This window comes from Dreissena polymorpha, chromosome 1 (genome assembly GCF_020536995.1).
Source record: "Dreissena polymorpha isolate Duluth1 chromosome 1, UMN_Dpol_1.0, whole genome shotgun sequence".
Classification (NCBI taxonomy): domain Eukaryota; kingdom Metazoa; phylum Mollusca; class Bivalvia; order Myida; family Dreissenidae; genus Dreissena; species Dreissena polymorpha.
Window position 1 is genome coordinate 200,946,173 of NC_068355.1, and position 144,179 is coordinate 201,090,351.

At 35.8% G+C, this 144,179-nt stretch overlaps 2 protein-coding genes and 2 long non-coding RNA genes across 17 annotated transcripts in view; 2 read left to right on the top strand and 2 right to left on the bottom strand.

Moving 5' to 3' along the window:
- Nucleotides 1–403: 403 nt before the first annotated feature.
- On the top strand, nucleotides 404–77,350 carry LOC127864612 (zinc finger protein 436-like). Of its 9 annotated transcripts, XM_052404394.1 has the most exons (7): nucleotides 405–497; nucleotides 7,689–7,711; nucleotides 25,181–25,377; nucleotides 28,069–28,225; nucleotides 28,476–29,198; nucleotides 67,169–67,387; nucleotides 71,338–75,514. In XM_052404394.1, the coding sequence occupies exons 3-7, from the start codon at nucleotides 25,288–25,290 to the stop codon at nucleotides 71,970–71,972; spliced, it is 1,824 nt and encodes a 607-aa protein (XP_052260354.1). In that variant the 5' UTR covers nucleotides 405–497; nucleotides 7,689–7,711; nucleotides 25,181–25,287; the 3' UTR covers nucleotides 71,973–75,514. The 9 variants fall into 9 exon arrangements, with proteins under 9 accessions (XP_052260352.1, XP_052260354.1, XP_052260356.1 ...); XM_052404392.1 differs by lacking the exon at nucleotides 7,689–7,711 and having other exon boundaries at nucleotides 404–497; XM_052404396.1 differs by lacking the exons at nucleotides 405–497; nucleotides 7,689–7,711 and adding an exon at nucleotides 8,256–8,277.
- LOC127864650 (uncharacterized) lies at nucleotides 40,613–43,464 on the top strand. The gene is made up of 3 exons (XR_008042179.1): nucleotides 40,613–41,379; nucleotides 42,291–42,433; nucleotides 43,223–43,464. It is a non-coding gene; the product is annotated as an uncharacterized LOC127864650 (long non-coding RNA).
- On the bottom strand, nucleotides 66,092–68,958 carry LOC127864655 (uncharacterized). Its single transcript, XR_008042184.1, has 2 exons — nucleotides 68,835–68,958; nucleotides 66,092–67,356 (listed from the first exon to the last, which is right to left on the bottom strand). It is a non-coding gene; the product is annotated as an uncharacterized LOC127864655 (long non-coding RNA).
- A 17,639-nt stretch (nucleotides 77,351–94,989) lies between the features above and the next one.
- The window catches only part of LOC127864613 (zinc finger protein 436-like), a 165,797-nt gene continuing 116,607 nt past the window's right edge, over nucleotides 94,990–144,179 (bottom strand). For 2 of the 6 annotated variants that reach the window (XM_052404401.1, XM_052404402.1), the window contains exons 3-6: nucleotides 105,057–105,213; nucleotides 103,564–104,280; nucleotides 100,987–101,205; nucleotides 94,990–95,959 (exon numbers count right to left, since the gene is read on the bottom strand). In XM_052404401.1, coding sequence (XP_052260361.1) covers nucleotides 95,328–95,959; nucleotides 100,987–101,205; nucleotides 103,564–104,280; nucleotides 105,057–105,213 — 1,725 coding nt within the window. In that variant the 3' untranslated portion in view covers nucleotides 94,990–95,327. Of the gene's footprint in view, nucleotides 95,980–100,986; nucleotides 101,206–103,563; nucleotides 104,281–105,056; nucleotides 105,214–105,449; nucleotides 105,634–121,066; nucleotides 121,337–133,344; nucleotides 133,429–144,179 lie in introns of those variants that run through there. The other 4 variants (XM_052404404.1, XM_052404403.1, XM_052404405.1 and 1 more) reach the window with 4 other exon arrangements.

The following is a 144,179-nucleotide window of genomic DNA, read 5'->3' on the forward strand; positions in this document are numbered from 1 at the left end:
TGGCTCTGCTAATCCAGCTGAATCCGCTACCCTCGAGCCGGACGTCTTCCACATTGCTGGGATTGCTGTCTTCCCCAAGATGCAGCGGTCGGAGTACAGGCCAACCGCTGTTTATCGTCGGGAGCTCGCTGACCCGGACCTGCCAAAGGTCCCGTCTGTAGGGGGACGGGAATAGTGGGACAGCGAGACCACCAGTGTGGAGGAAATACGGGGCGGACCAGAACAGGCTTCTTTCCTGGGGAGGTATTGAAGCATGCCTGGAACTTCGAGGGGGTGGCCTTATTGAGGGACCCCGGGACAGCGGTACTCAGTACGCTCAACGCACTTCGTTGACTTATATATATAGAGAGTAGCGAAAGATAAGGGGAGGTAACCAATCTATACGGCATTTAAACTCGCTTCGTTTTCAAGTGGTTTGTAACCGTTTCAAAATGGCGGCGAATAATAATTTGTGATAATTTGAATTTGAAAATCGAAATCAGTGTCATAAAAAGAAGGTAAATCTATGAGACAGATCTCTGTTTTCAGTTGTTTGCAATATTGTTTTCATTTATATAAAACTGGGATCTTGGAAACAAGAAAGACACTAACTGTGTGTGTAGGAAGTCGGGAAGACAGAAGCCTAGGAGCACTAGTCATAATCATGAAATTTACTTCCTTCTAGTCTGATCTAACATACTTTTAAAAATAATTGATTTCACATCAAATCTGAACGCTGAAACTCTGTAAAAAACGTTAACGAAAAAATATTACAGTGATTTTTTTTGGTCCAATTGGGAAAAGTACCCGTACCGGTCCAATTGGGAAAAATTCAGTCGTGAAACTTGAAAGCCTGAAAATTGGGGAAAATCGAGTCGTGAAACCCTCAAATTGGGAAATCGGTGTATTTGATTTTCTCCCAAATACTTTAAAATTGATAACTATGTGTTTTCAAGCTGTCAATATTATATTCAAACCATAGAGCTGCATAGGGAAACTAACAAAATGTGGCTAGATTGAACTTAACCGGTACGCAGTTGTTTACCACTTATGACAAAGCGGGGGTTTGGGGCGGTAGCCCCTGATACTAAAAAAATATGTAGGATATAAGGATTATAAGGTGTTGCGTAAGTTGTTATGTGTTAAGGGTTAGGGTTAGGGTGCGCTGTTTGATGTTAAGTGTTGCGTACCGGTAAAGTTCAATCGTCCCCAAAATGTTGCATTTAAAAAAAAAAAAATAAATAAATTGGGAAATTTTTGGACAGCAATTGGGAAATTTGCAGTTTTTTCGTAATTGGGAAAGTTCCGTTTTCTGGTACTTTATAAAGAAGGAAAAAAATCGCAGTATTACTAGTATGTGATGGTGTTACCAGCTTTTACATGATAAAATTATTGAAATCTAATGGCTTTCTTAAAAAAATGCACTATTGAAGTTGATTTCGGGTCCGTCTAAAAAGCGTATATGACTCATATTCGCAAATATGAACGTAACAAGCAAATATGAACGAATATTGGTAATATTGATGTTTTTTCTGCAATGTTCTAATCAACAAATTGAGTACTGTATAATAAAAATATACATATTAATGTGTTGGGTGATGGACATTGAGTGCCACTACCAGTTCATGCCACTGATATTTATGTAGGAGGGCATTGGACGTTTCGTCCCACTAATAATATATAGGTGTGAATAATACTGTATAGGTGCAGCGATTTTCTTTGTCCAATTGGGAAAAGTACCTTTACCGGTCCAATTGGGAAAAATCGGGTCGTGAAAACCTCAAAATTGGGAAAAATCGGGTCGTGAAAACCTCAAATTGGACAATTGGTGTATTTGATTTTTTGCTCCCAAATACTTTTAAATTGATAACCAAGTGTTATCAAGCTGTCAATATTATATAAACCTAGGTTCAAGCTATAGAGCTGCAAAGGGAAACTAACTAAATGTTGCTTTTAAAAAGCCTTTACAGAGCTCCAGATAAGGTTTTGTGAAATTCTTAAATTACTACAAGATTTTCTAAAAGAATTCTTAACTCTGAAATTTTATTTTTAACGTTACTACTAAGTTTTGGAAAATAATTCTTATTTTTTCTTAATGACCTAAACATAAATAATAATGGTTATTTTCATGCAAAAAAAATCAAAATAAACATACTAGCAACTTTATTTATACGAGTTCAACAGTGTCTTTTTAGTATTATGCAATTTTATTTTTCAAATACCTTCATATGCCCAAACTTAGATTGCATGCCTTAGATGAATTTTTACATATTTTACAATTAAAACGGGTCTCCCCTTCAATCTTTTTAACGATTAGCCACGGGACTTGTCCCTTCCACTCGTTCAATGGTTTTTTTTGTGTTTAAGTTTGGACCCGTCGTGTCGCGTTTTTGTTTAGCTATTCCGTTGTGTCGGCAACTGAACATACAACATCGTATAAGATCTTTTCTATAATGTCTTTCTAAACATTAAACTTCGGCTCACTTTGCGTACAATATGTTAAAAGCGTGTTTTTGGACGCTTTGCAGTTTTTTAGGACGCTCTCTGGACGCGGCCATTGTTTTTTGACAGATAGACCGCATACGCTGCTTTTATTGGAAAAAGTGTGCTTTGTTACACAAACCCAATAACCATTCTATATAAGCACCGCAAAGATCTTTAATATGCGAAAAGAACTCAATAAAATCGATACGAACCGATGTAAAAATAATATTCGTAACTTGATTTTGTAATTCTTAATGGTACGACACGATTTAAAAAAAATAAATACGTAACGGACTTGAAAATAATTCGTAATTACGAAAATACGACCCTTATCTGGAGCTCTGCCTTTACCTTTAATTGGGAATTTAAGGACAGCAATTGGCTATATTTTTTTTTTTTCGTAATTGGGAAAGTGCGGGTTACTGGTTCTTTATAAAGAAGGAGGAAAATTGCTGAGGTGTGAATCATAACAGGAAACTTTGGCACCTGTGATTGTAACATCTGTTCAATGTTAAAACACCATCGTTTTATTTAAGATTCTGATTCAAGATTATAAGTATTCTGCGAGTTCAAGATTTATTTTAAATATAATACACGAACAAAATGTTTAAGAGTCAATTTACATGCTTCATATAATACATTTACAATATCTAGATTGATTATATAAATATATACAAACATTTTCAATAATCAATAAAATGTCATAATATTAATTACAAGAAACAAAACAAAAACGAAACAAGATTTACTATACTTTTTGATATTATACATTAACAATATCAAAAGTGGATGGATACATACATTTTAAAATGTTTCAATACACATATACAAAGGCACCGGTAATACCGCAAATTGATAGTTTGTGAGTCGACAGTAAAGCTTTAAGCATAGCTTTTGCTAAAAGTAAAAGACCAACTTCATTTTTATTAGTTCTTTATTGAATAAATTGTATTATTGTTAATTCATGTTATATTATTATTTATGTGTATAGTACATACACATGATGCATAACAAATAACAACACTTTTATATTTATTAAACATAATGAACTATGTATGCATATTTGTATACTAACAATAATTTTATTTTTGTTATTTATAATTAAGAAATAATCGACGGGTAACCGTTGGTTATTGCGGTAATAACCAACGGTATGGAGTTCCGATGCGTAGGAATTAAACCACGAGGGCGTAGCCCGAGTGGTTTGATAACAAGCATCGGAACGACATACCGTTGGTTATTACCACAATAACCAACGGTTACCCGTCGATTATTTTGATTCTAACACGATTTCATTAATAAGTTATCCGCGATTTAAAGTTTATAAATAATTATATTAACCGAACGTCCTCCACTTTTCCGCGAAAATGTGATGTCACCACAACAAATAAAATCAAATGACGTCGTCTTCATTCATAAACAGTGCGCGGACAATCAAAGTGACGTCACTTTAAACAACCATTGGTATATCGGGGTAATAACCAACAGTAGTTTTCCTTCGTGGTAGAATTAAGAAATAATCCACGGGTAACCGTTGGTTATTGCGGTAATAACCAACGGTATGGAGTTCCAATGCGTAGGAATTAAACCACGAGGGGGTAGCCCGACAGGTTTGATAACAAGCATTGGAACGACATACCGTTGGTTATTACCGCAATAATCAACGGTTACCCGTGGATTATTTCGATTCTAAAACGATTTCATTAATAAGTTTTCCGCGATTTAAAGGTTATAAATGAGAATTATATTAACCGAACGTCCTCCACTTTTCCGCGAAAACGTGACGTCACCACAACAATTACAATCAAATGACGTCGTCTTCATTTATAAAATGTGCGCGGAAAATCAAAGTGACGTCACCTTAAACAACCGTTGGTATATCGGGGTAATAACCAACAGTTGTTTTTCTTCTTCGTATATAGAAAACAAGTCACGTGCCGTGGTAGAATTATAATTAGAACACTGTTGTACATTGTAATTTTCCCCATTAATATTCACCCCAATATCATTCACACCTAGACGGCATTATTCACACCTATCCGCCTATATGTTTAACTTATCAGTGGGACGAAACGTCTAGCCCTTTTCAACACAAATATCAGTGGCACGAACTGGTACTGGCACGAAACGTCCATAAACCAATGTGTTAAACCTGTAAACAAAATTAAATAGAGCAATTAACATGTACAACATGTACTAGACATTATCATGTTTCCAACTCTAAAGTCATGTTCGGCAATATGAACATCAGGGCTTTATTTGCTTCTTTGGGACCCGCCGAAAAACAGCCCTTTCCCCTCAGATTTTTTTTTTAACTTTAAACTTTTTAAACTTTAAATACATACATGTAAGTTAACCTGATCCAGTGTAGAAAATATAACATATTGCACAGTGATTTTTTTTGCTGTTTTTTGTTACAGCCTGTGCCATTTGGATTGGGAAAATTAGCGCGATAAACCATGAAATTGGGAAAAATAGCGCGATAAACCATGAAATTGGGAAACATTAAAAATATGATAATAAGAACAGAATTAAAATAATTAAAGAATGTTTGACAGCATTTTTATATTATAAAGTGCTTATTTAATGTGTTCTTACAATGAAGACAATGTTAAGTTAATATCCTTCCACATGCATATTGAACTTGCAATAATCTATATAGATTCTTAAATATACCATTTAATCATAACCTCTTCAACAGTAAGAATTAAATTCAGTATTTTTTAAAAATTAAATATCATATGGAGAAAACATTTACAAATATTTAAAAAAAACGCTTTAGTGGTCTTGCTATGTCAATGATGTATTAAATGGAGTTAAAATAATTTATTTAATTTCTTTACCTTTCAACATCTTGCACTTGACATCCTCCGTTCAAAGCTATTTCAGTAAACTGTAAAGCGTGACAAACATAATAAAGCAGAATATGCAACAGTGTTTTTTTTTATGAAATATTCGGCGTTATTCGGCCCCATTCCCACATCTTTAGAGTATATATTTTTCCCCAAAATATTTTTAAAATTCCCCTCTCGGAAGTGTTATTCAATTTTAATCAATACCTCATTTAAATACGTCTTTCGTTACGAATTTACTACAATTTTCCTGAACTGCATCCGCATGTTTACTTTATTTTAGCCTCTACCGCAAACCGTACGTACAGCGCTTCCACTAGCTTTCAAAAGTTGGAAGTCCTGACTTCCAAGCCTGTAATTTTGGAAGTCCCAGACATAAAGTTGGGAAGTCCCACTTTTATTTCAGAATTTTACTGCGGACATTTTGCCATATCGGATGCCTGTTTTCATATATTTATTTGACAACAAAAGAAAAGGTATTTATTTTTATGAATTTATTTCTATGCATCATTTCAATGTTATTTGCTTCCCATACACATAATAATGCAAAAACAACAACAACAATATTTGGTCAATCTCTCTCTATATATATTATAATAAAAACAAATACAATGAACCAATTTATAGGATGTAAACCTATTGGATCACAAGATGAGGAAATTGGAATATGTATTTAGCAGCAATCTTTTATTATCTTTAGGCATCAAAGTAAGATATGCAATTATTAAAACAACATAATTCACACTACAAGGTATTAAGCAGTCCTTCTCATGCATCAAATACAACACCACCAATGCAATAAATATGATCTTAATATATACATAGGTTTTCAAACATTTCTTTGATAATCATAAAGTCATGAGGTCAACACAATTTTACAGACGTTAATTGCCTGCTCGTGGCTCATATAGCCTTGCCAACCTCCTCTTTTTTCTGCTTCAAGTGTCTGATGGCCTGTTCATATGGGAAGTCTTGGACATCATGACCCATAGCCAGTTTCATCAGAGTGTCCAAGTTGGCAGGAGTCAGTGCTGTGCGCAATTTTACCTTTATTCTGTTCTGCAAACTAAATCCATGCTCACATACAACACTACTCATCGGTATGCACAAGGCAATATTCATGAGCTGGGAGATGAGTGGGTATTCCTCCTTGTGACGTCAAAGGAATACTCTTGAAAATTCCTTGAAGTCCTTCATCTTGTAGGTCCCGCTTATGAGTGGTTTTACGCCACTGAACTCTATGGAGAGTGCCTTGATGTCTATGTCATACTTTGATGCAAGCATTTTTAGATGCTCTGCAGATTCCGACTCAGACACTGTGTCAACAGTCTTGGGTTCCAGCACACCAAAGGCATTCAATATTAGTGTTGTGTCATTTTAATAAACAATCAAATAACGTCGACAATTTAACGAGCACCAATTAAATACTCTTACCATAATTATTAAACAAACTTGTCATCACCTTCCATATAGGGGCCTACATACCTGACACATGTTTAATACATAACCGTGTACCATTATGGCATAAAATTTAGGGGCCTACATACCTGACACATGTTTAATACATTACCGTGTACCATTATGGCATTTAGGGGCCTACATGCTCAACACCTCTATTGTTTTAAGTGACGATAATAAAAACACCAAGACAATTAGACTATTCGATTATACAGTACACTCCACGCGTTTTCCCCAATTTCCCTCCATACTCCGCGGGTTTCGACCTGGAGGGAGATTAAGAAAATCCCGCTATACGCGGCGTTTGCATGATTTTGGACGCGGCGGTTAACGATCGGCAAAACTAATAAGCCGACGCGGCGGCCCTCGGCGTTGGCAACGCGGGGAAAACTCCGCGTTTTACGAGATAACGATCAATTTAATTTTGTTTGACTTCCTGATTTTCAAATAAAATTACATTAATTACAAGTACATACATGTACATGTAGTATAATATTTACAATTAAAAAAAACAACCAAGATAGATCGATCCCGACGTGGTTGTAGAAGTAGTTGTTGTTGTATAGAAAACTCGTTGATTTACGACACACAAAACGTCGTCTTTTAACTAATACTTACCAATTAATATAAACACAGTTTGCAACATTGTTTTTATTTTGATAATTTAATCCAAAGTTTTCATGTTAGCAGGTGATTTTCTATACTGAACATGTATACAAATGACCAAGAACCCTTAAAATCTCGCAAATCTGTGTGAATTGACAGTTTGACGTAATCAAAGAAAAGCTTCTTCCTGTCTAAAGGCATAACTTACTCAAGTGAACACGTTCAACGAATGCATAAGGAATGGTTTTAATTGTCGGAACAAAGTCAATTCTCTGCTCGCTAATGCATTGATTTTCTCTTTGTTTGTAGGGGATTCCATGGATTGCTAAAAGGTGGTAACTATTGACTTGATAATTGCATTTAATATTCACAGTTGTATTCTTGTTGCGTCGACATTCTAAACAATGTTTACCAGTAATTATGGACCAAATCGGCAGAGTGACATTCACACATGTTAATCCCTTTTGTCAAAACACCGCAGACAGCAGTCTACACAATTGGTCAGTAGACAAGCTTTGCGTGTTTTCATAACGTCAAACACTTAAAATCCAGTTCCGCCCAGATGTCTTCTGTAATCAGTTTACAGTACAATTAGTGTTAAAATAATTACTCTACTAAAATACCGTAACGATAAAGATTCGGCGTGTTCGATTTGAAATTATTTTAGAGGAAATATCAACTTATTCGCGATATAATTTCGTTAATAAATACCAAAGAAACTTTTAACCGAAATCAACAAAATTCAATGTTCTCTGCGCTACAAAGTTTGTATCAAAAAATCAATACACGCACGCTTTGCAGGAGTATACATTGTACCTTGACCTTGTACATTGCAGCATAATTTTTGCGCGCTTTTGTCGGGAAATATATACATGATGACTGTATATTGGAAGCATTTGTAAACGTCGTGTTAAAAATTAAAAATCGTAGTGTGTTTCGGATTACTAATTATCATTCTCATTTGGAAATTTTACGGAACATTATTCTTGTGTCATATGTGTTATGATTTAAATATTAATTTGTCAAATGTATTATATTAGACTAATTCATATTGTAGACGTACCTGTGAATTAAAAAACATAATTTTTATTCGTATTAATTTTCTATACAATTATCTTTTTAACCAGGTTTTCCGAAGGAAAAAACTGGTTATTAGATTGGCGAATGCGGGCGGGCTGGCGGGCTGGCTGGCGGGCGGGCGGAACAAGCTTGTCCGGGCCATATCTATGTCGTTCATTGTCAGATTTTAAAATCATTTGGCACATTTGTTCACCATCATTGGACGGTGTGTCGCGCGAAATAATTACGTCGATATCTCCAAGGTCAAGGTCACACTTTGAGTTCAAAGGTCAAAAATGGCCATAAATGAGCTTGTCCTGGCCATAACTATGTCATTCATTGTGAGATTTTAAAATCATTTGGCACATTTGTTCACCATCATGGGACGGTGTGTGGCACGAAAGAATCACGTCAATATCTCCAATGTCAAGGTCGCCACGACTAAAAATAGATTTTAAAAAAAAAAAAACTTACAAAGGGGGTTAATTTTGTTTGTTCATTTCAAAAGTTCAGTTTGAGTTTTCTCCATTTATCAGATTTTTTTTCACAATGAAAACCTGGTTTTGTGACAATTTTTGTGTGCATATTCACTGTGAAGATTTCTAATAAATATTTGTTGTTTTTATCTCAAACGTTGTATTTTGCGTTAATGGACACACACAATAAATTATTCCGTAATAACCATATGATATCCGCAGGGATCATATTTTCCCGCAACATCAATCGGTCTGGATATAAATGGGGAAAAAGTATCTGAAAATTTATGTCCGAAATCATGACAAATTACGTTAAAATATATACCATTGATTTTGCCATTCATGAAGGTGATATAATAAATGTACAAATAAAATTCCATTAGGCATTTTTTTTATTAAACGGAACAAGTTTTCTCAACTGGTTTTAACATTTGCTATTTTATTGTTGTTTCGTGCGCTGTTTTAGCAGACTTTTTCATAAGTCTATACCGATGTTTTAAATTGTTGTCGACTCGATAATAGCTTACAAACATGCACTGAACCAAACAAATGACTGTGCGTAGATTGGCTACTGACAATAACACACCAAATAATTAAGAAATAATAATAGTTTGTTGTCAAATAACCCACGGCCGATAGTTTAGATGCGTAGGGATTTAATCATGAGAGCGAAACATTTGAAACCACGCATCTAATTTTCCGGTCGTGAGTTATTCAACAACAAAGTATAAAGTACACAAATTATTTCGATTCTAACACGGTTTTACTAAAGATTTATACAATGTATATTATTTTCTTGTGTACTATTAATGTGAAGTTTCGCCCATAAAAATAACTTTCGGCTGTTCTGTCGATCAGAACCGCGACTTTCATTCATAATTATATTACCGGATTATTACACTGGTGGAAAATGTATCGGCATGTTTTGTTTAGCTTCAGTGCGTGCTTTCAGACGCGTCTTTTTGGATGCGTCTTTAATCCGCTGTTCACAAGTTTTTGATTCTTGGTCTGACGTGCAATAAACCGGTCCTGACCGGTTTAGAGACTGCAGCGAATGGTTTTTTCACACCTAATCGAGACCATAAGAATGTCATTAGGGTGTGTTAGCAAGTACACGGTGTAATTGATTTCATGACATGGGAATTTTAGCAAACAGACTCGGACCGACTGTTTGGGATTTTCAATCGGTCTTTCATGACCCCAATCGGTCTAGAACAGACAAAACCGAAAAAAATATGATCCCTGGATATCCGTTGTTAATTTGAATGTTATTTATCATTTTCACTGCTCATCTCAAATTTCTTGTCTGCTTGCTGCCATCTCGGACGTGTGTAAAAACAGGCGTTTACACTCGGGATACATCGACTATCGTCGGTATCCTCCGCAATATAGAGAGAGATGTGGATAGCAACGTAAAATTGTATTCGGCTAAATTCGCGAACAATACGTAAGTCAGTTGTCGTTCAACCATGACTCGACAAGCTCAATCGGCACTCGTTCGAAATTATTGCTAAATTACATTGTAATCTTATTGGCTTTATTGGGAAAATTTTGTCTTTTTTTGGGAAATTTTAAACTTTTTTTGCAATTGGGAAGCAGCCGAATATCGGCTGTAATTTTGGGCAAAAAAAATCACTGTTGCATAATTAAATTATCTGTTCCCTTGAATTTGTTTTAAAAACAGTAAAATATGTTAAATTGATTATTTAAGACTTTCCTTATTTTCCCCATAATCCGATGTTTTGCGTGATTTTCCCCCCAAAATCCAGCATTTCGCGCGAGTATTTTTCCCCTCAAAAAAGGCCAGGCCCTTTCCCCAAAATAAGATAAAAACCCCTGAACATTGTTTTAGGTTACACACAGCCAACAATATAAGCACGACAACTCCACAATACAAAATGTCTCAAAAAAACACTTAAATGTTCACTCAATCTTAACAGTATTAATTTAATGTGAAGATTTTTATTCATAGAAGGTTTTCTATATAAAAAATGTTAGAAAACCATTTAAAAACAGCCAATATCTGTTCATATTAGCCCCTTTCAGTCATATTCGCGAATATGAGTCATATACAGTACACTCCACGCGTTTTCCCCAATTTCCCTCGCTACTCCTCGGGGATTGACCTGGAGGGAGATTAAGAAAATCCCGCGATACGCGGCGTTTGCATGATTTTGGACGCGGCGATTAACAATCGGCAAAACTGATAAGCCGACGCGGCGACCCTCGGCGTTGGCAACGCGGTGGGAAACTCCATGTTTTACGAGATAACGATCAATTTAATTTTGTTTGACTTCCTGATTTTCAAATAAAATTACATTTATTACAAGTACATACATGTACATGTAGTATAATATTTACAATTAAAAACACCCAACCAAGATAGATGGATCCCGACGTGGTTGTAGAAGTAGTTGTTGTTGTATAGAAAACTCCTTGATTTACGACAAACAAAACGTCGTCTTTTAACTAATACTTACCAATTAATATAATCACAGTTTGCAACATTGTTTTTATTTTGATAATTTAATCCAAAGTTTTCATGTTAGCAGGTGATTTTCTATACTGAACATGTAAACAAATGACCAAGGACCTTAAAAATCTCGCAAATCTGTGTGAATTGACAGTTTGACGTAATCAAAGAAAAGCCGCTTCCTGTCTAAAGGCATAACTTACTCAAGTAAACACGTTCAACGAATGCATAAGGAATTGTTTTAATTGTCGGAACAAAGTCAATTCTCTGCTCGCTAATGCATTTATTTTCTCTTTGTAGGTAGGTTATTCCATTGATTGCTAAAAGAAGGTGGTAACTATTGAGTTGATAGTTGCATTTAATATTCACAGTTGTATTCTTGTTGCGTCGACATTCAAAATAATGTTTACCAGTAATTATGGACCAAATCGGCAGAGTGACATTCACACATGTTAATCCCTTTTGTCAAAACACCGCAGACAGCAGTCTGCACAATAGGTCAGTAGACAAGCTTTGCGTGTTTTCATAACGTCAAACACTTAAAATCCAGTTCCGCCCAGATGTCTTCTTTAATCAGTTTACAGTACAATTACTGTTAAAATAATTACTCTACTAAAATACCGTAACGATAAAGATTCGGTGTGTATCATGTGAAATTATTTTGGAGGAAATATCAACTTATTCGCGATATAATTTTGTTAAAAAAATTCCAAAGAAACTTTTAACCGAAACCAACAAAATTCAATGTTCTCTGCACTACAAAGTTTGTATAAAAAAATCAATACACGCACGCTTTGCAGGAGTATACCTTGACCTTGTACATTGCAGCATAATTTTCGCGCGCTTTTGTTGGGAAATATACATTATGACTGTATATTGGAAGCATTTGTAAACGTCGTGTTAACATTAAAAATCGTAGTGTGTTTCGGATTACGAAATTTTACGGAACATTTATTCTTGTGTTATATGTGTTATGATTTAAATATTAATTTGTCAAATGTCTTATATTCATTCATATTGCATTTACCGACTAGGCTAAAGTAAAACATGCCGCGGGAATTAGCGAACGTGGCGTAGCGCAGAGCGTTTTATAGAGTTCACCTCACTCTCCAACGCCGCGTGAACACTCGCTAGCAGAAAAAACCCGCGGAGAGAGCGCGTTTTTTTGGGAAAACGCCTGGAGTGTACTGTACACACTTTAGTTGTACTGGTTGATTTCCAGTGATTTCCCATTAAAAAAAAGAACTCAATCTACTATTTATACCCCCACAAATGAAGTTTAGGGGGTATAATATATAGGAGTGAACTTGTCTGTTGGTCGGTAGGTCTGTCTGTCGGTCCGTATTAAGTGTCCGCTATCTAATTCAAGTACTTTTCATCCGATCTTCACCAAACTTGGTCAGAAGTTATATCTACATGATGTCTAGGCCAAGTTCGAACATGGGCCTTGCCAGGTCAAAAACTAGGTCACTTAGTGCGTTTTAAACATTCAGCATGTTGTCCGCTCTCTAATTTATGTAGTTTTTATCCGATCTTCACCAAACTTGGTCAGAAGTTGTAACTATATGAGGCCAAGTTCGAACATGGGCCTTGCTGGGTCAAAAACTAGGTCACGGGGTCACTTAGTGCGTTTTTTAACATTCAGCATGGTGTCTCTTCTCTTATTCAAGTAGTTTTCATCCGATCTTCACCAAACTCGGTCAGAAGTTTTATCTAGATGATCTAAAGGCCAAGTTCGAACATGGGCCATGCCAGATCAAAAACTAGGTCACATGGTCACTTAGTACGTTTTACACATTGATCATGGTGTCCGCTCTTTATATCAAGTAGTTTAAATCCGATCTTCACCACATTTGGTCAGAAGTTGTAACTAGATGATGTGTAGGTCAAGTTCGAACATGGGCCATGCCGGGTCAAAAACTAGGTCACGGGATCACTTAGTGTGTTTTAAACCTCACCATATTGTCTGCTCTCTAATTCAAGTAGTTTTTATCTAATATTCACCAAAATTGGTCAGAAGTTGTATCTTGATAATGTCTAGGGTAAGTTTGAATATAGGTCATGCCGGGTCAAAAACAAGGTCACGGGGTCACTTTGTGCGTTTTAAACATCACAATGTTGTCCGCTCTCTAATTCAAGTAGTTTTCATCCAATCTTCACCAAACTTGGTCAGAAGTTGTATCTAGATGATGTCTAGGTCATGTTTGAATATGGGTCATGCCGGGTCAAAAACTAGGTCACAGGGTATCTTAGTGCATTTTAAACCGCACCATGTTGTCCGCTCTCTAATTCAAGTAGTTTTCATCTAATCCTCACCAAACTTGGTCACAAGTTTTATCTAAATGATCTCTAGGACAAGTTTGAACATGGGCCTAGCCTAAAACTAGGTCACGGGCTCACTTTGTGCGTTTTTTAACATTCAGCATGGTGTCCGCTCTCTACATGTAATTCAAGTAGTTTACATCCGATCTTCACCAAACTTGGTGAGAAGTTTTATGGAGATGATCTTAAGGCCAAGTTAGAACATAGGCCTTTCTGAGTCAAAAACTAGTACAAGGGGTCACTTAGTGCGTTTTAAAAATTGAGCATGGTGTCCGCTGATTTTTGTGAAGACAACATGCAAAATATTATGTGTCAATGCGGCATGTGGGGGTATTCGTCAGGTCTGTGACAAAGCTCTAGTTCAACTATTTTTCATCCAATCTTCACCAAACTTGGTCAGAAGTTGTATCTAGATGATGTCTAGGTCAAGTTTGAATATGGGTCATGCCGGGTAAAAAACTAGGTCACAGGGTATCTTAGTGCGTTTTAAACCTCACCATGTTGTCTGCTCTCTAATTCAAGTAGTTTTCATCCAATCCTCACCAAACTTGGTCACAAGTTTTATCTAAATGATCTTTAGGACAAGTTTGAACATGGGCCATTCCGGGCCTCAAACTAGGTCACGGGGTAACTTAGTGCGTTTTTTAACATTCAGCATGGTGTCCTCTCTCCAATTCAAGTAGTTTACATCCGATATTTACCAAACTTGGTCAGAAGTTTTATGGATATGATGTTAAGGCCAAGTTAAAATATGGGCCTTTCTGGGTCAAAAACTAGGTCAAGGGGTCACTTAGTGTGTTTTAAAAATTGAGCGTGGTGTCCGCTGTTTTTTGTGAAGACGACATGCAAAAAATTTTGTGCCAATGCGGCATGTGGGGGTATTTGTCATGTCTGTGACAAAGCTCTAGTTTCTCAATGAAAACATTTGCATTTTTATTGAAGTCAGTTGCAATTAGGTCTGGTCAGTCTCACTTCATAAGAAAGCTATCAGTGTTGTTTTTGTTTAAAGTCTGTAAACGGCTCCATTCCCAATAGAAAAAAGTATAAATTTTTCCCAAATAAAGGTTTTTGCCAGAAATTGTGAAGTGGCCCTGCCCTCCTCACTTTGTGAAAAAATTAGTCGCGAACTTGTAAAAATTGTGAACAAATGAGTCAAACTTCCAAAAGTTGTGAAAAAAAAGAGTCTCAAACTTGTACATGTAAGAATTGTAAAATTCAATTTGTTAAGAATGTGTATAGTAAAAGCATGTTTAATACTTGCATCATATTAAAATGTCTTTAAATAATGCATTAAAATATTATTTTCATTGATTTGACACTTTTTTCAACAAATAATCACTTACAACAATATTCTGGCTGGTAAACTCTATCTAAAACCATAGAAAAGCCTTACTACTGTCAATATCTTGTCTTGCTTATGTACATGTAAAATATTAAATCAAATTTTAGTTTTGAATTGTTAAATGGCCATTTTTGACAGTTTTACAGTTTAAAGCCCAAAAAGTCAAATTTTCACAGTTGAAAATGGCCGTTTTTGTCAAGTATAGTGGCCTTACTAGATTTGTGAAATGTTCGTGTCTAAATTGTGAAATGGCCGTTCACGAAAAAAAGCCCTAAAATACATGTAGGACCTAAAAATACCCAATTGAAGGTTTCAAAAAAAGAATATTGTTCAATACAGTTCTCAAGAGTCCTGAGCCATTGTCCTTTTTTTAGCTCATCATTCTATTTTTTGACAAAAAATTATGAGCATTGTCATCACCTGAGTGTCGGCGTCTGTGTCGGCATCCGGTTAAGTTTTGTGTTTAGGTCCACTTTTCTCATAAAGTATCAAAGCTATTGCATTCAAACATTGCACACTTACTTACTATCATGAGGGGACTGGGCAGGCAAAGTAAGATAACCCTGGCTGGCCTTTTGACAGAATTATGTGCCCTTTTTATGCTCCCCCAAAATGTATTTTGGGGGGAGCATATAGTCGCCGCTTCGTCTGTCCGTGTGTGCGTCTGTCTGTCTGTATGTGCTCAATTTTTGTCGGGGCTATTTCTCAGCAACTAATGACCAGAATTCAAACTTTATGGGAAGCTTCACTTCCAAAAGGAGATGTGCATATTATCAGCGGGTTCTGGTCGGATGATTTTTCACAGAGTTATGGCCCTTTAAAAATTTAGAAATTTTCCATTAACTGTACATATAGTGCTATTCTTGTCCGGGCTATTTCTCAGCAACTAATGACCAGAATTCAATGAAACTTTATGGGAAGCTTCACTACCAAGAGGAGATGTGCATATTATCAGCGGGTTCTGGTCGGATGGTTTTTTACAGAGTTATGGCCCTTTGAAATTTTCTTAAAAAAAATATTCTTGTCCCCCCAACTACTGTGCCCTCAAGATGTTTCCTTTTATCTGAATATATTGTGCAATATTGTGACAAAAAAACCTTTGGGGAGCATCACCCATCTCCGACGGTTTCTTGTTATACTTAGAAAATGGAAAATTTGGTTAAGTTTTGTGTTTACGTCCACTTTATTCCTAAAGTATCAAAGCTATTGCTTTCATACTTGCAACAATTACTAACTATCATAAGGGGACTGTGCAGGCAAAGTAATGTAACTCTGACTGGCATTTTCACAGAATTATGCCACACCCATTTTTGGGTCACAAGGTCAAAGGTCAAGGTCGCTGTGACCTCTAAAAAAAAATAATCTGACAAGCTTTCATTTATTCAAAACTGCACCCGCAGCCGAGCGTGCCACCTGTTATGCAGTGCTCTTGTTTTTGAAATTTTGAAAGACTGTCCAACCATTCCATCAGGGCTGTCACGATTCACCGGTATATAGGTATATCGCGGTGCATGTCGTGAAAAATCGCACCGCGGTACAGCGTTGCCGCACCGCTTTTTTTAATATTATTATATTAGCACAGATATAAATACATAACATAATTATTTTGATATAGATATCGTTTTGAAAACTGTGGAAGCGATTCAAAAGGGCTAAATAAATAATCCGTTAATATCCAGGTCAAGCAAGCGCTTCCACCTGTAGATGTTTAACTTTCACGTTTAAAATACGGCGATGTATGGGTCCGTACCTATTTTGGAATACCGATTTCCTTTGCAAATAAGTTCATAATTATCCAAAAGATGTTTATACTATTTCTTATTTTTAACCAGGTTTTCCGAAGGAAAAAACTGGTTATTAGATTGGCGAATGTGGGCGGGCTGGCTGGCGGGCTGGCTGGCTGGCGGGCGGGCGGAACAAGCTTGTCCGGGCCATAACTATGTCGTTCATTGTCAGATTTTAAAATCATTTGGCACATTTGTTCACCATCATTGGACGGTGTGTCGCGCGAAATAATTACGTCGATATCTCCAAGGTCAAGGTCACACTTTGAGTTCAAAGGTCAAAAATGGCCATAAATGAGCTTGTCCTGGCCATTTCTATGTCATTCATTGTGAGATTTTAAAATCATTTGGCACATTTGTTCACCATCATGGGACGGTGTGTTGCACGAAAGAATCACTTCAATATCTCCAATGTCAAGGTCGCCACAACTAAAAATAGATTTAAAAAAAAAAAAAAACTTACAAAGGGGGTTAATTTTGTTTGTTCATTTCAAAAGTTCAGTTTGAGTTTTCTCCCTTTATCAGATTTTTTTTTCACAATGAAAACCTGGTTTTGTGACAATTTTGTCCCTTGTCTTTCCTTAGTATATCGAAAGTTCAAAGCATGGCACTTCCAAATCATGTTATCTTAAGATTCTGAATAAGTCGAGGAAGAGTCAGAACGCTACGGATTTTCAATACTGGGCCCGCTGACTCCGCATTTTAAACATGCCCTTGAAGCGTTTGATTTCAGGGCCCTCAATCTATCAAATCTGCTGCCGAATTTCGGCGGCAGTCCCCCACCTGAAAAGTATACTTTTTTCCCTTTTTGATGGGAAAAATTCCCCCTAAAAAAATAAATAAAAAAATAAAAAATTTTTTTTTTTTTTTTAATAGAAAGATGTGTCTCATGATTATTATATCTCAATTCTATTTTAATTAAATCTTTTCAAATATACTAAATTATGAAAAATGCAATGAATATAGTGCAAACATGTACAAATGAAATAATGAAAGAGTAAGTAAAAAAATCCCCCAAAAAGGGAAACGCCGCGAAAATTCCCCCTTCTAAGGGCTGCGGACCCCTTCCCCCAAAGTAGTGTGAGGGCCCTGGATTTACTTAGATCGTTGTCACAGCTAGTGTAAACAACATGGCGGACATTTTAGAAAAAGACGCGAATAACAATAACAATGACTACTTCTATCAAGTTTATGTCAGTTTCTAGTCATACTATGATACCAGTGTTTTCTGATTATTGAGTTAAATAAAGTTTGTAAAACTTGTTAATCTGCTGTTTTCTTCACAGATACATATTCTGTAAAATATCGCGGTATGTACCGCGATACAGTTTTGCCGTACCACGATATACCGCGGTACGCTCACGGCGTATCGTGAGAGCCCTACATTCCATCCAAGAATTCTCCCCCCCCCCCCCCCCCCCCCCCCGAAAAAAAAAATTGTATGCCCCCAGTAGGGTGGCATATAGCAGTTGAACTGTCCGTCAGTCCGTCAGTCTGTTCGAAAACTTTAACATTGACCATAACTTTTGAAATATTAAAGATATACTTGATATTTGGCATGCATGTGTATCTCATGGAGCTGCAAATTTTGAGTGGTGAAAGGTCAAGGTCATCCTTCAAGGTCAAAGGTCAAAAAACAAATCCAAGGGAAGTAACAAGCTTTAAAGGGAGATAATTTCTATTTATCATTTGGCAGGTACAGATCATTTTTACAAGGGAAGTTATATTTTTTAAAGGTATATAATGAAAAAAACAACAAAAAAACTCCTATTTGTTTATTGTACTAATGCGGATTATATTCAGTTGCTGGGGTATTTCGATCCTTTTTACTCTTGTAAAAATCAGCACTGAACGTTCGGTCAGATGAGAGCCGACCAAGCATTTCTAAGAGTTCGAGAAGTGTTTTCTTGTAGTTTCAGCGTTTTTTTTCACCTGTTTGGGAACAGGTCCTGTCCCCTAGAAATTGGGAATTTTTGAGTCGCGAAATCCTTCAAATTGGGAATTTTCGCGTCGTGAAATCCATCAAATTGGGAAATATCAAAAATCATACAAATACATCAACTGGAATCTATATTATGTAGTAAACAATGCTTTTATACACTATCAATGGCATTCTGGGATAGGGTAGATCATAAGTCTGTATAACAAATACCAGTTTATTTAAAAAAAAATTAAGAACTGGTTTTCCTGATAGAATTAATGGGTATTGCCGCAATATAAGTGAAAATTGTTTAAAATGGCATAAAGCCCATTTGAAAAATTACTTTGTGCAGCAATTTGAGATAACTTGTCTAAATTAAAAGGACCAGCAGATGACCATTGTTATAATGGAAAACAGAAATTTAGGTGTCTAAATTTATGCTTAGCTGATTTCGTTTTGTTCACTTTCTTCAAGTAGTATTTTGAATTGTGACTCATTTTCCGGCTATTTATATAAAAACCACGATACGAGTGTGCAAAATCGTCGGAAGTAGTTGACTTTTAAACGTCGCCGCGAGTATTTGAAGAGTAAAACAAGATTTCGGATTTCCATATTTGGGTTTGTTTACTACATAAAGACGTCGCTACGAATAAAACCAAAACCCGGGAAAATATTTTGTCAAAGTTGGCATTTCTAAATATCTATCATTCTTTTCGGATAAGGGTTTTATTTTGTATATTGAATCTGTATTTAACAAGAACGTTCAATAAACAACTGTCACGAACATGTGAAACATTGTTATCGAAGCGTACAAAACAAGGTCAATTTTACTACTATTGCCTTATTTGGTTGACTGTTTCCCCGCCAGCATTCAATAATGCTGCATTATGTATGCCGGCCGGGGAACAGTCAACTTGGTAACTAGGTGGCTCCACCTATCGGAGGTTGCGTCGGCCTCATTCTAAAACAACAACAACAACTACAACAACAACCGTATCCTTTTCATACTTGTTTACTAACTTTTGAAGTTGTTTTGAGACAAAAAAGATTTGGGATTTTCGAATCGATACGAGGCCGTTTTTAGATGGGCGCTTTAGCGACCGTCTAATGTGCTTGATGTAAAATTCAGGTCGATACGGCCTGGGTATGATTAGCCCAATTCCCGCTTACACTACGCGCGAAGAAAGAGTTGTATAATTTATGCAAGAGGTTTGAGTTCTCCAATTATGTTTATTAACAAATGGAAACATTATATTAATATCGTGTTAAATGCAATAGTTTCGAATGGTGTTTTATAGAAAAGAATAAAGAAAAACAATGATCGTATTGCACGTGTCGCGGAGGAGATTGTTTATGAATGATTAAAATAGTCCACTTTCTACTGCGTCTGCGTGACGTAGTATTTTCGCTCATCTCATTCACAAATCTGAGGCTGGCGATAAACAAAGGGGAGTCCGGGTGAGAATTACGCACTAGTATAAGGTTACGCTTGTTTATATTCACAGGTCTCAATTAATAAGACGTTGACCACGAGTTCAACAATTATTACAGGGATACGATAGACAACATAAAAATGATTCATTATCGCTGAAACTGTTAAAAAACATTTAAATATAACAAGAATATTCTCTAAAAAATGTAGTCTTGCTGTTTTGAAATAAGGTTTGGAATTTTGGTTTCTAAATAACTTAATTAAAAACAAAAGTTTAATTATAGTGTTTTTTACTTTTAGTCGCATATTTACCGCATTATAATGTGTATTATAATAGGCAAACCATACATTAGTAAAATTCAATCTGCCTTCGCACATAGAACGAATGGGTCAATTAGGTGCTGCGTTTCCTTTGCTTACTTCAGTTAGAGGTCAATTCTTTACGTAAAAGCAATCACAAGGCCCCGGCTTCAGAGGAATTGCGGAGCGTTCTTACATAATTAAAGTCGTAGTCGCATGGTATTTGCGTTTAGCGTCCTATTTGGTCACGTGGTTCTTTTTCGCGGGTGTTTTGGCATTCATGATATGAGGCTATTAATAGATGCGCCTGTCGATAAACAAAGGAAAGTTTACGGGCGATAACATCGCAATAGGTTACGCTCTAACATACAACTCAATGACGTAGTACAGGTCGTAAATTGAGAGATTTGGGAAAAAGTTGACGCTTATTTATATTCTCAATTTATAAAACGTTGAACATAAGTTCAACAATAACTTCAGCGATACGATAGACTAAAACAAATCATAATCGCTTAACCCGAATATAACAAATAATTTATAATAATAATACGAATGACCTGTTTCATAACCTCGTTGAAGCTACTACATCGGGTATTTCTGGAAAGCGTTCTTGGTTCTCAACACATAGCGGCGATCTTTTGTATTTACGGGTGCTAGCAACGCAATAGTAGAAGCTTAGTAGAAGGTTTAGCTTGTTTATATTCACAGTTCTCAATACATTGACAGTTGGATATGAGTTCATCAATTACTCAGGCATACTATAGGCAACCTCGAAAATGCTTTATAATCGCTAAAACCGAAAACAACTAAATATATTATATTAAATATATTTATAACAATTTTAAAAATGTAGTCGGCGTATACGCCGACTTTGAAATAAAGTTAGCAATTTACTTTTCTAAATAATTGAATACAATTAAACAAAAGTTAAACTATTGTGTTGTGTTTTTCACTTGTAAGCTGCATATTCACCGCATGAAATGTGTGTTAGCATTGTCAAACCACACATTAGTGTGAGTAAATAAAAAAATATACTACGGGAGAGCACTTCATATGTGTCCTCATATGCCTTGTTATGAGTATCTTTCTTCATTATCGAAATATATCGTATGTTTATATTTGATTTAAACGCAGTTTTCTTTCGTCACATTTAAATCACACGTCAATAGCGCCGTCATGCGAAAATGGGTCTTATGCGTTTCGGCAAGCGTTTGTTAAACCCAACATGTGCTCTTGCGCAGTCAGGCCATAGGCGACGCTGTTCGCTTTAAAATCACTCAATATGTTATGTTTCTCCTTACCAGAAGGAGGGATAGCTGAGTGGGCTATTTATATGATGGGCGCATATGGAATAAGACCCATTTTCGCATGACGAGGGTCATTACAAATCTCATTGCGAATTGAAAATCCCACATTTAAAAACAATGCTTTTTGATACAAAATTGAATTCAAAATAGCAAACTTGTTAATAATGGCAGCCTATCGACGCATTAAGGAATGATTTCCAGACGTGCTGACCAAGTACGGCAAACATTGTGGTATGATAATTAAACGATTTTCTCTTATCGTGACACTATACTATTTCGCTAATGATTGTTTTCTCATCTTGGAGGCGAAATTGAAATTCTGCGAGATGGATTGTAACGCGTAATTGTAACAGGGCCACAATTTGTGTCGTTTGAGCATACAGAGAGTAGTCCGGAATTCCTTACACTGAACAGTGCTACATCCTTTGAATTGAGCACATACGCAGTGATGTAGCAAAAATTTAGAGGTTGTATCTCGAATCAGCTTATTAAATATTCGAAAATATTCATGCGTGTCTGTTGGCGTTATGTTAAAGTCACTAAGATGAAAACTGAAACAGCTTCGCCTAAAAGCGCATTAGTGCTCTATACCTATGTTTATGTTAGCGTTGTTGACACCGTGTGAACTGCTCGGGTAACAAGTAAAGCATAAACAGCAATGTTTATATACTTTTATTCCTCCATATACAAGATACGAAGATTATTGTATATTTTGAATTTGTATATGGTGTCAAAAATCAAAAGTTTTGTACACGGAACTTTCATTATGAATTTATATTCTTGGTGAGATAGTCATTTGATATTAGAAAAAATATTCCTTTAATATGATGGTGACTGCAAATTTTCTTTATATTAAGTTCTCATTACCATTTTCATCATACTTTCTTTGCTTTCAGAACTTCCAAAAAAGCATGCTGTTTTTATTTTGTCTTAGTTATTTCTATGAAATAATAAGGATGATAAAAAGTGCACACAAAACTCGACCCGTGCGCTATGACACACACTTTTTAAAGTTGAATGGCGTGTGTTCATTTCAAACTTGCGATTGATTTTGAAAAATGAATTGCGTGTTAAATTATGCAATAGCGAACATCTTCAGTGCCTTCAGCGCTTTGATTATATAAACTATTTGGGATAAGACCGTTTTCTAAATTGGGAAGGGTCCGTCGGCGATTTTGGGACCAGGTCCGGTTCCGATTGGGAACAGGGCTGTTTACTGGACCCGTTCAAAGAAGGAAAAAAAACGCTGAGTTTATGTTGGCAAGTAGCTGTTCGTGGTCATTTCTCGTTAGAGGCAATCTTTCTCAACAAAATGGAACATAGTTATGAAAATCGACCGCCATTTAGGCACTTAATGGCTTAAAAATGTTGATGTAGATGATTTTCCTGTGTCAAGAGATACCTACCTTGTGTGTATATATATATATATATATATATATATATATATATATATATATATATATATATATATATATATATATATATATTATATCAGAAATTTTGTTTGGTCAAAACGATGAAAAATGTTGTTTTATGACATATTAATAGCAGTTTGGCAACAGTAGTCATTTTAATTGGAAGGTAAACAATATTCACTAAGTAAAATGTTATGCTATATTATATATATTTTTAGCGAGGCTGTTTTCGGAGAAAACCCGAGCTATTGTCATAGCCAGCTCGCTGTCCGCCGTAGGCGTCATGCTAAAACCTTAACATTGGCCATAACTTTTTAAATATTGAAGATAGCAACTTGATATTTGGCATGCATGTGTATCTCAGGGAGCTGCACATTTTGAGTGGTAAAATTTCAAGGTGAACATCATCATTTAAGGTCTAGGGTCGAAAAAAACAAAGTCAAGGGAAGTAATAAGCTTTAAATGGACATAGTTATCTGACCTGCCCATGTATATATTTTTGTTAAATAAATCAAAGCGGCGCAGTAGGCGGCATTGTGTTTCTGACAAACACATTGTGGTAAAAGGTCAAGGTCTAGGTCATCCTGTACGGTCTACGGTAAAAATACAAATTTAAGGGAAGTAATAAGCCTTAAAGGGAGATAATTATTCAATATTGAACATAGCCACTTTATATATCAGGGGTGTCAAAGTTCAGGATTATTCCTGAAATCAGGATTTAGGCCCTCAAAAACTGTATTTATATTGATAAAAATTAGAGGATTTTTGTTCTGGTATTTAAAGATTTTTGTCACAAAATGTCATTTTAAACTTAAATTATTTTAATTTGACATATTGTTTGCATAGTTATTATATTTAAATTAATTATTTACCCTCTTGGCACTGGCACTGCCCTCACACTACTTTGGGGGAAGGGGTCCGCAGCCCTTAGGAGGGGGAATTTTCGCGGTGTTTCCCTTTTTGGGGGAATTTTTTACTTACTCTCTCATTATTTCATTTGTACATGTTTGCACTATATTCATTGCATTTTTCATAATTTAGTTTGTTTAAAAAGATTAAATTGAAATAGAATTGAGATATAATAATCATAAGACACATCTTTCTATTAAAAAAAATAAAAAAAATTTTTTTTTTTTGAGGGGGGGGGGATTTTTTTCCCCCAAAAGGGGAAAAAAGTATACTTTTCAGCTGGAGGATTTGATAGATTGAGGGCCCTGACTGGCCCCCCACATGTAAGGCTTATTTTCAGGATTTTAGATTTTAGGCATTTAATACCCCTGATATATTTGACATGCACATGTACCTCATGGAGCTGCTAATTTTGAGTGGTGAATCTACAGTCACGGTAGTGGCTTTTAATTATTTGCTACTAAAAATAGAGATTTAATACAGACAATTATTTTAAAGGGAAGTAATTTATATAATTATAAATCTCATATTTTATATTTCCTTACCAAGAATTGAAGTTCTTTTCACATTTGCTGTACAGATTTATTACTTAGATTATTTATAACCCAAATGATTGATTTGTCAAATGTTTTTTTAATGATATAATTATCATTTCTTTGATGTTCATTACAAATGTACATACCTGTGGACTTATGTCCATAGATACATGATCAACTCTGGCTATGATCTCTTTTAAACCACAGGCCTTGGTTGTCATTGATGTCTGACATGGTCATAATTGACTGTGAGACCCTCCCCCCCCCCCTCATTGGATTGGACAAAATTCAAGGGAAGTAATAACCTTTCAAGGGAGATGATTTCTATACCTGCCAAATGATAAATAGAAATTTCATTTCAATGCGGCGCAGTAGAGCATTCTGTTTCTGACAAACACATCTCTTGTTGGGTCACAAGGTCAAAGGTCAAGGTCACTGTGACCTCTAAAAAAAATCAAAAAAATCTGACAAGCTTTGGCAGCCGAGCATGGCACCCGTTATGCGGTGCTCTTGTTTTATTTTCAGATTACCAACATAAAATTTGAAGAAACACTCACCTTAACACCATCCGGCTCATACATAACATCATATAATATTTAACTCTAACATCTGAGCACAACCAACATTCCAAGATGGCAACACCCGACATGGACGTCATCAAAGAGGTGCCAGGCTATCGCATTATACTGAAGGCCGTTCTAAAGTCTCAGATTCAGCAACTGGTATGTTTGCGAAATCTTTTGTCTATGGGTAAAGAAAGATCACATTTTTATGCCCCCCTTCGAAGAAGAGGGGGTATATTGTTTTGCACATGTCGGTCAGTCCGTCCACCAGATGATTTCCGGATGATAACTCAAGAATGCTTAGGCCTAGGATCATGAAACTTCATAGGTACATTGATCATGACTGGCAGATGACCCCTATTGATTTTTAGGTCACTACGTCAAAGGTCAAGGTCACAGGGACTCGAAATAGTAAAATGGTTTCCGGATGATAACTCAAGAATGCTTAGGCCTAGGATCATAAAACTTCATAGGTACAGTACACTCCACGTGTTTTCCCCAATTTCCCTCCATACGCCGCGTGCAGTAACGCCAAGGGAGATTAAGAACATTTCGCAATACGCTGCGTTTGCATGATTTGGGACGCCGCGTTGAATGATCGGCAAAATTGATAAGCTGACGCGGTGGCCCTCTACGTTGACAACGCGGGGAAACTCCGTGTATTACGAGATAACAATCAATTTAACTTTGTTTGACTTCCTGATTTTCAAATAAAATTACATTTATTACAAGTACATATATATATTTATTTATATATATATAATATACCATTAAAAAAAAACAACCAAGATAGATCGATCCCCATGTTGTTGTAGAAGTAGTTGTATAGAAAACTCGTTGATTTACGACAAACAAAACGTCGTCTTTAAACTGTCTTACCAATTAATATAATCACAGTTTGCAACATTTTTTTTATTTGGATAATTTAATCCTAAGTTTTCATGTAAGCAGGTGTTTTTTCTATACTGAACATGTAAACAAATGACCAAGGACCCTATTAAAAGTCTTAGAAATCTGTGTGAATTGACAGTTTGACGTTATCAAAGGAAAACCGCTTCCTGTCTGAATGCATAACTTACTCAAGTAAACACGTTCAACGAATGCATAAGGAATGGTTTTAATTGTCGGAACAAAGTCAATTCACTGCTCACTAAAGCATTTATTTTCTCTTTGTAGGTAGGTTATTCCATTTATTGCTAAAAGAAGGTGGTTACTATTGAGTTGAGAGTTGCATTAAATATTCACAGTTGTGTTCTAGTTGCGTCGACATTCAAAACAATGTTTACAAGTAATTATGGACCAAATCGGCAGAGTGACATTCACACATGTTAATCCCTTTTGTCAAAACAACACATAACGCCAAAACACTTTATCCAGTTCTGTCCAGATGTTCTCTTTAATCAGTATACTGTACAATAACTGTTTCAATAATTACTGTACTAAAATACCGTAACGATAAAGATATTTGAATTGAAATTAATTTTGAGGAAATGAAAAATTATTCGCGATATAATTGTGTTAAAAAATACCAAAGTAACTTTTAACCGAAATCAACAGAATTCAGTGCTCTCTACACTTCAAAGTTTGTATCAAAAAATCAATACACGCACGCTTTGCAGGAGTATTAACGCATAAACCTTGAACTTGTACATTGTAGCATATTTTTCGCGCGCTTTTGTCGGGAAATATACATATACATGATGACTGTATATTGGAAGCATTTGTAAAAGTCGTGTTAACATATAAAATTGGAAGCGTGTTTTGGATTACAAAACAATTATTCTCATTTGGAAATTAAACGGAACATTTATTCTGATGTTATATGTGTAATGAATTAAATATTAATTGGTCAAAATGCTTTACGTGTCGTATATTCATTCATATTGTCGACGTACCTGTGAATAAAAACATATATGAATTGTTTATACAATTATCTTTATTTTTATAAGCCACAGTATTTAAACAATTTTTAATGACAATGTTTTATTTTTTGGCATGCCCAGTAGCACACTGCTAATGCAGTGTTGCGCGGCGGTCGCTGATAAGAACAGAAATTGTCTGCATTTACCGACTAGGCTAAAGTAATACACGCCGCGGGTATAGTGAACTCGGGGGAACGCCGCGTTTTACCTTGCTTTCAAACTCCGCGTAAACACTGGCTAGCAGGAATAAAAACGCGGAGTGAGCGCGTTTTTTGGGGAAACCGCGTGGAGTGTACTGTTCATTGATCATGACTGGCAGATGACCCCTATTGATTTTATGGTCACTAGGTCAAAGGTAAAGGTCACAGTGACTCGAAATAGTGAAATGGTTTCCGGATGATAACTCAAGAATGCTTACGCCTAGGATCATGAAACTTCATAGGTACATTGATAATGACTGGCAGATGACCCCTATCAATTTTCAAGTCACTAGGTCAAAGGTCAAAGTCACAGTGACTTGAAACAGTAAAATGGTTTCCTGCTTACTCAAGAATAATTAGGCCTAGGATCATGAAACTTCATAGGTACATTGATCATGACAGGCAGATGACCCCTATTGATTTTCAGGTCACTAGGTCAAAGGTCAAGGTCACAGTGACAAAAAACGTATTCACACAATGGCTGCCACTACAACTGACAGTCCATATGGGGGGCATGCATGTTTTACAAACAGCCCTTGTTATTAATATTAATGATTATGTCTTAAATGTATGGCAAATCATTATACAAATTAAAATAGGAGCAGTTTGTTAGCATTTCATTGCAGTGGCTGAAAATGCTTTCATATGATCTACTAAGAAATTTGTTGTGAAACAATCATCTTTATTAGCTTGCAATCAGTGTTACCATTAAAAGTTCTTGTTTTCAGATTGAACAACTTGCAAGTGCCACCAACGAGGAGTCGATCATCCTTACAGCCAGTGTGGCTGATGGAACCCTGAGTCATCTCGGCTCAGACTCTGCCAAAGGCTTCCTGGAAGATCATGAAGACGTCAAGTCCCAGTTCCTCGGCTACTGCTTAAAAAGTAAGTATTGGCTGTGTTTTGATGATCCTTTTAAAAATAATTCTATTTGTGTGTCAAAGACTGATCAGTATTTCCTTCAATACTAATTATCTAAAATATAACCTGCACAACAGTGTAATCAATATATTTATTGGTCTGAAACTTTATTTGCTTTTTTCCAGAATGTCAATAGCTTCTTTTTGGAGATTCAATTTCATTTTCACTTACAATTAGTTTATATGAACCTTATACAATTTGTGTTTCTCGTCAGGCCACCACAAGAGGAAGCAAGAGCAAGAACAAAGGGATAGGGAGGAGGAAATGAGGAAGGCACAAGAGGCTGCAGCGGCTTCCTTAGCATTGCAGCAACAGCAAGCTCAATCCATTCAGTCCATGGGTAACATGCCGGGCTCCATGGGATACATGCCTCCGCGGGGACCAATGCCTCGCTTCCAGGCCACAGCACGATCACCGCGGCAACAGTTTCGGTCTCCAGGGGGAGGGTTGCGACATCAGCCATATCCAGTGACCCGCCCCATCCAAGCAGCAGCCTCTCCAGTCAGATCTCCAATGAAGTCACCCGCCAAGCTTGATGGCCAAACGATCAAGTTAGAGCCGGACGACGAAACCTCAAACCAAAGTGCAACTAGTCAGCCATCTTCACCATCATCTCATCAGAACATGAAATCTGAACCGGGAGCTGACGACGCAAACTCAGAATCATCCTCATCACACAACGAGCAGAATCAAGAAGGACTTTGCTTAGGAGCAGACTTGTCTAATTCAGTGTCAGGTGATAACATTGAACATGATCCGGACGTCAGTGTTAAACTGGAAGCAATATCTGATGCTGAAATGGACTTAGAAATCACTGGTGTAGAGCCTGGGAGACCTATGCAACCCCAGGATTGGGGCGCTAATGCCAGTGGAATGAACTTTGACCCAACTGGTGCTACTGGTTCCCAGGCAGACATGACGGGGCAGCAGGGATACAGTAAGTGCTATGTTTTCTTTTTACTTTACACCATTTTCCACGCTGTTGTATGATTTGGTTTATTTATCTCTTGAATTCTTAATGGGTAGTTTTTAAACTTTCATGTCAAAATGGTGTGTAAATTGTCAGATGAACGAATCTGTATGCATTTGAAAATTTCAGTCAGCTTGTCAATAATAGACCATGGCATAGCACAATTTAGTCCGTTGTTAGTTTTAACATATATATTTTTGCTTGATTGCATTGAAAGCCTTAGTCTTAATTAAATGTTATTGAGTCCGTGTCCCTGTTGAACCAGTACTTGGCGTTTTTGGGGTAGATTTAAACAACCATCCCTCAGTGCCCGTCATTAGTATCCAATTAATAAGCTAGCTGCAAAATTATCTGTCTGCATGTTGATTAAAATAATTAAATAGCTGAAGTGTGACTGTCCATGCAATGTTAGAGTAACATTTATGCATATGACTGTGTACCAGTAGCCCCATTTTATAGAAAACTTGTTTTACTTGTGTTGGGAGATAATTTTCATCCATCAGAAACAGTCTGGAAAATGGTGAACAGTGCTCAAGTCCTTTGCTTCTATGGCAGCCATGTTTAAAATGTGATGGGCAATATTCATGAAAATGTTTTGTTGTTTTTAATAAATGAAATTTCTTATCAAATGTTGACAAAACTGAATGCACTGGTGTTAGCAGCAAACAGTACATGTATACAGAATATCAATAAATTTGTTATAAACACGGCATTGAGTCTGGTCAGGTTTCCTATCATCAATATTGGTCCGATATCGCCAGTTGCAGCAAAGATATACAGCCTGCAGAACTACTGAAATTTCCATTTAACCGGGTCTTGTCTTTGGTTTCCAATAATCAATATGGGTCCTCCTGTATTGCCATGGTTCGCCCCATTGTGGACATACATGTAATTTAATAACTATCAGGCCTTCTTATACAATTTTCCAATAATGCCAGCCCTAGATTGCCATAGTTACAATGTGAATTGAGCACTGTTGGTTCTAAGTTATAGCAGCAGCCTTTATGGTTTCTTACACATTTTAAGAGTAGTTTTTTTGTTCCACATTTAAATGCAAACAATATTGAAAAAAAATTCCTTCATGAAAATCATTTTTCAAAATACCAAATAATTGCTGTTTTATTATTGTAAATTGACATATAGTAACTTAAGACCAAAGCAAGGCTGTTTTTAATTTAAAGAAAAAATACTGTTGTATTTCTTGTTTTAAATGTGAGAATATCCTTTATTTAAGCCTTACAAAGTGGCTTGCTACATGTATATGTTGATTAATATTATTAATTATACATTGATATTTTTGAATTTTCTTAAAGTATATAGACGTGTTATCTTTGATGAATTGTTGCATTTTATTCGCTAGTGAGTTTTTTTTATAAGTTTTGAAGTTGACATTGTGATATTCATTGAAAGTATGATTATTACATTTTGTTATTATGGTGCCATAATTTTTTATTAAACCCATTGGAGTTTATGTTCATTTAATATGTCGCCATGTAGCACTACATGTATATTGTGCAAATTTTGTTATTGCACTGGTTTGGAATGTGCAATTCCCAACTGTGCTGTGGATTTGAGTGCTGGATGTGAGTGAACACAGTTTGTGTAACGTATTAACAACAGCCAGGTATGTATTTCTGCTATTCAGGGAAGTGTTCTCGATCATTAACTTGAATGTGAACATTGTGCCATTCACACATTGGTTGATATAAAACAAACATGCAATCATGAACATATAGCACAAAGCAATATTTCATAACAATTGAAGCTGTTTACAAGGGCAATGAGAGAACTGTAAACTGATTACAGTAGTGTCATACACATGTACTTGAAAGAAAGCACAAGAGAGCAGAATCAGAAAGAAAACCTTGCTACGACTTGTAACTATCACATTTCATGGTATGATCATGGTAAAAAGTATCCGGGTAATGGTAGGTATATTTTGTTTATACATTATTTGTATTTTCCATTTTATTAACTTAATGCAATTTTGTTTCTAACTTGCTAATTTGATTGGTTCATTTTATAGTTAATTGCTTGCAATGTGTTGTTTGTTGCCTTGATCATTTTGTTACATTCTTACTGGAATGTGTAATAGTGGTTACTTCTTTGATACTGTGTGTTTGTTATATTTGCGTCAAGTTTGCTTGAAGACCATCTGAATGGAAGGGAAGTCTAAACTTATGTCAGATTACAGGTATGGTAACAGGTTTGAAGGTGATCTGAATGCACTCCACTTCTCTTCTATGGCAAGGTTTTCATGCTTTAGTGATACATTTTTTTTATGAAGGGTGTTTCATATTATATTTAAACAAACTCAAAAAAACTGTATAATAGAGAAATTCAAGTTTTCCTGAAAATTGATATAAAAATGTAATGCTTTGTTTTGAAAATGTGTTTTCATTGAATTGATTTTTTTATTGTTTTTTATAACCCTTACTACATGTACATGTATGAGACTCAGTCATTATGTAAAACCAGACTAAGTCATTATGTTTTGCAATGTTAACAAGAAAGCAAGAGATTTAGTTTTAACATGTAGTAAAATTTCTACATGGGATGCTGCATTTGCATTGAAATTCTACAAACATGTTTGTCTACAGCAGTGAACAGACGGTAATGTATTGGTATTCTATCTTTCTTTCACTTAATCTTTAAATTAAATAATATTTAAATAATGCTTGAAATGATAGTTAATAAGTATGGCCTTCTTATTAAGTTATTATCCCCACGCTTTTTGAAAAAAAGGTGGGGATATTGTGGTTATCTCCGCCGTCCGTCCGTCTGTCTGTCCGTCCGTCCTGGCCACTATCTCCTCCTACACTTAAAGCACTAGAACCTTGAAACTTACACACATGGTAGCTATGAGCATATGTGCGACCCTGCACTATTTGGAATTTTGATCTGACCCCTGGGTCAAAAGTTATAGCGGTTGGGGTGGGGCCGCGTCAGAAATTATCACTCATTTTTTTAGGTTATTTTACATTTACTTCTTTATTTCTACACCGATTCACTTCAAATTGATACTGGACCTCTCTTATGACAATACGGTCAATCTCAACCATGCATGGCCCCATTCCCAACCCTGGGGCGCCCCGCCCACATAGGCCACACCCACCAAAAATTTCCATTTACTATAATTTTTTCATTTCTACACGGATTCACTTCAAATTGATACTGAACTTTTGTTATGACATTAGGGTCAATCTCAACTATGCATGGCCCCAATCCCAACCCTGGGGCGCCCGCCCACATAGGCCACACCCACCAAAAAATTCCATTTACTATAATTTTTTCATTTCTACACGGATTCACTTCAAATTGATACTGAACTTCTCTTATGACATTAGGGTCAATCTCAACTATGCATGGCCCCATAACCAACCCTGGGGCCCCGCCCACATAGACCACACCCACCCAAAATTGCCTTTACTATAATTTCTTCATTTCTACACCGATTCACTTCAAATTGATATTGAACTTCTCTTATGACAATACAGTCAATCTCAACTATGCATGGCCCCATTACCAACCCTGGGGCGCCCTGCCCACATATGTCACACCCACCCAAAATTGCCTTTTACTATAACTTCTTCATTTCTACACCAATTCACTTCTAATTGATGATGAACTTCTCTTATGACAATACGGTCAATCTCAGCTATGCATGGCCCCATTACCAACCCTGGGGCACACCTAGGTCAAACATTCGGCGTGGGGATACGCGTCGGCCTCTGCCGCGCCATTTCTAGTACAATAATGATTTATTAATTAAAGGATAACTGTAACCTTTGTTTTCGTTAACTGAAGTGTTAATCTTCACTTCTGCGTGTATTTGCACACACAAAAAGATCAAAGAGGAACATCGGGTACAGTTGTTTTATTATCAATAACTCATCTCTGTGAAATGTTTGTCCTTTGGCCAAATTAACCCTTTAGTGTTTTTTTATATATAATTAAATTCAACAAGGTCACTGTGTTTGTATAATCATTAGAGTCAGAATGTTGAAATTTTTGACATCGAGCAAACAGTTAAGGTAAGTTAAAAAAAAGATAGCACATGTAGTTCAATGATAGATCATTGGTCAGTGAGTGAGGTAAGTACCTTGATTGTCTCATCATAGTATGGAAGGTTGGGTGACAGGTGAGAACTAACAAAATGGGTTTCATTAAGTTTTAAAGTAGGTGAATTATTTTTCAAAAGGAGGGAAAAACTTTTTTCTAAAGCCTCCAACAGTCTCCAATGTTGATATAATTTGATAATTTTCCCGCTGACTGAGTCTTAATGAAACCCCTTCATCTTGTAGGTGCTGTTAGACGGGGACCGGGGGATGTAAATTACACGATGACCCCCGGTACCCCTATTTCTGGGAAGCATGCTTGTGCTTTCTGCCCAAAGGGTTTTTTAAGGCCACAAAGGATCTGCAGCGCCATTTGAGGATCCACACAGGGGAAAGGCCATAACTTCTGTACCATTTGCTCAAAGTCATTTGTTCTCAAGCACCATCTTAAGAATCACATAATTAGCATACATTTAAGGTCAAAAGACATTTCATAGGATATAAGTATCATCTGTGTATTGTTAAACAAATTGGCATTTATTCGTAGCTTCAAAGAAATTTCAGAAAGCAAACTGTAAAACAAGCAAAAACGTTGCATATTGGAGGTGCATAGACATCAAAAAAGGAGATGACAATAGATGTTTTACAAACTTAAACAAAAAGTGTTTTTTGTTCAATGGATGCTTATATGTCAAATGGGGCTGTTAAGGAGGTGTATGACCTGTTATCTGTACTTGGTAAGGTGAATCATTGGGTCTCTATTAAGAAGGGATGTGATTTTTCCTCCTTTTATCAGATTTCCTCCCTTTTAAGGTCATAACTTATTTTACAAATAGTTATTAACTTAGCTGGACCTATATAAAAACGAAGAGTTTAACTAAATCCTGTAGTGGGGTAGGCATTTTTCTCCTTAGGTGGTTTTTAAATCACACCCCTGATTAAAGGGGCCATTTCACGTTTGGGTAAATTGACAAAATTGAAAAAAGTTGTTTCAGATTTGCAAATTTGTTTTTAGTTATGATATGTGTGAAGAAACAGTAATACTGAACATTTACCATGCTCTAAAATAGCCATTATATGCATTTTTTTGACGATTTAAAAACCCGAATATTATAAAGCGTTGCAACGCGAAACGAATGAATAATTTGGAGAGTTCTGTTGTTGTCGTTATATTTTGTGCAACTACGAGGATTGGTTACAATGTATATGAAGTAGAAAATACATCAGCCATTGTATCCGGAAGGATGGCCGAGTGGTCTAAATGGGAGACTTTTTACTCCAGGACTCCAGGGGTCAGTGGTTTGAGCCCTGCTGAGGATTACCTTTTTTTTTCTTTTTTTAATTTCATTCTTGATTTTTAACTGGAGCTTTTTATATCCAATGTTAACATTTATCAATATAAAGCATTTCATGACAAACTTCAAAACATGCCCAAATCTGTGAAAAGGCCCCTTTAAGATAAATTATGAGGTTATACATTTAGTAAAAGGAGGGTAGTACAAGGAGGGGTAACAAGAGGGTTTCCATGCTACATGTACAAGCGAGCGATCAAAGAAGTTTAGAGGAGGTAGGTATTCTTTCCATTTATTTTTGCAGTCGCAGTTTTGTGAATTGTATGGAAATTGAACTTCTAAATCAGCGATTTGTTTCTTTCTTTATAAATTAGTGGAAACTATGCTGCATGTACACACGCCGGGTATGCGGAAACTTTGATCACAGATGGCACTTTGATAACAGAGAACAACAAAAGTCACGTGCGAGCGGCGAGTTCTTCAGTTTTTATTGCATCTATGTTCAGTGGACACGAAACATTGTTTTGTCGATAAATGGTATACATGTAGTACTTCAAATTGCGAAGAAAGAAAATCGTGGAAAAATGGTGGATTACCGGGTATATACAAAAAAATGACAAAATTCCATCGATAATCATCACGAATTCGATGATCAGTACGTATTTCAACAAAATAAAAATACTTGGAAATAAATCAAGAACGTGCCAACTATTCCAAATAAAAGCTCAATATGTCCATTAATGCAACATGTTACAGTTTAGTTTACTAACGTATTTGAGAAAATTCAAATGTTTAAAGATTCGGATGCCAAATGTTCATGGACACTTCTTTTACCGATCATCTCAATGACAATGGCACTTTTATTTCAGATAACTCGACACTTTTTACCAGATATAGCACACTCTACTGAGTGCATCAGAAATGCAGAATTCGCTGTGGAATACTGTTATAGTAAGCGGGCAATAAATAAAAATGTATGTACTGGCGTAAATTAAATACGAATTACCAAAACATTTTCTTATCCCTTTGGAATATGATTGTGATTTTGTATAAATGTGAAAGATAAATGTGAAAATTATTTGATATGTCTGATGAGTACAGTCTGTATGCCCATACATTTTCCAGTTTTTGAGTCATCCAACAGCTTGATTGTCACATAGAACACGAGCTTTAACAATTTAAAAATACATTCTTTGTAGCGAAATGGCTGATCTAAAGCATGTATAATTATGTCCTAATAAAGGTACTAAGGGCATTTACTTATATAGTAAGCATGTCATGAAACATCACTCTGCTAAAACTGCAACTTAAAAATTATTTCAGCAGCAATGCAGGTCTGTAAATTAATACAATAGCAATAATGGACCAGGAGGTCGATTTAATCACACGATAGTGGTATCAAAGTTGTGCATTCCTGTCGTTGTAATGAATATAAACACAAAACATTCGGCATATGAACTTGGATACACATGCCTTAATTATATAGACCAGTTGACGAGTGACGTCACGCGCACCTGCAAAGTTAAGACTCCGCCCACTGGTTGGCAAAAAGAGGTAGAATTCATATAAGCGCATATACAGAAATGTTGACAAAATCATCGTTTTTAAGGATAATCATGCACAATATTAAATATAATTTTACTAATTATGTCTGACTAAAACATTAGCATGCAAGAAAATGCATCTTTGTAACGATTATATTGTTGTTATTATTTGTTTTTACTAGGGATGGCAACGAATACCGATATTGGTATTCGGATATTCGGTCATCCTTCCGAACGAATATTCGGATATTCGGTCAACATCTGTTAGAAAAAAATCAACTTTGTTTACCGTACCATTGCTCCATGAATTCTACTTTCGTTTTTACCGGAAGTTCCCCGGAAGTGACTAAATATTGACACAGCATTGCCGTCGCAAATTGTTAAAATTGAATGACGAAAACTGTTTTTAAACTTCTAATATTGTACATCAACAATAGAACGAGAAACATAATATTTACATGACGACAAAACAATTACATAACAAAACAGTTAGATCTATAAATAATTTAAGCTGAACTTAAACGTAGTATTTACATAGCGAACACGTGCTTTAATATTGTACATCAACAATAGAACGAGAAACATAATATTTACATGACAACAAAATAATTACATGACAAAACAGTTAGATCTATAAATAATTTAAACTGAACTTAAACGTATTATTTACATAGCGAACACATGCAAATAAAACACCGTTGCCACATCTAAAAGTCACTCGGATCGGCGTCACTGGGCACATGAACATTGTTCTTATTTAAAAACACGATTGCGTCGACCAGATCACTGGCGAGTCTATTTCTCCGCAATAGCACATGTAATCCGTTCACTTTCGGAAACACACTTTCTTAGGAGTACTCAAAAACGATGACATTGACGACTGTTTCTTAGAGTCCCCAGCATCATACGAAGATGCAGAAGATGGATGTTTGTTACTAATATGATTGAGAAAATTGGACGTCGTACCGGCCTGGATGTACGTAAGATTAACTCCACACAAGTTACACGTTGCCGACTTCTTATTGGATGATCTCGTGAAATACTTCCAAGCAGCGGAAGGTGTAGGTGGCACTTTGATTGGACAGAGATTTACTTTATGCGTGTAGCAATGATAATATTTTCAATTAAATGAGGGCGAAATACCAAAAACATTTCTTTAAATATAATACCTGATTGAATATTGAGTAATTAATTAAAGTTTGGACCATACGATACGCAAATACTCATTAGAGGTTGAGTAAATTATTTTCTAACAGCTTTTTTGATTGGACAACGTGATTATAACCATACGATCTTTTTTGTTTTTCACACCAAGTCGGCACTTCCTTTACTTATTTAATCGTTGATCATGTTAAATGTAATTCGAGTTATTAGATCAAGACGGGTCGGTGTTTAAATTGTCATACGGTCTTATTTGTTTTTTTTACACCAAGTCGGCTTTTCCTTTACTCATTTAATCTTTGATAATTTTAAATGTAATTCGAGTCATTGGATCAAGTGCAGGTCGATGTTTTGATTGCCGATGCGATTTGAACCTATCATAATTTTGACACAAAGTGACTGTCTTTGTTAGGCAATTAGCGGGATTTATGACCGGTATACTGTCATCACCATAGCGACGAATTATCCGGACTAAACATTATGACACGAGGAACAACTTTTTTACAATGTTTGAAGCAAATTTCACGAATACAAAGTCTTTGAAATTACTCGATGTTATTTGATTTTTTTCTTCCGAATATTCGATTCGGAAAATAGTATCCGAATATTCGGTCCGGGACCGAATATTCGGATATTCGTTGACATCCCTAGTTTTTACTAACAACGAACTCGGGAGTTGAACACAATCTAAGAGCTCGATATGTGGTAACCACAAAAATCTCTCTACTTGGCACTTCTTCGCGACCATTTTTAGTTAAAACATTCTCAGAAATTGAAATTCTTTCAGAATAAATTAAATTTAATGAACGAAAACAAATGATGATAACAAACAACCAAAAGGTCAATTTTAAATACGCAACATAGGGTAACTGATTTGAACCTTTATATGTCGGAAAAAAAACAAAGACCCGTAAAATGTATTTTTATAGGTCTTTGGAAAAAACTTATCTTGTTACATATTAATTAAATTCTCTTGATAAATGTTATTGTTTTATTTAATTGTTCACACTAATTTTGACAATCTTTGTTGCAGCATTTATATCCCGGTGTTTAATTGCACCTTCGTTCATCACAAACCGATTATCTCGTTATGATCGGATACTGTCCAAACAATTACAAAGAAAACATGGTGTCATAAACCCAGGGACATATACGTGGGTCCCTGCATAAACCACATGTGGCAGATCAGTGTCTGGTCATTAAACACAAGTAACGATACCACCATGTCATCTCTTGGCATATTGAGCAGTCATTTAAGCCAAATTTAAAAGCTAAAATACTGAACAGTTGCTTCAATAAAATATTTTAACATTGTAAAAAATAAGACATTTGTCGGAAATGGATTAACAGGAACTAGAGTATATATATATATTAGCCAGTTTAATCACAATAATACATTGTTTAATAACTATACATTTAAAATATTGTGCAATTTTACTGCTACGCAATTAAGGTATTTAACGGAAAACGGCAAAAGTGAACTCCGCTATTACGTGTAAAGATTGTAAATTACTGCAGTGTACGAAACACCATCATGAACACAAGTAATCACAATAGGGTACAAAATAATTGCGTTAAATAAATAACATATATGCATTTTTCATAAAACGCTAGATTTTTAGCACTCCTTATTACTAGTAAAGAGATTTCAATATACATTCAAAGACAGCTCAATTTGCATAATATGCAGGGGTTTTCCGTTTGTATGCTAAATTGTATTAATATTGTCATTCAATGTAAACGAAACGAAAATTCATTCAATGTACAATAAATATACCACAATATTTAAAAATTGTTATGTATTCCGCTGTTTAGGGCTTTGTTTTATAATTGATTAAATGTACCTCTGACACTATCGATCGCTGATGAAAAATAACACTATCCACACCACTTATAATTATAATACAATTAATATATGTTTTATTATTGCTGAAATATACTTTATTTAAGTCTTTCTATCAGAAAGAATACGGCTAATTTATTGTTTTATTTTGTGGAATTGTCAGTATTTAGTCTTCCGATCACGTTAACTCTATGCTTATAACTACTTTGTATTTTTATGAAGAGGAAATTTTATTTGTGAATATACACATGTACATTTATTTGGTACTAAATATGATATATTGGCACTTTTTTTAATAGTTTTAATGTTTATTTCGGTTGTATTACCAATTTATTGACTAAACAAAAGCCCTTTATACATGTTTTACGTTACTGTAACCAGTGTTTTGCCAACTATTCAGTGCGCATGCGCGGAAAATCCCGAATATAAACAATAGCATTCAACTGGTCTATATTACAGGATTAGCGAACTGGAGTTAATGAATGTTACCTTGTATTCGTTTCTTTCCACAAATGACGCATACAAGATTTCATACATGTAACATATCTAAATTTAATATATAAATTTTAAGCATTAATATGCGACACTTAAATAAAAATAATTTATATTTTCGGTATTTAAGGGGCCTTTTCACAGATTTTGGCATGTATTGAAGTTTGTCATTAACTGCTTTATATTGATAAATTTAAGCATTAGATCTAAAAAGCTCCAGTAAAAAAAAGAAAGAAAAAAAGTAACCCTCGACTTGGCTTGATCCACTGACCCCTGGAGTAAAAGCAGGGGTGGCAAAATCAAATGTCCGAGTTGCCCGAGTCGTACATTTTTACAGTTAAAAAAAATTGGGTCGAGGAATACAAAACATATAAGCCGTAAATAAGTTTTACAAATCCGGATGTCACAAGATTACATTGCTTAAATACGGAGTTAATCGGCCCACAAAAAAGGAACGTGCGCCGCATTTTCAACATTTGGCCCGACTGTCAAACAGTGTACAGACTGGTTTCTTTATTTTTACAATCAGACGGAAATTAAAGTATAGGACTAAGATAATCAAAACACCGTCTACCGTGTTATTTCAGACGACTTTAACAGTAAAAATGGAGCGTTTTTTTTAATTGTTTAGATAACGATGGAACTACTCGAGTCTACTTCAAAGTTTGTGACAGAGAAATGAAAACTTATGTGACAACTAAATGAGATCGTGTTAGTAATTTGACACACTTTGATAGGAAAATGCATCAATATTGTATACATACAATACTGTATGTGTAACACATGTTTTAATAACAATAACTTTGCAAGATTAAAAGTTTGAGAAAGTCTTTATTTGTTTATAATATACCGCTTTAAAGAATTTCCCATGGAAATACATTTAACTGAAACAAGCAAATTATACTTATTTGATTTTTCCACAATATTTTACTTTAATCAGTAAATGCGTTATAATTTATATTAACATAAATGGACAAGTGCAGTTCAGAAAAGGACAAGTTAAATTTCCTAAGTGGTTGTCCGTGAACAAGTATAGTTTTTGGCCTGGGGCGAAGCCCCTAGGCCATAGTACTGATACCGATTTCTGAGACGAGCTGACTTGGCTGGCTGCCCAAACCAAATTTGTATAACTCCGATTTACCACTTATTATAAGAGCGTGCGCAATAAAATTAGTTCTTTGCAGATCTCAATAACCCGGCTTGTAAATACAGAACATCACTATATAACATGACAGTGTCATACAAAGTGTTAAAAAATATTATTGAATCAAAATTGTTAAGCATTGGCTACGACATAGTTTTTATTGTTTACATATTCATGCGAGAATAAGTTCCTCACTGTACGGTCTCTAACTACCGTTTCGCGGAGTTTGTCAAAACAAAAGCAACTTGTTTGCCATTAATAATAGTTTTACTTTGAACTTTAATACATGTAAAAAAATATTATTGAATCAAAATTGTTAAGCATTGGCTACGACATAGTTTTTATTGTTTACATATTCATTCGAGAATTAGTTGCTCACTTGACGGTCTATAACTACCGTTTCGCGGACTTTGTCAAAACAATAACAACTTGTTTGCCATTAACTTTGAACTATAATCTAAACCAATAAAAATAAGTCAGTGGAACTTTAATTTTCCGTATTATCTCTTGATTTTTACATGGTTTAAATTAACCTCAGCTTTAATAACAATGAATACAGTAGGGCACAGTCGACAGTGACAATTTTCGGATAAACTTCCTGGTTTTTGTCAAAGGTAAATTAAAATAAGTTTTTCATTTGTTTTTCTCATTAAAAAAATCTAAGTTGGTCTTAAAGGATGGAATTTCATGTTTAATGAATCTATTACACCAATCATGATGTTTGATGACCCATTTTCGGCGGTCATAACGACGATTTTAGACGCTGTTTATGTGTCTGTTTGCCTAGGTAGTTGTCAAAATCTTTTCAATTTATCATTTGTTGTTGTTCAACTTTTCTATAATGACAATATTAACATTTCGTTGTACAATTTACGGGCATATATTCCCTTAGACGTATTCTACTTTCATTTTATGTGCTTAAAATTATTGTATTACATTTAACAGACTGTGAACTGAGCAAGGTTGTATTAAAAACTAATATCAAATTTATGTTGCAAATCTTTGTGCAATCTCACAATGACAGGTTAGCGATGACAATTCCATGCGAAATGATAACATTATTGCATATGTCAGGAATGTGTTTAATTAAAATGTATATTTGATTATTTTAATTGGTACATATTTAAATGTTTCTATTTTTGTCAAAATTTATAGTTTTGGATGTCAATATTAATGGTTGTGTTCATGATCAAGTTTAACATGAAAGCACTGATGATCTAAGATTCATAACAACAAATAAAGAAAGTAGAAAGAAAAAAATATCTCTCATACAGCACGACCAACTACACAAATATGTGGTAATGCTTTTGAAACTTTATATTTTCAATGAATTGTCAAACATGACCAAGAGGTTGCAGCTTAAGAAAACTGATTAAATGTTCTCAGTAAATATGTTTCTGGACCATCGGAATATCGATAAGATTGTATTGAGATTCAATACTTCAGCAGACCTTTCATTGTCATATATTATTTTCAACTAAAACACATTCATACATAAATATTTTGCTATATTTTAATTATTCAGGGGCAGAACCTACTACCTGGTAGTTTCAATGATGAGCTATCATGATATAGGGCTAAAAGATGGATGTGCCAAATCCACCTCATGAAAAACAGATTGGGCAAAAGTGGAGTGCGAACACTAAATGATGTGCTGCTAAATAGCAGGTTTGATATGATTTACACCTTGCATTGTTTACACTGCACCTTCATGTATACCATGTGACTTTAAGATCTGTGTTGGGAGAATAAGGCGCGACCCAGATAACATTTTTAAGGATGTCTTTTTAAATTATTTCACCATTTGTAATGGGATAAAGTCGAGAGCTCGCTCATTCGTGAGAGTGTTCTATAGATATTATGATTTTTTTTAACAAATAAGTAATTTTCAGTAAAGTGCAATCTCGCGTTTGTATTATGAAGTCCCAACACTGATCCGACATTTTTCTAACCGTTTAAACGCGTCATTGCACATTACTGAAAAAATACTGATTTGTTTAAAAAAAATCATGATACCTATAGAAAACTCCCACGAATCAGCCGGCTCTCGACTTTAACCCATTTAAAATAGTGAAATATTTAAAAAGAAATCTGTTAACTGGGGTGCGCTTTATTCTCCCAACACAGATGGTTTACCTTTATGGTGTTAAGTATGGATACTATTTTTTAATATTTAACATTGACAATATACTATTCACTATGCATATCTTGAGGGTTCAGATTGTATAATGTACCAAGCAATTATCTTTTTTCGTCTTAATTATATAATTTTAATAATATTTCTTATGTTATTTTCACATAGAGTAAGTTAAACAAGCATTAAGGCAAAACTAAAACATGACATGGTTTTCAATTTCAATGAATTGTTGACAAGCCTATGGTATCTACTGGTGATATGTATTTTTTATGTGTTTGTTTAAGGTTTCTAATCGGTCATTTTTATTTTAATTATTGCAGATTTTTACAAGTGAATTTGGCAAATCCTGATGCAACCTGAGCTTACCAAGTTTACTGACAGTTTGGACTCTTGTGTGGATGATAATATGGACAATATATTGTGTTCATTTTGTGTTGTGATTGACATTTTTTAACAGATAAGATTTTTTAATCCAGACTTAACAGGTGATTTTTTCTTCAAAGAATAAATACAATACTTTTTTATTGATGTGCATGAATTTGAATACAAAATATCAACAGTGTGTATCTTGTGTTGTTTTTCCAATCAGTCTGTCATCCATAGGTAATATAATAAGTATGAGAAGGGAATATTTTTAGTAAACAGTAAAATAGTATCCGGATGATAACTCAAAAATGCTTACGCCTAGGACCATTAAACTTCAAAGGTACATTGATCATGACTGGTATATAACCCTTATTGATTTTCAGGTCACTTGGTCAAAGGTCAAGGTGACAGTGACTCATAACAGTAAAAAGGTTTCCTGATGATAACTCAAGAACAGTAAGGCCTAGGATCATGAAACTTCATAGGTAAATTGATCATGACTGGCAGATGATCCCTATTGATTTTCAGGTCACTAGGTCAAAGGTCAAGGTCACAGTGACAAAAATGTATTCACACAATGGCTACCACTACAACTGACAGCCCATATGGAGGGCATGCATGTTTTACAAACAGCCCTTGTTTGTCTTATGTTGGTAAATGTTCATCTCGGGCAATGCTAGGCTAAGTTTGAAAGTAGGTCATATGTGGTCCAAACTAGGTCAACAAACCAAATCACAGGAAAGGTTAGCGAACACTCCAGAGGTTACATTTTCTTCCAGATCTTCATGAAAATTGGACAGAATCTTATCTCGATGAAATAAATTTTCAGTTTGAAAGTTGGTAGTTTGTCAAAAACTAGGTCATTAGGTCAAAATATAGAAAACTTCCTTTACCTTTCTACAGGTCACATTATCTTCCTTACTTTCATGAAAATTGCTTACAATGTCCATCTTAATCAATATAAAGAAGTGAATGTCCATCTAAATCAAATCAAAAGCTGAATTTGGTCATGTGCAGGCTAAAGCTAGGTTACAACTTAGTCAAATCATACACAAGTTTTTGACACTATAGAAGGAGTTTTGGGTGAGCGATGCATGGCTATCTTGTTTTAGAACAGCCTGTAGTAAGAAAGGGAAGGTATTGTATTTGTTTCAAAAGTAACATTTTATTGCTATTGGAAGTAACTGAGCAATTATATGATGTCATAGTTTTGGTTATTTTGCTCACTTGTTGTAATGTGACAAGGTGAGCTTTTGTTATCACTGTCTGTTGTATTTTATCCAAAGTTTGATGTGAACACATAAGATATCATTTTACAATGTTTAAATTTGGGTGTCACCTCTTTGCCAGATTTTTATGAAACTAGTCACCTCTATGTCATTATGGGTTTCACATTCTATCAAAAATTAGGGCACTAGATCAAATATAAGAAAAGGTCTGTTAATACTTTAGTGGTCACATTCTGTCTATGATCTACTTGTAAATTGGTTAGAACATTATTTTAAATGATTTCAAAGTCAAGCTTGAAAGTAGCATATTCAACATTTAGTTCACAAGGTCTAGTCTCAGTGATTAAAAGGTCACGTTCCAAAGTGGGTGGTGTGCTTCCAAGCATTTGATCAATAAATAAAATCATTAAAATCTATGTTAACACTTACATTTTTTACCTGATCTTCATGGCAGTTGATCAGAATGTTCAAATAAATAAAAGTAGGAACTCGGTAACAAGGCTCAACTAGATCGGATAGATGCAAATAGTTTGTTCATACTCACAATGCCTTTTTTTCTAGATCTTCATGAAAAATTAGTTAACACCTCTAGGAAACAATCAGTTTCTGGTGAGCCACATTGTGCTGTTAAAGCTATCTATGTATTGTATAGATTGTTACAAAACCTTGTTTATCAATAAAAATAAATGAAAAAAATGGCTCTCTAAAAGTTGTAGTCTTGGATGATATTTTCCTCAACTTATAATCTACGACAATCTTTTGAGAAGAAAAACAAAATTTGACTATTATTATACCCCAACATACTGTGATTGGGGGCTAGCACAGGAATTCTCAATTATGCTCCTCGAAAAATAATGGGTTAGCATATTGTTGCTGTTTTATCAAGTTGTCTGGACCATAACTCCCAAACGAATTGTAAGTTCACATATGAGATATTTAGGCCAGATTTTTTTAATAAAATGATTTTCGGACCCGCCGACTCCAATTTTTGACGAAACCAAAAAAAAAAGTAAAATCTTTTTTTTTTCGGATGCCAAAAGGTGGCTTTTAAACACGAAACGCTTGCCGGGTTTTAGAAAAAGTTCAAATGAGTAATAAATCATCATAATAAACCAAGTTTTAATTACCCACATTAATACGCGAACCTCCTTCATCGTGTACATGTGCTGGAATTTACCAACAGCTTCGCTATCATTGTTTGTGCAAGAAGTTGATGAACGCTACAACGCTTTCATCAGCAAAGTCTGCTAATTTCCCAATAATTATGCAACCGTCAAATAAAATCCTGAATGCAATCAATTTGTAAGTAAATATTTTATTATTTCTTTACAATTTTATAAAATTGATAGTATTAAAATGACTAAAAAATATTATGAAAGCAATAAGAAAAGAACGATTTTAATTTAACAGGTGCTCGAAAAGCGAAACCCATTTACGCCTATCAACTTTAAACATTCCATATTTTACGCATAAATACGGTCATATTTTAGAGAATAAAATTGTATGTGTTGTTTAATGTAGTTGTAGTGACGAATTTGTGCCTATAATTTGTGTTTTTTCGTTATTTTCAATGGGTACGCAACTTTGGTTTTGTTCCGAACTGGTTCGTACCAAAAGTTCAAAAATCGCAAAATCAACAGTTTCTAAAACGATTTCAAACCATGAATGTCCAAATAAAATAGTCAAGTTTATGGGGGTTATTATCAGATTAACAGCTCCTTTATGACATTAAACTATCAATTATGTTATCCAGGGATAAACTGTCACGAAAATCAAAAATTATAACGATTATTAGGGACGCTATTTCTTTAATCAATACCATGACAAAAACACATGTTAACTTGTTTCAACGGGCATTTGTGTTTAACAGTTCCATTATAAAAATGTTCTGGGAACGATAAATTTTAAGATACCAACTATTTCTGAAATCAAAAGTAGGTCCTTCACTCGATGTACTATATTTCGGATATGTTAAAATTCGGACATATATAAAGATAGTGACATTTATGTGTTGATTTGTTGTATATAGTTTGTACAAATATGTTTTGTGTTATTTCAGACAACAAGAATGGATGATGGCAATCATCCTGGGTCTTTCTTTCAAGTAATAGATGTGATCAAATATTCATTTAATTGAACCTGGAAATCGACCACCCCAACTAACAGAAAACCTTTTAACAAAAGTTGTTGTTTTAGAATTTGTGAAATTTGATAATAAACAGAAGTTGATGTATATCATGTCCAAATGACCAAATGTATAAACTGTTTAACAATTCGAATTGAGATGCTTTATTTTCTGATGTTTGATTTATTTTTCCTTTCAGATGATATATATTTGTGTGGTTCTATGTTTTAATAAATAATTCTTAAACATTTATGCAGCATACTGTTACATTATTGTTAACGTTATTATATTATGTTGGTTATCTGGTTTATCAAGTGGAAAAAATGTTATTTATATAAAAATAAAGCTTTTAATATTAAGACTTATGAAGGTGCTTATTGTTATTTATGTATTTACATACTTCTCAGAGTAATAAAAATATAGTAAATGCCATTATTCATTAATGTAGTAAGGTTCCTTAAATGATTGTCCTTATTGATTAAGTTTGAATTACGGGCGGTTTTCACACCGCGATAAAGTGGCGACAACTTTTTTGGGGCCAGTGAAACCCCTGAAAAGCGTTTTATTATGCTATTTGTATTTGTCTGCGGTATTGATTTTTACTGGACAATAAACTATAAATGTTTCTTTCAAACCTCAATAGCTTATTGGTTGGTTGTGGAGATAAAGTATTTTAAATGCAACATATGGATTCCTTGTGAAAAAAAACATCAAAAATTCACCAAAAAGTTTATTAAAGACAAGTGAAAAGATTGCATTACTTTTGAACTTATATCTATATAGTTAAGATATTTTTCAAATTCAAACTTATTTAACAACTGCAAATCAAAACCGACAGTCTGATTATGATCATTTTGCACATCATTTGAAAAAAATCACTGTGGTTGCTTAGTAAAAAGAACTTCATACCATAACATTTTTAAAATGAGTGCATATTTGGTCACCCATCTTTTTTTTTCCGTCCTCCTACCCGACACTTTTAGAAAAAAATCCGAAAATCATTTTTATAAAAAAATGTTGGCCTTAGGGAAATAAATCTCATTGAAGGGAGTGCAGTGTCCAAGAACGAAAACGATTGCACCACAACTATTAACCTGCGGATAAATGACAAGCAATAAAAATTACACAATTGCGGTGATGTAGATTAACTTAAATGGATGCTTATTTATTTTATGCTTTCCGGTGATTTATACAGAAATATCAGTGAAACAAACTGGTATTTCACTGTTTTAAACAGTGAAAAATAACAGTGAAAATATCGATATTTTTCGCTGTTTTTCTGGGAAAATCGATATTCCACCGAATCCAACAAATATCCTCTATATATCCATCCTCTTCAAAAGCATCGTCAAACCAGTATTTTCAGTACTTTGATTACAATATTTTCCTGAAAAAACAACTACAACACCTATGAGATGGTTGATTTAATTGTGACTATGGCTTACTTGATATACTTCATTTTGATTTTTTCAGAGAGTGATGTCTGTGATCATTGTCAGAAGGGGCTCAAATGTAATTCGCATCTGGCTTCCCATCTTCTAACACACACGGGCGAAAGGCCGTTGGAATGCAGTGTTTGTCCCAAACGATTTTATCGGAAAAGTCATCTAAAGAATCACATGTTGGTCCACACAGGGGAAATGCCGTTTGAATGCAGTGTTTGTGATAAACGATTTAAACAGAAAGGTCATCTTAAGGTTCACATGTTGGTGCACACAGGGGAAAAGCCATTCGAATGCAGTGTTTGTCATAAACAATTTAAAATGAAAAATGATCTTAAGCGTCACATGTTGGTCCACACAGGGGAAAGTCCATTCAAATGCAGTGTTTGTCATAAACAGTTTAATTCTAAAGGTAACCTTACGGAGCACATGTTGATCCACACAGGGGAAAAGCCTTTCAAATGCAGTGTTTGTGATAAACAGTTTAATAAGAAAGGTAACCTTAAGGACCACATGTTGATCCACACAGGGGAAAAGCCATTTGAATGCAGTGTTTGTAAAAAACAATTTAATCGGAAAGGTGATCTTAAGCGTCACATGTTGGTTCACACAGGGGAAAAGCCTTTCGAATGCAGTGTTTGTGGTAAACAATTTAATAACAAAGGTCACCTTAAGTATCACATGTTGGTCCACACAGGGGAAAAGCCATTTGAATGCAGTGTTTGTCACAAACAATTTAATCATAAAGGTTCTCTTAAGCGTCACACAGAGTTGGTCCACAAAGAAGGCCTTTGTTTGTCAAAGTTGATCATCAATGAAGAGCATCCTTAAGGCTCAAAGCTTAGTCCACTGGAGTGCCTATTGTTTGTTGAACACTTGTGGGTGACAGATACACAATATGACACTTGTAGTAATGTATTCATTTTAGCTTTTCATTGTTTTACCAATATTTTGGTATTAGGCCATCGAAAAAACTTTGCGAGGCCATCGAAAAAACTTTGCGAAACCAACATTTCGCAAACTTAGGAACCTTTCTCCTTTAACATATTGGTATTGTAGATTATGCTTGCCATAAAATGCTTCTTTGTGATCATTTATTTAATGTTTTATATAATAATTCAATTTCTTTTATTAAACATTAAAAGTTCAAAATAGCGTTTCCTATTGAATTTTTCACATCTCATGGGATTTTTTGCACTTTTCTTTTTTTTCCGCGTATTCATGTATTTAAACATCATTTAAGGACTGTATAATCGTTTTTTATGCCCCCTTTTGAAGAAAAGGGGGTATATAGTTTTCGCACTGTCAGTCTGTCTGTCTGTCACACTTTTCGTGTCCGCTCTCTATTTCAAATACTTTCCATCCGATCTTTACCAAACTTGGTCAGAAGTTGTATCTAGACAATAGCTAGGTCGAGTTCGAATATGGGTCATGCTGGGTCAAAAACTAGGTCACGGGGTCACTTAGTGCATTTCAAGGATTTAGCATGGTAAAATGCTCATAACTTCTATCAAAGCGTTGGCTATAACTTTTGCATTATTGAAGATAGAAACTTGATATTTGGCATGCATGTGTATCTCATGAAGCTGCACATTTTGAGTGGTGCAATTTCAAGGTCAAGGTCATCCTTCAACGTCAAAGGTAAAAAACAACAACAATAAAAAACATTTTCAAAGCGGCGTTCTCATGAAGCTGCACATTTTGAGTGGTGGAAGTTAAAGGTCAAGGTCATTCTTCAAGGCGAAAGGTTAAAAAAAAATGAAAGCGGCGTTCTCATGAAGCTGCACATTTTGAGTGATGGTAGTTCAAGGTCAAGGTCATCCTTCAAGGTCAAAGATGAAAAAAAAAGAAAACAATTTTTTATCTCAAAGCGGCGAAATAGGGGGCATTGTGTTTCTAACGAACACATCTCTTGTTAGTCATAGGAAAGTCTCATTTTTAAAAGGGGAAAAAATCCTACAGAATTTTTTCTTATTTTGAGAGAATTATTCATATTACTTGTAGAAACAATATATTTTATCGAATGATGATTACTCTTTGCGATTCTATTGTGTTTAAAAGAAAAAATCCCATGGGGCTTTTTTGACTTTGGATTTTTTTCCTTTATTTTTTTTTACAATTCTAAAGTTGAATGAAAGTTTTTGAATGCGAATAAAAAAAATATATTGATCTCACAAAGGTCCTCTGTCTTTTAAATATTGAAAAAGTACATATTCTTTACAATGATTTCATGTCAAATTCTTTGTGTATATATTATTCAAAGTCACTTACATGTTGTTAGATGAAATGACCCGCGTAATGCCAAAATGTGTCTTATGTTTTATATACGACCAATATAGCTTAATCTTATAAAGTTATAATGGTAAAAAAAAAACAACCTTGGGAGAATGAAAAATCTCACGCGAAAACCAACTGCTAATACATTTTATTGTGAAAAAAAACACGCAATTTTTAGCAAAACAAATCAATAATTTATTACAAATAAGACTTTATGAAACTTGGTCAGAACATTTGTCCCAATGATACCTAGACCGAGTTCGAAACTGGGTCATGCTGGGTCAAAAACTAGGTCACTTGGTCAAAAAAAGAAAAACCTTGTGAACACTGTAGAGTCACATTTGATGCCCAATCTTCATGTTACTTTTTAAAAATGTTTGTCTTAATGATATGTTGGTTGAGTTCAAAAATGGTTATGGTCCATTGAAAAACGTGGCCGCCAGGGAGCGGGGCAGTATTCCTTATATGGCTATAGAGAAACCTTGTGAACACTCTAGAAGTCACAATTTTTGCCCAATCATCATGAAACTTGGTTAAAACATTGGTTTCATTGATATCTCGGAAGAGTTCGAAAATGGTCCAGATCGGTGAAAAATCATGGCCGCCAGGGGGCGCGGCAGTTTTCTCTATATGTATATTGTGAAAACATGTGAACGCTCTAGAAGTCACATTTTTGGTCCAAATTCGTGAAATTTGGTCAGAACATTTGTTTCCTGGATACGACGGTTGAGTTTGAAAATGGTTCGGATTGGTAAAAAACCATGGCCGCCAGGGGGCAGGGAAGTTTTGCTTATATATCTATAGTTAAACCTTGTTAACACTCAAGGAGTCACATTTATTGTCCAATCTTCATGAAACTTGGTCTGAACATTTGTTTTTATGATAGCTAGGCTGAGTTTGAAAATAGTTTTGGTCTGTTGAAAAATATGGCTGCCAGGTGGCGGGGCAGCTTTGCTTATATGGCTATAGTGAAACCTTGTTAACACTCTAGAAGTAACATTTATAGCCCAATCTTCATGGAACTTGGTGTGAAGATTTGTTGTATTGATAGCTGGGCTGTGTTCAAAAATGGTTACGATTTGTTGAAAAACATGGCCGCCAGGGTAGCGGCAGTTTTCATAATATGACTATATTAAAACCATGTTAACACTCTAGTTGTAATTATACCCCCACAAACGAAGTTTACGGGGGTATAAAGGAGTGAACTTGTCCGTCTGTCGGTTGGTCGGTCGGTCGGTCTGTCTGTCGGTCCGTATTAAGTGTCCGCTCTCTAATTCAAGTAGTTTTCATCCGATCTTCGACAAACTTGGTCAGAAGTTGTATCTTCATGATGTCTAGGCCAAGTTCGAACATGGGCCTTGCCAGGTCAAAAACTAGGTCACGGAGTCACTTAGTGCGTTTTAAACATTCAGCATGTTGTCCGCTCTCTAATTCAAGTAGTTTTCATCCGATCTTCACCAAACTTGGTCAGAAGTTGTATCTAGATGATGTCTAGGCCAAGTTCGAACATGGACCTTGCTGGGTCAAAAACTAGGTCACGGGGTCACTTAGTGCGTTTTAAACATTCAGCATGTCCGCTCTCTAATTCAAGTTTCATCCGATCTTCACCAAACTTGGTCAGAAGTTGTATCTACATGATGTCTAGGACAAGTTCGAACAGGGGCCTTGCCGGGTCAAAAACTAGGTCACGGGGTCACTTAGTGCGTTTTTTAACATTAAGCATGGTGTCCTCTCTCTTATTCAAGTAGTTTTCATCCGATCTTCACCAAATTTGGTCAGAAGTTTTATATAGATGATCTTAAGGCCAAGTTCGAACATGGGCCATGCCAGATCAAAAAGTAGGTCACAGGGTCGCTTAGTACGTTTTACACATTGAGCATGGTGTCCGCTCTCAAATTCAAGTAGTTTAAATCCGATCTTCGCCACACTTGGTCAGAAGTTGTAACTATATGATGTGTAGGTCAAGTTCGAACATGGGCCATGCCGGGTCAAAAACTAGGTCACGGGGCCACTTAGTGTGTTTTAAACCTCACCATGTTGTCCGCTCTCTAATTCAAGTAGTGTTCATCCAATCTTCACCAAACTTGGTCAGAAGTTGTATCTAGATGATGTCTAGGCCAAGTTTGAATATGGGTCATGCCGGGTCAAAAACTAGGTCACTTGGTATCTTAGTGCGATTTAAACCTCACCATGTTGTTCGCTCTCTAATTCAAGTAGTTTTCATCCAATCCTCACCAAACTTGGTCACTAGTTTTATCTGAATGATCTCTAGGACAAGTTTGAACATGGGCCATTCCGGGCCTAAAACTAGGTCACGGGGTCACTTAGTGCGTTTTTTAACATTCAGCATGGTGTCCGCTCTCTAATTCAATTAGTTTACATCCGATCTTCACCAAACTTGGTCAGAAGTTTTATGGAGGTGATCTTAAGGCCAAGTTAGAACATGGGCCTTTCTGGGTAAAAACTTGGTCAGGGGTCACTAAGTGCATTTTAAAAATCGAGCATGGCAAAATATTGTGTCTATGCGGCATGTGGACGTATTCGTCACGTCTGTGACAAAGCTCTAGTGCGGATGTTGGTGCACAATGATGATGATGATGATGATGATGATGATGATTATGATGATACTGGTAATGGATTCAGAAACATTAACCACAACCCAAATATCTAATTATAATTATTGCATTACTCAAATTTATTATTGCCATTACTTATGATTGTTATCTGAGAGTGCATTTCACTAACATAGCATATATTTACGCAACTTTAGGTTTACGCACAGAATTTACGCCGAACGTAAATTAATGCGTACGCCGTTTCACTAAAATGTGCGCAAAATTTACGCTGCGTGTAAGTGTTGTTTTGTCTGTCAGGTGCGCGCGGACGCGTAAGAAAGTAATCGTCTTCAACAGTATCTACTGTAAAGCGAGATTATACGATTTTTTTACATGTGTTTAATATATTGATTAAATATGTTTCAATAACACAAAATAGGCAAACAAATTATACATTGAAGACGAATTTCATAAAATGCAGCAAAGACAAATTAGCGCTCGAGCCGATTGTGACGTATGTATTTCGTACATATTTTCCTACAATAACATCTCAATATTTATTTCTCCGAAAAAAAAATTCTGGTGGAATTCAATTTAAAACTAGCTGCATATTCACATTTAAGCAATAAAATAAGCGATATAAAAAGGCATTCTAACAAATCTCGCGTTTACTTGAATAAATTTCTTCCCTTAACATAACGGAATATCAAAAATACGTATATAGACAAAACCTGTACCACGCAAAGCGTGATAATAAACCGCGTGCCACTCGTTCTCCAATGACGTACTAAATAAAACTCAAACTATCTACACACATCTTGACTAACTACAATCCCGGTAAATAAGTAATCAGGATAAATATACATGTAGGGAATTAGGGACAAAACAGTCAAAGACTAATATAACCTGTAACTTGTCTAATTAAAACCCAGAAAGGTCCAGCTAAAATGACTCCGTGACGGGGCGTGGGACTTGTAAATAAAATCTGAACATCACACACACATTATAACCCAGAACAACACTACCAAATGTCTGGAATAGATTTTTGTGAGAATTACGATAGCACATTGTGATCATCAGGCTACAGTATAGCCCTCACAAAATCGAAACCAGATATATACATATTAGTTGAAATAAATTCAATTAGAATTAAGAATCTCAGTACAAAATCAACAACACACAATGCTAAAGCGACGGAAGGGTACGCTTTCCCTAATACGCAGGTTACTCAGCCTCTTTACAACGGGAGGTTACGCCAATTTTTCCGATTTACGCGAAGTGCATATCTGGCGTAAATTTACAACATAGTTTACGCACTGTGTTAATTAACGCTGTTTAGTGAAATGCGTTTTTTGAGAATAAGATTTGCGTACGCAATTATTTACAGAAATTATTTGCGTACGCAGCTTAGTGAAACGCTCTCTTTATCTTTGCAGAAATGTAACATAGTGGTAAAACCAATAAAACAACAAGAAGTGTTACATATGAATCTTATTTGACTTTTCATTCACTTATCATAGGCTACTCTCTATAAAACTCATTTATACCTGTGCTTGCATGCTGCCAGGTGGTAATTGTGTAACACTCCTGGAAATTGACCCCAATTAACTGGGCACTTTCATCAAAGACCTTTGTGTTCATGTCAGATGGAAACCAATCATAAGTTTAGATAGATAAGACAATTTTCAGTTAGTCAGTAGTTTGTGTGTGATTATGAAAAATTTGTGATTTTAGCAGGTTTTATTGTTGTTTCAATGGAAATATCAATGCAAGGTGTGTCCTCAAATTGTTCCAGTTGTTTAAAAACACTTTGTCAAAAATGTGAACAATTTGGTAGTACAAAAACAAAAAACTTATCACATCTTTTAAGAAGCACAAACAGCTGTTTAAAGAAAAGTTGATTTGCATTAGTTTTTGCAAAAATAATGTATTTATGCTACAGATTTTTATGACCCCCTTCGAAGAAGAGGGGGTATATTGCTTTGCTCATGTCGGTCTGTCGGTCCGTCCACCAGGTGGTTTCCGGTTGATAACTCAAGAACGCTTGGGCCTAGGATCATGAAACTTCATAGGTACATTGATCATGACTCGCAGATGACCCCTATTGATTTTGAGGTCACTAGGTCAAAGGTCAAGGTGACCTGAAATAGTAAAATGTTTTTTGGATGATAACTCAAGAACGCATACATGTACGCTGCCAACAGGGCGAACTCTGAACAATATAACTGAAGCAACTGGTCTGTAATCCTAAATCTATAATTATCAGTCCAATGAAACATCATCCTTTGAGTAAAATAAAGTGGATCAGTAAAAATATTATCAGAATATGAGATTTTTTTATATTTTGTATATTAAATATTGTGTTTATGTTTAATTTTGTTGATTAATATAAATATAAGCAGGACAGGGGAGGTTATACACAATTATATCTTTCTTATATACAGGGGAAACAAATGCAATAAGTTTAAAATGTCATGTTTAATAAATAGAGGATATTTGTTCATGTCAGTGTGAGATCATTTGTTGTTTTTTATGATCACATTTTATTATTATTTTGACAAAACAACACTTACCTGAATACCACAATGGATTCCACCCAAACAATACCCACGCCCCTACCAGAATCCCTTCCCCCCCAACCTCACCCCCCCATTTTTTTTAAACATCATCTAATAAATTACCACACCCCACATTATACCCCCCTCTCACCCCCATCCCCCCCCTACCCCCCCACCTCCCCAAAATTTTGTTTTTGTTTTTTAAACATCTAATAAATTACCACACCCTACATTATACCCCCCGGACCCCTCTCACTCCCCCTTACCCCCCAAAAAACATTTTTTTAAACATCTAATAAATTACCTCACCCCACATTATACCCCCCTCTCACTCCCCCCTACCCCTACCCCCCACCCCCCTACCTCCCACCCCTCACCCCCCAAATATTTTTTAAACATCTAAAAAATTACCCCACCCCACATTATACCTCCCTCTCAACCCCCACCCCCCCTACCGCCCACCCCCTCCCAATTTTTTTTAAACATCTAATAAATTACCACACACCACATTATACGCCCCTCTCACTCCCCCTACCCCCCACCCCTCATTTTTTTAACATCTTATAAATTACCACACCCCACATTATACCCCCCTGTCACCCCACCTCCCCTACCCCCCACCCCCCTCAATTTTTTTTTTAACATCTTATAAATTACCACACCCCACATTATGCCCCCCTCTCACTCCCCCCTACCCCCACCCCCCCCAAAAAAAAATGATATTTTTTTAAACATCTAATAAATTACCACACACCACATTATATCCCCCTCTCACTCCCCCCTACCCCCCACCCCCATTTTTTTTAAAAACATCTAATAAATTACCACACACCACATTATACCCCCCTCTCACTCCCCCCTACCCCCCTCCACCGCCCAATTTTTTTAAACATCTAATAAATTACCACACCCCACATTATACCCCCCTCTCACCCCCTACCCCTACCCAACCCCCCAAAAAATTGTTTTTTTAAAACATCTTATAAATAACCCCACCCCACATTAAACCTCCCTATCACCCCCCTACCCCCCAATTTTTTTTAATCATCTAATAAATAACCCCACCCCACATTATACCCCTCTCTCACCCCCACCCCCTACCCCCCTACCACCCACCCACCCAAAAAATGTTTTTTTAAACATCTTTTAAATTACCCCACCCCACATTATACCCCCCTCTCACCCCCCCCCCACCCCCCTACCCCACCCCCCCCCAAGAAAAAAACATTTTTTTGAAACATCTAATAAATTACCTCACCCCACATTATACCCCCCTCTCATTCCCTACCCCCGGCCCCCCCCCCCCAAAAAAAAAATATTTTTATATATCTAATAAATTACCACACCCCACATTATACCCCCCTCTCACTTCCCCCTTGATCATGACTGGCAGATGACCCTATTGATTTTCAGGTCACTAGGTTAAAGGTCAAGGTCACAGTGACTCGAAATAGGACAATGGTTTCCGGATGATAACTTACATAAGGTCAAAGGTAAAGGTCACAGTGACAAAAAACGTATTCACACAATGGCTGCCACTACAACTGAAATTCCATATGGGGGGCATGCATGTTTTACAAACAACCCTTGTTTGTGCATTTAAATTACAAATAGTTTAATAGTTGTTTTGATATGATACATTTTCAAATGTCTTGTGTGTGTTAACTTCTATATTTGCAAACATTTATAACTATTGGAAAGATCAAGTGATGTTTTGTTCTATAAAAGATCAATATTAAATTTCTAGTAGCTGTACATATTCTCATACTCATTTAGTTTTTAATAACTGACTTTGATATATATATAACAATTCAACATATTTAATTATGCAAAAACTATTTTACAAAAACACAATCAATTGAACAAATACGGTTGTTTTCAGTATCTAAAAGTGTTCTTGCTTAACAGATTGTAAACAGTCATCCCCTATAAGATGCTGAGATGCTTATCTCATGATCTCAAATTTGGATAACAATTTGTTGAAAAATGTACTTCCATTTTCTTTTGCTGATGCTCATTATTAAATTACTGTCCTCATATTACTTTTATCCAAAATAATAGCTTTGTCGCAACGGGTAACAAATGTCTATTTTACAAGATTTAAACACACACACACAAAACTACTGATAGCGCATATATGTATATATCTGCCGAAACAGCAAACCTTTACTTTTCACAAAACAATGTTAACAACCCTTGTTTCCTGGATACGACGGTTGAGTTCAAAAATGGTTTTGATCCATCTAGTAACATGACCACCAGGGGGGGGGGGTCATTTTCCTTATATTTATATACTGAAAAAGCCTGTGAACACTCTAAAAGTCACATTTTTTGGCCAATCATCATGCAACTTGGTCAAAACATTGGTTTTATTGATATGTCGAATGAGTTTGAAAATGGTCGTGATCAGTGGAAAAACATTGCCGCCAGGGAATGGGGCAGTTTTCTCTATATGTTTGTAAGAAGCATTTTCCTTTTATATATATTTTTTTAAATCTGGGTAATAAAAACATGGCTGCCAGGGTGGGTGGGGTAGTTTTCTATATAGGCCTATTGTGAATACCTTGGAACACCTTATTTTTAAAGTCAGTCTTGTCATACTAATAACTTAAAATATTTGCTGAAGAGTTTTAATCTTTGTTTCTTTCCATCTAAGACTCTCAGGTGAGCGACCCAGGGCCCTTTGAAGCCTCCTGTAATTATTAGCGAGGATGTTTTCGGAGAAAACCCGAGGTATTGTCATAGCCTGCTCGTCGTCCGACGTCCGCCGATGTCGTGATAAAGCCTTTATATTAGCTCTAAAATCAAAGTGCTTCCACCTACAACTTTGAAACTTCATATGTAGATGCACCTTGATGAGTTCTACACGCCACACCCACTTTTGGTCACTAGGTCAAAGGTCAAGGTCACTGTGACCTCAAAAAAACAAAAAACATTTCTAACAAGCTTTCGCAGCCGAGCGTGGCAACCGTTATGCGGTGCTCTTGTTTAATATTGTTTTGCTGGTTGTCTGTCTGTAGACCAGTCTGAATGTCCATAGAACAGTTCGTTTGCGATCAATAACGAATTGACCGATGGGCTTGATACTTCACATGTGCATTGGCCTTGGACAGTATGACCCCTATTGAAATTGGGATCACTAGTTCAAAGTTCAAGGTCACTATCACACTTAGTGATCATTTCCGATCAATAAATTATCAACCAATTGACCGATTGGCTTGATACTTCACATGTGTATTGGCCTTGAACAGTAGATTACCCCTATTGAAATTTGAGTCACTAGGTCAAAGTTGAAGGTCACTGATTAAGAGTACAATCGTTTCCGATCAATAACTCGTCAACTGACTCACCGATTGGCTTGATACTTCCTATGTGCATTGGCCTTGTTCGACGGTAGAAGACCCTTATTGATATTGGGGTCAGTAGGTAAAAAAAATGTCATGGTCACTGGCACAATAAGTTGGAAAAGCGCATTGGCCTTGGACAATGGTTGACTCTTATCAAAATTGGGGTCACTAGGTCAAATGTCAAGGTCACTGTCACAATAAGTGTGAAAATTGTTTCCGATCAATAACTCATCAACGAGTTGAGCGATGAGCTTTATACTTCACATGCGCATTGTCCTTGGACAGTTGATGACCCCTATTGAAATTGGGATCACTAGTTCAAAGCCCTGTTTGGAGGGGCATATATCTCCGACCGCAGAACACTTGTTAAAGTCTGTTTTATCAGTTTAAATGTTTAATATTTTGTTTATTTAAGAAGAAAAAGTATTCTTTAAGAAGTTTTCAAATGGAAACTTATGTATGATCTGTCCTATATGATATTATCAAACAAAAAGTTTTTACCTGAATACTTTGTTTAGATACTGGGCTATTTTTTTTTTATTCTTTGATATCTCATTTCTTTTATCTAAGACATGTATGTGCTTTATTTCAGAGCGGTTCGTCAGTGAGTATTACCAGAAGTCGTACAGTGGTATGTCTGACCACGCTACCGTTGTACGCAATGACACATACCATTAAGACAATCACAATTTAGACATAAGTCACAATTAAATGTCTTAGTTCAAAACATTTATTTTGCAGAAGAGAAATCAATTAAACCTTTTTTCCTTCAATCTTTTTCTAAAAAACAACAACTAACAACTTAAGATGGGTGTATCATGATGAAAAATGGGACACTTTAGATCTATTCTGATTTCTATTTTCAGAAAGGCCTGTCTGCCATCATTGCCAGAAGACATTCAACACGAATTCTGATCTGGATTGCCATATTTTAATACACACAGGGGAAAGGCCGTTCGAATGCAGTGCTTGTCAAAAACAATTTAATTGGAAAGGTCACCTTCATGTTCACATGTTTTTGCACACGAGGGAAAAGCCATTTGAATGCAGTGTTTGTCATAAAAGATTTAATCGGAAAAGTATTCTTAAGGATCACATGTTGGTCCACACCGGGAAAAAGCCATTCAAATGCAGTGTCTGTCTTGAACGATTTAATCAGAAAAGTATTCTTGTGCGTCACATATTGGTCCACACAGCGGAAAAGCCGTTTGAATGCAGTATTAATTTTGTGATAAACGATTTAATCGGAAAGGTCATCTTAAGGATCACAAGTTGGTTCGCACAGGGGATAAGCCGTTTGAATGCAGTGTTTGTCACAAACGATTTAATCTTAAAAGTCATCTTAAGCGTCACACAGCGTCGGTCTACAAAGAAGGGCGTCGTTTGTCAAAGACAATCAGCAAGGAAGAGTTTCTTTAAAGCTCAATGTTTAGTCCACTTGAGTGCCTATTGTTTGTGGAACACCTGTGGGGGACAGATACAGAATGTGACACATGTAGTTATTTTTATGCCCCCCTTCGAAGAAGAGGGGGTATATTGCTTTGCTCATGTCGGTCTGTCGGTCGGTCCGTCCACCAGGTGGTTTTCAGACGATAACTCAAGAAAGCTTGGGCCTAGGATCATGAAACTTCATAGGTACATTGATCATGACTCGCAGATGAAACTATTGATTTTGAGGTCACTAGGTCAAAGGTCAAGGTCACGGTGACCAGAAATAGTAAAATGGTTTTTGAATGATAACTCAAGAACGCATACACCTAGGATCATGAAACTTCATGGGTAGATTGATCATGACTTGCAGATGACCCCTATTGATTTTGAGGTCACTAGGTCAAAGGTCAAGGTCTATGTGACCCGAAATAATAAAATGGTTTTCGGATGATAACTCAAGAACGCATACGCCTAGGATCATGAAACTTCATAGATAGATTGATCATGACTCGCAGATGACCCCTATTGATTTTTAGGTCACTAGGTCAAAGGTCAGGGTCACGGTGACCCGAAATAGTAAAATGGTTTTCGGATGATAACTCAAGAACGCATACGCCTAGGATCATGAAACTTCATAGGTAGATTGATCATGACTTGCAGATTACCCCTATTGATTTTGAGGTCACAAGGTCAAGGTCACGGTGACCCGAAATAGTAAAATGATTTTCGGATGATAACTCAAGAACGCTTTTGCCTAGGATCATGACACTTCATAGGTACATTGATCGTGACCCGCAGATGACCCCTATTGATTTTCAGGTCACTAGGTCAAAGGTCAAGGTCACACGGACAAAAATCGTATTCACACAATGGCTGCCACTACAACGGACAGCCCATATGGGGGGCATGCATGTTTTACAAACTGCCCTTGTAATATATTTAAATTTTACCAAATGTAAGGCTAACTGCATTTTTGTAATGCATACAACTACTACTACTACTACTGCTGCTGCTGCTGCTGCTGCTGCTGCTGCTACTGCAGCTGCTGCTGCTGCTGCTACTACTAGTACTACTACTACTTCTACTACTACTACTTCTACTACTACTACTACTACTACTACTATTACTACTACTACTACTGCTACTACTACTACTACTACTACTACTACTACTACTACTACTACTACTACTACTACTACTACTACTACTACTACTACTACTACTACTACTACTACTACTACTACTACTACTATACTACTACTACTACTACTACTACTACTACTACTACTACTACTCTACTACTGCTACTGCTACTACTACTACTATTACTACTTCTACTGCTACTACTACTACTATTACTTCTCCTGCTACTACTACTACTACTACTACTACTACTACTACTGCTACTACTACTACTACTACTACTACTACTTCTACTACTACTACTACTACTACACTACTACTACTACTACTACTACTACTACTACCACTACTACTACTACCACCACCACCACCTCCACCACCAACACCACCAACACCACCACCACCGTTCACAGTGACAAAAAACGTATTCACACAATGGCTGCTACTACAACTTAAAGCCCATATAGGGGGGCATGCATGTTTTATTTCAATTAAACTTTATATTGTTTTACCAATATTTTGGTATAAGGCCACTGGAAAACTTTGCGAATTCGAAGTTTTGCAAACTTACGAACTTTTTTCCTTTAACATAGTCATATTGTAGATAAGGCATGCCATATAATGCTTCTTTATGATCATTTATTGATTGTTTTTATATAATAATTCCATTTCTTTAATTTAACAATATATGTTTAAAATAGCCTTTCCTATTGGATTTTTCATTTCCATTGGGATTTTTTTTAAACTTTTATTGTTTCCTCGCGTATTCATTAATTGAAAACGTCATGAAAAAATGTGTCTTATGTCATTTAGGGACAAGGTAGCTTCAATTAAGCTTGCTCTTTTGCAAGGTATATTTTCAAACACGCTTAATCGCATTCAAATCGCGTACATTGTACATCATTTGATAAAAAATAGTGTTTCTGGAAGTTACATAAATACAAAACAGTAAAATAAGACAAACCTGTTGGATTTTTTCACAAATGATTTTTTTTTCTATCAAAGTAAATTGGAAGAAAAATCAGTATACATACTTTTGCAATGCTTTAAATTTATAACTAAGCATAAATACATGTACATGTATATAAAATATATACAAAAATGGTATAAGTAGAAGTATGCTTTTCTCATTATGAAAGTGGAAAATCCCATGGGAATACCAACTTTGAAAACAAATTTCAAGTAAAAAACCCTCATTTTTAAGCACACATAATCAACCATTTGAAAAAAAAGAGTTTTATAACATACTTTATCCCAAAGAGGCCAATCTGAAAGAAAAAGGGAACTTAAGTTTGCAAATTTTCTCTTTTTTTTTTAAAGTTGTAAGGGTGGCCGTTGTATGTTGGTGTATGACTAAAATTGTGTTGTTTTTCTAGATTTTTTGTTCATTTAAAATGTTTAATTTTGTTATGTTCGACTTAGAAAAACTTAGAAATAGAAAATAATCTTTAAGAAGTCGTCAAATTATACTTTATGTATGACCTGTTGTATATCTTATAATCAAACACAAAGTTTGATTTGAAAAAGTTGTTTTGATGTTTTTTGTTGTCATTGTTTATTTTGTGTGTGCAAAAGTTACATATAAACATGCCATCAAACTAAATTACGGTTTAAATGAATGTTCTCTTGATATTTTTTTTTTGTCGGATATTATCAAACGTCAAACGTTTGTTGTAAAAGTGACCAATAAAAATGCTGTCAAACTAAATGATTGACAACAATTCAATGTCTAATACTTTTGTGCATATATCATCCAAAGTCATATACACAATATTAAGATGAAATGATCCACGTCATGCGCAAATGTGTTTTATGTTATATATGGCCGGCAATGCTCCATCTTAGCTAGCATATTCGTATGTTTTTTTTCCAAACATGATTAAAAGCATCAAAATTGCGTAGATTGTTCTTAATTTAAAAATAATGTAGTGTATTTGGAAATTTTATATATTCATTTCTTAAAATAAGCAAAACATCTCATGGGATTTTTTTTCTATAAATAAATTGAACGAAAATCTGCACAAATACTGTTACAGTTAATAAAGTCGATAACTAAATAAACAAAATATCCAATTGGATTTGTTTCTTCATGCAGAAAACGAGAAAACATGGGGGAAAAATCCCATGGAACAACAAACAATCTAATGGGAAAATGCAAAAAATCAATGGGAAGACCTACTAAACTTTACAAATGAATTTGATAGTGAAAAAACAACAACTTATTTTTAAGCTTAAATTATCGATGATTAATAAAAGACTCTTACAGCATACTTTATCTCAAAGAGGCAAATCGTAAAGGAAAAGGGTATTTAAGTTTGCAAAATTTCAGTTTCGCAAAGTTTGTAGGTTGGCATTTCATTGCCAAATCGGTTTTGTTTTTTAGAAGTTTTTTTTACTTCAGTTTAAATGTTTTATATGTTATGTTTGACTTAGAAGACTTAAAAAAAAATGTTCTTTTAGAAGTCGTCAAATGAAACCTTATTATGATCTGTTCTTTATGATATTATCAAACAAAAAGTTTGGTTTGAATAAGTTATTTTGATGTGTTTTGTGTGGTCAATATTATGTTTTTGTTGTTGTTGTAAAAGTGACCTTTTAAATGCCATCAAACCAAGTGTTGGGTGTTAATGATTTTTTTTATTGGATGATATCAAACAGAATGTTTGTCTTACAAAGTGACCTATAAAAACTCCAGCAAAGAAAATTATGGGTTTTTAAAAAATTCTATTGATTTTTTTCCTGTTATATTATATCTATATTTCAATCAAACACAATTTTTGGTGTAAGAAATATATCCTTAATACTTGAAATATGATTTGTTCCAGATGACCTATACAAATTGTGCTTAAAATCGGAGAAATATTGTGATTTTGTGTATGATGATGTAATCATTATGCGATTTATTACATTTATTTTAAATTAACACTTTTCTTTTCTAAGTTTGGCTTGGTTCTTGTGTGTATAAAATTATTAAGATTTGTAATTGACGTATAATCCATCTATTGTCTTGCACTATGTTCCCTGTTACTTTTTACACTGAAAGCACAAGAATAGTGAGATTAAAAATTAATGCATTTTTGTGCAGCTCTCATTTATTAAATATAGCAACAGTGGAATTCTAGTTACTATCAGGGGAGTAATTTTGTTAATATTCACTGGCCTTTTAATAAAGTCAAGTAACCAATTACTGATAGTTAAAATTATTTAAGGGAAAAGGTGTTTCCACCAACATCCATTTTAAAACTGCAGTTTTCAGTACATTTAAATATTACAATTCTTTCATATATAATTTTTTAGCTCACCTGAGCTCATGGTGAGCTTTTGTGATCGCCTTTTGTCCGTCGTACGTTGTTCGTCGTGCGACGTGAACATTTGCTTTGTGAACACTCCAGAGGCCACATTTATTTCCGATCTTCATGAAACTTGGTTAGAATATTTGTCCCATTGATACCTCGACTGAGCTCGAAACTGGGTCATGCTGGGTCAAAAACTAGGTCACTAGGTAAAAAAAAGAAAACCTTGTGAACATTGTAGAAGTCACATTTGATGCCCAATCTTCATGTAACTTTGTCAAAATGTTTGTCTAAATGATATGTTGGTTGAGTTCAAAAATGGTTCAGGTCCCTTGAAAAACATTGCCGCCAGGGGACGGGGCAGTATTCCTTATATAGCTATGGCTAGAGTGAACACTCTAGAAGTCACAATTTTTGTCCAATCATCATGAAACTTGGTCAAACCATTTGTTTCATTGATATCTCGGACAAGTTCGAAAATGGTCCAGATCGGTTAAAAAACATGGCCGCCATGGGGCGCGGCAGTTTTCTCTATATGTATATAGTGAAAACATGTGAACACTCTAGAAGTCACATTTTTGGTCCAAGCTGCATGAAATTTGGTCAGAACATGTCATTGTGTTTTTTGGATATGACGGTTGAGTTCGAAAATGGTCCAGATCGGTGGACAAACATGGCCGCCAGGGGGTGGGGCAGTTTTCTCTATATGTATATAGTAAAAACATGTAAACAGTCTAGTTGTGATAAGCCATAATTTTAAAGAAAGATAACCTGTACATACTTTCTTATAGTTAACTAATTGTTAACTCCCTTGTATAAACCTGGGACTTCTTTCATAAAATGTGGTGTACATAAAGACAGTAGTTTGCATGCAATTTAATAAACCTATGTCATAAAATAACTGCTCATGTACTAATGCACTGTAGAGCTTTATCTTTGAGCTTTACTGATAAGCCAAGTTAACCTACTGGTGTATTTAGCAGACTACTGTGCTATGAAACTGTTTCCATGGCAACCTTGTTATTTGGCATTTTCTTAATTAGAAAGACTCTTTTGATTGAAATAACTTTTATAAATTCTTCTTATTTTTACATTTGAGTCACTGGAGTTTTCCACTCTCTATAAATTGTGTTCTTTAGATTAAGTTAGACTTATTTTATAAACTAATTTTTTGAAGCAACTTCTAGACTAACAGTAACTAATATGTATATCAGTTTTTTCGACAGATTGTGAACTTCTGTTTACATTAATTAAGGTATTTGCTGTATTTGTTCATTTTTAACGATGCATAGATTCTTTAGACTAAAGTTAGTTATTTTCATTAAAGATGCTTTGGTTTTCACTTATAAATTAATTCTTTGAGTGTATTCAGGCGTATCTGACTGGACGCCTTTAGTTAATTGAATTACAACAAGTAAGCGTGTTAGAAATAAGCGTTCTTTAATTAGACTCGATAAATATTTCCGTATTACATAAGTGCTCACAAAGTTACATCACTCGTAACCGTCCCGTGACCGGTTCATTTGCGTAAGCGAACGAGACCGCACTACCACAGATGTTTATAGTAAACATTGTGAATACTTTTAGTCACATTTTTAGTTCAATCTGAATGTCACTTGCTGATCTTCACACATGGGGACAAGCTTTATGAGCATAATATTTTTGCTCATGGTAAACTTTTATGATCACATTTTGTCAATTGTCTGTATTCCGTTGTGCGTCATGAATATTTGCCTTGTTAACACTGTAGAGGCCACATTTATTGTTGGATCTTCATGAAACTTTGTCAGAAGATTTGTCCCAATAATATCTTGGACTAGTTCAAAAATGGTTCCAGTCTGTTGAAAAACATTTCCGCCATGGGGCCATTTGTTGTTCATTCTTCATGAAACGTGGTTAGAACATTTGTTCTATTGATATCTTGGGCTGCAAAGAACAGGCCATTTCTTTTTATCTCGGGTGAGCGACTTTGGGCCTTTCAGGCCCTCTTGTATTTGCTTAATTTCAGAGCGATCCAAAATACAACAACTTATTATGGTTACCATAAAAATGGGAAGTTTTCTATTTAACTTCGACATTTCATTTATTAAAACTAATATATTTATCTACTTTATTTCAGAGATTAGACGGTTTGTATTCGAGTATTGCCAGAAATCGTGTTCAGCTGGATTTCTGACCTCTTACGGCACATTCGCGTCCACACAGTTGTAAAGCTGTTTAAATGTGACGTGTGCCACAAATGTTTATCACAGAAAAGCTCCATTAAGAGACACAGCTTGGTGCCATTTGATGTTTATTTTTATTTCAACACTCTGGAAATACGAAATCGGACACTTAGTTATTTGAGAGTTCAAACACAGGACACAAATATTGTTTGGTTCCCTCAACAATGCAATAGATGTTTTGTTTTACAGCAACGCTATTTGGGAATTCTGCAAATTTTCGTAAGCCCTTAATCATCACACATTTGTTATCTGTTAAGTTTTTATTTCATTTTCAGACTGGCATGTCTGTGATCACTGCCAGAAGGCGTTCAAGTGCGTATCTGAACTTGCTTGCCATGTTCTAATACACCAGGAGGAAAAACCATTTGAATGCAGTATTTGTCACACAAGGTTCACACATAGAAGTTCCCTGAAGAAACACAGCCTGGTTCATATGGACACCAAGTGTAAGCAGGACACTCGTCTGCAACAGAGAAGGGAGACCACTCCTAAAGGTTTGTATGCAAATGAGCCTCACTCTGGGACAATGGGGCTTAATGCATTTGTATAAAGTGTCATCCTTGATTAGCCTGCGCAGTCCGCACAAGTTGATGAGACAAAACTTTCCGCTTGTATGGAAATTTTTTGTTTAAAGACGGTCTCTTCTTAACACAAATCCAGTCCAGCGAAAGTGTTGACCCTGATTAGCCTGTGTTTATCGCACAGCCTAATCTGAAACAACACTACGCATATGCATTAAGCCCAGTTTCCCTAGAACACGGCTCAATTAAACTATGCTTGGAACAACAACCATTTTGGTATATTGGTTATAGTTATTAAAACATAAAATTATTGTTATGTAAAAAATTCATATGAAGTATCTGAGCTATATAAGTACTACCAAAGTGATAATGATGTAAAAAAATGCGTCAACAAATCATTAACAATATACCATTCGATAAAAAAAATTAACTGCTGGTCACAATTTGACGTTAAAACATAATAACCTGTATTTTTTATTGAAAAGAAGATTTGGATTTGGGAGTTAAACCAAGTTTAAGTGTTATTAGATATAAAATATGACTTATACTCATTTTATTATTTAACACAGTCGAGGTTTAATAAAGGAAGCTTAAGTCATGACACTAACCATTTAAGCAATGACAATAACCATTCAAGCCATGACAATAACCATCTAAGCCATGACACTGACCATTTTATCCATGACATTGACAATTAAAGCCATGATAATAACCATTTTAACCACAACACTTACCATTTAAACCATGACAATAACCATTTTAACCATGACACTGACATTTAAGCCATGACAATAACCATTTAAGCCATGACAATAACCATAAAAGACATGACCATAACCATTTTAGCCATGACATCGACCATTTAAGCAATGACAATAACCATTTTAGCCATGGCACTGACCATTTAAACCCTGGCAATTGTTATTGTTACGATGACAATGACTATATAGACAATGATCGTTAAGACAAGGACAATTACCATTTTGACAATGAAGATAACGATTAGGCAATGACAATTACTATTTTGCTATTAAGACACTTGCAATCACAATTGTGATAATGAAATCGACTATTAAGACAATGGCAATAGTCATTTAAACAATGATAATTACCATTTTGACATTACAATGAGTATTTAGCAATTTTGACATAAACAATGACAATTTTGACAATTACAATGACCATTTTGACAATTACAATGACCATTTAGCACATTCGATAGTCCAACTTGTTGACGCTCTCAAATATTAAGCTACTTTTTATATTGGTAATATTAGGAGCGTCCAACCGGGCTTGCATTCAAAATATGGTGAAATGTTTCCCTTCTTTGTCTATATTGTTGCGCAAGGATTTTGTGCGCAACATTCAAGCCCCGATATCAGACACTTAATATCAACGGATTGCAATAATATTTACATACCTGTGTAGATAATTCATTTCTCGATCATGTTCCGTAAAAAATATGTTATGACACTTTAAATTTTGCACGCCTGAGCAATTTAAATCCAACCACTATTCAAATTTTCAATATCTATCGATTCGCTCGCTGTGGAGATATAAATCGATAACACAATCTCGATGTGAAGTATCTGTTTTAAATGTGGAAGAATAAATAGCATAAAATACATTTTGCGTTCGTCTGTTGTGGTGCAGAGCGTTACATAGTAAACCGATGTTATTATACTTTCCTGGATTAATTATGCCCCCTTCGAAGAAGAGGGGGTATATTGCTTTGCACATGTTTGTCGGTCCGTCCACCAGGTGGTTTCCGGATGATAACTCAAGAACGCTTAGGCCTAGGATCATGAAACTTCATAGGTAGATTGATCATGACTCGCAGATGACCCCTATTGATTTTGAGGTCACTAGGTCAAAGGTCAAGGTCATGGTGACCCGAAATAGTAAAATTGTTTCCGGATGATAACTCAAGAACGCTTATGCCTAGGATCATGAAACTTCATAGGTACATTGATCATGACTCGCAGATGACCCCTATTGATTATCAGGTCACTTGGTCAAAGTCACGGTGACCTGAAATAGTAAAATGGTTTCCGGACGATAACTCAAGAACGCTTATGGCTAGGATAATAAAACGTCATAGGTACATTGATCATGACTCGCAGATGACCCCTATTGATTTTCAGGTCACTAGGTAAAAGGTCAATGTCATTTGAAAATAAAGTTATGAGCTATTGTCATCACCTTTGCGTCGGCATCTGGATAAGTTCTGTGCTAGGTTAACTTTTCTCATAAAGTATCAAAGCTATTGCATTCAAACTTGGTACACTTACTTACTATCATGAGGGGACTGGGCAGGCAAAGTTAGATAACTCTGGCGTGCATTTTTACAGAATTATGTGCCCGTTTTATACTTAGAAAATTAAAAATTTGGTTAAAAAAGTATACTTTTTGCGATTGGAAATATAGCCGAATTTCGGCTATTAAATCGGGCAAAAAAATTCCCTGCCTAGGATCATGAAACTTCATAGGTACATTGATCATGACTGGCAGATGACCCCTATTGATTTTCAGGTCACTAGGTCAAAGGGTAAGGTCACAGTGACTCGAAACAGTAAAATGGTTTCCGGGTAATAACTCAAGAATACTTAGGCCTATGATCATGAAACTTCATAGGTACATTTATCATGACTTGCAGATGACCCCTATTGATTTTCAGGTCACTAGGTCAAAGGTCAAGGACACAGTGACAAAAAACGTATTCACACAATGGCTGCCACTACAACTGACAGCCCATATGGGGGGCATGCATGTTTTACAAACAGCCTTTGTTAAACATTTTTTTTTTCTAAAGTGACAAAATGTTCTGAAATGAATTACATCTTTTATTTTTATACCGTACATAAATAATATTGATACAGATCGTACAGTATACAGTCCTTTGTTACGTAGAATGTAAGTACATACAACAACACAGACAGAGGTGCGAAAAAGACATGCATACCAAGTTGCTGAAACTTAAAAGGGTGAATAGAAACTGCACCATATCTGTTTTGAACATATGCTTATTTAATCGACAAAGATGAGCATACTAAATCTAGTTAGGTAAAAGTCGGTGTTAAAAGCTCATGTTAAATAAAATTACGCGTACATGTTACACCGTAATGTCTTCTTGTGATTGGTTGATATTTAAATCTGTTTCATAATATGGCAAGAGGTCAGTGATATTGTTGCGATTTAAGCAGAAGTTTAACTGAAGAATTTATGCCTTTCTAATTTCAATTCGACGATATTTGAGGTAAAAATGGACTTCTGAACTAAAACTGAATGAGTTGGTAATGTTAATTTGCAATTTTACGCAAATTGATGAAAATTAAACTTTTTGGTTTCCAACTTATTTTTTACTTTTCCCCGATGAGATGTTCCAAAGAATTTAGCCCATATAAAAAGTATCTCTAAATTCTTTTCACGTCTTATAAATGAGCACATTCAAATGACCATTGCATTGACCATTTTGACAATGACAATTACTATTAAGACAATTACTATAACCATTTGAACAATGACAATTGTGACGATAACAATTACCATTCTCACAATGAAAATTACAAATTAAACAATCACAGCTATCATTTGTAGAATTACTATAACTGTTCAGACAATGGCATTTACCATTTACACAATGGTCACCTTGTAAGGTCAAAGTTCAAAACATAGTCTTGTCCTAAAAAGGATGATCAAATTACAACTCTTACAAGTACTAGTATACTGAGATAAAGTTTCAAATGCAAGAAGCAAGTCCTTGGATGAAGGTCAAGGTCACATTAAATAGTCAAAGGTTGTAGGAGAGAAATCATTTAAGCCTTTTTACAATACGTTCCTGATAAAACAACAATAACACCTATAAAATGGTTTGATAATTGTGACTATTGCTTACTTGATGAACTTCTTTTTTATTATTTCAGAGAAGATTGTCTGTGATCATTGTCAGAAAGGGTTTAAACGTAATTCGTATCTGGCTCGCCATCTTCTAACACACACGGGCGAAAGACCGTTTGAATGCATTGTTTGTCACAAACGATTTTATCGGAAATGTACTCTAAAGGCTCACATGTTGGTCCACACAGGGGAAATGCCGTTTGAATGCAGTGTTTGTGATAAACGATTTAATCGAAAAGATCATCTTAAGTGTCACACAGAGTTGGTCCACAAAGGGGAAAGCCCATTCGAATGCAGTGTTTGTCACAAACAATTTAGTCTGAAAGGTCACCTTATATGTCACATGTTGGTGCACACGGGGGAAAAGCCATTTGAATGCAGTGTTTGTCATAAAAGATTTAATCAGAAAAGTACTCTTGCGCGTCACATATTGGTCCATACAGCAGAAAAGCCATTTGAATGCAGTTTTTGTGATAAACGATTTAATCGGAAAGGTCATCTTAAGGATCACATGTTGGTTCACACAGGGGATAAGCCGTTTGAATGCAGTGTTTGTCACAAACGATTTAATCATAAAAGTCATCTTAAGCGTCACACAGCGTCGGTCCACAAAGAAGGGCGTCGTTTGTCAAAGACAATCAGCAAGGAAGAGCACCTTTAATGCTCAATGTTTAGTCCACTTGAGTGCCTATTGTTTGTAGAACACCTGTGGGGGACAGATACAGAATATGACACCTGTAGTTATGTTTTCAATTAAACTTTTCATTGTTTTAAAATTTTTTTGGTACAAGTCCACTGGAAAACTTTGCGAATTCAAAGTTTTGCAAACATAACATTTTTCCTTTAATCTATTCATATTGTAGAGAAGGCATGTCATAAAATGCTTCTTTATGATCATTTTTTAAATTTTGTGCCCCCGTTAGGGTTGCATATAGCAGTAGAACTGTCAGTCCGTCTGTCTGTCTGTCAGTCAGTGTGTGCGTCCAAAAACTTTTACATAAGCCATAACGTTTGCTATATTGAAGATAGCAACTTGATATTTGGCATGCATGTGTATCTGATGGAGCTGCACATTTTGAGTGGTGAAAAGTCAAGGTCAAAACAAAGTCATATACACATAATTAAAGTCTCTATAACGTTCAAAATCAACGAAAATTTCGAAAAGTATTTCGTAAAATAAAGTTACCACCTAAACAATCAGTGTTCCTTATAGCAATAGCCACAATTTCAACGCTAGATGTGGTATGATTACAAAGATTTTTGTGGATACAAAATGCTCGTTTTTATTTATTTGTGACCACAATAAATTCCATGTTAATTTCCTGCGTAACCATCTATTGATACGACACACGAATACTAAAATGGTACCAATGTTAAAACCATAATAAAAACGAGCATTTTGTATCCACTAACATCTGTTTTACCAGACCACATCTGACGTTGAAATTTCGACAATGGCCATAAGAAACAATGATTTTCAATCGTTAAGCTTTATTTTACGAAATATTGTACGAAATTTTCGTTGATATTGAGTAGTAATGTTACTTTAAGATGAAATTATCCACATCATACGCAAATTTGTTTTATGTTATATATGGCCGGCAATGCTCTATCTTAGCTAGCACATTCGTATGTTGTTTTTTTCAAACATGATTAAAAAGTATCAAAATCGCGTAGATTGTTCATCATTTTAAATAATATAGTGTATTTGGAAATTATATCAATACATTTCTTAAAATAAGCAAAAAATCTCATGGGATTTTTTCCCTTAAAAGAGGGATTTTTTCTTTAACTAAATTGAACGAAAATCTGCACAAATACTTATACAGTTAATAAAGTCGATAACTAAGTATAACACACGTATACAAAATATCCAATGGGATTTGTTTCTCCATGCAGAAAATGGAAAAAAAAATATGGGAAAAATATCCCATGGAACAACAATCTAATGGGAAAATGCAAAAAACCAATGGAAAGACCAACTTTACAAATGAATTTGATAGTGAAGAAACAACAACTTATTTTTAAGCTTCAATAATCGATGATTAATAAAAATAAGGCTCTTACAGCATACTTTATCTCACAGAGGCAAATCTTTAAGGAAAATGGTACTTAAGTTTGCAAAATTTCAGTTTCGAAAGTTTGTAGGTTGGCGTTTCATATTAATGCATTGCTAAATCTTTTTTTAGAAGTTTTTTTTCTTCAGTTTAAATGATTGATAGGTTATGTTTGACTAAGAAGACTTAGAAAAAGGAGGAAAAGTATTCTTTAAGAAGTCGTCAATTGACACCTTATGTATGATCTGTTCTTTTTGATATAATCAAACAACAAGTTTCATTTGAATAAGTTGTTTTGATGTGTTTTGTGTGGTCATTATTATGTTTTGTTGTTGTTGTAAAAGTGACATTTTATTTGCCATCAAACCAAGTGTTGAGTCTAAATGAATTTTTGTATGCTCCCTCCCCCCCCCCCCTCCCCCGTAGGGTGACATATACATGTAGCAGTTGAACTGTCCGTCAGTCAGTCTGTCCGTCCGACAACTTTAACATTGCCCATTACTTTTGCAATATTGAAGATAGCAACATGATTATTTGGCATGCATGTGTATGTCATGGAGCTGCACATTTTGAGTGGTGAAAGGTCAAGGTCATCCTCAAAGGTCAAATATATGGCTTCAAAGCAGCACAGTAGGGGGCATTGTGTTTCTGACAAACATCACTTTTTATTGGATGATATCAAACAGAAAGTTTGTCGGAAAAAGTGATTTAAAAAAACTCCAGCGAACTAAATGATGGGTTTTGAAAAAAATATATTGATTTTGTCCTGTTATATTATAGCTGTATTTCCATCAAACACAATTTTTGGTGTAAGAAATATATCCTGACTTCGTGAAATATTATTTGTACAAATTGTGCAGCACTGCTAAAATGGGAGAAAAATTGTGATTTTGTGTATGATGATGTAATCATTTTGCGATTTATAAGTCCCCTACCGGTGAAACCGGAGGGACGTATGGTTTTGTCTCTGTGCGTCCGTGAATCTGTCACACTTTTCTGGATCCTGCGATAACATTAAAAGTTCTGAATATTTTTTCATGAAACTTGACACATGGATAGATGGCAATATGGACATCATGATCGTCATTTCATTCCGTTGCTACGTCAAAAATTCTGGTTGCTATGGCAACAAATAGACTAGAAATACTGCTGAAAAAGGTGGTTTACTGGATCCTGCGATAATGTTAAAAGTTCTTCATATTTTTTCATGAAACTTGAAACGTGGATAAATGGCAATATGGACATTATGAACGTCATTTCATTTTGTTTTTACGTCAAAAATTCCGGTTGCTATGGCAACAAATATAAAAAAGAAATTCTGACAATGGTGGAGCCGGTAGGGGACATATATTGCTTAACAATGTTCTTGTTATATTTATGTTAAATAATCAATTTCCTTTTCTAAGTTTGGCTTGATTCTTTTGTGTATAAATCATTAAGATTTGAAGTATAATCCATCTATGGTCTTGCACTATGTTCCCTGTTACTTTTTACACTCAAAGCACAAGAATGGTGAGATTAAAAATTAATGAATTTTTGAGTAGCTCTCATTTATTAAATATAGCAAAAATGGAATTCTAGCTACTATCAGGGTAGAAATATTGTTAATATTCATTGGCCTTTTCATTGAGGCAAGTAACCAATTACTGATAAATGGTTAAAATTATATAAGGAAAACAAGGTGTTTCCACTAGCATCAACTTAAAAACTGCAGTTTTCAGTACATTTCAATATCACATTTCTTTCATATATATTTTTTATTAGGCTGTTTTCGGAGAAAACCCGAGGTATTGTCATAGCCAGCTCGTCGTCTGCCGTCCGCCGGCGTCGTGCTTAAACCTTTACATTGGCTCTAAAATCAAAGTGCTTCCACCTACAACTTTGAAACTTCATATTTGGATGCACCTTGATGATTTCTACACGCCATACCCATTTTTGGGTCAAAGTCAAAGGTCAAGGTCACTGTGACCTCTAAAACATATTGTAACAAGCTTTCATTTATTAAAAAATGCACCCGCAGCCGAGTGTTGGCACCCGTTATGCGGTGCTCTTGTTTGTTTTATTTCAGAACGATCCAAAATTAAATAACTTAAAATGGTTATATCAAAATGGGAAGTTTTCTATTTAACTCCGATATCTCATTTTTTTTAATAATACATTTATCTATTTTATTTCAGAGAGGGGCGGTTTGTATGCGAGTATTTCATGAAATCGTGTTCAGTGGAATTTCTGACCTCGTACGGCATATTGACGTCCACACAGATGTAAAGCCGTTTAAATGTGACGTGTCACAAATGTTTCTCACAGCTCCTTTAAGAGACACAGCTTGGTGCCAATGGATGTTTATTTTTAGCAAACACACTCTGGGAATACGAAATTGGACACTTTTAGTTATTTGAGAGTTCAAACACAGGACACAAATATTGTTTGGTTCCCTCAACAATGCAATAGATGTTTTGTTTAACAGCAACGATATCTGGGAATTCTGTAATTTTTTGTAAGCCCTTAATCGTAACACATTTGTTATCTGTTCAGGTTTTTTTCTTTTTTCATACTGGCATGTCTGTGATCACTGCCAGAAGGCGTTCAAGTGCATATCTGAACTTGCTCGCGATGTTCTAATACACCAGAGAGAAAACCCGTTTGAATGCAGTATTTGTCACACAAGGTTTACACATAGAAGGGTCCTGAAGAAACACAGCTTTGTTCATATGGACACCAAGAAGAAACACAACCTCGTTCATATGGACACGAAGAAGAAACACAGCCTCGTTTTTATGGACACTTAGAAGAAACACAGCCTCGTTCATATGGACACGAAGAAGAAACACAGCCTCGTTCATATGGACACCAAGAAGAAACACAGCTTCGTATATATGGACACCAAGAAAAAACACAGCCTCGTTCATATGGACACCAAGAAAAAACACAGCCTCGTTCATATGGACACCAAGTGTAAGCAGGGCCTCGTTCATATTGACACCAAGAAGAAACACAGCCTCGTTCATATGGACACCAAGTGTAAGCAGGGCCTCGTTCATATGGATACGAAGAAGAAACACAGCCTCGTTCATATGGACACCAAGAAGAAACACGGCCTCGTTTATATGGACACCAAGTGTAAGCGGGACACTCGTCTGCAACAGAGAAGGGAGACCACTCCTTAAGGTTTGTATGCGAACTAGGGCCATCTTGGCCATCTTGTTTTATTTTCAGACTGGCATGTATGTGATCACTGCCAGAAGGCGTTCAAGTGCGTGTCTGACCTTGCTCACCATGTTCTAATATATAAGAGAGAAAAAAACGTTTGAATGCAGTATGTGTCACTTACGGTTTACACATAGAAGTGCCCTGAAGAAACACAGCCTCGTTCATATGGACACTAAGAAGAAACACAGCCTCGTTCATATGGACACGAAGAACAAACACAGCCTCGTTCATATGGGCACGAAGAAGAAGCACAACCTCGTTCATATGGACACCAAGAAGAAACCCAGCATCGTTCATATGGACACCAAGAAGAAACACAGCCTCGTTCATATGGACACCAAGAAGAAACACAGCCTCGCTCATATGGACACGAAGAAGAAACGCAGCCTCGTTCATATGGACACCAAGAAGAAACACAGTCTCGTTCATATGGACACGAAGAAGAAACGCAGCCTCGTTCATTTGGACACCAAGTGTAAGCGGGACCTAGTTCATATGGACACCAAGTGTAAGCGGGACACTCGTCTGTAACAGAGGAGGAAGACCACTCCTAAAGGTTTGTATGCAAATGAGCCTCAGTCTGTGACGATTGAGCTTAATGCATTTGCTAATATATTATTAGTACACTATTAGTGGGTGCACGCTCGCTTCACATGTGAGAGATCTAAGTTTCGAGCCCCAGTAGAATCAAATTATTTTATTTGTGTTCTATGTTAACTTTTTGTTTTGATGAAGACATTTTAGTTTAAATAAATATGATGTTTTATTGTAACCATTTTTTGTTTTTATTATGCCCATGAAATATATGTATGAGAGGGTGGGGGGTTGTAAACACGTTAAAACTTTTACAGTGTTTTCATATCAATGAGTACTCAACCCCTATCGTAAATGAGCAACGTAAGAATTAGTTAAGAATCATCTCCCCTTGAAGTTGAGAAAAATATGAAATTACGCTTACAAGATGAAGCAGATTTTTTTAAACCCACACAGTTCTGTTCCATTAATGAAAAGTGCACACGGATGCCAGTATAAAAGGAAACACATGCATGCCAAATATATAGTCTCTACTTTCAATAATGCAAAAGTTATGGCCAACGTTAAAGTTTTTTTTGGACGAACGGACAGACTGACATACACACTGACATACTGACTGACGGACAGTTCAACTGCTATATGCCACCATACCGGGGGCATAAAAACCAATGTCTTGACTAAGTTTCACGATGATAAAGCAAACATGTGACTTCTAGAGTGTTCACAATGTTTCTCTTTAGTCATAAAAGAAAAACTCCCACCCCGTTGCGGCCAGGTTTTTTTACCAATCGAGACCATTTTCGAACTCATCTGAGATATAAATAAAACCAATGTTTACACCAAGTTTCATGATGATGTCATGTGACATTCAAACAGGACTTAAATTGTAGATAAAATCATTATCTTTCATCCCACGAAAAAAAGAGAAATAAGTCTAACGCAATCGTTGAATTTGCCGCGAAAATGCAAAAGGACGACCGGAATGACTGACTGTATTGAAAATTGTGAAAAAATGAGTTGCGCAATGTTCAAAGTTGTTAAATTGTAAATTGGGCAAACAAATGTGACTGCTTGACTGTTTACAATATAAAGAAGTGAAACTTAAACTGATGAAGCAATATTGCATTCTCATTATATACAATTAGTTGGTCCTTTATTTAAGGCAAGTGACCAATTGCCAAAACAGTACAAAACAGCATAAACACATATACGAATAAAGTCCCCATGGCAGCCATGTTTTTAAATGGACCGGAACCATTTTCGAACTTAAGTAACGTATCGAAGAAACAAATGTTCTGACCAAATTTCATGAAGATTGGACCAAACATGTGACTTCTAGAGTGTTCACATGTTTTCACTATACATGTGTATTCATACAGAGAAAACTGCCCCGCCACCTGGTGGCCATGTTTTTTCACCCATATGGAGCATTTTCGAACTCGTCCGAAATATTAATAAAACCAATGTTTTGACCAAGTTTCATGATGATTGGGCTAAAATTGTGACTTCTAGAGTGTTCACAAGGTTTCTCTATAGCCAAATAAGGAAAACTGCCCTGCCCACTGGTGGCCATGTTTTTTAACGGACCGGAACCACTGTTGAACTCACCCTTGTCAATTTAAAACGCACTTTTTACCAAAACATACATTTAGCGCACTTAAAAGTGCGTTAATTCTGTGTTTTTTTTGTTAATATCTGCGTTTTCAGTATTCAAAAGTGCATTTAAGTGCGCATTTTGTGCGTTTTTTTTTCAAGTACGTTATTTAAGTGAAACAGTTTGTTTTTTGTGTGTTTTCTTCATCTGTAAGTGCGCTTTTGAGTGTAGATGTGAGCAAAATGTGTGTTTTTTATCTAAGAAATTCGTCTTTTATCTAGGAAGTGCGTCTTTCTCTAAGAAGTGTGTTTTAAGATCTACAGATGTGGGGGGTTTCTCACAAAAGTGCGTTTTTCTTTTTTGATGTGCGTCTTTTTTAAGCATAAGTTAGTATTTTATTTTTATTAGTGCGTTTTTATCATATGATCTGTTTTTAACGGATGTATCTAAAAAGACACACGTTTAACACTCTTCTTAAAAAGTTCGTCTTTAACAACCGTTTAGCAAATGTTGTACAGAAATTGAACAAGAAACAAAATTGTTGCAGGCTCTAACAATTTAAGCGGTTACTGGTTGTGCATATGAACCTGTTTAATGTTATTATACTTTATTATACAATTTCAATGCATATAGCATTGCTTTCATTTTAATCTCAAACATTTCTAAAAATTTCCACCTAAATCAGACTGTGGGTAACTTATTAAAAATATTGAAAGTGTCATAAATATTATGTGGGCTTGATAGTATCAAGTATATTTCCTCAACATAAAAAATTAGTATTTGAACTTTCTTATACTGATATTTATACCCCAATACAATTAATGTCTACCACATTGACTATTAACATACATTTTAAAAGGCAATTAAAATAATATTGATAATATTACTATTATTTGCTAATACCATTCAGCATGTTGTATTAAAATATTCACAATTAAATATAGTATGCTAATGGTGCTGTGTATTATTCAATAAATAGTTTGGTGTTGAAGTGTGCCTATCAGTGGATACATGTTTTTCCCAAATTGAGTAATTGGCTGAGACAGTAGATCAGATAAGAGATTAGCATCATAAACATTAATCCCAATCAGTGCTCCATCTAAGCCTAACAAAGGGGTGTTGATAGACTTTTGATTGGTTGAGGCAACATCTCTTTAAAAACAAGCGACTTTTGATTGGTTGAAGGGCAGGAAGCTATTGAAAACAAGCTTGTTTCAGCCACTGACTTTCTTTGAGTTAAAATTTTAGGTATCATACAATTTTGAGCAACATTGAGACATAGTGTTAAATGTCTTAAAATACTTTCAGCATGAAGTATTGTGTGATGAAAACAATGTGTATTTACGACAATGTGTAAATCAACAATATGTTTGTTGCAAAGGAGATTCAAAGTGGGTGGTTAAAGACATAGAAAGTGATATGGTCTAGTTCAACAACTGCCTGTATTTTTTGGAATACTGAAGAACAGTCTGTTGTAACAGGTTTGTATTTTCAATTCTGCATCCCTTTTTATTTAGTTTTTGAATTAATTATTATCATTATCATATTTATGTATTGTCACTGGGAATTGGAAATGGATTATTAAATGTAATGCAATTTTAAGGAAAAACAACACCATTTGAATTAGAATGGCTGTTTTTTATGGTTATTGTCAACTTAAATGTTATTTTAATTTAAAGGTTAAACCCAATGGTGACCGTGATATTTACATTGATCAGAAGATCCTTTGGAAAGAATGTACATCATCGCATCGCCTGCCAAAAAAAGGGAGCAAAAGGGAGACTACCTGATGTATTAACTTGAATACCAGGTTTTACCCTGCACAAGCTGGCCAACATGAGGAGAACAGGAGTGGGAAAACCCCGCCCTCTCCTTGACCAAGAAAAGCTGGATTTGTTAAGAGGTAAAACTATACAGGGTACTGGTTATTGCATTTTAAAGGAGTCACACTTCCGACCAGTCCACACAGTCTAATGAGACCACGAATCTTGGTTCATTTTCATACAGTATTTTCTAACAAACGTATTTATTTATGAAAAGCGTTAGGTCACATGTGATCAGGGGCACCGCGCAAAGGCCATGACAGTGTTATAGTTGCAAAGAAGTTTGACCGGCTGGTGGCAGACGTGGAGAGAAAGATGAGAGCCGCATTCCGTCGCCTCAAAGAAATGACAGGCCTTGATAGATTCTCATCTTTTTTATGTATATAGATGTTCCTGTGTATATACTGTACATGTTATTTATTAGTATGCTTTTATGTTTTGTTTATTTATAATCTAATTATGTTAATTTTTATTTCATCAAATTGTCATTGATATTTAATTACTCATGTATGTTAACAAATGTTGGTGTACATTAAAGTATAAAATTGAATTATCTTGTAATTATTTAAAATACACAAATATATTTGTGTATAAATATTGGTTTTTATTGCGTACCTGAATTAAAAAAACTTTAAACAGCATATAATTGAATCAACTGTTAAGGCAAAAGATAGATGTACCTTTAACACACATGTGTGCTTTTTGTGAGTGCGTTTTTGACTGCCATTCATGTGCGTAAATTGTGCGTTTTATGTGGGTTAAAATTGCGCTTTAAACCGAGTTAAATGTGCGCTTTTTATAAGTCAGTACCTATAAAAAGTGCACATTTAGCTCGCTTAAAGCACATTTTCAACCCCCAGAAAAGCGCACATTTAACACACATGTGCGCTTGTATGTGGGTTATAACTGCGCTTAAAGTGAGTTAAAGCTGCGCTTTTTAAAATAAACAAGATGTGTTTGTGAAACACAATGTCCCCCTATATGACGTTTGACCTTGAAGGTTGACCTTGACCTTGACCCTTCATCACTCAAAATGTGCAGCTCCTTTAGATATACACGCATTTCAAATATAAAATTGCTAGCTTCAATATTGCAGAAGTGACATTACATGAGCAATTTTGACCTATATATTTGACCTTGAAGGATGACCTTGACCTTTCACCACTCAAAATGTGCAGCTCCATAAGATACACATGCATGCCAAATATCAAGTTGCTATCTTCAATATTGCAAAAGTATTCATAAATAAGCGATTTGGGCCACATATATTTGACCTCTGACCTTGAAGGCTGACCTTGACCTTGACCTTTCACCACTCAAAATGTGCAGCTCCATGAGATACACATGCATGCCAAATATAAAGTTTCTATCTTCAATATTGCAAAAGTTTTCATAAAATAAGCGATTTGGGCCACATATATTTGACCTTTGACCTTGAAGGATGACCTTGACCTTTCACCACTCAAAATGTGCAGCTCCATGAGATACACATGCATGCCAAATATCAAGTTGCTATCTTCAATATTGCAAAAGTATTCATAAAATGAGCGATTTTGGCCACATATATTTGACCTCTGACCTTGAAGGATGACCTTGATCTTTCACCACTCAAAATGTGCAGCTTCATGAGATACACATGCATGCCAAATATGAAGTTGCTATCTTCAATATAGCAAAAGTTATTGCAAAATGTTAAATTTGGCGCAAACCAACCAACCAACAGACAGGGCGAAAACAATATGTCCCCCACTGACATAAAAAGCGCACATTTAACTCGCTGAAAAGCGCAGTTTTAACCCACTTAAAAGCGCACATTTTACACACATAAATGGCAGTCAAAAACGCACTAATAAAAAGCGCACGTTTAACCCACATAAAAACGCAAATTTGACACACGTTTGTTTTTATGTGGGTTATAACTGCGCTAAAAATGAGTTAAATGTGCGCTTTTTAAATAAAAAAGCGCACATTTAACTCACGAAAAGCGCTGTTTTAACCAACTTAAAAGCGCACATTTTACACACATAAATGGCAGTCAAAAACGCACTTATAAAAAGCGCACGTTTAACTCACATAAAAGCGCACATTTACCCACAAAAAGCACACAGTTTCTTGTTTGTTTTTTTGTTGTTAAAAACTCACTCGGTAAGAAAAAACGCACATAAAACGCAGTGCCAATACCGCCACGTTTAACACACGCAAAACGTACTTAAAACGTACATTTCACACACTTTTTTGAAAAGGGCAACCAACATATCATTAACACACACATTTTGATAACGTTACATGAAGATAGGGCAAGAAATGGGAATTCTAATGTTAACAAGGTTTTTCTTTTTTTACCTAATGACTTAGTTTTTGACCCAGTTTCGAACTCGATCGAGGTATCATTTGGACAAATCTTCTGACCAAGTTTCATGAAGATCGGACAAGAAATGTAGCCTCTACAGTGTTTACAAACAAAATGCGGACGAAAAGACGACGGACAAAGACTGATCGTAAAGCATCACCTGAGCAATCAGGTGAGCTAAAAAGTTTGAGAAAATACCTTTCGCATATCTGCCAACCCTATTTTTTAAGGCATGTTAGTGGAGACATATTTGTTCCTTTTATAATAAAAGCTTTTCATCAGCAATTGGCCACTTGCCTTAATTTAAAGGCCAGTGGATATCAACAAGAATTACTCACCTGATAATGTTACTAGAATTTTATTTTTTCTATATTTACTAAATGGCAGCTCCTAAAAAACTGAAGTGCCATTCATTCATTTTGAATCTCCTCAAACGTGTGCAATCGGTATTACAAGTAACAGGAAACTAATAGTAAGAACACATTTGGGTTACATCTCACATCTTAATATTTAATAAACACAAGAGTCAAGCCAAACTTTGAAATAAACACTATTTATTTAATATAAATCAAATATATAAAGTAATTAAACACAAAATCACAATTGTTAACACATTTTTATAATACTTTGTTCAGGTCACATTTTATAGATCACATTTCACTAAGTAAGGATATTAATTCTTAAAAAACAATTTGCTTGATAAACATGTAGGAATCCAAAAAAAGGCAAAATCAAAAAAAAAAATCTAAAAACCGAACATTTTGTTTGATGGCTTTTGTATTGGTCACTTTTACAACAATTTTTTTTGGATATCAGATAAATTATCATATATATTATATTATGAACATAATAAACAATCTAGGCGATTTTAATGTGTTTAATCGTGTTTGAAAAAATAACATAAAATAAATAAGCTAAGATTGAGCTATGCTGACCATATATGACATAAAATACATTTTCGAATGACGAGAGTCATTTGATCTTAATAACGTGTATAAGACTTTGAATGATATATACAAACAAGTATCTGACACGGAATAATGGTAAAGCAAATATACTTAATATTTAAGTGGCAGAGGACCTTTGATAGATCAATATATATATTTTTATTCGCATTTACCATCTTTTATTCCACTTAAGAAATTGTGACAAAACGTCAAGGAATAAAAATCCAATATGAAAAAATTCCCATGGATTTTTTTTTCAAACACAATAAAAGGCAATATAATCGCGAACAGTGTTCATCATTTGACAAAAAGAAGTTATATGAATAGTTCTCTCTTAATAAGAAAACAATATTAAGGATTTTTCCAATTTTAAAAATAGGATTTGCCTATAACTAAACAAGAGGGCCAAGATGGCCCTAGTTCGTTCACCTGAGAGGAGTCGGTTCATTCAATCTTTACCTAATGCCAAACTAGACCTAGATATTGTCCAGGTAAACATCCTGGTCAAGTTTCATCATTATTGAACTAAAACTCTGGCGTATGGAGTGTTTTTGTTTTTGTAAGATTTGACCTGGTGACCTATATTTTGAATTGCCCCCCCCCCTTACCAAACATCAAACATTGCTTACAAAAATTAATATTTTGACCAACATTCATAAAATCTGAAAATAAATTGTGACCTCTATAGTGTTTACAAGGATTTTGTATAATATAATGAAAATTTTGACAATGTAAGGGCAATAATTATGGCATTAATTATGTGATTTTACTCATTATCAAACTTGACTGAGATCTTTCAGCAACTTTCATAAAGAATGCTTGAGAAGTGTGAATGCTAGAGTTTTTACAAACCAAATGTGGAGGGACAGACAGCGGACAAAGACCAATCCTAAAACCTCACCCGAGCAATCAGGTGAGCTAAAAAATGTGTTTCACCGATCTGAGCCATTTTCCAACTTGTCCGAGAAATCAATAAAACCAATGTATTGACTAAGTTTCACGATGATAAGGCAAACAAGAGTGCCAAACTGTCACAAGATAAGCCCATTCGAAAGTTTTGGACACCATGCTCAATGCTTGAAATGCACTAAGTGACCTCGAGACCTAGTTATTGACCCGGCATGACCCATATTTGAACTTGACCTACATATCATTTAGATGTAACATCTGACTAAATTTGGTGAAGATCAGATGAAAACTACTTCAATTAGAGAGGGGACACCATGCTAAATGTTTGAAATGCACTATGTGTCCTTGTGACCTCGTTTTTGACCCTGCATGACCCATATTTGAACTTGACCTACATATCATCTAGACACAACTTCTGACCAAATTTGGTGAAGATCTGGTAAAAACTACTTCAATTAGAGAGCGGACACCATGCTTAATCCTTGAAATGTACTTAGTGACCCCATGACCTAGTTTTTAACCCGGCATGACTCATATTCGAACTTGACCTAGATATTGTCTAGACACAACTTCTGACCAAGTTTGGTGAAGATCGAATGAAAACTATTTGAATTAGAGAGCGGACACTGCTGTGGACGCCGGACGCCGCCCGCCTGCCAAGGTTGAAACTATAATATGTCCCGTTTTAAAAAAACGGGCGTATAAAAATGTGACTTCTATAGTGTTCGATCACAAGGTTTCTCTCTAGTCACATAAGGAAAACTGCCCCACCCCCCCACCCCCTGGCGGCCATGTTTTTAGACTGATTGGGACCATTTGCGAACTCATCTGAGATATATATATACAAGAGGGCCATGATGGCCCTGAATCGCTCACCTGACTCATTAAGATCAGATGAAAACTATGACCTCTATTGTCTACACAATGTTTTTCTATGATTTGACCTAGTGACCTAGTTCCTGACTCTAGATGACCCAAATACAATCCCAATCCAGATTTCATCAAGATAAACATTCTGACCACAGTTCATAAATATTGGATGAAAACTGTGACCTCTATTGTCAACACAAGGTTTTTCTATTTATTTGACCTAGATTTTTACCCCAGATGACCCAAATACAATCCCACCCAGATTTCATCAAGAATTCTGACCAAATTTCATAAAGGTTGGATGAAAACTGTGATCTCTAATGTCTACACAAGGTTTTTCTATTATTTGACCTAGTGACCTAGTTTTTGACCCCAGATGACCCAAATAAAATCCCAACCCAGATTTCATCAAGATAAACATTCTGACCAAATTTCATAAAGATTGGATGAAAACTGTGACCTCTATTGTCTACAGAAGGTTGTTCTATTATTTGACCTAGTGACCTTGTTTTTGACCCCAGATGACCCAAATACAATCCCAAACCGGATTTCATCAAGATAAACATTTTGACCAAATTTCATCAAGATTGGATGCAAACTGTGACCTCTACTGTCTACACAAACAAATTGTTGACGGACGGACGCACGGACACACGCAGGCACGCACAACGGACGCCGGACATCACACGATCACATAAGCTCACCGTGTCACTTCATGACAGGTGACCTAAAAATATGTGTCGGAGATAAACATGAACAGTTGTGGTTAAAATCCCATAGAAACAAGGGCTGTTTGTAAAACATGCATGCCCCCCTATATGGGCTATAAGTTGTAGTAGCAGCCATTGTGTGAATACGTTTTTTGTCACTGTGAATGGTGGTGGTGGTGGTGGTGGTGGTGGTGGTGGTGGTGGTGGGTAGTAGTAGTAGTAGTAGTAGTAGTAGTAGTAGTAGTAGTAGTAGTAATAGTAGTTGTAGTAGTAGTAGTAGTAGTAGTAGTAGTAGTAGTATTAGTAGTAGAAGTAGTAGTAGTAGTAGAAGTAGTACGAGTAGTAGTAGTAGTAGTAGTAGTAGTAGTAGTAGTAGTAGTAGTAGTAGTAGTGGTAGTAGAAGTAGTAGTAGTAGTAGTAGTAGTGGTAAAAGTAGTAGTAGTAGTGGCAGTAGTAGTAGGTGGTGGTGGTGGTGGTGGTGGTGGTAGTGGTGGTACTACTAGTAGTAGTAGTAGTAGTAGTAGTAGTAGTGGTAGTAGTAGTAGAAGTAGTAGTAGTAGTAGTAGTAGTAGTAGTAGTAGTAGTAGTAGCAGTAGCAGTAGCAGAAGCAGTAGCAGCATTACAAGACCAATACTTAAGAATGATCAAATGGGAAAAGGTAACCTACACTGGCAGTAAATATGGGGCTCATTTACAGGTCAGATTTGGAATCTCTGCTGTAAAATGAGACTTTGAATGAATTAAAGGGAGGCAAATCTGTAATAAAAAGAACATGCATAAACCGTAGTTGTTTCCCTTGTTTGAACCATGCTAAATCCTTACAAGTTTGGAAAGAATTGGATGAAAAATTTGGACTTTATTGCATAAACACCATTTTCTCAATTCAAGGGGAGGTAATTCTGTACTTCATGGACCAATAATGCTCATTTTTTGTAGGGTTTGTGTCCTCATTGATATAAAGACACTGTGCAAATTTGGAAAGGATCGGACAAAAAATGTGGAAGTTTTTTTAAAGTTTTCACAAAATAGGCAAAAACGAATAAACATGCAAAGTTCAACGAGCTCCTGCGGCCATGTTTTTTGACGAATCAAATTTCTTTGAACAACTTTTTCAGGGGAGCCTTCAAAGGTCATCCATGTGAAATTTTTTGAAAATCTGATGAGCGGTTTCTGACAAGATTTTTTAAGGTTTTTACCATATATGGTCATGGCGGCCATCTTGGTTATGTGATCAAATTTTTTTTCACAATTCTTTTGTCCCATGACCTAGGGATGCTCCACATGAAATTTAGTTGAAATTGGCTCAATGGTTTAGTAGAAGAAGATGTTTACAAATTGTTTACAGACAGACAGACGGACGGACGGACGCCGGACGCTGAGTGATCACAATAGCTCACCTCGAGCTATCGCTCAGGTGAGCTTAAAAAACCAATCTTTCCACCAAGTTTCATGATGATTGGGCACAAAATGTGACTTCTAGAGTGTTCACATGTTTTCACTATATACATAAAGAGAAAAATGCCCTACCCACTGAGGGCCATGTTTTTTCACCGATCTGGACCATTTACGAACTCGTCCGAGATATCAATAAAAACAATGTTTTGACCAACTTTCATGATGATTGGGCAAAAATTGTGACTTCCAGTGTGTTTACAAGGTTTCTCTATAGCCAAATAAGGAAAATTGCAACGCCCACTGGCGGCCATGCTTTTCAACGGACCAGAACCACTTTTGAACTCGACTTATATATCATTAAAACACACATTTTGACCAAGTTCCATGAAGACTGGGCATGAAATGTGACTTCTACAGTGTTTACTAGGTTTTTCTTTTTATGACCTAGTGACCTAGTTTTTGACCCAGCATGACCCAGTTTCGAACTCAATCGAGATATCATTGGGACGAATGTTCTGACCATCGGACAAAAAAATGTGGCCTCTAGAGTGTTTACAAGGTATCTATATAGCCACATAAGGAAAACTGCCCCGCCCACTGGCGGCCATGTTTTTCAACAGACCAGAACCACTTTCGATCTCAGCCAACATATCATTAAGACAAACATTTTGACAAAATTTCATGAAGATTGGGCATGAAATGTGACTTCTACAGTGTTTACAAGGCTTTACTTTTTTTGACCTAGTGACCTAGTTTTTTACCTGTCATGACCCAGTTTCAAACTCGACCGGTATATCATTGGGACAAAGCTTCTGACCAAGTTTCATGAAGATCGGAAAAGAAATGTGCCCTTTAGAGTGTTTACGAACAAATGTTAACGGACGGACGGACGACGGACAAAGACCGGTCACAAAATCTCACCTGAGCAATTAGGTGAGCTAAACAAGAGGGCCATGATGGTCCTGTATCGCTCCGCTGCTGAAAAAAAGGCTGAAACAAATATTCTCTGCATGTGCAAATACTTAAATATAGGCCCTATTTAAGCACATGTACACTTTTGTGACCCCCTGGGCTTGGTCAAATTTAACCCCAGGGAAATAATTTGAGCAAACTTTGTAGAGGACTACTATATCTCACTACATGTACATACACAATATGGTAGCCCTAGGTCCTAGATTTAAGGACAAGAATATTTTAAAAGTTTTCACAAAATAAGCAAGATATAAGCGTATATAATCTTCAATTTTCTGACCTGCGGGTCAGGCTCAAATTTGACCCGAAGGGCATAATTTGAACAAACTTGGTAGAGGACTATAAGATGTTACTGCATACCAAATTTGGTAGCCATAGTCTGAATGGTTTTCGACAAGAAGATTTTTAAAGATTTCACAAAATAGGCGCTTTATAAGCATTTATTCAATTGTGACCCCCCCAGGGCAGGGTCAAAGTTGACCCCAGAGGCATTATTTAAACAAATTTGGTAGAGGTTTATTAGATGGGACTACATTCAAAATTTAGTAGCCCTATGGTAATGGACAAGAAGATTTTTAAAGTTTTCACAAAATAGGCCCCATATAAGCGTATGTTCAGTTTTGTGACCCCCCGGGCAGGGTCAAATTTGACCCAAGGGGCATAATTTGAACAAACTTGGTAGAGAACTATTAGATGTCACTACATACCAAATTTGGTAGCCATATGCCTTATGGTTAAGGACAGAAGGATTTTTAAAGTTTTCACAAAATAGGCACCATATAAGCATATAATCGATTTTGTGGCCCCCAGGGCAGGGTCAAATTTGACTCCTGTGGCATAATTTGAACAAACTAAGTATAGGACTATACAATGTCACTACATACCAAATTGTGTAGTCCTAGGCCTAATGGTTATGGACAAGAATTTTTTTAAAGTTTTCACAAAATAGGCATTATATAAGCATATGTTCAATTTTGTGACCCCCGGGGCAGTTTCAAATTTCACCCCTGGGGCATAATTTGAACAAACTAAGAAGAGAACTAATACATGTCTCTACATACCAAATTTGGTAGCCCTATGCCATACAGTTATGGACAAGAAGATTTTGAAAGTTTTCACAAAATAGGCCTTATATAAGCATATGTTCAATTTTGTGACCCTTGGGGCAGGGTCAAACTTGACCCCAGGGGCATAATTTGAAAAAACTTGGTAGAAGACTATAAGATGTCACTACATACCAAATTTGGTAGCCCTAGGCCCAATGGTTATGGACAAAAAGATTTGTAAAGTTTTCACAAAATAGACCCTATATAAGCATACAATGTATGTTCAATTTTGTGACCCCCGGGGCAGGGTCAAATTTGAAGAAATTTGGTAGAGGACTATTAGATGTCTCTACATACCAAATTTATAAGCCCTATGCCCAATCGTTATGGACGAGAAGATTTTGAAAGTTTCGACAAAATAGGCCTTATATAAGCATTTGTTCAATTTTGTGAGCCCCGGGGCATGGTCAAATTTGACCCCAAGGGCATAATTTGAAGAAATTTGGTAGAGGACTATAAGATTTCTCTACATACCAAATTTGATAGCCCTAGGCCCAATGGTTATGGACGAGAAGATTTTGTAAGTTTTCACAAAATAGGCTTTATATAAGCATATGTTCAATTTTGTGACCCCGGGGCAGGGTCAAATTTGACCCCAGGGGCATAATTTGAAGAAATTTGTTAGAGGACTTTTATATATCTCTACATACCACATTTGATAGACCTAGGCCCAATGGTTATGGACGAGAAGATTTTGAAAGTTTTCACAAAATAGGCCTTATATAAGCATATGTTCAATTTTGTGACCCCCGGGGCAATGTCGAATTTGACCCCAGGGGCATAATTTGAAGAAATTTGGTCGAGGACTATTAGATGTCTCTACATACCAAATTTGATAGCCCTATGCCCAATGGTTATGGATGAGAAAATTTTGAAAGTTTTCACAAAACAGGCCTTATATAAGCAAATATTCAATTTTGTGACCCCCGGGGCAGGGTCAAATTTGACCCCAGGGGCATAATTTGAAGAAATTTGGTAGAGGACTATTAGATGTCTCTACATACCAAATTTGATAGACCTAGGCCCAATGGTTATGGACCAGAAGATTTTGAAAGTTCTAACAAAATAGGCCTTATATACGCATATGTTTAATTTTGTGACCCCTGGGGCAGGGTCAAATTTGACCCCAGGGGCATAATTTGAAGAAACTTGGAAGAGGACTATTAGATGTCTCTACATACCAAATTTGATAGCCCTAGGCCCAATGGTTATGGACAAGAAGATTTTGAAAGTTTTCACAAAATAGGTCGTATATAAGCATATGTTCAATTTTGTGACCTAGGGGCAGGGTCAAATTGACCCTAGGGGCATAATATGAAGAAATTTGGTAGAGGACAATAAGTTGTCTCTACAGACCAAATTTGATAGACCTAGGCCCAATGGTTATGGACAATAACATTTGGAAAGTTTTCACAAAATAGGCCTTTTATAAGCATATGTTCAATTTTGTGACCCCCAGGGCAGAGTCAAATTTGACCCCAGGGGCATAATTTGAAGAAATTTGGTAGAGGACTATTAGATGTCTCTACATACTAAATTTGATAGCCCTAGACCCAATGGTTATGGACGAGAAGATTTTGAATGTTTTCACAAAATAGGCCGTATATAAGCATATGTTCAATTTTTTGATACCAGGGGCAGGGTCAAATTTGACCCCAGGGGCATAATTTGAAGAAATTTGGTAGAGGACTATTAGATGTCTCTACATACCAAATTTGATAGCCCTAGGCCCAATGGCTATGGACACAAAGATTTTGAAAGTTTTAACAAAATAGGCCTTATATAAGCATATGTTCAATTTTGTGACCCCCGGGGCAGAGTCAAATTTGACCCCAGGGGCATAATTTGAAGAAATTTGTAGAGGACTATTAGATGTCTCTACATACCAAATTTGATAGCCCTAGGCCAAATGGTTATGGACGAGAAGATTTTGAAAGTTTTCACAAAATAGGCCTTATATAAGCAAATTTTCCATTTTGTGACCCCCGGGGCGGGATCAAATTTGACCCCAGGGGCATAATTTGAACAAATTTGAAATAGGTTCACCCAAGGAACATTCCTGAGAAATTTCATCAGAATTGGACCAGTACTTTAGGAGAAGATGTTTAAAGAAAAAGTTAACGCACGCACGCACGACGGACACAGGACCATGACATAAGCCCCGCTGGCCTCTAGCCAGTGGAGCTAAAAATAAGTATTCAGTCCTTAAGTGTCGTTTAAATACATAAATACGCGAAGAAAACAAGCTTTTAAAAACTTCCAACATTCCCATGAAATTAAGTGAAAAAAAAATCCAATGGAAAAAGAAAAATCCAATAGGATATTTTATTTATAACATGTAATGTTTTATAAAATAAATGGAATTATAATAAACAAGATGTGTTTGTGAAACACAATGTCCCCCTATATGGTGTTTGACCTTGTAGGATGACCTTGACCTTGACCCTTCACCACTCAAAATGTGCAGCTCCATGAGATACACATGCATTTCAAATATAAAATTGCTATCTTCAATATTGCAGAAGTGACATTACATGAGCAATTTTGACCCAAATATTTTACCTTGAAGGATGATCTTGACCTTGACCTTTTACCACTCCATAAGATACACATGCATGCCAAATATCAAGTTGCTATCTTCAATATTGCAAAAGTATTCATAAAATTAGCGATTTGAGCCACATACATTTGACCTCTGACCTTGAAGGATGACCTTGACCTTGACCTTTCACCACTCAAATTGTGCAGCTCCATGAGATACACATGCATGCCAAATATCAAGTTGCTATCTTCAATATTGCAAAAGTACTCATAAAATGAGCGATTTTGGCCCATATATTTGACATCTGACCTTGAAGGATGACCTTGACCTTGACCTTTCACCACTCAAATTGTGCAGCTCCATGAGATACACATACATGCCAAATATCAAGTTGCTATCTTGAATATTGAAATACTGCAAAAGTGTACATTAAATGAGCAATTTTGACCCATATATTTGACCTTTGACCTTGAAGGATGACCTTGACCTTTCACCACTCAAAATGTGCAGCTCCATGAGATACATATGCATGCCAAATATCAAGTTCCTATCTTCAATATTGCAAAAGTTATTGCAAATGTTAAAGTTGGCGCAAACCAACCAACCAACAGACCAACCAACCAACAGACCAACAGACAGGGCAAAAACAATATGTCCCCCACTACTATAGTGGGGGACATAAAAACAATCCATAGATGATGAAAAGGAAGCATTTTACGGTATGTTTTAACTACAATATGAATATGTTAAAGGCAAGTTAAGTTTGCGAAACTTTGGTTTCGAAAAGATTTTCCAGTTGCCTTACACCAAAACATTATTAAAACAATGAAAAGTTTAAGTGACTACATAACTTCAGGTGTCATATTCTGTATCTGCCCCCCACAAGTATTCGACAAACAATAAGCTGTCCAGTGGACTAAGCTATGAGCCTAAAGGATGCTATTCATTGCTGATCATCTTTGACTTACTACCTGATCATCTTTGACTTACTACCTGATCATCTTTGACTAACTACAGCCTGAGTCGTAGTGACCTTTGTGGACCAACACTGTGTGACGCTTAAAGTGATATTATGGGCATTTTCACTATTAAATTGAGCTGAAAAGAAATAACAGGTCAAAAGAGTTAGTAAAAATGTTGTTACTGACTAATTATCTGCAACCCATCTTGCTTCCAGTTCGATATTTTACATGACTGGCGAGTCCTCTAAGCCAAAATGATCAGTAAAACAACTTTGTGCTGCATTAAACTACAATTAGAATCACATCGTTAATCGAATCATTCCTGTCGTCAGTTCTCATTACGAAAGTGCGGTTGACATTCAAATGCATTATTTTTCTCTTTCCGGGATATTGTTTAAGTATTTTGATGCTGCATTATCAAATATAAGTGTATATGAAGTGAAAACACCAAAAATAAACAACGGTTGCGACAGACACCTACAAACTGTTAGATGCCCAAAATATCACTTTAAGATCACCTTTCCGATTAAATCGTTTATCACAAAGACTGCATTCAAATGGCTTTTCCCCTGTGTGCACCAACATGTGACGCGTAAGAAGACTTCTTATTAAATTGCTTATCACAAACACTGAATTCGAACGACATTTCCCCTGTGTTAACCAACGTGTGACGCTTAAGAGTACTATTCTTATTAAATTGTTTATCCCAAACACTGTGTTAGAATATGGCAAACCAGATCAGAATTCTTGTTGAATGTCTTCTGGAAATTATGGCAGACAAACCTATATGAAAATAGAAAACAGAAAAGATCACAAGTGTGCCATTGTCAACATGATACACCCATCTTGAGTTGTTGTTGCTGTTTTTTTAGAAAGATTGTTGGAAATTAGTGTTAACTGATTTCTCTTCTGCAACCTTTGACACTTATATGTGACCTTAACATTCAACCAAGGACTTGCTTCTTGCCTTTGCAACTGTTTCTCAGTACACTCAGTAAGTTCTGTTACCTGAGAATCCTTTTTAGACCCAAGACTATGTTTTGAACTTTGACCTTGAATTTTGAACATTGTCTAAAATGTAAGTGTCATTGCAAAAATAGCCATTGTGATTGTCTAAATGGTATTTGTCGTTGCGTACGAACATGCTGTGGTCAGACATACCACTATACAAATTCTGGTAATACATGTACTCACAGACAAACGGCTCTTAAATAAATCAGATACATTTTTTAAATGCAAGTGATGAGAGATCAAAGTTATATAGAAAACTGCCCAGTTTTTGGTTGTTACCATACTTAAGTGTTGTATTCCGGATAGGTAGAAGATTAAGGAAATTTAAATTATATGAAAGAATTATGATATCCAAAAGTACAGAAAACTACACAGTCTTTTAGTGGATGTAAGTGAAAACAACTTTTCCCCTAAATATTTAAACTTTTCATCAGCAATTGGTCACTTGCTTAAATTAAAAGGCTAGTGGATATCAACAAGAATTACTCTCTTGAAACGTTACTAGAATTTCTTTTTTATCTATACTTAATAAATGACAGCTTCTCAAAAACTGAAGAGCCATTCATTCATTTTGAATCTCATCCAACGTGTGCAAGTGGTGTAAAAAGTAACAGAAAACAAATGGTAAGATCACATATGTGTTACATTTCACATCTTAATATATTATAAACACAAGAATCAAGCCAAACTTTGAAACGAACACTATTTATTTCATATAAATCAAATAAATCGAGTAATTAAACACAAAATCACAATTGTTTACACATTTTTATAACAATTTGTTCAAGTAACATTTTACAGATCACATTTCACTGAGGATATAAATTCTTTAACCAAAAAATGTGTTTGATGACAAATAAGAAACACAAAATCAAGAGATTTTTTTTTTTAACCAAGCAAGGCATTTTTTTGGCCACTTTTACAATAAACATTTGAATACATAACTTCAGGTGTCATATTCTATATCTGTCTCCCTCAAGTGTTCCACTTACAAAAAGCACTCATGCGGACTCAGCTATGAGCCTTAAGGGTGCTCTTCTGTGGAAATCGACTTTAACAAATCACGGCCTTCTTTGTGGACCAACAACAAATGACGCTGAAGATTATGTTTCTTATTAAATTGTTTGTGACAATAACTGCATTCAAATGGACTTTGCCCTCTGTGAACCCACATGTGATTCTTAAGAACTCCTTTCCGACTAAATCGTTCACGACAAACACTGCATTCAAATGGCTTTTCTCCGGTGTGGACCAACATGTGATCCATAAGTGTACTTTTCTGACTAAATTGTTTATCACAAAGACTGCATTCAAATGGCTTTTCCGCTGTGTGGGCCAACATGTGATGCGCAAGAGTACTTTTTTGATGAAATCTTTTATGACAAACACTGCATTCAAATGGCTTTTCTGCCGTGTGCACCAACATGTGAACATTAAGAGTACCTTTCTGATTAAATTGTCTCTGACAAACACTGCATTCAAACGGCATTTCCCTTGTGTGGACCAACATGTGATTCTTTAGAGTACATTTCCGATTAAATCGTTTGTGACAAACAATGCATTCAAACGGCCTTTCGCCTGTGTGTGTTAGAAGATGGCGCGTCAGATGCCAATTACGTTTGAACACCTTCTGACAATGATCACAGACAACCCTCTCTGAAAAAACAACAACAAGACTATTGCAAAAAGGAATGATGTCCCCTACCAGTGAAACTCCACCATTTTCAGATTTTTTTTAATATGTTGCCATAGCAACCAGAATTCTTGACGTATGAACACAATGAAATGACATGCATAATCTCCATATTGCCATCTTTCCACGTTTCAAGTTTTATGAAACAAGAGCCCAAAGTCGCTCACATGAGATAACAAGATATTATTGGGACAAATAATCTGACCAAGTTTCATGAAGATTGGAAAATAAATGTGGTCTCTAGAGTGTTAACAAGGTTTTACTAAAGCCATATAAGGAAAAATGCCCAGTCCCCTGGCAGCCATGTTTTTCAACCAACAGGCATCATTTTTTAACTCGCCCAAGATATTATTGGGATGAATCTTCAGACCAAGTTTCATTTAGATCGGAAAGTTAATGTGGCATCTAGAGTGTTAACACGATTTTACTATAGCCATATAAGGAAAAATGACCCGCCCCTTGGCAGCTATGTTTTTCAAGCAAACATAACCATTGTCGAACTCATCCAAGATATCATTGAGACCAATCTTCTGACCAAATTTCATGAAGATTGGACAATAAATGTGGCCTCTAGTGTTCACAAGGTTTTACTAAAGCCATATATAGCCATATAAGGAAAAATGCCCCGCCCATGGTGGCCATGTTTTAAAAGCGACCAAAACCATTTTCGAACTCATCCAAGATATCATTGGGACAAATCTTCTCACCAAGTTTCACGATGATCGGAAAAAAAATGTGATCTCTAGAGTGTTAACAAGGTTTAACTATAACCATATAAGGAAAAATGCCCCGCCCCCCCTGGCGGCCATGTTTTTCAACCAACCTGCATCATTTTTGAACTTGATCGTCCAAGACATTATTTGGATAAATCTTCTGACTGAGTTTCATGGTGATCGGACGATACATCTGGCCTCTAGAGTGTTAACAAGATTTTACTATAGCCATATATGTAGCCATATAAGGAAAAATGCCCCGCCCCCTTGGCAGCCATGTTTTTCAAGCAAATGCAACCGTTTTCAAACTCATCCAAGACATCAATAAGACAAATCTTCTGAGTAAATTTCATGAAGATTGGACAATAAATGTGGCCTCTAGAGTGTTAACAAGGTTTTACAAAAGCCATATATAGCCTAATAAGAAAAAGGCCCCGCCCTCTGGTAGCCATGCTTTTTTAAGAAACCAAAACCATTTTCGAACTCATCCAAGATATAAGTGGGACAAATCTTCTGACAAAGTTTCATGAAGATTGGCAAATAAATGTGGCCTCTAGAGTGTTAAAAAGGTTTTACTATAGCCATATAGGGAAAAATGCCCCGCCCCCCCTGGCGGCAATGTTTTTCAACCAACGGGCATCATTTTTAAACTCTTCCAAGATATTATTGGGATAAATCTTCTGACCAAGTTTCATGAAGATCAGACAATAAATGTGGCATCTAGAGTGTTAACAAGATTTTACTATAGCCATATATATAGCCATATAAGGAAAAACGCCCCGCCCCTTGGCAGCCATGTTTTTCAAGCAAACATAACCATTTTTGAACTCATCTAAGATATCATTGAGACCATTCCTCTGACCAAATTTCATGAAGATTGGACAATAAATGTGGCCTCTGGAGTGTTAACAAGGCAAATGTTGACGGCGCACCACGGAGGACGGTTAACAGACGACACACGACAGGCGATCACAAGAGCTCACCATGAGCATGTTGTGCTCAGGTGGATAAAAATATGAAGAACTTTTAAAGTTATTGCAGGATCCAGAAAAGTGTGACGGACAGACGGACAGACAGACATACAGAGCGCGATCCATAAGTTTCTTCCGGTTTCACGGTAGGGGACAATAAAGTATATCAAATAAGCCACAGTAACAATTATAAAACCATCTTATAGGTGTTTTGATTGTTTTTTCGGGAAAATAGTGTAAAAAGGCTGAACTGATTTCTCTCCTACAACCCTTAAATGTGACCTTTACCTTCAACCAACCAATGACTTGCTTCTTGCATTTTGAACACTATCTCAGTATACATGTAAGAGTTGTAATTTGATCATCCTTTTTAGGACAAGACTATGTTTAGAACTTTGACCTTACAAGGTGAGAATTGTGTAAATGGTAACTGCAGTTGTCTGAACAGTCATAGTAATTCTATACAGGATAGCTGTGATTGTTTAATTTGTAATATTCATTGTGAGAATGGTAATTGCTATCGTCACAATTGTGATTGATTAAATGGCTATAGTCATTGTCTAAATAGTCTTTGTCTAAATAGTCATTGTCATTGTCAAAATGGTCAATGCAATTGTCATTGGAATGGGCTAAATGGTCATTGTAATTGTCAAAATGGTCATTGTAATTGTCAAAACGGTCATTGTTAATGTCAAAATGGTCATTGCAATTGTCAAAATTGTCATCACAATTTGCTTAATAGTCATTGTTACAATGTATGTCAAAATGGTAATTATCATTGTTTAAATGATTATTGTCATTGTCTTAATACTCGTTTTCATAATCAAAACTGTGATTAATTGTGTCTAAACAGCAAAATAGTAATTGACATTGCCTACATGGTTATTTAAATTGTCAAAATGTTCATTGTCCTTGTCTTAATGGTCATTGTCTAAAGTTATTGTCATCGTCACATCAATAATTGCCAGGGTTGAAGTTGTCAGTGTCATCAGGGCCCTCAATCTATTTTAGGGGAAGTGGGTCGCTACCCATAGCAGGGGGAATTTTCGCGGCGTTTCCCTTTTGGGGGGGATTTTTACTTACTCTCTAATTATAACATTTGTACATGTTTGCACTATATTCATAGCTGTTTTCATAATTTAGTATGTTTGACAAGATTAAATTAAAATAGAATTGAGATATAATAATCATGAGACACATCTATCTATAAAAAAAATTTTTTTTTTTAGGGGGAATTTTTGTCCCAAAAAGGGAAAAAAAATATACTTTTCAGGGGAGGTGGTGGGGAAATGCAGCCGAATTTCGGCCGTGGATTTGACAGATTGAGGGCCCAGGTCATGGTTCAAATGGTTATTGTCATGGCTTAAAGGGTTATTGGCATGGGTTTAATTGTCAGTGTCATGGTTAAAATGGTTATAGTCATGGTTTAATGGTTATTGTCATGGCTTAAATGGTCAGTATCATGGCAAAAATGGTTAGTGTCATGGTTAAAATGGTTTTTTTCATGGCTTAAATTGTTACTGTCATGGCTAAAATGGTTATTGTCACGGCTTAAATGGTTATTGTCATGGCTTTAATGGTCAGTGTCATGGCTTAAATGGTTATTGTCATGGCATAAATGTTTTTTTGTCATGGCTTAAATGGTCAGTGTCATGGCTTAAATAGTTATTGTCATTGCTTAAATGGTTATTGTCATGGTTAAAATGGTTATTGTTATGGCTTAAAAAGGTCATAGTGGTTGTATAATCAGTCTTTGCCTAAACAGTACATGTGTAATTGTCATTGTTGAATATTGAATGGTAATTGCAATTGTTTAAATAGTCATTGACATGGTCTAAACTTCTTTTATTTAACCTAAACCTTGTTTACTAATAAAATGAGTATATGTCATATTTTACATCTAATAACTCTTAAACTTGGTTTAATTCCCAAATCCAAATCTTCTTTTCAATTAAAAATACAGGTTATTATAAATTTTTAACATCAAATTGTGACAGCAATATTGTTTTTTTACTTTTTCTATCAGATGGTATTAAGTTAATCTTTTGTTGACCCATTTTTTACCTCATTATCACTTTGGTAGTACTTATATAGCTCATATACTTCATATGAATATTTAACATTACAATACATTTATGCTTCAATAATTATAACCAATATACATGTACCAAAATGGTTGTTTGTTTCCATGCATAGTTAAATTAAAATTGGGCTTAATGCATATGCTTGGTTTTGCATCAGATTAGGCTGTGCAATATTAGGGCTGCAACAATATACCGGTATATCGGTATATATCGCAATACGCAATCCGCATATTGTATTGCGATATGATTTTCATCATACCGGTACGAAAATTTTACAAAAATTCATTCACATTTTGTCCAGAAAAGCCATCCGAAATAATGATAAAAAGGTAAACAAAACAAAGCAGTGTAAATCATTTTTTACGTAAAAAAAGCATTCTAAAAAGTATATTATACGGAGTAGCGTTGTTACATGGGAGCATTCATTCGATGCTTTTGAACAGATTATCGTTGAATTAATTGCGCACAGCTGTAAATGTTTCGTTCGATTCTGATTTGAGCATTATTTGTAATCCGAATTTCGGAAACACGCTTCCAAATTTGAATGCTAACGCGACAATAAAATATTATAGCGTCAAATAAAAAGTGCTTTATCCTTTGTCTCAATAAAAAGCGCGCGAAAATTATACAGACATGTAGAACGTCGCATGGAAAGTATGGGTGTATTTTGTGTTGTATAAAAACGGGAACATCACGTCAGCTGAATTACGCGTGTTCAGTGGGAAAAACGCCCCGGTTGGACGTTATTTCATCACATCTTTAAATAGTAACAATTGCAAAAATGTATTTGATACTTAAGAAAATTTGCAAATGTTTGTGTCTCTTATTATTCTTGAGCACATTTATGGTAAATATTTACCAGAATTTGCTTTAAAATTGGAATTTATGGGATTATTGGGTAATTGGCAAGTTATAATTTTAGTACAAGTTAGCAATATATTGCGATATATTGCAATTCGGGTTTTTGAACTGACAATATATTGCAATACGGTTTTTGGCGTATTGTTGCAGCACTATGCAATATACACATGCTAATCAGGGTCCACACTCTTGCTGGACTGGATTTTTGTTTTGAAGAGACCGTCTTTAAACAAAAATTCCAAAAAAGCGGAAAGTTTTGTCTAATCAATTTGTGCAGATTGTGCAGGCTAATCCAGGATGACACTTTATCCAAATGCATTAAGCCCCATTGTCCCAGAGTGAGGCTCATTTGCATACAAACCTTTAGAAGTGGTCTCCCTTCTCTGTTGCAGACCAGTGTCCTGCTTACACTTGGTGTCCATATGAACAAGGCTGTGTTTCTTCAGGGCAATTCTATGTGTAAACCTTGTTTGACAAATACTGCATTCAAACATTTTTTGTCTCTGGTGTGTGAGAACATGGCGAGCAAGATCAGACACGCACTTGAACGCCTTCTGGCAGTGATCACAGACATGCAAGTCTGAAAATAATACAAGAGATGTGTTCGTCAGAAAAACAATCCCCCCTATTGCGCCGCTTTGAAATTATTATTTTTTTGACCTTTGACCTTGAAGGATAACCTTGACCTTGAACTTCCACCACTCAAAATGTGAAGCTTCATGAGAACGCCGCTTTGATAAAAAATATTTATTTTTTTTACCTTTGACCTTGAAGGATGACCTTGACCCTGAACTTCCACAACTCAAAATGTGCAGCTTCATGATAACACCGCTTTCAAATTATTAATTTTTTTGACCTTTGACTTTGAAGGATGACCTTGACCTTGAAGGATTACTTTGACCTTGAACTTTCACCACTCAAAATGTTCAGCTTCATGAGAACGCCGCTTTGAAAAAAAATGTTTTTTTTACCTTTGACCTTGAAGGATGTCCTTGACCTTGAAGGATTACCTTGACCTTGAACTTCCACCACTCAAAATGTGCAGCTTCATGGGAACGCCGCTTTGAAATTATTATTTTTTGTTTTTTTGACCTTTGACCTTGAAGGATGACCTTGACCTTGAACTACCACCACTCAAAATGTGCAGCTTCATGAGATACACATGCATGCCAAATATCAAGTTGCTATCTTCAATATTGAAAAAGTTATGGCCAATGTTAAAGTTTTTTTCGGACGGACGGACAGACTGACATACACACATACTGACATACACACATACTGTCATACTGATTGACGGACAGTTCAACTGCTATATGCCACCCTACCGGGGGCATAAAAAGAGGGCCAAGATGGTCCTAGTTCGCTCACCTGAGAGGAGTCGGTTCATTCAATCTTTACCTAAAGTCAAACTTGACCAAGAAATTGTCCAGACAAACATCCCGGTCAAGTTTCATCATTATCAAACCAAAACTCTGGCGTATGAAGTGTTTTTGTTTTTGTAAGATTTGACCTGGTGACCTATATTTTGAGTTGACCCTCCTAACCAAACATCAAACTTTGCTTACAAAAATAAATATTTTGACCAAGATTCATAAACAAAATTGTGACCTCTAGAGTGTTTACAAAGATGTTGTATAATATAATGAAAATTTTGACAATGTAAGGGCAATAATTATGGCATTAATTATGTGATTTTGCTCATTATCAAACTTGACTGAGATCTTTCAGCAACTTTCATAAAGAATGTATGAGAAGTGTAAATGCTAGAGTGTTTACAAACCAAATGTGGACGGACGGCAGACAAAGACCAATCCTAAAACCTCACCTGAGCAATTTATCAATAAAACCAATGTTTTGACTAAGTTTAACGATGATAAGGCAAAAAATGTGACTTCTATAGTGTTAAATCACAAGGTTTCTCTCGAGTAACATAAGGAAAACTGCCCAACCCCCCCTGGCGGCCATGATTTTTGACCGATCAAGACCATTTGCGAACTCGCCTGAGATATCTATAAAACCAATCTTTTCACCAAGTTTCATGATGATTGGGCAAAAAATGTGACTTCTAGAGTGTTCACAAGCTCTATGTCATATGTATATGTATATGATACTGAATGATTTAATTTCCTCTGTTTTCAAATCAAAAAGGACACACTTAAACGCTAACAAAACAACTGTTGACAGTTGGCAAAACATTTTTCCGTGGCTCACGGGCCTATAAACCAAGGACAGTTAAAAAACAAAAACCACTTTAAGAAACCTACTACTGTGAAGGAATACACATAGTTAATGGTTTATTGTGTTTAACATGATTAAAGTAGTGTGTCTGTACCCCGGCTATATTCTTGTTTTACTTTTAGCAAATTACCCTTCAAGCAAGGCAAAATTTGACCATTTACCCCCATGCTTTGAAAAGTAGGGGTATTTACCCCCATGGGTCAAAAATTATCTATATCGCTGTTACTCTAACATTGCATGGACACTGGACAGTCACACTTAAGCATATACTCCAGCTATTATTTTGATTAACATGCGGACAGATAATTTTGCAGCTTGCTTACTACACACGTACATGTAATTGGATACTAATGACGGGTACTGAGGGATCGTTCTTTAAATCTACCCCAATAACGCCAAGTGCAGGTTCAACAGGGACACGGAATCAATAACATTAAATTAAGACTGAGGCTTTTAATGCAATCAAGCAAAAATAAATATGTTAAAACTAACGATGGACTAAGGAATGCTATACCATGGTCTATGATTGCCAAGCTGACTGAAACTTTCAAATGCATACAGATTCGTTCATCGGACAATTTACACACCATTTTAACATGAAAGTTTAAAAACTACCCATTAAGAAGTCAAGAGATAAATAAACCAAATCATACAGCAGCGTGGAAAATGGTGTAAAGTAAAAAGAAAACATAGCACTTACTGTATCCCTGCTGCACTGTCATGTCTGCCTTTGAACCAGTAGCACCAGTTGGATCAAATTTCATTCCCATGGCATTAGCGCCCCAATCCTGGGGTTGCATAGGTCTCCCAGGCTCTACATCAGTGATTTCTAAGACCATTTCCGCTTCAGATATTGCTTCGAGTTTAACACTGGTGTCCGGATTATGCTCACTGTTATCTCCTGACACTGAACTAGACAAGTCTGCTCGTAAGCTAAGTCCTTCTTGATTCTGCTCGGTGTGTGATGAGGATGATTCAGAGTTTGCGTCCTCGGTTCCCAGTTCAGATTTCATGTTCTGATGAGATGATGGTGAAGATGGCTGACTAGTTGCACTTTGGTTTGAGGTTTCGTTGTCCGGTTCTAGCATGATCGTTTGGTCATCAAGCTTGGCGGGTGACTTCATTGGAGATCTGACTGGGGAGGCTTCTGCTCGGATGGGGCGGGTCACTGGATATGGCTGATGTCGCAACCCTACCCCTGGAGGCCGAAACTGCTGCCACGGTGATCGGGCTGTGGCCTGGAAACGAGGCATTGGTCCCCTCGGGGGCATGTAACCCATGGAGCTCATGGACTGTATCGATTGAGCTTGCTGTTGCTGCAATACTAAGGAAGCGGCTGCAGCTGCAGCATCTTGTGCCTTCCTCATTTCCTCCTCCCTATCCCTTTGTTCCTGCTCTTGCTTCCTCTTGTGGTGGCCTGATGAGAAACACAAATTGTATAAGGTTCATATATATACTAATTGTAAGTCAAAATGAAATTGAATCACCAAAAATAAGTTGATGTTATTCTGGAAAAAAAAAACAATTTATTGCAAATAAAGTTTCAGACCAATACACATATTGATTACACTGTTGTGCAGGTTATATATTAGGTAATTTGTTTTGACAGAAATACTGATCAGTCATGGACACACAAATATAATTATTTTAAAAAGGATCATCAAACAAGAGGCCCATGAGGGCCTGAATTGCTCTACTAGCTATTTCAGTCCTTATCGATACAAAGACACCGTGCAAGTTTGCCAAGAATTGGATGAAAATTATGGACTTTATCACATTAAAAAACTGATTTTTTTTCTCAATTTCAAGGGGTGATAATTCTGGACTCATAACTCCTATATTGCTCATTTTCAATAGGGTTTGACTCATCATTCAGATAAAGACACTGTGCAAGTTGGGAAATCATTGGATGAAAACTGTGGACTTAATTGCCTAACAAGCCTTATTTCACAATTCTCTCAAATTCAGGGGGAGATCATTCTGGACTTTTTACTCTGATGTAACCCATTTTCAAAAGGGGTTGAGTCCTCATTTATATAAAGACACTGAACAAGTTTGAAATGAATCGGATGAAAACTGTGGACTTTATCGCGTAAACAAGAAAAAGTCTAACGCAAGCACGCACTGACACCACGCCATGACATAAGCTCTTTAGGCCTTCGGCCAGTAGAGCTAAAAACAGCCAATACTTACTTTTTAAGCAGAAGCCGAGGAACTGGGACTTGACGTCTTCATGATCTTCCAGGAAGCCTTTGGCCGCGTCTGAGCCGAGATGACTCAGGGTTCCATCAGCCACACTGGCTGTTAGGATGATCGACTCCTCGTTGGTGGCACTTGCAAGTTGTTCAATCTGAAAACAAGAACTTTAAATGGTAACACTGATTGCAAGCTAATAAAGATAATTGTTTCACAACATATTCCTTAGTAGATCATATGACAGCATTTTCAGCCACAGCAATGCAATGCTAACAAACTGATCCTATTTTAAATTTTATAAGGATTTGCCATACATTTAAGACATAATCATTAATATTAATAAAAATGTGATGTTTCTTTATCCAAAGACATAAGATTTCGCAAACCTACCAGTTGTTGAATCTGAGACTTTAGGACGGCCTTCAGTATAACGCAGTAACCAGGCACCTCTTTGATGACGTCCATGTCGGGTGTTGCCATCTTGGGATGTTGGTTGTGCTCAGATGTTTGAGTTAAATATTAATAAGCCTGATGGTATTAAGGTGAGTGTTTCTTCAAATTTTAAATTGGTTATCTGAAAATTAAAATATATAATATAGCATAAACTTTTACAGGGCCCTCACACTACTTTGGGGGAAGGGGTCCGCAGCCCTTAGGAGGGGGAATTTTCGCGGCGTTTCCCTTTTGGGGGGATTTTTTACTTACTCTCTCATTATTTCATTTGTACATGTTTGCACTATATCCATTGCATTTTTCATAATTTAGTATGTTTGAAAAGATTAAATTGAAATAGAATTGAGATATAATAATCATGAGACACATCTATTCGGCGGCAGATTTGATAGATTGAGGGCCCCGTTTTACTAAGTGAATATTGTTTTCCACCTCCCAATTAAAATGACTACTGAAAACTATCTTCTCAGTCAATATGCCCACTTTAACCACCAGGGGTAGGATTGAGGCAAAGTCAGAGGGGAGGAAAATTATGTTGACTGATTTTGACTACGCGAATGGCGCGCATAACGCAATGACAAACCTAAAATATAAACAAACACACTTGAGTGTTCTTCTGGTGTTAATGATATATTAACTGAGTTAAATTAATATATTTAATTTGTTTACCTTTCAATATCTTGCATTTCACATCTTCACTCAGTTCAAAGCTATTTCAGTAAACTGAACAGCGTGACAAACATAATAAAGCAGAATATGCATATGAATCTGATTATACACAGACCCACAGACATATAAATCAAATCATGTTTGTATATTTCTATGTTCGAACGATACTCTTCTAAATTGTTTTACTTCGGGGGTAGACTAAACTCCAATTTGCAAACACTGGTTTCCGTGACACAAATTCAGTGGGCACATTTCTTAACAAAATATGTGTTGCTTGTATCTAAAACGTAGTCTTTTTTTTTACAAACACATTTCATTATTCCTATCAGACTAGGTGATGTCAGTCGTTTATTCGATAACTATTTGTTATTTCAATAATCTTAATTTTCTCTTCACAACGGTGCCATTTGCAAACAAATGATTTGAGCGCATTTTAAGAACACGATTTTAATTGGAAGATTGGGAAAGGACAGCCAATTATATGGTTAGTTTAAAAAATGCTTAGGCAGAATCTACCAGTGTAAAATGCGGAGAGATTTCGCGGGCCGCGGATATTTCGGGCCGCTTATGAAATACGTCCGCGGAATCGGTGGTAGCCCCTCTCCCCCACATTTCTTAAAACGAATTTACGCAAATCTCAGAAGTGACATCCAGGACAACCTGATCTGCGGAAATCCGCGGATCCGCGGAAAAATCACACCCCTGACCACAGGTTTTGGGCGTGTGGCCAAGTCACTTTAACACTATTAAAATGTCATAAAACAACATTTTTATCATTTTGACAAAAAAAAAATCTCATATAACATAATATATATATATATATACAAGGTAGGTATCTCTTTACACAAGAAAATCACCTACATCAACAAGTGCCTAAATGGCGGTCGATTTTTGTAAATTATGTACCATTTTGTTGGCTCGTGATGAAAAATGACGACAAATGAAAAAAATTACTTGCCAACATAAACTACAAGAAAACACTTCTCAAACCCGTAGAAATGCTCGGTTGGCTTTCGTCTGACCGAACGTTCAGTGCCGATTTTTACAAGAGTAAAAGTATCGAAATACCCCAGCTTCCGAACATAATCTGCATTAGTGCAATAAACAAATAGTATTTTTTTTTATATTATATACCTTTAAAAAATATTACTTCACTTGTAAAAATGATCTGTTCCTGCCAAATGATAAATAGAAATTATCTCCCTTTAAAGCTTGTTACTTCCCTTGGATTTATTTTTGACCTTTGACTTTGAAGGATGACCTTGACCTTTACCGTTCACCACTCAAAATGTGCAGCTCCATGAGATACACATGCATGCCAAATATCAAGATGCTATCTTCAATATTGCAAAAGTTAAGGCCAATGTTAAAGTTTTCGGACGGACAGACTGACGGAGAGTTCAACTGCTAGTATATGCCACCCTACCAGAGGCATAAAAAAATATGTATAAAATGGGGGGGGGGGGGGGGGGTTCATGGGTGGAATGGTTGGACAGTCTTTTAAAATTTCAAAAATAAAATATTAAAAATAAATATTTGTGTTTTTTTAACCATGTTATAAAAAAAAATTGTTTGAGGGGGAATAAGAAAAAAATGGGGAAAAAATATTTATTTTTTTGGGGGGGAGATTCTGGGGTGGGGCGTGGGGAATGGTTTGGGTGGAGTCTATTGTGGTATGTCAGATAAGTGTTGTTTTGTCACAATTTGAAACAAATCTGATCATAAATAAAGAAGTTATGACAATTTAAGCAAATTTTAATTCTTTGACCTTAAGAGCAAGGTCATTCAAAGGTCAAGGTCAAATTCAACTTGCCAGGTACAGTACCCTCATGATACAATTTAGTAAGATTTAGTATTTAAAGTTTGAAAGCAATAGCCTTGATACTTCAGAAGTAAAGAGGATCTAAACAGAAAATTTAACAAAATATTCAAGTTACTAAGTCAAAAAGGGCCATAATTATGTCAAAATGCCAGTCAGAGTTACATTAGCAAGTGATCCAAGTCTAAAAGCAAAAGCTATGACGCTATAGGAGTAAAGTGGACCAAAACACAAAACTTAACAAAATTTTAAATTTTCTTAGTATAAAAGGGGCCATAATTCTGTCAAAATGCCAGTCAGAGTTACATCTACATGACTTTGCCTGCATAGTCCCCTTATGATAGTTAGTAATTGTTGCAAGTATGAAAGCAATAGCTTTGGTACTTTAGGAATACAGTGGACCTAAACACAAATCTTAACCAAATTTTCAATTTTCTAAGTATAAAAAGGGCACATAATTCTGTCAAAATGCCAGCCAGAGTTATCTAACTTTGCCTGCCCAATCCCCTCATGATAGTAAGTAATTGTGCCATGTTTGAATGCAATAGCTTTGATACTTTATGAGAAAAGTGGACATACATTAAACACAAAACTCAGGTGATGACAATAGCTAATTTTTTTCTTTCAAAAAGTAGATGAGCTAAAAAAAGGACAATGGCTCAGGACTCTTGAGAACTCTCGTGAACATTAATCTTGTTTGGAAACCTTCAATTGGAAATTTGTAGGTACTACGTGTACTTTAGAGCTTTTTTTCCATCTAAGAGAATGGCCTTGAACGGCCATTTCACAATTTTGACACGAACATTTCATAAATCTAGTAAGGCCACTATACTTGACAAAAACGGCCATTTTCAACTGTGAAAATTTGACTTTTTGGGCTTTAAACTGTCAGAAATGGCTATTTTACAATTCAAAAATAAAATTTGAATATTTTAATATTTTACATTTGCAAGACAAGATATTGACAGTAGTAAGGCTTTTCTATGGTTTTAGATAGAGTTTACCAGTCAGAATATTTTTTTGTGAGTGGTTATGTGTTGAAAGAAAGTGTCAAAACAATGAAAATAATATTTTAATGCATTATTTAACAACATTTTAACATGATGCAAGTTTTAAACATGCTTTTACTATACTTATTCTTAACAAACTGAATTATACAATTTTTACAAACAGGGCCCTCAATCTATCAAATCTGCCGCCGAATTTCGGCGGCAGTCCCCCACTTGAAAAGTATACTTTTTTCCCTTTTTGGGGGGAAAAATTCCCCCTAAAAAAAAAAAAAAAATTTTTTTTAATAGAAAGATGTGTCTCATGATTATTATATCTCAATTCTATTTCAATTTAATCTTTTCAAACATACTAAATAATGAAAAATGCAATGAATATGGTGCAAACATGTACAAATGAAATAATGAGAGAGTAAGTAAAAAAATCCCCCCAAAAGGGAAACGCCGCGTAAAATTCCACCTCTTAGGGCTGCGGACCCCTTCCCCCAAAGTAGAGTGAGGGTCCTGACAGATTTGAGACTCTTTTTTTTCACAACTTTCAGAAGTTTGCGACTCATTTCACAAAGTTAGGGGGCCAGGGTCGCTTTACAATTTATGGAAAAACAAGATGTGTTTGTGAAACACAATGTCCCCTATATGATGTTTGACCTTGTAGGATGACCTTGACCTTGACCCTTCACCACTCAAAATGTGCAGCTCCTTGAAATACACACGCATTTCAAATATAAAATTGCTAGCTTCAATATTGCAGAAGTGACATTACATGCGCAATTTTGACCCATATATTTGACCTTGAAGGATGAACTTGACCTTTCACCACTCAAAATGTGCAGCTCCATGAGATACACATGCATGCCAAATATCAAGTTGCTATCTTCAATATCGCAAAAGTATTCATAAAATAAGCGATTTGGGCCACATATATTTGACCTCTGACCTTGAAGAATGACCTTGACCTTGACCTTTCACCACTCAAAATGTGCAGCTCCATGAGATACACATGCATGCCAAATATCAAGTTGCTATCTTCAATATCGCAAAAGCATTCATAAAATAAGCGATTTGGGCCACATATATTTTACCTCTGACCTTGAAGAATGACCTTGACCTTTCACCACTCAAAATGTGCAGCTCCATGAGATACACATGCATGCCAAATATCAAGTTGCTATTTTCAATATTGCAAAAGTATTCATAAAATGAGCGATTTTGGCCACATATATTTGACCTCTGACCTTGAAGGATGACCTTGACCTTTCACCACTCAAAATGTGCAGCTTCATGAGATACATATGCATGTCAAATATGAAGTTGCTATCTTCAATATAGCAAAAGTTATTGCAAAATGTTAAAGTTGGCGCAAACAGACAGACAGACAGACAGACAGACCAACCAACCAACCAACAGACAGGGCAAAAACAATATGTCCCCCACTACTATAGTGGGGGACATAAAAACCTGTATTTGGGAACAAGAGGGCCATGATGACCCTGAATCGCTCACCTGACTAACCTTGCTACATCAACTTAAATTCTATCAGACCCATATACAATCCCAAGCCAGATTTCATTAATTACCGTAATATCATTAAGACGTGATGAAAACTGTGACCTCTTTCATCTACACAAGGTTTTATTAGCATTGGCCCTGTGACCTTATGTTTGACCCCAGATGACCCATATACGATCCAAAATCAGTTATTATCAACAAAAACATTCTGACCATATTTCATTAAGATCAATTGAAAACTATGACCTCTATTGTCTACACAATTAGGTTTTTCTATGATTTGACCTAGTGACCTAGTTTTGGACCCCAGATGACCCAAATACAATCCGAACCCAGATTTCATCAAGATTAACATTCTGGCCAAATTTTAGTAAGTTTGGATGAAAACTGTGACCTCTACTGTCTTCAAAAGTTTTTTTTTAACTTTTACCTAGTGACCTAGTTTTTTACCCTAGATGACCCAAATTCAATCCCAACCCAGATTTCAACAAACATTCTGACCATATTTCATTAAGATCTGATGAAAACTGTGACCTCTTTTGTCTACACAATGTTTTTCTATTATTTGACCTAGTGACCTAGTTTATGACCCCAGATGACCCAAAAACAGTCCCAATTCAGATTTTATCAAGATAAACATTCTGACCAAATTTCATAAAGATTGGATGAAAACTGTGACCTCTATTGTCTACACAATTAGGTTTTTCTATTATTTGACCTAGTGACCTAGTTTTTGACCCCAGATGACCCAAATACAATCCCAACCCAGATTTCATCAAGATAAACATTCTGACCAAATGTCATAAAGATTGGATGAAAACTGTGACCTCTATTGTCTACACAAGGTTTTTCTATTATTTGACCAAGTGACCTAGTTTTTGACCCCAGATGACCTAAATACAATCCCAACCCAGATTTCATCAAGATAAACAATCTGACCAAATTTCATGAAGATTGGATGAAAACTGTGACCTCTATTGTCTACACAAGGTTTTTCTATTATTTGACCTAGTGACCTTTCTATTATTTGACCTAGTGACCTAGTTTTTGACCCCAGATGACCCAAATTAATATACAATCCCAACCCAGATTTCATCAAAATAAACATTCTGACCAAATTTCATAAAGATTGGATGAAAACTGTGACTTCTACTGTCTACACAAACAAATTGTTGACGGATGCACGCACACACGCATAACGGACGCCGGACATAACACTGTCACATAAGCTCACCACGTCACTTTGTGACAGGTGAGCTAACAATGTATACTTTTTTCTATTGGGAATGGAGCCGTTTACAGACGTTAAACAAAAAACAACACTGATAGCTACATTGTATCTTATGAAGTGAGACTGACCAGACCTAATTGCAACTAGGGCTGTAACGATACATTCGAATATTCAAAATACTCGAATACGGCTGTGGACAAATTGTATTCGTTAGTCGCCACCACCCTTACCGAATATTTGACGAATACAAACAACATGGTTTCGAGTTTGAAAGTTTAATCATCGTATATTACCTTACAAATGAAGGTTCATACAATAAACCCCTATATTTCAATGTTCTTCTCCTTATTCCGGTGTTTTTCATGAAATTTCATCATGTTTACCCCGCTCACTATGTTACAAAGTGATATTATCAACAAAAATGGTGGACACTGGTTAAATATTTACGACATTGAATTGAAAATCTTTCGATGGTTGTTTAATGTTTATTTAGGTTAATATGAGTGATTTGATGCTCAAACATACGCACAAAGGATTAGCAGATGGAATTTCTTTATTGTTTATCTTTACGACAATGATTGTGCAACTTGCCAACAAACATGGAACCTGGCATGTCAAATTCCTTAATTGTTCTACTCAAGGATTTTATTGGTACTAGTAATGTTTGTTTTAAACTGTGTTAAAAGTTGAAGCAGTTCTGATCATTGTTTTGTTATTTCAAAGTGTTGTATTGCATATTTTCAGTATGCAATTATACTCAATTAATCAAATTGACAAATACTCATAGTTTCATACTATATAATGTCATGTCAAGTTTTAAGTATTACTTTTGTTCATTGGAATTCATATTCGTGAATAAATATTTGTATTCCCCACCCTGTATTCGTGATACGTATCGTATTCGTCTCCTAGTGTATTCGTTACAGCCGTAATTGCAACTGACTTCTTCAATAAAAATGCCAAAATGGTTTCCATTAAAAAATAGTAGATTGAGTTCATTTATTTTTTTTGGAAAATAGTGCATTTTTTAAGAAAGCCATTAGATTTCAATAATTTTATCATGTAACACCATTATACTCTTTTTACAGAGTTTCAGCGTTCTGATTTGATCTGAAATCAAATTATTTTATAAAGTATGTTAATGGTAGATGGCAGTAAATTTCATGATTTTGACTTGTGTGCTCCTCGGCTTGTCTTCCCGGTGTAGCGGTCCATTTTTTCCCCCGGCCAGTTTTTCCCCGGGGAAAAATTGGCCTAGGCCATTTTTTCCCCGGGGAAAGATTGGCCTAGGCCGTTTTTTCCCCCAGGGAAAAAATGGCCCATGCCAATCTTTCCCCCCCTTGGCCAAATTTTCCCCCTACTTAAAGAATTAATTGCAACATGACTCTTGGCACTTTTTTCGCCCCTCGGCCAATCTTTCCCTCCTCCCTTCCTAAGAATTAATAGCAACATGACTCTTAATTTTTTTTCTTCCCTTCGCCAATTTCCCCCTCCCCCTACTTAAAGAATTAATAGCAACATGACTCTTGGCCATTTTTCTCCCCTCGGCCAATTCCCCCCTCCCCCCCCAAAGTAATTGTCAAAAGATAAAATTAAGTGTAAAAGTGGTCTTTGGAACGAAACCAAATGGTAGGGGGGAAAAACTGGCCAAGGGGGAAAAATGGCCTAAAAGTGAATGAACAAGAGGGTCCTGTATCGCTCACCTGAAACTCCTTCTAGATTGCAAACAAACATTTTGTATAATTTGACTTAGTTGTAACCTAGCTTTTGCCTGCACATGACCAACTTCCAAACTCAGGTAATGATTTGATAGAGATGGACATTGTCACCCATTTTCATGAAGATCAGGAAGAAAATATGACATCTAGAGAGTTAACGAAAGTTTTCTATAATTTGACCTAATGACCTAGTTTTTGACTACCTATAACCTACTTTCAAACTCAACCTAGATTTCATTGAGATGAAGGTTCTGACCAATTTTCATGAAGATTGGTATGAAAAGTGACCTCTGAAGTGTTAACTAACCGTTTCTGTGATTTGGTCTGGTGACCTAGTTTTGGAACACACATGACCCACTTTCCCTAACTTAACCCAGATTTCATTGAGATGAACATTCTTACCAATTTTCAGGGGGGGGGGGGGGGGATTTGCAGAAAGGTGAAGAAAAAATGTAAAATAGAAGTAAAATAAAAGATAAGGGGGTTGAGGCAGTTTAAGCAACTCTCAATCAAATTCTGTTGTTAAAACTACTTTTACATGTTAAGGGGGAAAAACTTGCCATGGGGGGAAAAACTGTCCGAAAAGTGAAGAATAAATGTAAAAGATAAGAAAGATAAAAGATAAGGGGGTGGAGGCAGTTTTAGCAACTCTCGATCAAATACTGTTGTTAAAACTACTTGTACATGGTAGGGGGGAAAAACTGGCCAGGGGAGAAAAACTGGAAGAAAAGTGAAATATAAATGTAAAAGATAAGTAAAATAAAAGATAAGGGTGTGGAGGCAGTTTTAGCAACTCTCAATCAAACTCTGATATTAAAACTACTTTTACATGTTAGGGGGGAAAAACTGGCCAGGGGGGAAAAACTGGACGAAAGGTGTAGACGGAAAGATATATTAAATGAAAAATCAGGGGGGGAAGAATTGGACTAGGGGGGGAAGAATTGGCCTAGGCCACTTTTTCCCCGGGGAAAAAATGGACTAGTGCCTTTTTTCCCCGGGGAAAAAGTGGCCAGGGGGGAAAAAATGGCCTGTTACACCGGTTTATGGACGTTTCGTGCCACTACCAGTTCGTGCCACTGATATTTGTGTTCAAAAGAGGTCGACATTTCGTCCCCTGATAATATATAGGCGGATAGGTGTGAATAATTCCGTATAGGTGTGAATCATTATGGGATGTATACATGTATTAATGCAGTAAATTTCAACACTGTTATAATTCTAAACAAGGGCTGTTTGTAAAACATGCATGCCCCCCATATGGGCTGTCAGTTGTAGTGGCAGCCTTTGTGTGAATACATTTTTTGGCACTGTGACCTTGACCTTTAACCTAGTGACCTGAAAATCAATAGGGGTCACCTGCGAGTCATGATCAATGTACCTATGAAGTTTCATGATCCTAGGCGTAAGCTTTCTTGAGTTATCATCCGTAAACCATTTTACTGTGTCAAGTCACCGTGACCTTGACCTTTGACCTAGCGACCTGAAAGTCACTAGGGGTCATCTGCGAGTCATGATCAATGTACCTATGAAGTTTCATGATCCTAGGCGTAATCGTTCTTGAGTTATCATCCGGAAACCATTTTTCTAAGTTGAGTCACCGTGACCTTGACCTTTGACCTAGTGACCTGAAAATCAAAAGGGGTCATCTGCCAGTCTTGATCAATGTACCTATGAAGTTTCATGATCCTAGGCATAAGCCTTAGTGAGTTATCATCCAGAAACCATTTTACTATTTCGGGTCACCGTGACCTTGACCTTTGACCACGTGACCTGAAAATCAATAGGGGTCATCTGCGAGTCATGATCAATGTACCTATGAAGTTTCAAGATCCTAGGCCTAAGCATTCTTGAGTTATAATCCGGAAACCATTTTACTATTTCGGGTCACCGTGACCTTGACCTTTTAACCTAGTGACCTGAAAATCAATAGGGGTCATCTGCGAGTCATGATCAATGTACCTATGAAGTTTCATGATCCTAGGCATAAGCGTTCTTGAGTTATCATCCGGAAACCATTTTACTATTTAGGGTCACCGTGACCTTGACCTTTGACCTAGTGACCTGAAAATCAATAGGGGTCATCTGCGAGTCATGATCAATGTACCTATGAACAGTGTTTTTTTTCCTTCTTTGGACAGGTCCGATAAACGGACCCGTTCCCAATGACCTACGGACCGGTTCCCAAAATGAACTGGACCCGTGCCAATTTCCAGAAAAAAAAAAATTTTAATCCTCAATTGGGAATTTTTGAGTCCCATTTGGTAAAAATATATTCTTTTTTTCCATTGGGAATGGAGCCGAATACCCGCCCTGATTTTTTACGAAAAAAACACTGTAAGCACTTTCATGAACACTTGAGTGCTGTAAGAGGGTTGTTTATTGTGTTGTTTTCTTTATAGTTGATTGTTGATTTAACTTACAATAAAGAGAATTGAATCAGCAGGATTCATAATGCACATCTTGTATTCAGCAATTTAAAAAGGTAAAATAATATAACTGATTTCAACACCATCTGTGTTCCGATAGCATGTTGTTGTTAGTGAAAGACTGTGAATAACAGTTAATGTTGCTTTCCTGTGTCATTTAAAGCTGACAAAAGTTAAACAAAGTCATTAAAATACCATTCTTCAATTGGTACAATTCACAACTAGATTTTTCCCAATTGGAAGATTTCCCGACTCGTTTTTTTCCCAATTTGGCGATTTCACGGCGGGAAAAAATCCCAATGGCATGGGTACCGGACCCGTTCCCGATTGGGTGAAAAAAATCACTGTATGAAGTTTCATGATCCTAGGCATAAGCGTTCTTGAGTTATCATCCGGAAACCATTTTACTATTTCAGGTCACCGTGACCTTGACCTTTGACCTAGTGAACTCAAAATCAAAATGGGTCATCTGCGAGTCCTGGTCAATGTACCTATGAAGTTTCATGATCCTAGGCATGAGTGTTCTTGAGTTATCATCCGGAAACCATCTGGTGGACGGACATACGGACTACCGACATGTGAAAAACAATATACCCCCTCTTCTTCGAAGGGGGGGCATAATAATTAAAATTGAAATGATTTATTGTTATCAAATATGTGTGCATAGTTCATAATGTTCAATAAATATCAAACATCAAATATCAAAGTGTTGTTGTTTTTATTGTATGCATCATGTGTATTAATAACATTTAAACATAATTTTAAAGAATGAATGAACAATAAAACAATTTATCCAATAAAGATATAATAAAATGATGTTGGTACATTGTAATTTACTTTAAGAAAGCTTGTGCTTGAAGCCACAGGAGGGAAGCCCATAGTATTATTTTTTTATTAGTTTCTATTATAGCATATATATATATCCTATATCCTATGCTTGAAGTGACCGGCAAACGATCAATTCGCAACATATATGCCTTACAAATGTAAGTGATTACCAAAGTATGTGTTGTTGTGTTTTGTGTACATGTTTGTGTACCGGTACTTGTGAAAATATGTATAGAAACATTTTGAAATATATTTATGTATTCACTTTTGATAGTGTTAATGTAGCATATAAACAAGTATTACAAATCTTAAAATGAAATATATCTTTTGACGTTTCTTTTGAACAGTTCTTAATATTGTAAATATTGTCAATTTATTGAAAATGTTTTAATGTATTCACTGGGTATGTAATCACTTTCAATTTGTTAATGTATAAAACATGTCTTAAACTGAATAACATTTTGTTAATGTATTTCATTTAAAAAAAACAAGGGCTGTTTGTAAAACATGCATGCCCCCCATATGGGCTGTCAGTTGTAGTGGCAGCCATTGTGTGAATACGTTTTTTGGCACTATGACCTTGACCTTTGACCTAGTGACCTGAAAATCAATAGGGGTCATCTGCGAGTCATGATCAATGTACCTATGAAGTTTCAAGATCCTAGGCGTAAGCCTTCTTAAGTAATCATCTGGGAGCCATTTTTCCAAGTTGAGTCACTGTGACCTTGACCTTTGACCTAGTGACCTGAAAATCATTAGGGGTCATCTGCGAGTCATGATCAATGTACCTATGAAGTTTCATGATCCTAGGCATAAGCGTTCTTGAGTTATCATCCGGAAACCATTTTACTATTTCGGGTCACTGTGACCTTGACCTTTGACCTAGTGACCTGAAAATCAAAAGGGGTCATCTGCGAAAAAGTGTCCCAAATTTTGAAAGATACCAAGTAGTGAAGAAAATTTAAGTGACACTAGCTCAATAACTACATTTTGTATTAAACTTTTAATAATCTCTTAAAACAGTGAATTTTGAAATCAAAAAACAAATTCAGGGTTATCACCAACTTGTTTGCCTTCACATAGGCTATAAGTGTCTGTTACATGAATGTAACCTGTTACATAATTTCAACTTGATTCAAGTCAATGATAATATTATTGTTAACATCCGAATTGCGAGCCTAATAATATTGTTAACATCCAAATTGCGAGCCGTTGAAAAAACGTTATTAAAGTTTAGAGTTGTTTGTTTTGGATCTAGCTTCAACACCTTATTTCGCAGGCATTATTTCTGTATTATTTATGACTAAGTTACAAAAGTTAAAGCAGGCCTTCATCCGGGGACTCCAGAAAATATCATAAAACACTCTATTTAAAAGGTCGATTCTAATTGGTTCATATTATACAGCAGCGGCTCGACTAGAGCCAATCAAAAGACCAGGGAATAATCTACATGCGCGTCCCGCGTATATGACACACAAATATTGAAATAGACGCATAGTTTTGAAATATGTGCGTCCACTCAGACGCATTGCTGAAACGAATCCGTTAACGCATACGCGAATCACGATAGTGTGTTGTGATATTTGTTAGAGTCCCATGATGAAAATCTGCTTTAACTTTTGGTAACTTAGTCATAAATAATACAGAAAAAATGCCTCCAAAATAAGGTGTTGAAGCTAAATCCAAAACAAACAACTCTAAACTTTAATACCGGTAGGTCAACAGCTCGCAATTCGGACGTTAACAATAATATTATCAAGCTCGCAATTCGGATGTTAACAATAATATTATCATCGATTTGAATCAAGTTGAAATGTTGTAACAGGTTACATTCATGTAACAGATAATGTTATAGCCTATGTGAAGGCAAACAAGATAGTGATAAACCTGAATTTGCTTTTTTGGTTTCAACATGTTTTTGAGATTATTACAAGTAAGTTGAATGCCAAAATATAGTTATTGAGCTAGTGTGATTTAGACTCATTTTTGTTCACTACTTGGTATCTTTCAAAATTTGGGACACATTCTTTTTCATGGTGGACTCATTAATTTTGGCCTGGGACTCATTGGTCTAAAATCTGCGAGTTCAGGGACCCATAGATAGTAAATTCTAGATTATTCCCTAAAAGACTTGCTGCAGTCTTCAAGCCTCATTCGGTTAACCTCAGCGTTCATCGCTACACATTTGACTCATACCCAAGATGATTTGCGTATGTGTTAACGGATTCGTTTCCGCAATGCGTCCGAGTGGACGCACATATTTCAAAACTATGCGTCTATTTTCCATATTCGTGCGTCATAGGGTTTTTCTGCCTATTTTGGGAAAAGGAGTCTGACCAAATTGGGAATTTTTTATCGACAAAATTGTCCATTTTGGGAATTTTTGCTTCGATGAAACAGCTCATTTTGGGAAAATATTGGGAATTTATCATGCTTAAATAAGTCAGTGGTTTAACAAATAAATTTGTTTGTATTTGTTATTTTGTCTTCTTTATAAAAACACATGTTATATTGGGCATGTTTGACGTTTATTCAAGTCCTGCAATTTGGTTTTCTAGTTACAGTTACACTCTGAGATAAGAACTGTACAGTAAAAAACTTATAACAGATATTTTTTACCAAAACAAACACTGGTTAGTCACACAAGTCAGGGGTTTTTCAGCACTGTCTGCGCCTCAAGGAAACGGAGGCATTCCCAAAACAAACGGACCCGTTCCCAATCGAATTTTGATTGCATTTTTCCCAATTCCAAAAAATAAAATCTTCCAAAATCGTAAAAAGTAAACATAATTTTTATCGAAAGAGTGACTTCCCTTCATTCGCGACGTAATAAAGCCTTAAGTGACACAGATTTTTTGGTGTATTTGCCGGATGCATTTACTCTCAGCGATAGACTCTGTTCCGCATTATACAAGAGTATATTGAGCCGCACAATACACATTCTATACCATATCTGTAGACGCATATTTTCAATCATGGCTTCGCACAATAGTAAATATTACATTAAAAAAACACAAAAAATAGACGCTAAAGGATGTGTAACGATATCAACGATGTTTTCGAAACGCTCAGAATCTTCCGAAATTACTGCCGCGAGTAACCCTGAACAGACAGGCTCGGACAATACGCAGCAAAATGTAACAGCAACAGAAGTAATGCCAGGGCCGTCAATCACAAAATCGGCAACTGAATGCTCAGAGCCTTGTAAGAAAGTTGTAGTTCAATCGTCATTTAATACATTTAAGTATGAAATGAAATACCCATGGCTCTATTTTAGCTTGGACAAAAATGTTGCTGTAACTTGCAGGGTTTTTTTTGGCCCGATTTTATAGCCGAAATTCGGCTATGTTCCCAATCCCAAAAAGTATACTTTTTTCCCAAAATGTGGCAAAAAATTCCCAATTTCCAAAAAAAAAAAAAAAAAAAAAAATAATTTTTTTTTTAAATTTTTTTTTTTTTTTAGAAAGAAGTCTAATGCATATTTTATCTCAATATCAATTCAATTACATCTAACAAAGTATTATATGATTTTGTTCTTTTAATTTAAATGATTATAAAGAGTTATATCAAATTTAGTATTTCCCTAATCAGTGGACTTTTCATGTGGAAAAAAAGGCTAATGAAATTATTTTCCCAATTTCATGAAAATGCCGATAAAATTCCCAATTCCAAAGCCATGGGCTATCTTCCCAAAAAGTGGAAAAAAAACCCTGACTTGTGTTTGGGCAGTGTTTGATTTGCATGTGTTTATACATGTATAAAGAAAATTGTTAAACCACAGACTTATTTAAGCATGATTAATTCTCTTTTTTTTCCCCAAAATGAGCCATTTCACGAAACAAAAATTCCCAAAATGGGCAATTTTGTCGATAAAAAATTCCAAATTTGGTCAGACTCCTTTTCCCAAAGTAGGCAGAAAAACCCCTGCAAGTTACAGCATAATTTAAAAATTAAACGAGACTTACCTTGGTTAAGTTGACGTTTAATTTCAATTCTATGAGTTATAGAATTGATGGAGGGCTTAAATGAGATATGTTGCGCATGCGCAAAGCAGTTTTCAAAACCCAATGTTTCTCACATTATTATAATATATTACCAGTTAAAAATGAAAGTAATGTTTTGAACAATATCGTCAAATTTTCATATTTGAAACTTCCTTGAAGTTGGTTTGCAGGGAGGGTGGGTGGATTTAAGCCCTCCATCAATTCTATAACTCATAGAATTGAAATTAAACGTCAACTTAACCAAGGTAAGTCTCGTTTAATTTTTAAATTCTATTTCGTCTAAAGAATTTCTGTCGTTCTTAAATGAGATTTCAAAGCAACAATGTGATAAACAACGGCATACCTTGTTTCCTATTAATAAGCATTCTTTATCCCAAGACACCATCTTGAAATTTATCTGTGCTTTGTATCTTCTTACAATAGAACTTTGCAAAAGTTCTTTCATTTGACCACCCTGCTTTGTCAAGAATTGTTGATATTGGTACATGATTTGCATGAGCAGTAGACACTGCTGCACTCCTTACACTATGAGCTCCGAATTCCTGAACATCGATTCCAGCTCTCGTCATGATAACACGAATCCATCGTGATATGGTGTCCTTACTGACTGCATCGTAAGGCTTAACATAACTAATAAACAACTGTTTATAACCATTGGCGTTTCTTACACTTTTTGTGCGACACAAATACTCTTTTAAAACGGTAAATACACATAGTCTCCTATCTGGAGGGTAGGCCTTTAAAGTCATAAATGAAACATTATAGTTAGGCCTGTTTTGTTTCAACAAACTAGAGAACTGACCAACAAATTCATTTCTTAACTTCTTTATATTTTCAACAGTTAAAAAATGCAACGACTGAACTTGTGCAGCATTCGTTAAGGCAACAAGCATTGCAAGCTTCATAGTTAAGTCCTTTAATTTTAAGTGTTTTACTGGTGAAATTTTTCTCAAATATTTAAGCACAGGTTGAACATCTCATAAAGCTGTATATGTTGGTTTAGGTGGCTTCAATGTGAAAATTCCTTTCATGTATCGTATTATAAGAGGATGTGATCCGATTCTGAAACCCTCATAATTAATACCAAGAGAAGACAATGCACCTCTGGCTGTATTTAAACTGTCATAACCAAGTCCATTGTTAAACTGTTCAGTTAGAAATTCAATCACTTGTGCCACATTTGGAGAAAATTTATTGATTTGCCTTTCACTACAGTAACAAAACCATCTTGATATGAATACCTGGTACTGTTTCTTTGTTCCTCTTTTCCAGGAACACATAAGTATGTTGGTAGACTGTTCTGAAATACCTTGTTTTCTAAAACTTTCCCGGACACTTTGCATACAATCAGCTTGAGTTTTTTCCACAGTGGATGTTCCTTGTCTTGATATGGAAGTTGAAGTAGCTTGCCCCGTTTCAGGATTATAATTGGTATATCCACCAAAATTTCCATCAACCGTGGGAACCACGTCTGAGTTGGCCATAACAGTGCCATCACAATGCCTGTTGCCTGATCCTGTCTGACTTTCTGGATGCATCTTCCCAACAAACTGAAAGGAGGGAATAAATAAACACAATTCCATGTGTTCCAATTACAAGAAAATGCATCTATGAATTTTGTTTCTGGGTCAGGTTTCCAGGAACAGTAACAGGATGTTTGAGCATTTAACCTGGTTGCGAACAGGTCAATGTCTGGTTGTCCCCATATATTACATATATTTGCAAAAATTTTGGAATGTAATTTCCATTCCAATTTATCATTAAAACTTCTGGAAGCTTTGTCTGCTTCACAATTTAATGACCCTGCAACATGGGAACATGTTAACCATATGTTGTTTTCTATACACCAATTTCAAATTTGAACAGCTATTAAATTGCATTCTTCAGATTTAATACCACCCATATTGGTGATGTAGCTTACTGCTGTGGAATTATCAGAAAAAACTTTAACACTTTTATCTTTAAATTGCATTGTTAACGACTTCAAACCGAACAGGATTGCTTTTAACTCCAGGCTGTTTATGTGAAATTGCCTTTCTGTGTCTGACCATCTACCACCAATATGTACACCTTCGCAAACTGCACCCCAGCCTTCTAGAGTATAGAGCCTTATATCTGAATTTTCTCTTAAGATTGTTCGTTTTTGTTTATGTAATTCCTGTATCCACCACATTATATCCTGTTTCATACACTCTGATATGAACATTAAAGCATTGTAATTACCCTGGTTTTGTTTCAGTGATAGTATTTTGGCTTTTTCTAAGCTTCTATAATGCAACTTGCCATATTCAACAGCTGAAAAACTGGCAACCATTAATCCAATGACTTTTGCAACTTGTCTAATAGTTGTTTGTGAAAGATATACTAATTCTTTACATGCTTTTATAATATTATTGTGTCTTTCCTCTGTCAATGTAACAGTCATTGATAATGAATCAATGATATTACCTAGGAAAACAATCTTTGTAGATGGCTCAAACACAGATTTTTCTTCATTTATTATGAAACCCACCTTTGACATAAGATTAACAGTATCTGATACATTTTTCTTACACTCATCTTGTGTATCACCACATAGTAAGCTATCATCTACATTGTATGAATCCTGAGTTTACATGTTTCGTAATTGAGCATATACTGGTTTAAGAAGTTTTGTGAACAATCTAGGGCCTTCGGATATGCCATTGGATAGACATGTACATGTATATTGATATATATTGTTGTTCCATTGGAAACAAAAGTATTTTTGCTGTTCCTCAGCAATTGTCACTGAATAATATGCATGATGCAAATCAACTAATGCCATAAAAGTACCAGGATTTATCAAGGTCAAAGCCTTTTCAAAGGTATCCATTTTAAAATGTTTATATGGAATCTGCTTACTGTATTTAATTTCTTTAAATTCAATATCATTCTATATTCGTCATTTTTCTTGGGTGTAGAAAAATTGGTGATAAAATTTGGCCATTTTCTGGCTCAACTTTTTTCAAAACCCCTAGATGAAGCAATTTATTTATTTCATTGTTGACAGCAAGATTTTCTCTTTCATTAAATTTGTATTGATAGTTCTGATGGAACAATTCTGATAACATTTCTGTTTTAATATCAAAATGGCAATTTTCAACAATATCAATAATCTGTGGGTCATCAGTCAATTTGCGCCATTCTGAAACATAATTTTTTAATCTACCAGCAACAACACATGTACTTACATTGATCATTGCCTGGCTACTCCCCTGGATGACCCCCTGGGAGCGAAGTTTTTTTACTCTGCGCTTGTTTGTGTGTCAAAGTAAAATTGACCTCTTCCACGGGAAGCACGTCCTCTGCCACCTCTAAAACCGTAACGTGGAACACGTCCGGCTCTTCTGCGCATAAATCCACCTCTGTATGGTCTACCAGATGTAAACATTTTGTTGGTGATTTTTGCAGAATCTTCCAATTCTCTGGCAGATTTAGAGACATCGTCACCAAATAGATATGATGTCACAGGTCTACTGTGCTTACACAGGTGACTGTACTCAGCATTCAGTTCAGGCCTCAAAAAATCTTTCCGTGTCAAATTTATCTGTCTGTTAGCGTGACCAAGTAAAGCCAATGAGTCATTACACTCGTCAATTATTGTGCCAAATATGTCATTTCTTTCCTTTTCGATGCTTGCTAATTTGTTGACTATATATACTTTTGTGAGGATCACAGCTGATTTTATCACGGACGTTTCAATATTTTGCATCTTCTTGTCTCGTGTTCTGGCCATAGGGGATATTGCATCCCATATCATTTGATTCAACTTCACCACAACAAGGCCAGCACAATTTTCAGGGCGGGCATTTATCTCGTCCTTTGTCAATTCCGCGTATCGGCCATCATCAATGCCCTTAACGAAAAGTTCATTTATGTTTTGAGCAAGAACTCCATCAACATTGACTGAGCATTCCTCATGCGCTTTGAATCGTTTTGACATTGTCTGAAACCGACTTTCAGAAGTGGTATTATTATTGTTACGGTCAGGATCGCCTGAATTCGATCCTTTTGAAGTGTCATTTTCCGATCCAGAAGGGCCGTCACCCTCTGTTACCATCATATATGATTGATCCTCACAATCCATTTCATATTCATCACAGTATTCCTCGTACTGTTGAGTCTGTTCCATGTTATTTAATCTCTCGTTGAACTCGTTCAACTTTGAGGACTGTCTCTCTAAAGTACCTTGCAACGTCATCAAAATTTCTAAAACCTGAACTTCGGAAGAGTTAGACTCATTTGCTTTGTCCACAGGCTGCTTTCCTTTCGCCTTTTTGTCACATTTCTCTCCAGGCTGTGCCTCCACAGCCGATTTTGTAATGGCGTCGGCCATTTTGTATTTTCAACACCACGTGTTGATACGATTTTGTATGTTTATTTGTCACAAAATGCACTATTTTGTACGTTCATCGGCGTTAATATGTAAATTAATATGTGCAAACTCCATCTGCAATAGTGTTTTTTGTATTTATTACGTATTTTTCGATCTACGATCGAATTTTACACTCACAATTTTTACCTGCTTCGTCGGAAGCGCTCGCAACAAAAACTGCTTTGCGCGTGTGCAACATATCTCATTTAAGAACGACAGAAATTCTTTAGACGAAATAGAATTTTTTCTGCTTTCTGTTTTTGAAAGCATCACACAGCTCCTCCAATGTTTTTTCATTCAGGTCTTGACCTTCAATGCAGGTAAGCATCAGGTAAGTTGTTTGGTTTGTGTGAATGTGCTGCGTTAATGCGTTTGGAATCGGGTCCGTTTGCTTAAGGAATGCCTCCGTTTTCCGGAGGCACAGACAGTGCTGAAAAACCCTGGGATCCACCATTTTCAGCAGTATTTCTAGTCTATTTGTTGCCATAGCAACCAGAATTCTTGACGTAGGAACAAAATGAAATGATGTGCATAATCTCTATATTGCCATCTGTCCCACAAGGAAAAGTCTCGATTTTTACTATACACTATATATATCGAGGGGTGAAGGCGAAACAGCTCTAAGTGACATTTTTTCACAAAATGACTTTTTTGTATATTTTGCATCGCAACATCCATGCCCATCATGTATTAAAATATCTTAGTTCCAGGCAATCAAATAAAAAGTAAAATTGAAATTTGTCCTAAAGCTCTAAGTGAAATTTAATTATTTTTTTAGTGCGAAAAGGCTCTATTTGCAGTGAAGTGCTACTTAGAGCTCTTTCGCATTCAGGTTTTTGAAGTTAAGATAATTCTAAATGACACTTTTATCAATTATTAAGATATATTTACAATAAAAAATATATTTGTATTTGAAAAACCTCCTGAACAGATAATATTATGTAACTGATGAAAAAATAAGAAAAAATATTGATAAAATTATGCACTTACACCTTTTTCGACTAAATTTTGTGTATTTTTTTTAATTATCCTTAATTATTTTGTGTTGTATAACATATTTGATAAACTTTTTGACAACCTTTATATAAGGATTTTATGGCTATTTCAAATTATATTTTATACATACCTGTCTATACTTAAAACTATAAAGCTAATTGAAAAATTGAAACCTTAATTGCATAAAAGCTAGTTGAATTTAGTATGAATTTCAAGGCGATGTCAGATCTTTGTTTCACCCTCTTCCTAGTTCTGAATGTAAAACAATTTATTTTGTGACAAAACCACGAAGAATAAACTCATTAAAGTGTGTTGCGTTAAGAATGTTAAGTTGTGTAAATGTCAGATACTTTTATATATTTCTATTTCGCTCTCTCGTGAAAAATGCGTTCAGAATTACCGAGAACCTAGTTAGTTGTATGCATAGACAGTGAAACATATTTATTAACATTTCTCAATAAATAAATAGTAACAAACATGAATGTAAATTAGTTGTTTTTGTGGTATTTACAAACACTAATTTGTAACTGGGGTGAGATGTGAATAAGTTGGTCAATCCATTAATAACTTTTTTGGAAAGATGTGAATTTGTAGGAAACTGTGCTCATAACTCTGCTGCTATGATGTAACTTAGAAGATTACCATGCTGGTGAATTGTGATGTGGTTGGTTACCATTCTAGTGATATGTTATTTTATTGGTAACTGAGATGGTGAATTGTGGATCACTAGTAAACCATTCTGGTATGATGTGATTTGGTTGCTTTCTGTGTTTGTGAAATGAGAATCAGTAGGTAACCATTCAAATGTGATGTGATTCGGTTGGTAACTGAGATGGTGAAATGTGAATCAGTAGGTTACCATTCTGGTGAGATGTGATTAGGTTGCTTACTGTGTTGGTGAAATGTGAATCCTTAGGTAACAATTCTGGTGTGATGTGATTAGGTTGGTAACTGAGATGCTGAAATGTGAATCTGTAGGTTACCATTCTGGTGTGATGTGATAAGGTTGCTTACTGTGTTGGTGAAATGAGAATCCGTAGGTTACCATTCTAGTGTGATGTGATTAGGTTGGTTACTGAGATTGTGAAATGTGAATCCTTAGGTAACCATTCTGGTGTGATGTGATTTGGTTGCTTACTGAGTTGGTGACATGTGAATCAGTAGGTAACCATTCTGGTGTGATGTTTTTCGGTTGGTAATTGAGATGGTGAAATGTGAATCAATAGGTAACCATTCTGGTGTGATGTGATTTGGTTGCTTACTGTGTTGGTAAAATGAGAATCCGTAGGTAACCATTCTGGTGTGATTAGATTCGGTTGGTAACTGAGATGGTGAAATGTGAATCAGAAGGTAACCATTCTGGTGTGATGTGATTGGGTTGCTTTCTGTGTTTGTGAAAGGAGAATCCATAGGTTACAATTCTGGTGTGATGTGATTTGGTTGGTAACTGAAATGTGAATCAATAGGTTACCATTCTGGTGTGATGTGATTTGGTTGGTAACTGATCTGGGTAATTGTGAATCAGTAGGTAACCATTTTGGTGTGATGTGATTCGATTGGTAACTCTGCTAAGGGATGATCATCAGTTAGTTTCTATTCTGGTGTGATGTGATTTGCTTGGTATCGGTTCCAGTGGATGTAAATCAGCAGGTTACAATTCTGATGAGATGTAATCAAACAACTGAATGATGTCAATTTGTGCAAATTACAATATTTTGTAAATTTGCTAATTATTGCCTTATGACAGTTCAGTTACCTATCTAAGTTGCAATGCCCTTCTAAAAATACTAGGTGTGTTATGTATTATACAACGTACAACACCATGCTAATACTTATTATTGTAAATCTTTAAAAATATAAAGTTGTAAATAACTTTTCCATAACGTTCGTTGTTTAATGGACATGACTGCCTACAAAATAAGTCCAAAATCTGCCAAAGTATTAATTAATATAACAAATATGATAGAATATAGCATAATGATGGATAAATCAACATTGAATTCCAATATGTGTTTCAAGGAGGAATGAAAAAATTAAGGTTCAATCAAGTTTGTTGATACAATTCACTTTTTCTAACATGTTCAGTGATTTTTTTTGCTCAAATTTACAGCCGAATTTCGGCTGCTTCCCAATCGCAAAAAACACGTTTTTTCCCAAAATTCTGACCAAAATTTCCCCAAAAAAAGCCCAACTTAAAAAAAAAAAAAAAAAATTTTTTTTTTTTTTACAAAGAAGTCTCATACATGTATAACTTAATTATGATTTCTTAAATCTAGGTCTCAACTTCATTTTTTAAACATCTTACAAAATATATAACTTGAATTTAGTCATTTTTGTCCATAAATCATTCCCAACCTTGCCACTTTTATTGATTAAAAAAAACAATTTGACCAGACTCGATCCTTTTCTAGAAAACTCCCTGAACATGCACTTAAAAACAATACCACTTCTGTTACTTATAATCCTATTTATAATGCTTAATTTTTCCCAATTTCATGGTTTATCGCGCTATTTTTCCCAATTTCACGGTTTATCGCGCTAATTTTCCCAATTCAAAAGGCACAGGCTGTAACAAATTAAAGCAAAAAAAATCACTGATGTTACTGATTGTTGGAAACATGTACACACAACATCTACTATACTTTCGTCAAAGTGTATCTCGTTATTGTTTTTGTAAAACAGTACAATATAAAAAAAATCCATTCAGTGTTTTGGGACATTTGATTACAAACAATTGCAGAAAAAAAGTATTTAGAATAAAATAAGATAAATTGTCAATTTGACCTTTTCAACACTATTAAATGATATAAGAACAGTATTTTTATGCTATCTGTTTAAAGCAAAATGGTTCTAAGTAGTAATATTTCTAAATATATTGAAAAAAACTCATATTAAGAATGTTAAGAGTATTTAATTTAAAAAATATGCAATAAAGTGAGAATTTCCAATACTTTTCAATTCACTTTATGTCACTTAGAACTTTTCGCTCTGAAAAATAAGTTGAAAAAAAATATTTTTTCAGTTCGAACAGGTTCTAAGTGTCATTTTTTGCATTTTATGTATAATATTCTTAGTTTCAAAATTTAGAAAGTATTGCATATGAAATAAATACTGTAAATTGATCATTAAACGTTGTTTTAAAATCACTTAGAACTTTTTTGCTCTTAACTTTAAGTAAAAAAATGTAGAATTTTAGTGCGAAAAAGGTCTAAGTGACATTTTTTCAAATAACTAATTTATTTTTGAAAATACAAACATGTTTAAAAAATTGTGATTATAGCAGACTATTCTCAATATAATTTTTAATTTTAAAGCCTTCATTGTTTTAATTGTTCTTCTGATACAGTTTAAACCTTCTCCTGAACATTTTTGAAAAATGCACTTAGAGCTGTTTCACTTTCACCCCTCGATATACTAACAAGGGATACAACTAGGTTTTTTCAACTTCCAAATAAAAGCAATTAAAATAACAAAACAGATTTTTTCTTTGTTAATGTTATTTCAATCACCAAAAAAATAGAACTGTAACGTAATATTTGATGTTTTTCATAAAAAGACTGACATTTTGCGAAAAAGGCAAAAGCTATCAAAATCGACACGGGTTTGCATCACAAGGTAAACAAGTTATACCCCTGTAAAACATCCATCAGCGGCTATTTTGTATCATTTATACCATATGAATTTACAAAGCAGCAGCCTTATGAACAGATCGTGCGCATGTTATTCATGACTAACTGATTTAAACTTTATATTTTTTATAATTTCCCATCAACTTCAGTAAACTTTTCAAAAGTCGGCCATAGTTGTTATCGTCGTTTACAATGATCTTCTATACCCGACTTGTATGTAGTTGTCAAAAGTAAAGCCGGGAAGCAATATCGTTCGGTGCAGGCTTCCTTAAAAGGCCGGACCGCCGGTCATGTCCAGCAAAATTCTGTACAGTCCAGCGCTATCGCCGTTTCTTGTGACAGGCCAAAACTATTATGACTAAATACTGAAAAGTCTAATACTTGCCAAAAGAAAGAAAACACCCCATTATAATCACTCTTTCTGTGAATTTCAAGCCTTTTTGTCATTAAGAACACTAACGCTTCACTAATTCTTAAGAGTGCTCTCTCTTTGAAATGTTGTTATTTCGAAAACGTCCGTTTCAATGGTCCGACATACTACCATCTATCCAATTACAATGGTTGTAACAAAAAAAAACAAATGAAAAACTTGTCGTTGCTAACGTTCTTCAATGGCAACACCAATCGTGTTATGTTATTTTGTTTTGAGTCTGACTAGAATTTAAAAATGTTGTCCATCATACACTGTAATCACTTGAACACACAAGTGTTTTGTTTTACTTTATCGAGTGTACTTATACACAGGCTTCACATTGCAGGGCTCATTATTAACCTATAAACCAACTTGCCGTGTTCCAGCCAAGTACTTAGAAAATCTACTTGCCCTGAACGTAAATCCACTTGCCCAAACATGAAATATCACATTAACTGTATACCTCATATTTTTTTAATAAAGATCAAAATGATACACCACAAAACCGTTTTTATGTTTGCAGATTTAACAAAATGATTACAGCAATTAAAGTCTAAATGTAGATTTGTGCCAATGTTTGATTATTAATGAAATAATTAGTCATTCGCTTCCACGTCTTCGACATTGCTTCTAACGATTCATAATATCTCAGCCATTCAAACTCACTTTTCCATTTTGGTAAAAAGTTGTGTTTTCGCTGCAATTTCTACTTGTTGGCACTTTCGGATTAGTTTTCTGTGCATTTTTTATTGGATTTTTGCAGACTTACAGGTAAGTGTAAAGCCGAAGCTAAATAAACTGGACATTTCTCGTCTGCTACAAGTACTGTAAACAACACGTGAATTGTAACAAAAATGTCAATTGACGTAAAGCAAAAGATTGATGAAAATGAATGTCCCAAAATATGAAATATATATATATACCGTAGCTATTTGTAGTTGTTTTTATATAGTTATATAATTTTAGTAGTTGTCTTCGTGACTGAAAACACCAACAATGTCATTTGTAACTAAATAGTAATGAAAAAGATAAACACAAAAACATTTGAAAGCCGATGTTTGGAATCCCAAGCCATTTACGGCCTTTCTAAAAATAAGTTTGGAAAAGCATGCGCACCATGCGTAGTTAGTTTGGACTGATAAAACAATCGCCGAGGTAAATTCATACAGGCAATTCGTTCGTGATTATTTGTACTATTTAACCAGAGAAACACACGTTTTTCTTTGTTCTTTTTTGCACTTGCCCGTGCGGACAACTAGATTATAAAATAACTTGCCCGAACCCAACGTTTACTTGCCAGGGGCAATTGGACAACCGTTAATGTTGAGCCCTGCATTGCAATAAATATGATGATATATATTTATTCTTCAGCTATAAACTCATGCTGTTCGTTCAGGTAAATTTTTGTCCGGCCAGGCGAACTTTTCCATCGGCCTGTCCGGTTGACAGGCACTTTTTGTGACTTTTCAGAAAGCCTGCGGTGGCGGTTTTTACAACAATGGCGATTGTAGCTGTGCAAAATAATCGAGAAAACAATATGTTTTAAAACCAGACGAAATCATAGTTAATGGTAAGATAAAGTAATACGCCTGCGAAATAATTCTAAATGTCTTTTCAAATACCATCGGAAATCGCACACAATCATAGGTCTTAATGTTTTTTCACGGGTGAAATTCCGAAAAATAATTGTTGCAAACCCGTGTCGACTGAAATTGTGCCTAGTTGTATCCCTTGTTAGTAAATATAGTATATAGTAAAAAATCGAGACTTTTCCCTGTGATCTGTCCATGTTTCAAGTTTCATGAAAAAAATGAAGATTTTTAAAGTTATCGCAGTATCCAGAAAAGTGTGACAGACTGACGGACACACAGAGCGCAAACCATAAGTCACCTCCGGTGAAACCGGTAGGGGACAATAAAGAAATGTTGTATTTGCGTTGCACAGAGGTGACAATGAAAGGCGCGAAACATTCCCATTATGATTCACACCTAATATACGGTATTATTCACACCTATCCGCCTATTTATAATCATTGTGACGAAACGTCCAACGCCACCCTACACACGCAGGGTTTTTTTTTTTAGAGAAAGGGGAAGATGCTGGACGCTGGGTGAAAGGGGAAAAAAGAGTGCGAAAGAGACATATTAGGGGAAAAAATAAAAACTGTTCATTTCAATGTCTATAACTCATCAAAAGAGGCTTGTCTCCGTCCTTTTTGTTCTTAAACACATTTAACACGTATTCAAGTCAAAGTCCTTAATTAAGTTGCAGGTGTAGATCTAATTATGGGAAATGTTTTCAAACATTTCTGTACTGGGGCCGGGGGACGATGTCAATTTTGTGATTTCAATTTCATGATGAATGGGTTGACGATCTTGATCTGCTACCGTATTGGAAGGGAAAGGAGCGGCAGCTGCCGATTGTCTACTTTCACTTTCACAATGTTTGATGTTGATTACCTCAGAATCCTGCTGGGTTATAACGGTTTTCGATGATTCTTTCTTAAAAAATGCCTCGATGCGTTCAGTATCTTCCGAGTCCGAATGTTTTATTTTGTTTGTGTAAGAACGCCAATTGTGAGACATTTTTTTCTGTTTTCACGTTTATATCTTGGCTTGCACATAGCCCGGATGAAAATTTGACTGGTTTCCGGTAATTTATTGACGAGACACCCTTCTTGCGCAAGACCGGTATCCAGTAAAATAGTCACATGATTATTACGATTAGTTGCCCAGTTTACATGACGTAATTTAAGAGCTATATTTAGAATAACTGGGATTCCCAGATTTTTTGTGTTCGTCTGGAGAGAGAGAAAGATCGTTGTACATGGTGTAAATTGGATAATTGTCGAATGCCCAAAGGATAAATAAACATTTCTTTGAGAGAAAATATATTTTGGTGAAAAATGATATTTTTGGTGGGGAAATTGTATTTTGAGGGGAAAAATTCTGGTAGGGGAAGACGCCGAATATCGGCATCACTTTCTTAGTAAAAAAAACCCTGACACGGTACCCTCCTACACAAATATAAATGGTACGAACTGGTAGTGGCACGACACGTCCATCACCCGTCTTCCCAACTTCCTACACTCACAGTTAGTGTCCTTATTGTTTCCAAGATCAAATTTTTATCTAACTGAAAACAATAATGCAAACACTTGAAAACAGAAGTCTGTCTCCTAGATTTACCTGCTTTTTTGTGACAACGATTTCGATTTTCGAATTCAAATGTTGTTAACAAATAATTATTTGCCGCCATTTTGAAGCGGTTACAAACCACTTGAATACGATTAAATTTAGTCATATGCCATAATTTTTCGCCATCCGTATAATCAATCAGCTGATTGATGGCGTCATAAAATGACATACTTATTGTGTCATTTTCCCCATTTTTTGACGATTTATTATAAACGCGACTTATTTCACATGTACATGTACTGTTTATCGACATATTTGAATTGTCAGAGCATTTAGCTCGATTGGTCATTGTCGGCTCGGGTACTACTTACATGTACCCCGGGTACTCTTAAGTATACTTACATGTACCCCGGGTACGGTAAATATACTAAAACGTACCCGGGAAATGTAACGCTCAATCGGTCTTTGTCGGCTACTTTTTGAAATTTATTATATTCACATGTATGTCAATTTTCTGTAAGATGGCCTCTATATTATCGAAACTCATACTCAAAAAGCATGTTGATGCAGTTTTGTTAAAAGAGAACTTTTTTAAGATAATCGGTAGCGCGTTTTACGACATCGGATTTTGGGCGGGAATATTACTCGGGTACAGTCTAAAATCGACCGGGTACGATTAAGTATATTTACCGTACCCGGGGTACATGTAAGTATACTTAAGAGTACCCGGGGTACATGTAAGTAGTACCCGAGCCGACAATGACCAATCGAGCGTTTTGCTCTTTTCCTTATTTCGTGTAATGTGCATTGTTTATAATCCATGCATATACTTTTGACATTTAAGAATGTACAACAAGCCATACAAATATCGCACATTTCATAAATAATCTGCAATAATTGCTTTCCGATTTTAATTCACGTTAGGCAAAGAGCTGTGTAAAGTATAAGATGGTAAAAATAGCACCACACTGGAATTCGGGACGTCCCATTTTGTACACGGGTATTATCCACTCATTTATCTGTTGTGTAATGAAAAGTTTTCCATTCTTTGTGTATTTATATATTAAATTATTTTCTTGTACAATGAGGGCATTTACCATAGACAATAAAACATTGTGCAAGTTCAAACACAATTATGTTTGTATGCAGAAATTTGCAAAGATGCAAAATCGTCAATTATTGAGTCAAATGGATTATTAGATGGATTTTAAAGGATAATTACAGGTAAGATACTAGTTCGAACGTGTTTTTTTGTACTTTTGTCGTTCCCTGTTCTCGGGGAAATTATTTTAACATGGGCGCCATTTATGCATCGGATCACACACGGCATACCAATAACATTATTTAAAAAAAACACGTTCTGCGCGTCCTTGAATTCGTCGTCCGAAGTCGGAAAAGGTATTGCCCTCTATATTAAGTCAAATAAAGTGTCAGTGGCTGCAATTGTCTGTTTACTCGTCGAAATTGTCAAGGTCATCGATTGTGTACATGTATGTTGACATCGACATCATTTTGTCAGGAGCAATCGCCGCCATATTGGATTTTTATCATTTTCGTTCGAAAATAAAATGAATTTATGTAAAGTAAAATCTTCTTTACGCGGTCGTAATGTGTTACAATTCGCATACTGCGTAAAATTGAATCGACGCATATGGTGATATTTTTACTTGTTTTACAGTTTGTGTGTGAATTTGTAAGACTATTTTGCGTACCAGAACAAATACAGTTATATCACTACGCATGGTTACATTCGTTAGATTTTAAGCGCTTTTAAGACTGAATTAAAATTATTGTTAAGGTTAGTAGATCTATTTATGTTAAATGTCACGTTGAAAAAAATCAAATGGGAATACTAGGATTAGCGCTGAATACAGAGAAGTTTATGTTGCTCGGCTCGAACACCGAAAGCGCTCGCCAAGGCTCGCGCTCCCGGCGTTCTAAGCCTCGCAACATAAACTTCTCTGTATTCAACGCTAACCTAGTATTCTATATATAATGCACGCCGAGTGCGTAAACAACGCTTAAAGGAAAACGGCTCTGTGGTACTTTGTAGCATATTTTTCGTACTCCGGGTACTTTGTAGTATACTGTACTCAGGGTATTTTTAACTAGTACCTGAGCCGACTATGACAATTCGAGCATCAGTATAATGACATAAAACATTAACAAATGGAAGGGTAGGTCACTTCTTTTACACACAAGAAACATTTTGTGGATTTCGCAGATAATTGTCCAAAATAAATGACGCCAAAATCAAGGACCCTGCGCTAAGATCAGGATGTGGCACTTTAAAGGACAAAGCAGTCTTATCAAAACATTATTATCATACACATTTTATTTCGAGTTCGAGATTTAACGGTATAATAACATATACTATAACATATAGTGTAATCACTACACTTTGAAAGTACTAGTATTATAAAAACTCTCTAGAGTAAACTTTATGCTAAATGGTGTGTGGTTGCATAAAGTCAATGGTAACGTAAGCATCTGTATTCTCAAAATGGCATCACATCGGTCATAACGTCACATCCATTATTATACGCAATTTTGATATAAGCAGGTGTAAAAACGTTTTCGTGTTTATGTTGTTTGGCAATTGAAATGGCCACAGGTAACGTAGGTTTAATCGTAAAAATATGAACTGTCCATAGCGTGTCGACAAAAGATACACAATCAATATGGTAGAGTGTAAATTTCAAACAAATAAGGTAGTATAAATTTAACATACAACTTCTTTTTCTGTATTTTTTCTGTAAATGTAAATTAGCAAGTAGATCAACCGTCAGAAAAGTATTGGATTCATGCAACAACATATGGTTATGAAGAAATGATTAATGTCATAACTGGTGTGAGCCTCGCTATGGGAAAACAGGGATAAATGCATGTATGTAAAGTATCGTCCAAGATTTGCCGTTGCGGACCGCACAGACTCAACAGAGAAGACACTTTCCGCCTAATCTGGATCTTTGTTTCAGAGAGACTTTATTTAGACGAAAAAATCCATAAAATCCTTTCTGAATAGCCTTTGCAGACTGTCCAGGCTAATCTGGGACGATACTGCCAAATAGCCATTGCGAACTGCCCAGGCTAACCTGGGACGGTACTGCTAAAAAGCCATTGCGAACTGTCCAGGCTAATCTGGGACTGTACTGCTGAATAGCCATTGCGAACTGCCCAGGCTTATCTGGGACGGTACTGCTAAATAGCCATTCCGAACTGTCCAGGCTAATCTGGGACGGTACTGCTAAATAGCCATTGTGAACTGCCCACGCTAATCTGGGACGGTACTGCTAAATAGGCATTGCGAACTGCCCAGGCTAATCTGGGACGGTACTGCTAAATAGCCATTGCGAACTGTCCAAGCTAATCTGGGGCGGTACTCCTAAATAGCCATTGCGAACTGCCCAGGCTAATCTGGGACGGTACTGCTAAATAGCCATTGCAAACTGCCCAGGCTAATCTGGGACGGTACTGCTAAATAGCCACTGCGAACTGCCCAGGCTAATCTGGCACGGTACTGCTAAATAGCCATTGCGAACTGTCCAGGCTAATCTGGCACGGTAATGCTAAATAGCCATTGCGAACTGGTACTGCTAAATAGCCATTGCGAACTGTCCATGTTAACCTGGGACAGTACTGCTAAATAGCCATTGCAAACTGCCCAGGCTAATCTGGGACGGTACTGCTAAATAGCCATTGCGAACTGCCCAGGCTTAGCTGGGACGGTACTGCTAAAAGCCATTGCGAACTGCCCAGACTAATCTGGGACGGTACTGCTAAATAGCCATTGCCAACTGCCCAGCCTAATCTGGGACGGTGCTGCTAAATAGCCATTGCGAACTGCCCAGGCTAAGCTGGGACGGTACTGCTAAAAGCCATTGTGAACTGCCCAGGCTAATCTGGGACGGTACTGCTAAATAGCCATTGCGAACTGCCCAGGCTAATCTGGGACGGTACTGCTAAATAGCCATTGTGAACTGCCCAGGCTGATCTGGGACGGTACTGCTAAATAGCCATTGCGAACTGCCCAGGCTAATCTGGGACGGTACTGCTAAATAGCCAATGCGAACTGCCCAGGCTAATCTGGGACGGTACTGCTAATTAGCCATTGCGAACTGCCCAGGCTGATCTGGGACGGTACTGCTAAATAGCCATTGCGAACTGCCCAGGCTAATCTGGGACGGTACTGCTAAATAGCCAATGCGAACTGCCCAGGCTAATCTGGGACGGTACTGCTAATTAGCCATTGCGAACTGCCCAGGCTAATCTGGGACGATACTTTATGCATATGCATTTAGCCCGGGTTTCCCAGAGTTCAGATTAAATGTATTGTGAATGCATTACTCTGTACAAAGACGGATTGATTAATTCGTTTATAAATCGTACCACATAACCCACTGTTTCAAAACATTGTTATGCCATAAAAAAACAACATACAACACATAATAAGTAATAACCATGTATTTTTTTGTTCTATTAAACACAACTCCGTTTATAAGCGCCCATTTTGAAATATAGTTCGCTCTCTTATTTAGGAATCTCCAACAGATATGGCGCCTTTTGCAGTATACTAATTATTCTCTATTTATTAACGTACAAAGGCGAGTGAGAATAGTTCATTTGTATTATATAGTATCATTTATGGCTAAATAGTTAACCTATCGTTCGTTGATATAATTGCCGCAAAGCCAATCAAATACTGCAGCGTCACGGCCAAGTATTACTCAGTAAACTAATTAAGTGTTGCTGCTGAATCTTGTCGATCAAGCAACTCCACAGACTGGTAGCTCTGTTTTACATCTTGAAGAAGGGTAAACGGTTTTCACCTCGGCGACCCGAGTTACATCCCCGTTCCCGGAAGCATGCGAAATTAGTTGGAGGTCACCATACCGGATAGGCTGGGGATCCTCTGGTTGGCTTTCCCTAACAACAAAATTGAAAATCTTTCGGTTTCAACTAAAATTTGCAGCACACATATAATGCAACATTCGTCTCCAACTTCAGTGAGTTTAGTCAGTAAATTAGGTGGGAGTGTTGGGGCATACTCCGGGTCCACACAATCATCATCATCATCACCATCACCATCATGATCGTCATCATCGTCATCGTCGTCGTCCCTCTCCTCCTCCACCTCCTCCTTCTCCTCCTCCTCCTCTTTCTCCACCTCCTCATCATCGTCGTCGTCGTTGTCATCAGTGTTGTGATCATCATATTCGTCGTCGTCCTCCTCTTCCTCGTCGTCGTTTTGTATCATATTAGTTAAAAATTGACATCATAATAAATTAATTATTAATATCGTCATATGCAATTTTCGCGTTGAAGTGTCCGAATGCCATGTTGGTTCTGTATGTCATGAAACAGCATGGGCCGTAAATTGCTGTGGTTAGATATGCCTCGATCTGCACGGTACCCTCGATCTGCACTTATTCTGTAGTTAAAATTCAAAATTATGTTCATCATAAATATGTTCCCAATACGGATCGTGGGGGTGGGTGGGGTAGTACGTATATTCGCCGCCGTTTCCGTACTTCCAAATTCTTATTTTGGTTAAATAAAGTTGCCGAGGGTGCCCGATATTTTTTCCTGTCATAATCGATGTCCATCCGTCCGTCTGTTGTTGTTTTTCTTCTTCAAAACTTAGAAACTAAAATATGACTTTGTTGAAATTGTATATGCTGCGGTTGGATATTCGCATTTAGAGGACTCAAATAAACTTTCCTGCTCCGAGCTGGTAATGTCTCACTATAGCCATAAATGTAATGTCTCACTATAGCCATAAAGGTAATGTCTCACTATAGCCATAAAGGTAATGTCTCACTATAGCCATACAGGTAATGTCTCAGTATAGCCAAACGGGAAATGTTTCACTACAGCCATACAGGTAATGTCTCAATATAACCATAAAGGTAATGTCTCACTATAGCCATACAGGTAATGTCTCACTATAGCCATAAAGGTAATGTCTCAGTATAGCCGTAAAGGTAATGTCTCACTATAGCCATAAAGGTAATTTCTCACTATAGCCATACAGGTAATGTCTCACTATAGCCATGAAGGTAATGTCTCACTATAGCCATACAGGTAATGTCTCTCTTTCGCCATAAAGGTAATATCTCACTATAGCCATACAGGTAATGTCTCACTACAGCCATGAAGGTAATGTCTCACTATAGCCATGAAGGTAATGTCTCACTATAGCCATAAAGGTAGTGTCTCACTATAGCCATACAGGTAATGTCTCACTATAGCCATAAAGGTAATGTCTCACTATAGCCATAAAGGTAATGTCTCACTATAGCCATAAAGGTAATGTCTCACTAAAGCCATAAAGGTAATTTCTCACTATATCCATAAAGGCAATGTCTCACTATAGCCATAAAGGAAATGTCTCACTATAGCCATAAAAGTAATGTCTCACTATAGCCATACAGGTAATGTCTCACTATAGCCATAAAGGTAATGTCTCACTATAGCCATACAGGTAATGTCGCACTATTGCCATACAGGTAATGTCTCACTATAGTCCTAAAGGTAATGTCTCACTATAGCCATACAGGTAATGTCTCACTATTGCAATACAGGGAATGTCTCTCTATAGCTATAGAGGTAACGTCTCACTATAGCCATACATGTAATGTCTCACTAAAGCCAAACAGGTAATGTCTCACTATAGCCATACAGGTAATGTCTCACTATAGCCACACAGGTAATGTCTCACTATAGCCATAAATGTAATGTCTCACTATGGCCATAAAGGTAATGTCTCACTATAGCCATACAGGTAATGTCTCACTGTAGCCATAAAGGTAATGGCTCACTATAGCCATACAGGTAATGTCTCACTATAGCCATAAAGGTAATGTCTCACTATAGCCATAAAGGTAATGTCTCAATATAGCCTTGAAGGTAATGTCTCACTATAGCCATACAGGTAATGTCTCACTATAGCCATAAAGGTAATGTCTCACTATAGCCATAAAGGTCATGTCTCACTATAGACATAAAGGTAATGTCTCACTATAGCCATACAGGTAATGTCTCACTATAGCCATAAAGGTAATGTCTCACTATAGCCATAAAGGTAATGTCTCACTAAAGCCATAAAGGTAATTTCTCACTATATCCATAAAGGTAATGTCTCACTATAGCCATAAAGGAAATGTCTCACTATAGCCATAAAAGTAATGTCTCACTATAGCCATACAGGTAATGTCTCACTATAGCCATAAAGGTAATGTCTCACTATAGCCATACAGGTAATGTCTCACTATTGCCATACAGGTAATGTCTCACTATAGTCCTAAAGGTAATGTCTCACTATAGCCATACAGGTAATGTCTCACTATTGCCATACAGGGAATGTCTCACTATAGTCCTATAGAGGTAACGTCTCACTATAGCCATACATGTAATGTCTCACTAAAGCCAAACAGGTAATGTCTCACTATAGCCATACAGGTAATGTCTCACTATAGCCACACAGGTAATGTCTCACTATAGCCATAAATGTAATGTCTCACTATGGCCATAAAGGTAATGTCTCACTATAGCCATACAGGTAATGTCTCACTGTAGCCATGAAGGTAATGCCTCACTATAGCCATAAAGGTAATGTCTCACTATAGCCATAAAGGTAATGTCTCACTATAGCCATAAAGGTTATGTCTCAATATAGCCATGAAGGTAATGTCTCACTATAGCCATACAGGTAATGTCTCACTATAGCCATACAAGTAATGTCTCACTATAGCCATAAAGGTAATGTCTCAATATAGCCATGAAGGTAATGTCTCACTATAGCCATACAGGTAATGTCTCACTATAGCCATACAAGTAATGTCTCACTATAGCCATGAAGGTAATGTCTCACTATAGCCATAAAGGTAATGTCTCACTATAGCCATACAGGTAATGTCTCACTATAGCCATAAAGGTAATGTCTCACTATAGCCATAAAGGTAAATTCTCACTATAGCCATAAAGGTAATGTCTCACTATAGCCATAAAGGTAATGTCTCACTATTGCCATGAAGATAATGTCTCACTATAGTCATAAAGGTTATTCTCAATATAGCCATAAAAACAAAATTGTCTCGCCACACCAGAAGCTTTTTTGACATAACAGAAACATTTTATAACTCGACCGATATATCTTTAAAAGAAATGTTTGTAGCAAGTTGCATAAAAATGTGACTTCCAGAGTGTTCGCAAGGTTTTACTATAGCAATATAATGAAAACTGTCGCAGACCCTGGACGAAATGTTTTCTATTTCGGCAGAATACAATATGAAAAAAGTAGTTTCAGCAATGTTCGTTATGATTGGGCAAGGTATGTGACTTCTAGAATGTTGACAAAGTTTCAATTAATGAAATGGAAAAGCGATCATTTTCGAATTCGGCAAAGATATAATTACAATAAATGTTCTGATCAACTTTGTGATGATTGGGAAAAGTAATGTCACTTCTTTAGTCATATCAGGAAAACCATAAACACGTGGTAATAGTGCATCGTCTATAAGTCAGTCGTACGCTCATTTATTTGCCGTGTTTGGCGACGAAAGCTGAAATGGGAAATTGATCTGGCAGAACTTTCATTCGTAGGACTTCTCTGCGTCTAGATCGCCAGGGTGGACGCAAAACATGCACATGTTATAACACTGATTTCCGTCTAGTCCCAGAAAACGGACTCGAGATCGTTTCAAATAAGCCTTAGGCAAGCAGCTTAAATAAATAGGTTTAAACTAATAACACTGATTATTAACGAAAAACTCCATAAAAGCCGTAAGTGTAATCCCTGATTAGCCTGCGCAGACTGTACAGGATAATTTGGGACGACACTTTACTCACATACATTAAGCTCCGTTTTCCAACACCGCGACTGATATGTACCCGGGCACACGTACCGTTGTTAAAATGCTTTATTAGCTGTCAAACCAGGGTGCAGGTTCACGTGACTTTGTGGGTCCGCCTTTTAATTTAACTGGATTTAAACACGACGATTAGTGGTGCTTTACTTTAAATAACTTTTTAAAACAATTTTTCTTAAGAATTTCAACTAGTCCATAAAAGATAGATTTTATGCTTCTTATGGCAATGTGAAATACATCAAAATTATTTTATTTAATAAGCATGTGTTCTTGTTCAAAATTCGATTTTACTACACGGTTATGCCTCACGGAACTTGAACTTTTGTCACCAATTTCAGACGTGTTCAAGTATTTATTCTTATAACTTAAGACATCGGCACAAACTGCAAGAAAAACTGTCTTTTATGCACTTAAGATATTTGAAAATCTATTTCAATAACATAAAATATTTGCAAAAATAAAGTTTTTAACGTGTGTAAACCACTGAAAACCCCATCGATTCTGCACCATGTAACTGGAAAGTCAACACACTCAAATGTGAACTACACTGTTATGACACATGAACATTCGGAGAATTGAAAAGCACCTTACTTTAGTCAAATTTTAGTTTAACATTATCAAAAGAATGTATACTGTGTGTGCATTGTTATTTGTTCTTACTCAGATACGTCCCTCTACCTGGTAACAATGTACGATGAAAAGCTACACATAAAATGTATTACTTTTTTTCATTTCATTACTTTATTACTTTTTTCACAGTAAAAAAAATTGAGGAAAAAGTCCCAGATTAGCTTGTGAAGTCCGCACAGGCTAATCAGAGACTAAAATCTCCGCTTTTATGGAGTGCTTCGTTTAAAGGAAGTCTAAGCTAAACGAAAATCCAGTCTATGCGAAAACCATATACAGACTAATCTAGGCGGACACTTTACGAACATGCATGAAGCCCCATTTTCTCAGACCTTGACTCAAATATAAAACAGGGAAACATTTACTTAGAAAAAAATCTCACAGCCTACAGCTACAACATTTCCAAATTTTAGTTAATTTTCAAATGGATGTTCTGTAACAACGGTTCATTTTAACGATGAAAATCTTAATCCGCAATAGTGATCCGTTCGTATAAAAAACTAAACATGTTTATGTTTGTAACAATATATGTGTCGACCAAACGCATAGTATGTGAGAATTTCAAGAAAACGGTCATGAATGATACTGACAACAGAAAAGTGTGCATGGTAAAATAATTATTGGTAAAAATAGACCTTATTGCAAATTAGTGTTGTTTCTATTTTTCATTAAAATATATCAATTATATACACACTTAGAGAACACAGATTGTTAACTGAAAATACAATAAACATACATGAATATTAAAGTTCGAATATTTTACAACAAACATGCAACTAATATCATTACCTCATGTGCGTACCAGTCAAGAGTTTTGTTACAGACAAAGCAGTCTCATACTGATGCAGTGCCCATTTCGCGGCTGCCCATTAATCGCCACCCAATGTAAATAACAATTTTAAAAAATATATTGTAGTTGTTGATCAATACAGCTGATTTGATTAACAATGCTAGCAATTCATTCTTATTGATCATGCGGTATTGCAATATTGACGATTTTTTTGGGCTAACTGACCTTCTAAACGTAAAACATGACACGATGTGGGAATCTATGTATCATACTGCACATGCACAATGCATCTTAATTCTAAGTTGTATTTTAAAACGCCCTCGAGAGTGTTTCCTGGGTGGAACCAATTTTTGATGTCTTAAGGTAGATCTTAAGAACGCTCCATTTAGATCACAGTGTTCAAAAAGCGCATTGATTGGTTTCTTCGGACAGTGAATCAGTTTCAGTGTAAACAAACGAACTTATCTTAAAACATTAAGAAGCTTTCAAAGACATTTACACACTGTTGAAACATTCGCTGCTTCTTGGCAGCTGAACAAAAAAGAAATTGTTATGTAGAATTAGCTTATCATAGTTCATGATTTTCACAACCTCGCCAA

What these genes read in the sequence shown, in the direction of transcription:
- LOC127864612 (XM_052404392.1), top strand. Translation starts at nt 25,288, where the DNA reads ATGGCAACACCCGACATGGACGTCATCAAAGAGGTGCCAGGCTATCGC. An exon ending in CCTCGGCTACTGCTTAAAAA is followed by an intron (nt 28,226 to 28,475) that starts GTAAGTATTGGC and finishes GTTTCTCGTCAG; the next exon opens with GCCACCACAAGAGGAAGCAA. An exon ending in AAGGGAGACCACTCCTAAAG is followed by an intron (nt 67,388 to 71,337) that starts GTTTGTATGCAA and finishes TTATTATTTCAG; the next exon opens with AGAAGATTGTCTGTGATCAT.